The 116723-nt window shown below is 46.2% G+C and overlaps 8 protein-coding genes, 1 non-coding gene and 2 pseudogenes across 9 annotated transcripts; 6 read left to right on the top strand and 5 right to left on the bottom strand.

Annotated features, from left to right (window-relative positions):
* Positions 1–6651: 6651 nt before the first annotated feature.
* On the bottom strand, positions 6652–8717 carry LOC109765909 (serine/threonine-protein kinase ATG1t). The gene is made up of 8 exons (XM_020324680.3): positions 8422–8717; positions 8226–8346; positions 8049–8107; positions 7891–7955; positions 7489–7582; positions 7329–7409; positions 7125–7236; positions 6652–7021 (listed from the first exon to the last, which is right to left on the bottom strand). The coding sequence occupies exons 1-8, from the start codon at positions 8671–8673 to the stop codon at positions 6969–6971; spliced, it is 837 nt and encodes a 278-aa protein (XP_020180269.1). The 5' UTR covers positions 8674–8717; the 3' UTR covers positions 6652–6968.
* An 11354-nt stretch (positions 8718–20071) lies between these two features.
* On the top strand, positions 20072–24017 carry LOC141041423 (uncharacterized; annotated as a pseudogene).
* A 13023-nt stretch (positions 24018–37040) lies between these two features.
* Positions 37041–40208, bottom strand: LOC141041422 (uncharacterized; annotated as a pseudogene).
* Positions 40209–54201: 13993 nt separating this feature from the next.
* LOC109765908 (serine/threonine-protein kinase STY8-like) lies at positions 54202–64957 on the bottom strand. The gene is made up of 14 exons (XM_020324679.4): positions 64550–64957; positions 64341–64450; positions 63714–63783; positions 63485–63595; positions 62776–62823; positions 62439–62572; positions 62114–62221; positions 61959–62032; positions 55632–55807; positions 55437–55532; positions 54997–55077; positions 54866–54916; positions 54616–54756; positions 54202–54482 (listed from the first exon to the last, which is right to left on the bottom strand). Exons 1-14 carry the CDS (start codon positions 64862–64864, stop codon positions 54453–54455), a joined length of 1545 nt encoding a protein of 514 aa, XP_020180268.3. The 5' UTR covers positions 64865–64957; the 3' UTR covers positions 54202–54452.
* Positions 64958–68984: 4027 nt separating this feature from the next.
* Positions 68985–71256, bottom strand: LOC141042150 (uncharacterized). The gene is made up of 3 exons (XM_073509699.1): positions 70380–71256; positions 69956–70203; positions 68985–69838 (listed from the first exon to the last, which is right to left on the bottom strand). The coding sequence occupies exons 1-3, from the start codon at positions 70993–70995 to the stop codon at positions 69164–69166; spliced, it is 1539 nt and encodes a 512-aa protein (XP_073365800.1). The 5' UTR covers positions 70996–71256; the 3' UTR covers positions 68985–69163.
* Positions 71257–75162: 3906 nt separating this feature from the next.
* LOC109765910 (serine/threonine-protein kinase ATG1t) lies at positions 75163–77204 on the top strand. Its single transcript, XM_020324681.3, has 8 exons — positions 75163–75441; positions 75514–75634; positions 75752–75810; positions 75919–75983; positions 76305–76398; positions 76476–76556; positions 76650–76764; positions 76863–77204. The coding sequence occupies exons 1-8, from the start codon at positions 75190–75192 to the stop codon at positions 76910–76912; spliced, it is 837 nt and encodes a 278-aa protein (XP_020180270.1). The 5' UTR covers positions 75163–75189; the 3' UTR covers positions 76913–77204.
* Positions 77205–77522: 318 nt separating this feature from the next.
* Positions 77523–80511, top strand: LOC109765916 (putative pentatricopeptide repeat-containing protein At3g15130). Its single transcript, XM_040400208.3, has 2 exons — positions 77523–80128; positions 80185–80511. Exon 1 carries the CDS (start codon positions 77710–77712, stop codon positions 79819–79821), a length of 2112 nt encoding a protein of 703 aa, XP_040256142.2. The 5' UTR covers positions 77523–77709; the 3' UTR covers positions 79822–80128; positions 80185–80511.
* A 352-nt stretch (positions 80512–80863) lies between these two features.
* TRNAY-GUA (transfer RNA tyrosine (anticodon GUA)) lies at positions 80864–80950 on the top strand. Its single transcript is given in 2 exon segments — positions 80864–80900; positions 80915–80950. It is a non-coding gene; the product is annotated as a tRNA-Tyr (tRNA).
* A 249-nt stretch (positions 80951–81199) lies between these two features.
* Positions 81200–84833, bottom strand: LOC109765911 (3-isopropylmalate dehydrogenase 2, chloroplastic). Its single transcript, XM_020324683.3, has 11 exons — positions 84599–84833; positions 84393–84522; positions 84147–84258; positions 83631–83706; positions 83416–83504; positions 82822–82908; positions 82507–82623; positions 82312–82419; positions 82173–82226; positions 81912–82064; positions 81200–81575 (listed from the first exon to the last, which is right to left on the bottom strand). The coding sequence occupies exons 1-11, from the start codon at positions 84807–84809 to the stop codon at positions 81513–81515; spliced, it is 1200 nt and encodes a 399-aa protein (XP_020180272.1). The 5' UTR covers positions 84810–84833; the 3' UTR covers positions 81200–81512.
* A 55-nt stretch (positions 84834–84888) lies between these two features.
* LOC109765912 (uncharacterized) lies at positions 84889–87303 on the top strand. The gene is made up of 4 exons (XM_020324684.4): positions 84889–85073; positions 85143–85231; positions 86272–86331; positions 87081–87303. Exons 1-4 carry the CDS (start codon positions 84902–84904, stop codon positions 87168–87170), a joined length of 411 nt encoding a protein of 136 aa, XP_020180273.2. The 5' UTR covers positions 84889–84901; the 3' UTR covers positions 87171–87303.
* A 2982-nt stretch (positions 87304–90285) lies between these two features.
* Positions 90286–94272, top strand: LOC109765917 (cytochrome P450 CYP94D108-like). The gene has a single exon (XM_045233831.1). The coding sequence runs from the start codon at positions 90769–90771 to the stop codon at positions 92326–92328; it is 1560 nt and encodes a 519-aa protein (XP_045089766.1). The 5' UTR covers positions 90286–90768; the 3' UTR covers positions 92329–94272.
* Positions 94273–116723: the final 22451 nt, after the last annotated feature.

Below are 116723 nucleotides of genomic sequence, written 5' to 3'. Positions count from 1 at the left end.
GCTTCCGTATCAGGTAAAGGTGCACATCATTGACACCATTGATGCACGAGCACTGATTTTGTTTTCATCTTTGGATGTTATTTTTATTGACCATTTTTATACATAACTATGTACTTTCTTTACCGATAATTAGGTGAATTCATTATAGTTTTAAATTATCTATATGGAGGTCACATTGGTTTTTAGATATTTAATCCCCGGTGAAGTGTTGGGCATTATCAATGCTGCTGATATTTAATCCCCAGTGAAGTGTTGGGCATTATCAATACTGTTGCATTACAAATTGTGAGGAGCAGATCGTAGTTTTCGGTAATTACTATAGAAATTCGTGGTATTATCCTGGCTAAGACAGTGATGTCTTTGTTGTGTTGCATAAATTCATGGAGTGATTCATATTTTCTTAACTCCTTTCTCATGTATTCTTACTGCAACAATAACACAACTACTCTTTCATCTATGGTGTTAAAAATAACGATGAGTAACATACAGAAAGGCAGGACTTTCAGTTTCTTATTTAGATTTTGCAACTTAGCCATGAATGTGAATGTGTAGGAATAATGCCAAAATTACCTAAATGAATTGCAATAAGGTTTTTATGTTTATTATTCAAGTCAAACCTTGCCACTTGGATCCCTTCTAATTGATTGGCTTCCATGCAGGATGATGTGGTGCTTACGGGAGGTAGATGGCGTAGAGAGAACATTCTATTTGAATAATTGCCATTGTGAGATTTGTAACTAATATCAAAGTTAAGTATTTCGCACCATATACAGAAGGTGTAGATGGAACTGTACAATGGTTTATTTTACTGGAATACATCTATTCTTAACATGTTTGAGCAATTAAATGTTGTGGAAACTTGTGGCAGTCAAAGTTGAATGAACAATCAGATAGTGCACCTACAAGATGACATCCCTATATCTCCTAGAATAACTACTCATACATGGGACTTTATAGCATATCTCGCGAATGGATGTTGACACACCTACAAGGATGTACTAGATCGATGGCCAAGAGAGCTCACATTTAGTGATGTTTCTGTGCCGAAATTTCTATAGCCTTTAGTGATGCTTAATTCTGACGTGGGATGCAAAACAAGATAATTCAGTTCATGTGCACTATTACTAGCACGAGTAGTTCGGTTCTTGGTGAAAGCAATTGCCCTTTATCTCAGATTTTGCCACTCAAATTTCATTATTAGTTTATTATGTTACATTTCATTTCTGGCATGAGTATACAATATGCAATAAATTTATTTTCTACCCTTTTTTATTCAAATTAGAGTGATTGATGGTCCTGAATCCGTTGGTTTTAAAGTGTGCAATAATGAATCAAAATTATGTTTCTTGTGTACAATAATGAATCAATTTTGACCCACTCTATTTTTTGGTTTCCGGGGACTCGTCTCTTTGGAATATGGTGAAGCAATGGGGCATTGCTTATATCCAAGTTGTTTCAAGTTGCCTTTCCTCCTCAATTATAAATTCAATGAATATAGATGTAACCCACATGATGGAATGAGATGAGAACTATACATCCTGATTGCGGTTCATCCATTATGCAGCCATGAAAATACTGTAATTCTGCGGACCTTGTTTGGATAATATATCTGACTCTCAATTGCACGTGTAAAAAAAGGAAGTGCTAATTCTACCTATCCTCTTGTGGTATTCAGGGAAGATTATAAGCGAGCAACTGGTTGAAGTTAGTTTCCAATGATAGCGCGGGACAACCGGTCTACTCCTGGAAAAGGGAATGGTGTGTGTCATGGGGTAACGGTCTTTCTGTTGGCCTCGCGTGTTGGAGATAACATGAAAGATAGTCCAAACAACCATATTTCTCCCCCATATATGGTCTGGATTTAGGGGAGGCCGGACTGTCCAAACAGTTGAATTTTGGGGAGCTCGATGGGCATCCGTACACGTCTGGATGTATGTGGGAGGAATGAGCTTCGACCTTGAAGACGAACTTAGTCAGTTTTTTGATTTATTTATATGCACTATAGCCCGTAGCAACGCACAGGCATTCTACTAGTCATCCTATAATAACCTTCTCTCTCCACACTTCCCAGTCTCTCCCTTCCTCCACTCACCCTTCCTCCACTCACACTTGATAGAAGAGCATATAAGTCATGAATATTTTGTAAAATAAAACTAACGTCTCTCGGAATCCAACGTTGACAATCAGACATGTACCATCCACATGCAGATCGGTCCTGTGGCCTCGAGCACCATTTTAAACATGTACCCCCTCCGTTTCAAATTACTTGTCGCTGAAATGGATGTATCTAGAACTAAAATACATCTAGATACATCTATACGTGCGACAAGTAATTCGGAACGGAGGAAGTATGTGTGGGCGCTGTTGTCCTTGTTCCGATGGATACCCGTCGCTGCCGCGCAGAGGGCACGCACACGACCGTGTTACTTTACAGTGTCGCTGCCTTGATCTTCGTAATTTTTCTCGATGCCATCACCGGCCTTTACCCCGCCTCCAAATCTGCATTGCCACGATGGTACAGCACCAGCTCGTGCCAACAGTCACCCATGGGCACCATGCATCCGAACAAGATTTATTCCTTGTCCATTGGGACATCCCGTCGTAACCTACAAGTTTTGGTAGTATGGATCTTAATATAACTGTAGAAATTCAATACATTCAAATAACCTACACGCAACTCAAAGACACAGTTTACACTCTGATGATAACCGGGTTGGGAAATGAGATGTAAATAATTAACTGAGATTCTTTCATCATCTTCAGAAACTAAAGTCGAAGTCTTGCTCTCTCTATGTTAGCTGACCAAATTTATGAGCATTGCGTCGCCGCCGCGCAACCTAGAGGGATGCCTCCGCGCGGGCTGCGGTCGTTTCAGCGGAGCCGAGCGGGCGCCGCCACGCTGCTCGTCGATCCGGACCCGGATGTTGATTGTGGCGGCAACATGATCAGGGGCTTGGGCTAGGGAATTTGAAAACCCGGGTGTAGTACACTCGAGTAGAATATGCACCCTCAAATGACAGCATGTGCTCTGTAATGAGCATATCTAGCACGACTAAAATTTGCAGGATAAAAGCAGAATTACTCTGCAGTACATAGGAGACGACACAGTTTTGCCCAATTTACACTCATAGTCAAATATGGGAATTCTAAGGTTCTCAACTCCCATTCAATCCATCCCCATGATATATGGACAATCACCTCATGTCACTCAAATTTAGTTACTTGCAGCACATGTTGTATTAGGCGTCTTAACTGAAACTTGTATTGTTTTAATTCATAGATGAAATATATGAAAACCTAATTAACAAAATACAATTATTTATAAGAGATGTGCATCAGTGTGAGGCATTGCTAGGCATTGCTATGGATAGTGGCGGAGCTAGCATTTGAGAACAGGGTGGTCTATCCCCTAAAAAAATTCATAAGAAGTATGACACATCAATGTTCTAACTAATTACCAATATCACATAGAAATAACTCAATATTGTCTTACAAACACACTAAGATTCTCAATTAATGCTATTTGGGCCAAAAATGATGTGCAAAATTATGCATGTGTTCGGTTCATCTACTGGATAGCATAGCACATAAAAAACCCTAAATCAGAAATTGGGTAGTTCATACCTTAAGTCATAAATTGGGAAGTACAGAAAAGACTATGTTGCTTCCGCCTGACTTGGGCACTCGGGCACTCGGGGGCAGGGGGACAACGCTACAGTCGTGCAGGACAGGGGCGCACGCGCACGCAGCTCGCAGGGGGGCGGGAAAGGGAGAATGGATCCTCCTCGGTGGCTGGGCTCCGGCAGGTGACCGGCAAGGGCGGCGAGCCGGCGATGGTGAGGCCGTCCGGCGTTGGGACTCAGGAGTCAGGACAAGGCGGGTGATTGCCTGGCTCGATCTGGACGAGGGCGTGCTGTGTCTGCGCTCGGGCCAATAAGTAAGTGTTATTGGGTCAATTTTTCATTCTGGACCAGTAACAGATCCATAGGCTGATTCAATATCTCAGGGTGGGCCGAGGTCCACCTTGGCCACCCTGTAATGCTTCTGGTGTTCCGCATAGCTACAAAACCTATGAATTCTAAAAAAAAAAGCTACAAAGCCTATGTTACGCCGATCCCACAATTCCGCCTCTTCTCGCGTGGTAACTTCAGCGGGCATTTGTCTCTTGCCTGTGTGCTCTTCCTCAGACTTCATATTTTGTGTTTGTTTAGCTAGCTTATTTTTAGTGGCAGCCCTTCCAAGGGCGTGTTAATCTCCTTCTTTCATCCGGTTGCCAGTTTTCGCTCAATTAAAGGTGTGCAAGAGATTTTCAAGAGCAGGGACTTTTCCATGGAGATCAATCAAGTTGGGTATTAAAGTGAAGAAAACATGAAGGACACGAGACATGGGAGTTGATGGAATTCATTGTTTCACTCTAAAAAAAACTTTATTCTTTATAGTGTCTTCTTCTGCATGTGCTCTTTCAAGAAGGCCTTCCACACATTCTTCTCTCGATAAGAGATGTAACGGATGATGTAATGCCAGCTATCGAAATAGTTGGCCAAAATAATTCAAGTTCATTGTCATCAATAAATCCATTGGATTTCTTTTCATTCTGAATCACCGACTTCACTTCCATAGCAACTTGCTTTTCAACCTGATCTAAAGAAGAAGAAAAAAACGAGTTCTCCAGCACATGTGCAATCTCTAGATCTAAAAGTTTCCAACGATGGATAACAAGGGTTTCTCTAAAAAAATCCAAAGAAAAGGCAAAAAAAATCATGAGGAATTGATTATTTGCAAATATCATAAAATTCATAATGTACTATCAGAACAATCTGTGTATGCGTAGTCTGATAAGCTTTTACTTCTCCAAGATGGAAACAACGAGCATACTCACACATAAGAAAATTATACACTCAGAGCTATACCAAAGTAGATTAGGCTTTATCAATAGCTAAGAGCAAGGAGCTCAATGACAGAAGTCCAGAAGGTCTTGTAGTCTCAAGGGCAGGGGTGACATTCAAAACTTCATGAACTATAGTGTGAAGTTTCTTACTTAGTTCACTATGTAGCTGCACAAATTTGTACATTCTCTAAGCTTCATGAGATCTAACTAATTTCTCTCACGCTACTCTATTGCGTCGAGCAGGTGTTTAATTGATATTTTGATAGACAAGAGTCTTATCAGTTACAGCACAAACTGGTGGTGCTATTTATTGGATATGATTTTTTATTTTCTAATAAGGGAGTGCTTTTACACATAACTACATAAGCATCACAAGGCACCTGAAGTAGAGCCATGATCAAAATCTGTGTTCGGTGTATTCCAATATCTAAAGAGAGCAACAAGAATAACAAGATTCCAATCTCACTATCATCATTGAATTAATAGCTTTTAGTGCAATGAGGGGATCAACCGGATTACCTTCACATTGCCAGTAACTGCAAAGTTCGTGTCAACTTCTTGCTTAAATTTGTAGATTGATTGCATTGGCCGCCAATATATAATACAAGATTCAAATCTCCCTCCATAAGTCAGTACAACAAACTTAAATGCAAGATAAAAAAACTTGTATCATAAAAAAATAGAAAATGAAGATGCATATACGAATGATGTCAATTTTCAATGCTAAGCTAGAATATTATCAGATCAGCAAAACAAAACTTGGACATATTCATTCGGAAACTCAGGTAGGGGACAACGTCTAAATATTTTATCAACTTGAACAAGATTGAAAACAAATAACAAGAAATATATGCACAATACAAAAGTGTCTCTTACCATGACAAGACCCAATATACGTTATCCTCTTTCTCATTATATCAGTGCAGAAAAATATCACAAATTTCTGATCAAAACAACATTGTTCTCCTTGCTTAGGGTTACCGTGTGGGGCAGGGCAATGGAGAGGAAGATGTGCAGTTCAATCACGGCCGAGGGAACTGTGGCGGCGCCTGGTCAGATCCGGAAGAACCTCGTCATCTATGCCTGTTTGCACTACCTACATGCCGCTACTGCATGCCGCTAGGCCGAGGGACACACTCGGCGGCGTGCAGCGGATAGATAGGAGGCAAAGGCACGTGGGGAGGTTGACCGAGAGAGATTGTTCGGGTGAGAGAAAGAGAATCTGACGAATCATGGGGACCGCGAGATCAAGCTCTTAGTATATTCCTGATTTTGGGGCTGATTTGTTTCCGTGTGAGTTGGGCTTGACTCTGCGTTGACCAAATCAGCGGAGGGTGGGGCTGGCTATTCCTTCCATTGATCGATGGGTATCATCAAAAGTAGAGATAAATGATTTTTTATGGGAGAGATTATTGATGTTTTTTTTTTTAGAATCTGATTGAGTTAATGCACGTGTCAAATGGGCCGGCCCAAGTAGGCCGCTGTGACGGGACGTGAAAGGTGGGCCACAGATAGAAGTGGTTGGATGAGCTAGGAGTGAGGCAAGACTACCAACTCAGACATTAAGAGTAGAGAAGATTTGTGTGGAGGGAGTATTGCTTTTCTTATTTCATGATTATGAAAAAAAAAGTCAGGAAAGATCAAAACTAGCAGTGAATTCTCCTGTCAGGGTTAATCCGCAAGAATAATCCTCCTCCTCACCGAAGGAAGTTGCTTCTTCTGTCAGGCCATCTCAACAGGCAACTGCTTGCAAACCAGAACCATGCAAAATGCTAACTGGCATGTTCCTTTCTACTGGTAGACTTGCATCCACAGTTTTCTTACATTATATTCACATTCGCATTTTCCATACAGTAAATCAAGTACAGTAAACTAATCAGCCAGTCCTAAGCTTCAGATATTGAGCAGTCCTACAGGCTACAGTTAAATGGCACGAAACTGCATATGGATAATTCTGTAAAGTACAAACATTCAGATCTATATTCGCACTATCTGAAGCCATCACAAACAAGCAAACAGATCCCATGCTTCAGATGATACTCGGCCAGCACCAAAATCCTCTTCAGTTTCAGCGTGGCATCTACGGTCTGAGGAAGCCGTGGTTGATGAATTCTTGCAAGGACAGCCGCTTCACTGAAAACAAAACAGGCGCCCAGACGTCAGCTATGCATAACCATCCGGAGTTTCAGCATTTTGGTTGGCGGAAGAGGCGGCATGACCAGCGTCCAAGACAGACCTGGATTCGTGCATAGTAGTCTGGTGCATATGTCGATGCAATCAGGATGCAGGCTGGGTACCACGAGTTGCGAGAACGGAAGGGAGCCAGTTCTGTTTATACATTGAAGCATCTGAAGAGACCAACATGTGAGCCAAGGACCGTTCCAAAATCTAAGTCTCTGAAATCATGATTAAACAAAGTTGGCGAGTGAAAGCGCATGACCTGCACATTGCTTCTACCACGGAATGGTGGGTAGCCGTTCAAGAGCTCAAAGAGGATCGCGCCGATACTCCACAAGTCTACCTGCACACAGGAGATGTTCAGATTTGTGCCATTCGTTGTGGCAAAAAAAATGTTGGGCACGTGAGCATATACAGCATACCTTGTCATCGTACTTCTGAAATAGCATGACTTCAGGGGCCATGTACAAGCGGGTGCCACAGGCTGTCTCCGCATACTCCCCAGGATGAAGAACCCTAGTAAAGAGCAACAAATGTGACTGTATTTTTGTTTGTCCAGAAACTTGATTGCGTAACTAACGAGCCTTATTTATCACGCAGAACCACTCCACCATGTTTAGCATCATTACATATATTTTTGGTTTCTGCTACTCTGATGTGGTTCAGTAGCTAATAGATGTTGAAAGAACGTCCAATGATTGATTTCAAAGTTGACCAAAAGAACAGCAGCGGTTGCTACGATGAATGGCATATTTTTCCTGCAACTACTCATACATGATAAAATGAGTACTTGTCAACACAAGAACTGCCATTTCAGAACTAACCTGGACAGACCAAAATCGGATATCTTGAGTATCGCATCGCTGCCAAGACAAGAGAGTAGGATATTCTGCAACAATTCATTCAACAGCTCTATCAATTCAAAATTGACAGTTAGAAAGCACTAAACAAATAATTTAATAAGGGATTTCAGTCCCTGGACCTCAGGTTTCAAGTCCCGGTGGACGACGTGGTGCCGGCGGAGCACTTGCAAACCAGCTCCTGCCAGCCACAAGGGGGCAAGCTCCAGTTTTTACACATCACATCGAATCGAAATCGATGGTGGAAACAAGAATTCCGCGAACAATTGGGGAATACAGTAGATGATAGGGTGAATTACCGATCTGTCTCATGAAATTCCTGGCGACGCTCTCCTCCACCCTGCCGCCGCTCCGCTCGATGTAGGTCGCCAGGTCTCCCCCCTCGCAGAGCTCCATGACGAGGTAGATGCAGCCTGGGGTCTGTCTGAGACAGAGCAGAATAAGCGACTCGATTGGTACAAGAAGACGAGAAGGGGGGCTTGGGGACGTACGTACCCGGACGACGTCGAGGAGGCGGATGATGTTGGGGTGGCTGACGGCGGCGAGGAAGCGGAGCTCGCAGTCGAGGCTGTCGCGGAGGCGGCCGGGGAGGCCGGCCAGCCGCACCTGCTTCACCGCCGCGGGGGCGCCGGTCGACAGCCGCACCGCGCGCCACACCGACGTGGCCGGGGGCCGCCCGCCGAGGCGCTCGCGCAGCTCGTAGCCGCCCACCACCGTCGGCGGCGTCTCCGTGCTCCTCCCTGCCATCGAGAACGGACTGGAAGCCCGTACCCAAGCGAGACAAAAAAAAAATATCGGAATGAAAATAGCAATTCTGATTGGGCCAAGAGCCCCATTATCCGACAGGCCGTGAGCCCAAGATGTGAAAGCTCAAACTATTACCCAAAGCCCATCGGTTATTCTTCTAGTCCTGCGCCTACCGAACTGTTCTATGAGACCGCATTGTGGTTGCCACGGAGCTGTAGCAGAGATAAAGAATGGATCGAAAGAAAGGCACAGTGCTATTATCAACGAAATTTGTGCTCGAGCGAGAGACTTTACTAGCTGTGATTTTATTTTTGAAGGTAGTATGAACTTTGATTCTCATAATTTAGTCAAGTTTCTTCTTTAGATGTCGATCGCCACTTGTGGATGGGATCTCCCCACGACCCGTTTGTAATACCTGTAAACCGCACTCTAAACACTGAACTAAGTGTGGTTTACCACTAAAAACACTAAAATTACCCCCCCCCCACCCCCCCACACACACACACAAAAATGAGAGCAACTAAATGAAGGTTATCCTTGCACGGACCGGCAGGGTCATTTTTTATGTCCTCGGAGCACGTCAACCGGTGCGTCTAGCCATCGTCACGTATCACGTGCTGAGTGCTCCTTATGAATTTCATATTTTATTTTTCTGTAATTGTTTTCGGGTTTTACATGATTTTTTTCTAGGTTTTTTGGTTTTCGCCTGTTTTTTCTTAGGTTTTGTAGAGAGAAAAATTGTGGATCTTTTTTTTTGTGAGAAATGTTTTTTGTCCTTCCACGAAAAGTACAAATTTGCTTTTCCTGGAGACACAAATTTGTTTTCGCGAGAAGAAGAAAAATTGTGCTTCCAGATTTGTTTCTCATGTAGGCACATGTTTGCTTATCTGAGAAACACAGATTTACTTCTCGTGGAGGCATATATTTTCTTATGTGAGCTTCTTGGAAAAAAATATGCTTCCATGAGAAGTACGAATTTGCTTCTCATGAAGGCATAGATTTCCTTTTGCGAGAAGCACATTGAAATGGGGGAAAATGTGTGCTTCCACGAGAAGCAAATATGTGCTTCTTGCTTCTGCGAGAAGAACATATATTCTTCTCTAAAAGAGAAAAGAACCATGCTTCCATCTATTTTTTTTCTTTCGGTTTTTTTCTATTTTTCTGTAAATAAAATTTCATCGAAACCTATTAATATGGGATAGTTTTGAAAATCTCGACACGAGAAATCAAACGATGAAAACCGTCCGGCGTTTGGTCGCACGGTTCAAGAGATAAAACATTTTGAATAAATGAACCTATGAAAAAAAACTCCATGTTGCGGCAAGTGGCTCACATATAGTGCGCCACTTGTCAGCTCCTGAGAAGGTGGGTGTGATCTTTCCAAGAGGTAAAACTAGTGATTTGATATTCTCTACATAGTGTGAAGCCCTAAAAAATGTTCTCTGCATACACAAAAAACTATAAAATTGCCCTGCTTTATTTTTACATAATTGTCCTATTCCAGACAAGTCAGTTGGCCAAATGAACAATAACAAAACGACCATAAGGGGCATGCTAAAAAAACGACCATAAAGGGCACATGCGATTTTTCAGAAAATGGAAGCTCTATTGCCCAGCCTCTGCATCGTAGTCTCTCATCTTGCAACACGTGGGTGTGGCGCTCTCGCAGCTCCCAGCCACCCACTTTTGCCGGTGCCGTGAAGCAGTGGGAGAGAGAGTACCATTTATTTTCCATATCTTTTGAGGGAATTCATTTTTTTAATGGAATGAAAATAGTAAATATGCCAATAGGGCCAAAGAGGTGTATTATCATATACTCCCTACGACCCATGATAAGTATTGTGGTTTTAGTTCAAATTTTGAGCTAAAACCATGACACAGGGAGTATTTGAAAGGTGTGCCAACAACTCTGCCAACTGGGTGTAGCCCAACCTTATACTAGATTTTCCTTCTATGTGTGTCGTCATTGAATTGTTATCTTCTCTTCTATTAAAAGGGATCTGTCGTCGTCGTGATGGTTCGACCTCCTACATGTTTGATTTTCTTTCTATTTGTTTGAGGGTAAAAATAGGTGATGGAAAACCTCCAGGTTCTTTTTCTTTCCATTTGTTTGAGGGTAAAAAGTGAAGTCTTCTTTTCAGAGAAAAAGTGAAGGTCGGAAGCAAAGCAATACTACTCACTATCCTCTAGTTTTTTTAGGGAACACTATCCTCTAGTGAAGCCGATTGACGTGACCCGATTTTGTGGATCGGGTCGGCATGAGTGTGAGAAAGAATATAAGCGAAGACATTCTACGGTCGGGCCCAAACCTGGCCTAACAACCGTGCGTCGTGGACCGGACCAGGAGCACCCGTGCCTGACAGTCACTTGCCTAGCCCGAGACGCGGGTAAATGGTTTGTGCCAGGCCCGTGACACACCTGGGCCGCTAGGTGAGGCCAGTTGAGGAAGAGAGGGGAGGCTTGGGGGCGTTCGTACCCGGACGACGTCGAGGAGGCGGATGATGTTGGGGTGGCTGACGGCGGCGAGGAAGCGGATCTCGCAGTCGAGGCTGTCGCGGAGGCGGCCGGCCAGCCGCACCTGCTTCACGGCCGCGGGGGCGCCGGTCGAGAGCCGCACCGCGCGCCACACCGACGTGGCCGGGGGGCGCCCCCCAGGCGCTCGCGCAGCTCGTAGCCGCCCACCACCGGCGGTGGCGCCTCCGTGCTCCTCCCTGCCATCGTGAACCAACTGGAAGGCCGTACCAAGCGAGACAAAATAAAACTTCCTGGAATGAAAATAGCAATTCTGATTGGGCCAAGAGCCCCACTATCCGACAGGCCGTGAGCCCAGGATGAGAAAGCTCAAACTATTAGCAAAAGCCCATTATTTACTCATTTTTTATTAAAAGACCATTGGTTTCTAAAAAAAGCCCATTGATTATTCCCCTAAAAAAATGAGAGCAGCTAAATGGAGGTTATCCTTGCGGGGATCGGCAGGTCCTGGGAGCATGCCAAGTGGTGCATCTAGCCGCCGTCACATGTCACATGCTGGGTGCTCCCTCTTAATTTTGTATTTTATTTTTCTATATATGTGTTCGGGTTTATATGGTTTATTTCTGGTTTTTCGGTTTTCGACTGGTTTTTCTTAGGTTTCGTAGAGAGAATATGGTGGATCTTTTTCAGCGCGAAAAAAATAAATTGTGCTCCCATGAAAAAGCATAGATTACTTCTCGTGGCAACACAAAATTGTTTTCATGAGAAGAAGAAAAATTGTGCTTCCAGATTTGTTTCTCATGTAGGCACATATTTGCTTTTCTGAAAAACACATATGTGCTTCTTGTGGAGGCACGTATTTGCTTACGGGAGCTTCTAAAAAATATTGTTCTTCCATTATAAGCATGAATTTGCTCCTCGTGGAGGCACATATTTTCTTACGCGAGTTTCTAAAAAAAGTTGTCCATTATAAGCATGAATTTGCGAGGCACAGATTTCCTTTCGCGAAGCACATTAAACAGGAAAATAATATGTGCTTTTGCAAGAAGCACATATATTCTTCTCTAAAAAATAAAATAAAGTGAAAAAAACATGCTTTCAACCCCTTTTTTCTTTCGGCTTTTTCTCCTTTTCTATAAATAAAAGTTGATCAAAACCTATTAACAGGAGATAGTTTTGAAAATCTCAACGTTAGAAATCAAATGATGAAAACCGTTCAGGGTTTGGACGCATGATTCAAGAGATTAAAGATTTTGAATAAATGAACCTACGGAAAAAAGAAAAACTCCATGTTGCGACAAGTGGCACACTAACTTGTCAGTGCCTGAGAAGGTGCGAGTGACCTTTGCAAAAGGTAAAACTAGTGATTTGCTGTTCTCTACATAATGTGAAGCCATAAAAAATGTTCTCTGCATGCATAAAAAACCGTAAAATTCCCTGCTTTATTTTTACATAGAGTTAAATGCACTGGAGGTCCTAAAAGTTCGGTCGTTGTGTCACTTTAGTCCTATTTCTTTGAAAATGCACCTTTAGGTCCCAATTCTTTCATAAGTGGTTCACCCGAGGTCCTTTTCTTCACTACCGCTCGCTGACCTGCCCTCGTGGCGCATTGACCCACGCCACATCGACACAAGGCCCATCCGCCAGGTGAGAAACTTTGCAATAAGCCCCCCGATCTATTCCCCTCTCAGTGGCACCCAATCTCCTCTTTCGGGGCTACTCTGGCAACACTGGAGGGGATCGGTGGTGGCGCCGGCGATGATTTCCTGCACGCGGTGGCGATTTCCTTCGTGCGGCGACGACCTGAGGTGATCTGGAGGGCAATCTGAGCGAGTGCCCGTCAAGATGCCCCCTCTGCGACGACCAGTGGGCGATCCTCCTCCATCTTACGGTAATAACCCTAATCTTGTCGTTCCTCTGCTCCTGTAGTGCTTCTAATCTGCAAGGATTGTGCCATAGTCATAGATTTACTTCGATTTGCACTGTCACATTTAGGATTCCGAAACCGCATGCTCTGATTTGAGGTTAGCGTTAGGGTTTCAGTTCTAAATTCCAAAAGACCACTTCTTTTGTATTTTTTTCGCTACAATACATCAATTGAAATTTGACAAATTGTTTCCATTGTAATGATAGGACCAAATGAAGAAGTGTTTTCTATTGAAATCAATTATGGTGGGCTGTTTTGTGGATTTGGGTCGAACAAGTCTTATATTGATGGAAAAATTGAGTATTTTGATGGATGTGAAGTTGAGACATGGTCTCCACTTTGGATCAAGGACTTTCTGCTGCAGCTAGGATATGATATGGCCCAGTGTAATGTTTATTGGCTTCTCCCTAGTATGAATTTGGATACATGACTGCGAATTGTTGACAGGGATACAAACACACTTAGCATGTCTGCTGTTGTTCCTAAGTTTCAACATTTTCAGCTATATGTTGATCACAAAGAATTAACTGGTAACATAGGCTTTGATGATGTGTGCATCACTGGATCTACAGAGCTTCCACCAGTTCTTAGTCCAACAAAGCATGGTGTTAATTTGCATATCAGGAATAGTCCTAGACTAAAGACCAAAGCTGTGAAGGGCATGCTAAATGAAGCACATGTGGCTAGCAACAGTGGGACAAGGGGGCTGAGACAGATGTACAAAAGGAGAGAACAAATAAGAGAAGAGACAGAGTGGAAGTGCATGAGCAAGAACTGATGACAGTAGTAGTGGCTCAGAGTGGGTTGACTCTGACAATGAAGTTCAGAAGGATGATGATGATCTGTTTGCAGAATGGGTTGATGACAAGCATGAGAAGAAAAAGAAGAGGAAATCAGAGTGGATTGATGATAGTGTCTATGATTCAGAAGAATTGGTTGAACTCAAAGATTCAGATGTTGAGGATGTAAAATCTGAAGAAGAAGTTCAAGTGAAGGATAAACATGGACAGAAGAAAAAGAAGAAGAAGGTAAAGCTTAAAAGATTCAGGCCTGAGAACATGAAGGAACTTGATTTCCACATTGGCATGGTGTTTCTATCAGCCATTGAGCTTAGAGGAGCAATACAGGAGTACATTGTGCAGAATAGAGTGCATATCAAATATCTTAGGAATGATAAGCAGAGAGTTAGGGCTCATTGTGTGGAGGGTTGTCCTTGGTATTTGTTTGATGCACCTGACAGCAGGACAAAGAGCTTTGTGGTGAAGAAATACATTGGAGAACGTACATGCTCAAAGGAATGGGAACTGCAATAGTTTACTGCAAGATACTTAGCAAATAGATATCTGGAAAAATTCAGGGCAGATGAGAAAAATGTCTCTTCAGGACTTTGCAAGGATAGTGCAGCTTGATTACAATATGACCTCAACAAGGAGCAAACTTTCAAGAGCTAGAAGGATTGCACTGAAGCAAATAAAAGGAGATGAACTGAAGCAATATGACATGCTATGGGACTATGCAGAAGAAATAAGAACAATTAATCCTGGGAGCAACATGTTTCTAACAGTTAAGGATGGGAAGTTTGAGAGCCTGTACATGTCATTGGATGCTGCCAAAAGAGGGTTTTTAGCTAGTTGTAGACCTGTCATATGCATTGATGGGTGTCACCTAAAGACTAGCTAGATATGGGGGAATTATGTTGACTGTTGTTGGAATTGATCCCAATGATTGTATCTTCCCTATTGCCATAGGTGTAGTAGAAGTTGAGGACAAGAACACATGGAAGTGGTTTTTGAACACATTAAAAGAGGAACTTCTCATACGCAACACTGCCCCATGGGCACTGATGAGTGATAGACAAAAGGTACCTTAGTATGTAATGCACACTTCCTTTATTATTTGTGTTTTCATGTGTTTGTTTGGTAATCTAATTGTATTTTTATGTGAATGCAGGGGTTGATCAATGCAGTAGAAGTTGTTTTCCCTGATGTTGAACATAGATTTTGTGTAAGGCATCTACATCAGAACTTTGCCAAGAACTGGAAAGGGGATATCCTGAAAAACAAATTGTGGCAAATTGCAAGGGCCACCACTAGGGCAGATTGGCTTGCAAGAATGGCATAGATGAAAGAGTTAACCCAGGAGGGATATGAGTATTTGGAGGCAATTAATCCTAGTACATGGTGCAAAGCTTATTTCAGAGAACTTCCTAAGTGTGACCCTTCTCAATAACAATTGTGAAGTTTTCAACAGGTCAGTTATCCTCTACCTTTAATTATTTGAATGATCTCACTACTTGTGAGCTGCTAGATAACTAACGTAGTATCACATAATTGCCCGTTTGCTGGCACTAGTGTGGCTGATCTCTATTTGTATCTTGCAAGGAAAGTGCCAGCACTAGTGTGGATGCATCTACCACAACACATGTGTATGACCAGAATGTTTCAGTGTTGGAGATACTACAGGAACAAGTATGTTGTAATACTCAAGTTAGCTGTGTTGATCTCAAACCATTTCAAACTCAAAATATTTGTTGTTCTTTCAGGCCATATCAACTCAGCAGTCTCAAACCACTGCTCAAGGCCCTCTACCAGAAAGTGCATTCATTGCAAACTGTAGAGGTGCTATTCCAAAGCCAAGACCTACTACAACAACTCTTGGTTTAAAAAGGCAGAGGAAGAAAAGGGTAGTGAAGACCAAGGATAACACAGTTCCTGAAGTATAGAAGAAAAGTTTAGAAGAAGAAAAGTGTTCTGATGCTGTAGTTTGAGCTTGAAAACTAAAATGCTTCTTTTGGGCTAGCACTAATTGGTTTGAAATTAAACCTAGTGTTCTCATGATGTAGGTTTCATCCAAACCATCAACAGTGTCTTTTGAACTAGACAAGCAGGGCATGTTTATGTGCTTGCCTAGTACTAGTATAGCCAAGTGAACTTTTCTGTGAACTATGCAATGTTGGAAATGAACTGTTGTGTGAGCTTTGTTGTTCTACATGTCAATGAATTCTTGTGAATGTTTCAAAAGCTAATCAGCAATGCGGACGATCGTCTTGACTGTCCACAAGACCAAGAATAAGCTAACCATCATTGTGGACGATCGCCGCGACCGTCCGCATTGACCAAAAAGAAGCTATTCAAGAATGTGGACGATCGCCACAACCGTCCGTGAAACCAAGAATAAGCTAACCATCATTGGGGATGATCGCCGTGACCATCCACATTGACCAAAATGAAGCTATTCATCAATGTGGACGATTGCCCGCGACCGTCCACGAGACAACAAAGAGTAAAAAAGAGCTATCTTTCATTCATATCAAACACTTCATTTAGATCAAAATGCTTCCAAAATCTCAATCTTGCTTTTCAATTCAGATTAAACACTTCATTCAAATAGTTCATCCCAATAGTGCTTACATGTACTTCATTCATTTCAGAGCCACTACATAAACCATCACAGCCAACAAAGTGACAATACAAAACAAGAACATCCTAACTAAGCAGATCAGCTCATCCAACTTCTTCACAACATCAATCATCACACCATTGCAAATCTTCTGGACTTCAACACCTCTGTCTTCTTACTCCTCTGCCTCTTCACTTTCTATGCCGCCCAATGAATGACCTGAGCTACCTCCAGATCTTCCTGTTCTTGCAATAGATATGTGGCCATTCTTAACCAGAAAATCAAAATAGTTATCTGGGCCATGTTCTCAGTAGTAGTGCTGGCATGGATTCGGTCCAACCTGGACGAACTTGAGACATTCAGAAAAAAAGAAATGGGATATAATCAAAGATAAAGGCTTCAAAACATCAAACTCTTGGTTCTTACACGATGGTTGGGGCACTTGTAGAACACCCATCCAGGGTTGGCAGTAGATTTCGAACGGAGCACAATGGTGTCACGGACATGGCAGCAAGGACAAGCCACGAGCGGTAACATACCAGACGAAGTTGGAGCTTGCACCGGCAGCGGTGGCGGCGTTGACGACGACGCTACCATGCTCCTCTTCTTCAACTGCTTCCCCGCCGAGGAGCTTGAAGTGCCGGCCATGGCTAGGGTTAGGGCACGGGAGAGACAGAGAGGGATTTGGGGAAGAAATAGAGCAAGGGACCGGGGAATGTGAAGAAGAGTGTTTCTAAGGGGTTTTCTGTAAAAAAAGAGCAGCCTCCGCAGCCCTGTGTCGACGTGGCGTGGGTCGACGCGCCATGAGGGCAGGTCAGCGAGCGGCAGTGAAGAAAAGGACCTCGGGTGAACCACTTATGAAAGGACCTAAAGGTGCATTTTCAAAGAAATAGGACTAAAGTGACACAACGACAAAACTTTTAGGACCTCCAGTGCATTTAACTCTTTTACATAATTGTCCTATCCCTGACAAGTCAGTTGGCCAAATGAACAGTAACCAAATGACTAGAAAGGGCACATGCTATTTTTTTAAAATGGAAGCTTTATTACCCAGCCTCTAGATCATAGCTGCTTGTTTCGCAACATGTGGGTGTGGCGCTCTCGCAGCTCCCAGCCACCTGCTTTCGCTAGTGCCGTGCAGCAGTGGGAGAGAGCGTACCATTTATTTCCATATTGTTGAGTGAATTCATTTTCTTCATGGAATGAAAATAGCAAATATGCCAATTGGGCCAAGAGGTGCATTATCATATACTCCCTATGACCCAAGATCAGTATGGTGGTTTTAGTTCAAATTTGAGTTAAAACCATGACACATGGAGTATTAGAAAGGTGTGTCAACAACTCTGTAAACTAGGCCTAGCCCAACCTTACACTGGATTTTCCTTCCATGCTCGTCTTCATTGAATTGTTATCTTCTCTACTATTAAAGGGGACCTGTCATCGTCGTGATGGTTCGACCTCCTACATGTTTATTTTTCTTTCTATTTGTTTGGGGGTAGAAAATAGGTGATGGAAAACCTACTCGTTTCTTTTTCTTTCCATTTGTTTGAGGGTAAAAAAGTGAAGTATTTTGTTAATACTACTCACTATCCTCTAGTTTTTTAGGGAACACTATCTCCTCTAGTGGACCCGCTGGATGTGACCCGATTTATCTCTACTCCTAATATCTGAGTTGATAGGATTGCGTCCACGGCTTTTTTTCGTCTGGTTTATTTTCGTCTCACATCCCACCTCCATATCTCCTCACGTTGGTTATTTTATCCTCGCAATGAAAAATTTCCTAACTAGACATGTTACAAACGGGCAAGAAATGATAGCACGTTACCAATCAATAAAATTCAGTTTCATGACAATCAATTCTAAATCCTAAATTTCCTAATGAGTTGATCTTTGCCTTTTGTCTCTAATTATCTCTACTCCTAAAGTCTGAGTACATAGGTCGTGGTTCGCTCTTTCGTTCGTTATAGGCTTCACCCATCGAATGATTTCGTCTCCCCGCGCCAGCACCGATTTTCTCCCCTCCCACTGTTTTTTTCTGGTCATCATATCTTTAGTCCTAAATACATATTAGTGCGCGTGCGCTCGCAGCGCTGCTCGAGCGGCCGACGCCACGCCGTGCGATGGCGTGGGATCGTGCGGTCGCGCGCGGCCAGGTGGTTTTTGTCGGTTTTCAAACGCGCCGCTTCTCCCGCACACCTGGTCTGGTTGTGCCGAGGCGCGTCGCGCGTACCCCTGCGTGGGTACATCTGTTAGTGAGCGTAGACAAAGTAGTGGGCGGTGGGCAGTTTCGAATTTCGTGCCACTTCCTCCGTCCCCCCCATCCACCACCCATCACCGCTCCATTCCCCTCTCCCCTCCCCTCCCCTCCCCTCACGATTTGTCGGTCGTTGCCGGATTCGCCGCTGGATCTCGCCGTCGGCGCCATTGAAAGGTGCGCAGGAGGCGGAGGCGCAGCAGGGGGAGGCACCCGCTGCTCGTCGCCGGCGGAGGTACGCTCGCTGCTCAACCGCTCGCTCCTTCTCCTCGCGTGTCATACCGATCTCGCCGCGCGCCGTACAGATGGAGGCCGCGGCCGTAATGCTCTTGCCGCGCCCCGTAGTGCTCCCGCGGCGGTCGTTGTAGGAGAGGCCTCGCCCGTTGCGCTCTCGCCGCGCCCATAGCGGGGGAAGTAGTGCTCGTACTGCTCCCGCCGTGCTCGTAGCCGCAGAGTCCGCGACCGTAGCACTCTCGCCGCGTCTGTAGCGTGGTAGGCCGCGTCATCTAGAATTGCTCCCGCAGCGCTCTCGCCGTGTTGGGCCGCGCGCCGTTGTGCTGTCGCCGCACGCCGTTGTGCATAGGCCGCGACCGCTGCACTCTCGCCCCGTCTGTAGCCGGGGAGGCCGCGCCCGCTAGACTCGCTCCGCAGTGCTTGTAGTGGGGGAGGCTTAGCTGACAACAGATCTAGCGTCCGTGCCCCTTTTGCACAAGTGAATCGAAACCCTAGGTACCGTTACATTTTAGTTGGTACTTTAGTTGGTAGATATTTCACCATGGCAGTTGAATCCGTTCGATTTTTTTCATGCCCAGTTGCACAACGATTTGTTTGCAGTTGGCAACTGCACTATAGTAGTTGTAGAGTGAATGTTTTCATTACTCAGTTGCACAATGAGTATCTTGTAGTTGGCAGTTGCACAAATAGGAGTTGCATAACGAGTTTCGTGCTTAAACTTGACATTTGTCCAGATACCCAATTGGCAGTTCCAGCTACATTAGTTGCACACATCAGGTGCATCAGTTGCACACATCATCTGCATCAGTAGCACACATCATCTGCCATAAACACATTTTTAGCAGTTATAGGTACAATAGTTGCACATATTCAGGTATCTATGTTCTGCAGGTTTTATACTTGGCATTGGACCAGTTTTCTAGCTGGTAGATCTAGATTCAATAGTTGGACACAGCTGGGATATGTGTTCTTGAATTTTTGACTCGGCATTACCATATCTGAGTTGGCAGAACCAGGGTCAATGTTTGGCAAAACCGGGGTCCAGTTGGCACAGGATTCTTTTTAAAATGTCTTAGTGGTGGGATGCTGGTTTTTTATGCATTTGTTTAACAAGTTTTGTTAGTTATTTTTGAGCTACAATTTTTGTGTGTGTGCAATTAGAGTGATTTTGTCCGGATCTTTTTTCGCAGTGACAATGGTCGAAGAGGGAGATGCCGGTGGAAGTGGGGAAGAGGTTGTTTTCTATAAGCTCAAAAGGGAGCAAATATGATCGATTATATTTGCTTGTTTTCTTTTCTCTTTTTTCCTTTTTTGTTTTTGATTTTTGGTTTTTGTTTCTGTTGAGCCATGCAGAGGATTTCATCAAAGTATATACGGCGGAACTGGAAAAGGCCTGCTCAGCGGTGTCCTCGTACCGACCCCGATGATGGTAATGAAGTAGGTGTAAGTTTTGAATACGCAATGAACAATTTTGAGTTTATGTAAAAGAAATTCAATTTTTTATTTTTTGTTTTCTCTGTTTTTTTCATTGATTTTTTAACATGAGGCATCATTTTGGTTATTTTGTAGGTGGAGGATGCTAGTGCATCCCGTGCTGCAAAGCGAGCCAGAACAAAAGGGAAAGGCAAGTCATCTGATGGGGGTGGCCCAACCTCTGCAGAAGCTAATGAAGTACCTTTTTTGTACATTTCTTTTTTCAGTTGCACATCTGATAGTTGGTACTAGTTGGCACCTGTGCTTTTCAGTGTTGCATATGAAAAAGCATATACTTGGCTGCTGTGTTTAACCAGCATTCTTTTTGGCTTACATTTTTTGTGGTGCAAATTTGAAAGTGTTGTATACTACCATGTCAAATCTGAAAAGCGCTGTTTAGTGTTTTCTAGTCTTTCTTTTATGATAGATTTTGGAATCTCCTTACCTACATTGTCATTTTTGAAAGTTGGCACCAATTGAGCACACAGCTGCGCAAAATCATTATACATTTTTGGACAGTTTTTTTAATTCCAGAGAGTGTACATGTCAGTTGCACAATAAGGTATAATAGTTGCACAACAATCAACCTGTGGTTGCACAACAACCAACTACGTGGTCAGTTGAAGACGTATGTGTGCGGCGGGAGCACAATTTGTCTGTATTCATTTCCCTTTTTTTGTCTCAGGTGGGTGAAGTTGGTGTTGAAGGGAACGAAGGAAACGTTCCTCGGCGGCGTTCACAAGCTGGAAGGATTAGGGCATCACCAGGGAGATTTGTGAAGGTGAACAACGATTTGGCACCTGTTCAGAGATCTTTCTTATATGAGAAGATGTTAGGAGGTTTAGTAAACCTAGCAGACACACTGCCTTCCGACTTGACGAAGTTCCTAGTCCAGTAATACGACCCAGCCAGTTCAGCTTTGGTATTCCCAGGCAGGGGAACTATTCCAGTAGATGCTGCTAGTGTGCACAGGAACTTTGGTTTACCAGACAGAGGGCGGCGGCTGAAATACATTGTTGAAAAGGAGTCTGTTAAGGCTTTCAATGAGATGTTCAACCACACCGGGCCACCCAAACACCCCACGATTACCGAATTCACCAAGACAATGAAAGCTATGAAGGGCACAACTGATAACAAGTTCCTCATTGGGTGGCTTGCAGTTGCTTTCAGCACCTTTTTAGCTCCTACAACTAGTCTCTCTCTGAGCCCACGTTGCTACATCGTTGTGTTAGAACCCGATGTTCTGTTGAAGAGCAATGTGAGCTTGTTTGTTGCTGACCACATAAATGAAGCATTCCGCCACATGGGTGAGGACAAATAAACAGTCTGTTGCTGCCTGTATCATTTGATGGTGAGCTCTAATTAATTGTATTCTGTTAGACACACCTTTTTCTGGATGTTTTTTGTGCTTTTTTATCACCAATGTTCTTATATATATATATATTTTCCCTTTTTTTGTTTGTCTCTTGGGGATGGTGCATGTACAGATTCTCTACATTGACGCACTTGAGGTTGATTTGCGAATAAGCCACTGCGAAGTTCGAGCCAATGCCTATGATAAGAATCTAATCAACGAGATAATGAAAAAGGACTTGATTTCGCCCGGTGTCTTTGGGAAACTTCAAGTGAGTTGGAAATTCTGCTCAAAGTTTGTATTTTTTGCACATGATTCTTTCACATACCTGTAAGTAGTTGCACAAGTCTATATTGATAGTTGGCACACAGATTGAATAGAGTTGCACACATTCTTGTTTCATATTTCCTCTTTATAGTAACCACTTCCAGTTGTACGTTTCATAGTAATTTCAGTCAGTTTTTTTTATTCTGAGGGCATGTGGTAGTTGCACAAGTTGATGTTGATAGTTGGCACATAGACTTCATGAACAGTTTGCACACGTGCTTGTTTCATATTTCCCTTTAAAGTCCCACTTCTTATTTGTGACTTCACATAGTATTTTTTAGTTACTTTTTCTTGCTTCTAGGGCATGTGGTAGTTGCACAAGTCTATGTTGATAGTTGGCACACATGCTTATGACAGTTGCACACATGCTTGTTTCATATTTTCCTTTAAAGTCCCACTTCTCATTTGTGACTTCACATAGTTTTTTCACTTACCTTTTTTGCTTCTAGGGCATGTGGTAGTTGCCCATATATGAAGTCTTTTTCCTTGTTAGATACAGACAATATAGACTTGTTATTGTTGAAGTTATTGTTGTAAAATGATCCTTTCTTTCTGTGAACAGCTCAAGGAGCAGTATAGAACCAAAGAGGATTCAACACTCTTCGGAGGATTACTGCAGGCAGAAGCGTTTGTGGCATCAAAGGTTCCAGTGAGTTACAATCCTCATGTGAGTTATCCTTTTTTGCTCACCCACACTTTTTTATTAGAACAAAAATCATGTTTTTTGTTGGTTTTACTTTTTCCGTGCCCAATGCATGCATGAGTTGCACAGAATTATTATCTCACCTTTTTTCCTAATTGAAATCAAACTTATGTTTTCACTTACACAGATTCCATAACTCCTAGCTACAAAATATGCTTGTTTTTTACTTCCTGCTAATTTACCCCTACTTCAGTTGCACACTTTCAGCATCTCAGTTGCACACTACTTTCATATACTTGCACCAAACTTAGGTTTGAAGTTTGCGCAGAAATATACTTTGATATACTTTTCATTATCTTAATTTTTTCTGTTTTAAATTTTAATTTTTGTTTTATCTTCTAATGTTATACAGAAGAAGTTCAAGTTAGCAGGTATGGTTCATGATCTATGTAAAGCAATATCAGACAATCTTGGCAACTTCATCGAAGGTTTTGCCAAGCTTGATGAAGAGGAACCAGATTTGTCTCCTCTCATGGGCCCGCTAAGTGATCAAACAAAGGGTCAAAGCTCACACACTAGGCGGCGGAAGTGTCAATCTATTGCCAAGCAATCAGAAGAGGTGGAGGGAAGTGAAGAAGAAGAATTTGTAGAGGAAAGTGAGTCAGAAGAAGAAGATGTTCACCCTGGAGTTGGCAATGATTCTAAAGAAAGTGATGATTCTGAAGAAGAAGAGGAGGATCAAGAGGGAAGGGATGATGAAGAACGTGATGAAAGTGACAACGATGATGATGATGATGACATCGACGATGACGCTGACAACAATGAAGACAATGAAGAATCTGGTAATGATGAAGTGGAAGAGGAAGAGGAAAAAGATGGTACAGACAAGGGGAAAGGTGAGGATGTCGAGAAAGGTGAGCAAGGAAAGCATGGGGGCAGTGATGATGACAGCGAAGAAACACACGATGATGACAGGGGGGCCTTTGATGGAGGTAGTGACAGTGGGAAGGATGATGATGATCATGATGGTAAAGCTGGCGGTGTCAGCAGTTCAAAGAGGGCAAACACTTCTGGAGATGGAGGAAACAGCAACTGCAGCAGCTCAATTGATGATAGTGTAACTCTACAGTTTTTCATCCAAAAGGACATGCGTCAGAAGGGTGAAGATCCGGAATCAGTTGGAACCAAAGCAGCTGTGCCAGAGGAATGTTTCTCATTGTTTGACTTGTGTAGATCAGAGCCAGCAATCCAACAGATTTGACATCCCTTTGCTGGAAACTCATGCAATCTTTGACTTGAAAGAGAAGGATAATTCCTTTGAAAAAAATCATAAACGATGGAGTAGAAAGCACTGAGGAAGAAATGGAAGAGGCATGAAAGGGTTTGGACTAGATTGGCTCAAAAACCATGGTTGACAAGATATTGAAGGAAAGTGTTGCATCTGAAGATGCTTCATCGTCAGGTGGTAGCAAGAGGATGGCAACATCCCCACCGCGCCCACCCACTGTCCTAAAGCGCAAGAAGCTCGTGACACTTAGCAAGAACCTGGTGTTGGGTCAACCAAAAGATAAGGTTGCTGGTATGTTGGAAATATGCCCTAGAGGCAATAATAAATGGTTATTATTATATTTCTGTGTTCATGATAATAGTCTTTTATTCATGCTATAATTGTATTGTCCGGAAATCGTAATACATGTGTGAATACATAGACCACAACCTGTCCCTAGTAAGCCTCTAGTTGACTAGCTCGTTGATCAACAGATAGTCATGGTTTCCTGACTATGGACATAGGATGTCATTGATAACGGGATCACATCATTAGGAGAATGATGTGATGGACAAGACCCAACTTAAGCATAGCATAAAAGATCGTGTAGTTTCGTTTGCTAGAGCTTTTCCAATGTCAAGTATCTTTTCCTTAGACCATGAGATCGTGCAACTCCCGGATACCGTAGGAGTGCTTTGGGTGTGCCAAACGTCACAACGTAACTGGGTGACTATAAAGGTGCATTACGGGTATCTCCGAAAGTGTCTGTTGGGTTGGCACGGATCGAGACTGGGATTTGTCACTCCGTGTAAACGGAGAGGTATCTCTGGGCCCACTCGGTAATGCATCATCATAATGAGCTCAATGTGACTAAGGCGTTAGTCACGGGATCATGCATTGCGGTACGAGTAAAGAGACTTGCCGGTAACGAGATTGAACTAGGTATTGGGATACCGACGATCGAATCTCGGGCAAGTAACATACCGATTGACAAAGGGAATTGCATACGGATTGATTGAATCCTCGACACCGTGGTTCACCCGATGATATCATCGTGGAACATGTGGGAGCCAACATGGGTATCCAGATCCCGCTGTTGGTTATTGACCGGAGAGGCGTCTCGGTCATGTCTGCATGTCTCCCGAACCCGTAGGGTCTACACACTTAAGGTCCGGTGACGCTAGGGTTGTAGAGATATATGTATGCGGAAACCCGAAAGTTGTTCGGAGTCCCGGATGTGATCCTGGACGTCACGAGAGGTTCCGGAATGGTCCGGAGGTGAAGAATTATATATAGGAAGTCCAGTTTTGGCCACCGGGAAAGTTTCGGGGGTTATCGGTATTGTACCGGGACCACCGGAAGGGTCCCGGGGGTCCACCGGGTGGGGCCACCTGTCCCGGAGGGCCCCGTGGGCTGAAAGTGGAGGGGAACCAGCCCATAATGGGCTGGGGCGCCACTTTGGGCCTCCCCCCCCCATGCGCCTAGGGTTGGGAACCCTAGGGGGGGTTCCCCCTTGCCTTGGGGGGCAAGGCAACCCCTTTCCCCCTTGGCCGCCGCCCCCCCTTGGAGATCCCATCTCCAAGGGCTGCGCACCCCCCTTGGGGGCCTATATAAAGGGGGGGGGAGGGAGGGCAGCACACTACAGCCTTTGGCGCCTCCCTCCTCCCCTGCAACACCTCTCTCTCTCGCGCAGAAGCTCGGTGAAGCCCTGCCGGAGAGCCGCTACATCCACCACCACACCGTCGTGCTGTTGGATCTCCATCAACCTCTCCTCCCCCCTTGCTGGATCAAGAAAGGAGGAGACGTCGCTGCACCGTACGTGTGTTGAACGCGGAGGTGCCGTCCGTTCGGCACTCGGTCATCGGTGATTTGGATCACGGCGAGTACGACTCCGTCATCCACGTTCATTGGAACGCTTCCGCTCGCGATCTACAAGGGTATGTAGATCCACTCCTTTCCCCTCGTTGCTAGTAGACTCCATAGATGCATCTTGGTGAGCGTAGGAAAATTTTAAATTATGCTACGATTCCCAACAGTGGCATCATGAGCCAGGCCTATGCGTAGTTACTATGCACGAGTAGAACACAAAGAAGTTGTGGGCGTTGATGTTGCCAATTCTTCTTGCCGCTACTAGTCGTTTCTTGTTTCGGCGGCATTGTAGGATGAAGCGGCCCGGACCGACCTTACACGTACGCTTACGTGAGACAGGTTCCACCGACTGACATGCACTAGTTGCATAAGGTGGCTAGCGGGTGTCTGTCTCTCCTACTTTAGTCGGAACGGATTCGATGAAAAGGGTCCTTATGAAGGGTAAATAGAAATTGGCAAATCACGTTGTGGTCATACGTAGGTAAGAAATCGTTCTTGCTAGAAACCTACAAACCACGTAAAAACTTGCAACAACAATTAGAGGACGTCTAACTTGTTTTTGCAGCAAGTGATATATGTGATATGATATGGCCAGAAGATGTGATGAATGATATATGTGATGTATGAGATTGATCATATTCTTGTAATAGGAATCACGACTTGCATGTCGATGAGTATGACAACCGGCAGGAGCCATAGGAGTTGTCTTTATTATTTTGCATGACCTGCGTGTCATTGAATAACGCCATGTAATTTACTTTACTTTGTTGCTAAACGGTTAGCCATAGAAGTAGAAGTAATCGTTGGCGTGACAACTTCATGAAGACACAATGATGGAGATCATGATGATGGAGATCATGGTGTCATGCCGGTGACGAAGATGATCATGGTGCCCCGAAGATGGAGATCAAAGGAGCATGATGATATTGGCCATATCATGTCACTATTTGATTGCATGTGATGTTTATCATGTTTTTGCATCTTATTTGCTTAGTACGACGGTAGCAAGTAGGATGATCCCTTATAATAATTTCAAGAAAGTGTTCACCCTAACTGTGCACCGTTGCGAAGGTTCGTCGTTTCGAAGCACCACGTGATGATCGGGTGTGATAGATTCTTACGTTCGCATACAACGGGTGTTGACGAGCCTAGCATGTACAGACATGGCCTCGGAACACACGCAATACACTTAGGTTGACTTGACGAGCCTAGCATGTACAGACATGGCCTCGGAACACGGAGGACCGAAAGGTCGAGCATGAGTCGTATAGAAGATACGATCAACATGGAGATGTTCACCGATCTTGACTAGTCCGTCTCACGTGATGATCGGACACGGCCTAGTTGAGTTCGGATCATGTTTCACTTAGATAACTAGAGGGATGTCTATCTGAGTGGGAGTTCATTAAATAATTTGATTATATGAACTTAATTATCATGAACTTAGTCTAAAAATCTTTACACTATGTATTGTAGATCAAATGGCCCACGTTGTCCTCAATTTCAACGCGTTCCTAGAGAAAACCAAGCTGAAAGATGATGGCAGCAACTATACGGACTGGGTCCGGAACCTGAGGCTCATCCTCATAGTTGCCAAGAAAGATTATGTCTTAGAAGCACCGCTAGGTGAAGCACCAATCCCTGAGAACCAAGACGTTATGAACGCTTGGCAGCAGCGTGCTGATGATTACTCCCTCGTTCAGTGCGGCATGCTTTACAGCTTAGAACCGGGTCTCCAAAAGCGTTTTGAGAAACATGGAGCATACGAGATGTTCGAGGAGCTGAAACTGGTTTTTTAAGCTCATGCCCGGGTCGAGAGATATGATGTCTCCGACAAGTTCTTCAGCTGTAAAATGGAGGAGAACAGTTCTGTTAGTGAGCACATACTCAGAATGTCTGGGTTGCACAACCGCTTGTCTCAGCTGGGAGTTAATCTCCCGGATGACGCGGTCATTGACAGAATCCTCCAGTCGCTTCCACCAAGCTACAAGAGCTTTGTGATGAACTACAATATGCAGGGGATGGAAAAGACCATTCCCGAGGTATATTCAATGCTAAAATCAGCGGAAGGGGAGATCAAAAAGGAACATCAAGTGTTGATGGTGAATAAAACCACTAAGTTCAAGAAGGGCAAGGGTAAGAAGAACTTCAAGAAGGACGGCAAGGGAGTTGCCGCGCCCGGTAAGCCAGTTACCGGGAAGAAGTCAAAGAATGGACCCAAGCCCGAGACTGAGTGCTTTTATTGCAAGGGAAGTGGTCACTGGAAGCGGAACTGCCCCAAATATTTAGCGGACAAGAAGAAGGCCGGCAACACCCAAGGTATATGTGATATACAAGTAATTGATGTGTACCTTACCAGTACTCGTAGTAGCTCCTGGGTATTTGATACCGGTGCGGTTGCTCATATTTGTAACTCAAATCAGGAACTACGGAATAAACGGAGACTGGCAAAAGACGAGGTGACGATGCGCGTCGGGAATGGTTCCAAGGTCGATGTGATCGCCGTCGGCACGCTACCTCTGCATCTACCCACGGGATTAGTTATAAACCTCAATAATTGTTATTTAGTGCCAGCTTTGAGCATGAACATTGTATCTGGATCTCGTTTAATTCGAGATGGCTACTCATTTAAATCTGAGAATAATGGTTGTTCTATTTATTTGAGAGATATGTTTTATGGTCATGCCCCGCTGGTCAATGGTTAATTCTTGATGAATCTCGAACGTGATGCTACACATGTTCATAGTGTGAATACCAAAAGATGTAAAGTTGATAACGATAGTCCCACATACTTGTGGCACTGCCGCCTTGGTCACATTGGCGTCAAGCGCATGAAGAAGCTCCATGCAGATGGACTTTTGGAGTCTCTTGATTACGAATCATTTGACACGTGCGAACCATGCCTCATGGGTAAGATGACCAAGACTCCGTTCTCCGGAACAATGGAGCGAGCAACCAACTTATTGGAAATCATACATACCGATGTGTGCGGTCCAATGAGTGTTGAGGCTCGCGGAGGATATCGTTATGTTCTCACTCTCACTGATGATTTAAGTAGATATGGGTATGTCTACCTAATGAAACACAAGTCTGAAACCTTTGAAAAGTTCAAGGAATTTCAGAGTGAGGTTGAGAATCAACGTGACAGAAAAATAAAATTCTTACGATCAGATCGTGGTGGAGAATATTTAAGTCACGAATTTGGTACACACTTAAGGAAATGTGGAATAGTTTCACAACTCACGCCGCCTGGAACACCTCAGAGAAATGGTGTGTCCGAACGTCGTAATCGCACTCTATTGGATATGGTGCGATCTATGATGTCTCTTACCGATTTACCGCTCTCATTTTGGGGTTATGCTTTAGAGACTGCCGTATTCACTTTAAATAGGGCACCGTCTAAATCCGTTGAGACGACACCGTATGAATTATGGTTTGGGAAGAAACCTAAGCTGTCGTTTCTAAAAGTTTGGGGATGCGATGCTTATGTCAAGAAACTTCAACCTGAAAAGCTCGAACCCAAATCGGAAAAATGCGTCTTCATAGGATACCCTAAGGAAACTATTGGGTACACCTTCTACCTCAGATCCGAAGGCAAGATCTTCGTTGCCAAGAACGGGTCCTTTCTAGAGAAGGAGTTTCTCTCGAAAGAATTGAGTGGGAGGAAAGTGGAACTTGATGAGGTGATAGTCACCCCTTCCGAGTCGGAAAATAGCGCAGCGCGGGAAAATGTTCCTGTGGTGCCTACACCGACGGGGGAGGAAGTTAATGATGATGATCATGAAGCTTCGGATCAAGTTGCCACTGAACTTCGTAGGTCCACAAGGACACGTTCCGCACCAGAGTGGTACGGCAACCCTGTCCTGGAAATCATGTTGTTAGACAACGGTGAACCTTCGAACTATGAAGAAGCGATGGCGGGCCCGGATTCCGACAAATGGCTAGAAGCCATGAAATCCGAGATAGAATCCATGTATGAAAACAAAGTATGGACTTTGACTGACTTGCCCGATGAGCGGCGAGCCATAGAAAACAAATGGATCTTTAAGAAGAAGACAGACGCAGATGGTAATGTGACCATCTACAAAGCTCGACTTGTCGCTAAGGGTTATCGACAAGTTCAAGGGGTTGACTACGATGAGACTTTCTCACCCGTAGCGAAGCTGAAGTCCGTCCGAATCATGTTAGCAATTGCCGCATACTATGATTATGAGATATGGCAGATGGACGTCAAAACGGCATTCCTTAACGGCTTCCTTAAGGAAGAGTTGTATATGATGCAGCCGGAAGGTTTTGTCGATCCTAAGAATGCTAACAAAGTATGCAAGCTCCAGCGCTCAATCTATGGGCTGGTGCAAGCATCTCGGAGTTGGAACATTCGCTTTGATGAGATGATCAAAGCGTTTGGGTTTACACAGACTTATGGAGAAGCCTGTGTTTACAAGAAAGTGAGTGGGAGCTCTGTAGCATTTCTCATATTATATGTGGATGACATATTATTGATGGGAAATGATATAGAATTCTTGGAAAGTATAAAGGCCTATTTGAATAAGTGTTTTTCAATGAAGGACCTTGGAAAAGCTGCTTACATATTAGGCATCAAGATCTATAGAGATAGATCAAGACGCCTCATTGGTCTTTCACAGAGTACATACCTTGACAAGATATTGAAGAAGTTCCGTATGGATCAGTCCAAGAAGGGGTTCTTGCCTGTATTGCAAGGTGTGCAATTGAGCACGGCTCAATGCCCGACCACGGCAGAAGATATAGAAGAGATGAGTGTCATCCCCTATGCCTCGGCCATAGGGTCTATTATGTATGCCATGCTGTGTACCAGACCTGATGTAAACCTTGCCGTAAGTTTGGTAGGAAGGTACCAAAGTAATCCCGGCAAGGAACACTGGACAGCGGTCAAGAATATCCTGAAGTACCTGAAGAGGACTAAGGATATGTTTCTCGTTTATGGAGGTGACGAAGAGCTCGTCGTAAAGGGTTACGTCGACGCTAGCTTCGACACAGATCCGGATGACTCAAAGTCACAGACCGGATACGTGTATATTTTGAATAGAGGAGCAGTAAGCTGGTGCAGTTGCAAGCAAAGCGTCGTGGCGGGATCTACATGTGAAGCGGAATACATGGCAGCCTCGGAGGCAGCACAGGAAGCAGTCTGGATGAAGGAGTTCATTACCGACCTAGGGGTGATTCCCAATGCGTCGGGCCCAATGACTCTCTTCTGTGACAACACTGGAGCTATTGCCCTTGCGAAGGAGCCCAGGTTTCACAGGAAGACCAGGCATATCAAGCGTCGCTTCAACTCCATTCGTGAAAGTGTTCAAAATGGAGACATAGATATTTGTAAAGTACACACGGACCTGAATGTAGCAGATCCGTTGACTAAACCTCTCCCTAGGGCAAAACATGATCAACACCAGGACGCAATGGGTGTTCGATCCATCACAATGTAACTAGATTATTGACTCTAGTGCAAGTGGGAGACTGTTGGAAATATGCCCTAGAGGCAATAATAAATGGTTATTATTATATTTCTGTGTTCATGATAATAGTCTTTTATTCATGCTATAATTGTATTGTCCGGAAATCGTAATACATGTGTGAATACATAGACCACAACCTGTCCCTAGTAAGCCTCTAGTTGACTAGCTCGTTGATCAACAGATAGTCATGGTTTCCTGACTATGGACATAGGATGTCATTGATAACGGGATCACATCATTAGGAGAATGATGTGATGGACAAGACCCAACTTAAGCATAGCATAAAAGATCGTGTAGTTTCGTTTGCTAGAGCTTTTCCAATGTCAAGTATCTTTTCCTTAGACCATGAGATCGTGCAACTCCCGGATACCGTAGGAGTGCTTTGGGTGTGCCAAACGTCACAACGTAACTGGGTGACTATAAAGGTGCATTACGGGTATCTCCGAAAGTGTCTGTTGGGTTGGCACGGATCGAGACTGGGATTTGTCACTCCGTGTAAACGGAGAGGTATCTCTGGGCCCACTCGGTAATGCATCATCATAATGAGCTCAATGTGACTAAGGCGTTAGTCACGGGATCATGCATTGCGGTACGAGTAAAGAGACTTGCCGGTAACGAGATTGAACTAGGTATTGGGATACCGACGATCGAATCTCGGGCAAGTAACATACCGATTGACAAAGGGAATTGCATACGGATTGATTGAATCCTCGACACCGTGGTTCACCCGATGATATCATCGTGGAACATGTGGGAGCCAACATGGGTATCCAGATCCCGCTGTTGGTTATTGACCGGAGAGGCGTCTCGGTCATGTCTGCATGTCTCCCGAACCCGTAGGGTCTACACACTTAAGGTCCGGTGACGCTAGGGTTGTAGAGATATATGTATGCGGAAACCCGAAAGTTGTTCGGAGTCCCGGATGTGATCCTGGACGTCACGAGAGGTTCCGGAATGGTCCGGAGGTGAAGAATTATATATAGGAAGTCCAGTTTTGGCCACCGGGAAAGTTTCGGGGGTTATCGGTATTGTACCGGGACCACCGGAAGGGTCCCGGGGGTCCACCGGGTGGGGCCACCTGTCCCGGAGGGCCCCGTGGGCTGAAAGTGGAGGGGAACCAGCCCATAATGGGCTGGGGCGCCACTTTGGGCCTCCCCCCCCATGCGCCTAGGGTTGGGAACCCTAGGGGGGGTTCCCCCTTGCCTTGGGGGGCAAGGCAACCCCTTTCCCCCTTGGCCGCCGCCCCCCCCTTGGAGATCCCATCTCCAAGGGCTGCGCACCCCCCTTGGGGGCCTATATAAAGGGGGGGGGGAGGGAGGGCAGCACACTACAGCCTTTGGCGCCTCCCTCCTCCCCTGCAACACCTCTCTCTCTCGCGCAGAAGCTCGGTGAAGCCCTGCCGGAGAGCCGCTACATCCACCACCACACCGTCGTGCTGTTGGATCTCCATCAACCTCTCCTCCCCCCTTGCTGGATCAAGAAAGGAGGAGACGTCGCTGCACCGTACGTGTGTTGAACGCGGAGGTGCCGTCCGTTCGGCACTCGGTCATCGGTGATTTGGATCACGGCGAGTACGACTCCGTCATCCACGTTCATTGGAACGCTTCCGCTCGCGATCTACAAGGGTATGTAGATCCACTCCTTTCCCCTCGTTGCTAGTAGACTCCATAGATGCATCTTGGTGAGCGTAGGAAAATTTTAAATTATGCTACGATTCCCAACATGGTATGGGAGAGAAAAATTTGAAGAACAGAAGTAAATCAAAGGAAAAGGAGGTGCCAACTCCAGAGGCCAAGAAGGCAAGCATTGTTATACAAGTGCCAACCGTTGCGCATGTAGATGCCAAGATCATCTCTACAACATGCAAACTCCCTGGTAAAAAAAAGCAACAAAACAGTGTCTTTTGTCAAGGACACAAAGTTTGCAGAAATGGGAATAGAGGCGCCAAGCCATGCTATTAAGAGTGGATCAAACAGTCAAGAGAAAGTTGTTAGTATGCAGTGTAGGAAGTCGGCAACCCCAACAGCTGATGTGGCAACTCCAGCTTCAAGTGAGCCAACTGTTTGTGCAAATAAGCCAACTACAGCATCAACTGCGCACAGTACACCAGCAATCAAGGAAAGTGAAACCACCACTGTGCCAACAGCAAGAGGAAGTGAGGCATCTGGAGTTGTGTCTGACCTGCCCCCATCAGTCACCACAGAACCCCAAGCTGTTAGTGTGCCAATCCCAGGGACTGCATTGCCAACTCAAGCAGTCACTGTGCCAACCACAACAGTCAGTGTGCCAACTCCAACCCCAACCCATTCAGTCACCATGGAACCCTCAGCTGTCAATAATGTTGTGCAGGCTCAGAAACAACATTCGCCTACTTTTCGTGCTCTTGATCAACGGGATACCCTTACACAAGAGCAAGTTTACGACCTTGTTTCGAGGTGTATACTGCCAAGACCGCCGCCAAGCATAATTGCACGAACCAAGTCAGCAGGTGATGCACCCAAGGATGTCCAAGGAGAGAATAATAGCGTGCATCCCATTCGTAGAGCATCAACAACAAGATCATATCACGACGATGGGTTCTGCGATGCTCCACCATTTGACTTGGGTTTGGATCTTGATGATGACCCCCCAGTTGCCACAGTGGATGAGCCTAACAAATCACAAGTGACACCATAAGAGGCAGGGTTATCTAAGAGCAGCGAGCTAGATGATTGGGATTCAGAAACTGTGAGAGAGGTTTGTGCTGCTGCAAATAAGGTGGTCACTGGGAAGGCACCAATTCATATCATCATTTCGGATTCTCCAGACGAGTTTCACACCCCAGATGTGACAGGTGTTCTGGGGGGTGCAAGTGGGTCCGGCAATACCACATCCGGCCCACCAGTGCAAAAACGCACAAGGAGGATAATCAAGCCAACTGTTGTCCAGAGGTCTCCCTACATCGACTACAATAAAACAAAGACGTTCACTTGCAATGAACAAGTGAACAGGCTTTATGCGGCAGTTCTCTATTATGTAAGGAATATACCTGGAGCAAACGTCATAGAAACAAGGTAAAACTAATGCATTTTGTGGTAAATCAGTCTGTTACGTTTGCATCTTCATGTGTTTATTGATTTCTTGCACAAAAATGGTAATACAGTTGAACATCTTTTATTATCTTGTCATAGACATATGTAATAGTAGCACTACAGTAGTAATTCAATTTTTTTGCAGTTGCAGAAGTCATCTTTTGTACTTGCAGTTCCATTCATCATCACTTGCACGACAGTAGTTATACAGTTGGCACATCATGCCCTGCACACCTTAACTACAGTTACTCATTTTTATTCACTTTTTCACGCGTTTTACGGCAACCAGTTAATCCTGTTTTTTGTTATTTTTTCTTTGCCCTCGCATTGTTTTCCGAAACAGCCCTGAAATCATTAACTATGATGGGTTCTTTCTGAGCCTAAAGGAGTTGGCTGACTCAATGAAGCCTACCAAATGGCTATCTAATGGTGTTGTCAAAGCTGGTCTTATCACAATCGGGGAAAACTTACCTAATGACTCAAAGAAGGTCAGCATGCCACTGAGGGTTGCTGTAAGTTTAATGAGAACTGCTGTTCTTGTTCATTGCAAGTTCCTTTTGTCCCTTTCCTTTTTTACAATGTGTTTTCTAAGACTCATTTCTTCAAATGCAGACACGCTTGCAGCAAGGGATATACAACGCTGCTGAGATACATTCTAAATTTGAGAAGATTAATCACCTAGACCGTCAAGATATGGTCAGTTTTTTCTGGCCACACAACTTTGTGTTTTTTGAACTTTTCGTGTTGCATAATAGCTCTTGGCTTTTCACTGGTCAGTTCTGGACAACTTTTTACCTTCTTTTTTCCTGTGCTGTCAATATGTGCAGGTGATGCTCCCTGTGCTCGAGTTCGCTGATCCCAATGATCAAGAAGGAGGTAGACACTATTGGGTGTTTAACATCAACTTAAGGGATCAGCGTTTCGAGGTGCTAGATTCTTGGAGGAAGCTCGACAACCCCGACTTAATGCACTGTGCTTCAACTATAGCGGGGGCGGTGAGGTGTTTATGGAAGCAGCACTACCCAAAGCATAACATCAGTAACTTTCAGGTCGTCGACATTGATGTACCCAAGCAACTCGGGAAGTAAGTCATGCATTCACGCCATTTTCCTCTCTTTTCGTTTTTTTATAGTTGGTTAGTGCTCCTTCCAACCCATCTAGTTGCACAAAGTAGTCATACAGTTGCACACAGATTAATGGGTAGTTGCACATATTTTTGCACCAACCCAAACCATCAACTTGCACAAAGTATTCATACAGTTGCACACAGATCAATGGGTAGTTGCACATTTTTTGGCACCAACCAAGTCATATAGTTGCACAAAGTATTCATACAGTTGCACATAGATCAATGCGTAGTTCCACATTTTTAGGGGACAAAGTTGCATGGTCAAGAACACGGTCTTGCAAAAGCAAGGCTGTTAGTTTTCTTTTTATGATTATGGCCCCAACTCACGTCGAATAACAGATGTCTTTTTCCTTTTCTTTTCTTGCACAACAATGAATGTGGTGTGTTCATGTTATTCAATACTAGCATTTGGAATGGGAGACAATTGCCAAACTACGAACCAAAAGAGTGCCTAAGCATGAGGAGGATAATGACCTACAAGATGGTTGACTCTACACTCAACAAAGCCCCATGGAAGGACGTTCTACGGTACAATGAGTAAGTTTTGTTTTTGCTCCTTCTTTTAGCCGCTACCATCGGTCTGCATGACAGTTGCACAATGGTACTCATACAGTTGCACACCTAGCACAAGTTCAGTTGCACAATTTCATCTAGGGTTTTTTTGCCCCAGGTTGCACATTCTGTTTTCTTTTTGTACTGTTGTTTTGATGGTGTTTTTTTCCAACCCTAAGAATGATACAATTTTATTCCTTTTCCCTTTTTCTATTTTACATGGCATAGTACTTGGAGATGTTACGCTTGCACATACAGGGAAGATACTTGCACATTGATACTAATTAACTTGCACAACCCTTTTCGGTTCTGGTAAACCATCAAACAATCAATCAGTAAAGGACAACACACATAGTAACATTTTCTCTTTTTACTATGTTGCATGCGTAAATGTGTAAATTTGCCAACAGAGGTATAAATGGGTAAATAGGTAGCCTCACACATAGCAAAGTGATAGCATACACGACTTTTTTAACATGAAATACAAATGGGCCAGATGCTAAGTTTAAACAACATAAAGAAGAAGTTTCCAAATCAGTTGTTTGTTGCTGGATCTTCATAGTTCCATCCATGTCCTAACAGTGCAAAGCCAGAACTTTTTTTTATGCTTCCTCCATTTTATCTACTGCTTATATGTCACCAAGTTGTCACGCCAACTTCATAGGGCAGCCAACAGCATTGTGCTTATCTGAGTTGCAGTAGCTGCACCTGTTTTTCCTTTTCGGGTGCAGTTCAAGAGCTGAATGATAGCGTCTACTCCTTGCCCTCCCTTTTGTAGTTGACTTTGGCGGATCCCTAGGAGTTGCAACCTCATCGTCGTTGCTCGTAAGCGACATCCGCTTAGTGCAGTTAGTATGGCACTGTGTTGTGTTACCCATAGGAAGAGATGCCAAAGCATTACTCACACGTGGCCCACCATGACCCATCGGAGGATTCTATTCAGCACGACCCATGGGAGGAGGCACTGGAGCATGAGCAGCACGACCCATGGGAGGACATGGTGGACCACGACCAGCACGTTCCATGGGAGGAGGTGGTCCACCACGGCCCATGGGAGTAGGCGGTGGAGCACGTCCAGTAGGGGTAGTTGCTGGAGTAGGCCCTGTAGATGTAGGCGGCACGGGAGGATCCTGGTTGTTATCACCAGCGGACGGACCTGCCTCTCTTGCATCCCTTTTTTCCTTCTAGACTTGTTCAGCTGCACAATCTATGTCCGCGCTGCACGCATGTGTTTATCAACAATGCCTTTTGCTGCATCAGAACCACAAGCAAACTTTGCTAGTTTTTGGAAGTCTGAGGTCATGTTAGCATGCCTAATTTCCTTTAGAGAGGCAGGAGGCATTACATCAGGTTGCTGGCTAGTGGCACTTGGCACACTTGGCACAGCAATTGGTGTCCAACGCGTCAACATGTACTGCTCCGGGATGACATCAAGCCCAATATGTGTGAACACTTTCAGTATGTGACAACAAAGGATGCCATCCCTCTCCATTTTGGTACACTCACACGAAAATTGTCCCTCGGGTTTTTTGCCATCACCAAGTAGTTCCTGGAACCATACTTCACAACCCATTCCGTATTTGGTCTCAGCTCAAACGTTTCCACACCAATTTGGAATGCATTGTACCGTCCAATCATCGAAAACTCATCACGGGACTTGCAGTAAAGATCTCTAGTATATGTCTTGTATGCCTGCTTCTCTATTGGGAATTGTGAACACATGTCAAGATCCAGATGTTCTGTCCTGTAGTCATTGCACCCTTCCTTGACGAGGATGTGCGTCCGTATTTTGTGGTACTGCTTGACAAAGTTCAGAATTGATTTGTGAGGGTTGACATACCGCTTCAAGACTGCATTGAACCCCTCACTTCGTTGTGTAGACTGCAAGAACGGGAAAAATCTATGCTTGAAGTAACATGGCGCCCAAGTGTTCCTATATTCATATAGCTTCTCAAAATGGGTGTGTGTAATTGCCTCATATTTCATCATCAACACAGCCCAATTCTGTTCAAACTCATCTGGTGTAAAACTGAAATCGACGCAAAGGTTGAAATCTTCAGACAATCCCGGGTTCCGGCCTAGCAACCATCCAACTTTTTCTTGAGCTTTTTTCATGATGTGCCACCGACAACATCGGTGCACACTTGTGGGGAATATGTTCTTTATGGACTCTTTCATTGCCACATCCTGATCAGTAATTATGTTATCCGGTGCCCTTCCATTCATAGCCTCTAGGAAAGCTCCAAAAACCCAATCAAAGCTAGTCTCCATTTCTTGCCTTACAAACGCGCAACCCAACATGAAAGATTGCCCATGACGGTTGATTTCAATGAACGGAGCAAAAGGCATGTTGTACATATTGGTCATGTAGGTTGTGTCAAAGGAGACACAATCATGATATGCCTCTGTATAAGCTTTCCGTGCCAAGCCATCCACCCAGAAAATGTTTTCTGCCCTTCCTTCGAGATCATATTTTATCTTATAGAAAAAGTCTGGATCATCTTTTTGCCAATGGTTAAAATGTTCAATTGTCTCAATAATGTCCCCCTCTTTCGTTGAGTCTTTGGAGAAGGCAGCACATAAGTTTGTTATTGCTTTAGGTCCATATGGTACATTTAGCTCTGAGCCATAAAACTCTGACATGATAGTCATCATATGGCCTGCAGGGGAAGAAAGTTGATGTTAGATAGTTGCACACTTTACAAACAACAGTTGCAGACTAAAGAACAATAGTTGCACAATTGTTGACATGTGGTTGCCATAGAACTTATTTTTTCATTGTTTCTCCCCTTTTTTATTTCCATGATGCAAAACAAATTAGAAATTTTTGTCTAGCATCAGTTCCAGAGATATGAACACTAGTCGCAGGAAACAAGGTTCAATTGCATCGATAAGGAACACTAGTTTGCAGAGCAAATACATATGGAATTGCCATCAAAACTATGACCATTTTGTAAATCTATACATTATTCAATCAGCAAGTAGTTCCAACTTGTTTGTTTTGTTTGTGGTAGTGCTTTTTTCATAAATACTCAATCCTGGTTGCACAACACAGTGTATGTAATTGCACAACCCCCTGCTGCTAGTTGCACAGTTGACATATCAGAATTAAACAACAATGTAGTGTGAAGTTTGGAGTTTTTTGGGAGGTGAATGAGAACACACCTGAAGTCAGGTTGCAGTTGTGGAGTATCTCTAGGAACTTCTTTTCCTCCGGCGGTATACCCATGTGAGATCGCAAGTATTTGGAGAGCAAAGGCTTGGGGACCAAAGGATGATTATGATCACGGACAAAGTGGGTTACTTCCCACCGCCCATCCTTCAATTTAACCAACATTTTTTTCCTTACATTGTGTTTGCTTTATCCTTTCTCTCTTGCGCTTCTTCTTATTCTTCTTTTTTCCACTATCCTCTCCATCGAATATTGGCACTTCTTCCATTTCTTCTTCTTCATCCAAAGGTTTGGGGTCTGGTATAGGATCTAGCACAGGTGACAATTCAGCTCCTGCATCATCCTCTTTTGGCTTCCTAAACTTGTTACATGCAAATTGTTGTTTCTCCAATATGTTGGTATAAGAATTCCTCAAGTGTTCATCTTAATAGAGAAACCGATTTTTAGGGCATAATCATTGTCGTGATCCTTAGCACCCTGCAGAGTGTCAAATCTCATCCCAACAAATGGCTCCATTGGCTGAGAACCAGCCTCATCTTCATCCATATCATTTCGATCAACACCAGCTGGCCCTGCCCTTAGTTCTGTTTCAGTAGGTCCTGCAACTGTGGTGTTTGTTTCCTCGAGTGTATGGCTTTCTGATTGCATGTTGACATCAACATCATTCATGAAGCCATGATCTTGATGAGGCTGTGTGAAAACCCCTGAATGTACAAACTCGACATCATCATTTGGCAACTCATTGAGATCGGGAGGCAACACATTGAGGTCTATCATCCTTGAAAGCTGCTTCAACCTGCATTTTGTTTCAACAAAAAAGTCATTAACAAGCTGTATTGGGGCATAGTCGCTAGCAATTTGAAGGCATGAATTTAACACCGTTACAATCATTTTCATTGTTTCGAAAACTGCAAGTAGTCAGTTTTTACATAGCTTTTTTTTATCCAGATACAGCTTTTTTCATAGTAGTTGCACAAAGGTGTCATAGAATTGCACAATTTTTTCATACTAGTTGGCACAAACTGTGAGCATTTTCCAGTCACACAAACACATTTTTTTTGACATTGTTTTATGATACAAGCTGGATAAAAATATAGCATACCAGTTGCACACAAGTACTTTAAAAGTTGGAACAAGCATCATTTCTAGTTGGACAATATAAGAATATTCAGGCAGTAGTTACATATTTATTGACAATCTTTTTCTGTTTTTTTTTTGTATCTACAAAGTGCAGTTCTAAGAAGAAAGGGAGGGCATGATTTTCTTCAGATGAATGCAAGTGGTTTAGTAAAAGAACTCAGTAAGTTTTTCTCCAGATACAGTTTTTTTGATAGTAGTTGCACAAAGGCAGCACAACATTTGCACAAAAGTGTCATAGAATTGCACAATTTTTTCATACCAGTTGGTCAAATTGCTGTGCAGTTCCAGTCACACGAACACAATTTTTTTGACATTTTTTAATGATACAAACTGGATAAAAATGTAGCATACCAGTTGCACACAAGTAGTATCAAAGGTGGACCAAGCATCATAGTAGTTGGACAATATAAGAACATGTTTCACGTAGTAGCTACATTTTTATTGACCATTTTTTTGTATCTACAATGTGCAGGTCTGACATGAAAGGGAGGGCATGATTTACTGCAGATCAATGCAAGTGAACATATCAAGCAAGGTCTGCTACAACAACTTCAAAGATAAAAGCAGAATCAGATTTGAACTATATTTGTCTATAGCTATTTTAGTTAGATTGGCACAGATGAAACAACGGTTTGATGGGTGTGTTTTTTAGATTTTGTGATGGCAGCGTGTGAAAACTATTTCCTAAGACCTATATTTGCAGACTGTTTTTTATCAGAACATATCGTATATTTGCTCGTCATCGTATATTGGTTGTTTTCTTTCATATATTTTCAAGTTCCTGCCAAGGTTGGACAGTTTTGTGCCTTTTTTATATTTTCCCAGTTGCACACTTTGTCGAGCATAGTTGGATGCTACAACTGGGTTAGTTGCAAAAAATAGTTTCAGAGTTGCCTTCTTCAGTTGGCTACTGAGTTGGCACACGGCACTCCTTCAGTTGCCTACTTTATTTGGCTTAGTTGCAGGAAAGCGACCTACTGGTTGCACAGTTTTTTCCTAAGATCTATTTTTTTGCACAATTTTTCCAGTTGCACAGTTTGTGCTTATAGTTGGATGCCACAACTGGGCTAGTTGCACAAAATAACGTTTAGAGCTGCATAATCTGCTGGGTTGGCACACATTACTCCTTCAATTGGCTACTTCACTTGACTTAGTTGCACGAAAAAGAAACTACTGGGTGCACAGTTTTTCCGCAATACACGAGTAAAAGATGCGTGCAAGGAAATCATTACAAGGGCAAGTAGACAAGAGAGAATTAGGAAGAAGATGGGCAAGTTTTCTCACCTGTGGATCTCCAGGTAGGTTCTTTTTTTGCCCTCCTCCTTTTGATTTGCTTTTCTCTTGATCTTCTTTTCTGATTTCTAAGCCCTCTTCTCTTTCTCTTCTCTTATTTGTCCCTGGGAGCCGTCATGGTCGTTCTTCTCTCCTGGCGATGAAGGAGGATTTTGCCCCCGGGCAGATCCTTCTTTCGTGGGGAAGAAGAAGATGGCCTGGGGGCAGTTGGTCTCGCGCGGTTTTGTGAGGAGGGTGGGGTTCGGAGGCAGGTGCACGTGATCCCGCTGCCAGCTGTCCTCACGGGGTTGTTTTCTCAAGCTTACCTGTTCGTGTGGCGGGTCCTGGCGGTTTTTGTGCGCGCGGTTTGTGTCTGAGACGGTTTTCGCGCGGGCGGGCGGGTGGGTTTCCTTTTTTGCTTCGGGGGACCAGACGGTTGCCTTTTTGGGTGGGCGCTGGCTAGCTATCCCAGGGCGGCCGGCTGCCCGCTAGACGCGCCCATCTTTAGCTGAGCCGCGAGCGCCTCTCTCTCACCTCTCCCCCTGTGCCCCACACAAGCGAGCCAAACTTCCACCATGGCGTAACCCTAGCCGCCGCCACAGATGGTGCCTCCGAGCTACGCAGCCCAACTTGGCCGATCTCTGCCGATGACCGTGCGAGGTTAATTTGATTATCGCCCGTCCGAGCTGCTCAACCTCCTCACCGTGTCCCTACCGCGCGCTGTTGTCCACGCAGTCTCTCGATGCGATCGGGAGTGTGGCGCTGCTGTTGACGCGTGTGTTATGCGTATGCGAGGCAGTTGCGCCTGCTAACCTCACCGTTCTGCAGCGTCTCGACCCCGCCGTGGAGGACATCCTCGTCACCTCCACCCAGGTCAGCCTCTACGACTTCAACGTCGACCTCAATCAGTGGATCAGTCACCCCTCACCTCCTCCTCCCCCGTCCCTCCCCCTGTGATTCGCCGAAAACCTGATTCGATCCGGTTTACTTGCTTTGTATTGCGCAGAGCCGCAAGGACGTGGAGGGGTCGATCTTCATTGTCAAGAGGTGACCGAGGGTTCATAGATCTGAATATCTGATTGGTTTCTTCTGTTGTAGAAACACGTAGCCAAGGTTCCAGTTTATCATCATCAACAGGTGGAACACGGGCATGTTTCTGCGATCTCAGTCGATCGACTCAGCCACGTGACTCAGGCATTGGGGAGTATGTACGATTGTGATTAGAAAAACGTTATGCTTTTCGGTAGCTAAAGCGTGAGGTCTCCTAGATGATATATTATTAATAAGATTAACCAATGCTCTTATGAAGTTGAACTATTCCAGTTTGGCGACACTACAACGTTGGCTACTTGCATAAAGCCTGTTTGGCCACTGAAGCAATCCTAATACCTTAATCTTTCTGCTTAGCAGACTATTTTCTCAAGAAAATTCCACTTGGCAAACCCAAACCCAAACTGTGCTGCTCTACGTAAAGAATTACCCAGTAGGTGCTCAATACTTTATGAGTTCAGTGAACTGTAAAATAGAGTGGCCGTCATCGTTCGTGAGGCTGCAGAGTGAACTGTAAAAATAACAATTAGTTTCTTAGTTTTTTCAGCAATAATACTGGCTATGTTCATTGCGTCACAAAGTTAAATACCGGAGAAGTTCACTCTGATGTTAGATGACTCTTTATAGAGATGTTGAGACCACCTGCATGTTGATGTTGATGTTTACATGTGGCTTTTGAGATTATTTTTCATTTTTCTGGTGTAATATTTACTAATTAGAGTGTTACACAATGGAGTTGGTTGATGTTTCTCATGAAGATGATTTGGAGATGTTGGCTGTTGTTTCTTCATGATACACACTAAATTTCAGAAATTTTTGCTTCTCAGCATTAAGCGAAGGCGTGACACCTTATTTTTCAGTGATCATTCTCCTTGGTTTATTATTAGTTCTGGTTCAGTTTATAGTATGTCGTTTATTATTCAGTTTTTTGTTTCTCTTCAGACTTTAGATTCTTTAGTCATGTTTAGATTCTTCAGTTATCTAATTCTTATTCCCTTTCATTCATTAGTGTTCATTTTTGATTCAGTCCTTAGACTCATTATCCTAGATCGGTTTGTTCTGTCGATTATTGATCTAATAGGGGAAGCTAGGGTGGACGTCAGAGTGGGAGGCTTTGGTTGATTTTATTTAGCTTTGCTTTGTTTTCCTGTGTTAATGGGTTGGTTAGGCAGCCCGTTAGGAACAGGATGGCGCGCCAATCATTCGAAGGCCAAAGAGGTTGGCGACAATTTTTCGACCTGAAACCCAGAATGAAACGGCCTGATTGGATCGAAAAAACGACCTGAAGCAAATATTAAAATACACGTCTGATGTTTAGTTACTCCCATGAAAAATACACAAGTAAGGACTTTTCAGATGCTTTCACTTTTTAGAAAAAATGATGCAAATAATGTCACTCCCCTGTTAAAAAAACAATAGCTGAAGAGAATCTTGAAGGACTGGGCCTAATGATTATAAGATTGAGAAAGTACTTTGAACTAAAAAATGGTCTGAAATGATAAGATACCTAACTCTGAAATGTACTAAAAACTGAATAAAATGACACCTACAAAACTAAGGTTCTCAATATTTTTCACATTTAACATTTTATTTTATACCATGTTCCTAGATTTCTTTGATCAATGTCAATAGAATGTATAATCATTTCTGTTAATCAGAATGTATAGGCTACCTAGATTCAAATAGTCTATTTTGTATATTTGTTCAAGTTAGTTGATTATCCTCGCAAAAAAATACCCTCCATCCAGGAAGCCTTAGATTGAATATTGTGCTATGTTGTCATGGATTAGAATGCATTATTTCCAAGGAAGTAAAATTATTTGATTCTATGATAAAGCATTTTTCAATGCTTATGTATGTTTTTTTATTTGTGTATATCAAATAATGAATGGTCCTATCTGGTGTTGTCTGTAACTGCACCATACACCCCTGAGAAATCGAAGAATTTATGTTTCAAAATCTGTATGTTAGCTCAAGGTTTTAGTAACAAACTGTACAGATGAAGACAGAAGATGCACAATTCACTTTGTATTGGGTGAATTGGCTTCTCTATAATTTTATCGCCATTTATTGGAAATATATATGTGGAAGTATTATGAAGATGGATCTATCTATTCGGCTGCCCCAGGTCTCCGTTCCACCATGGTGCAGCGCTTGCAGGATTGAGAGTCTTTCTTCTGTCAACTCCTCATGCAAGTACGAGCTAGGTGTGCAGACTGCGTAAGCATCAAGCAGCGGGCCATGGACGTCAACGTGTTGTTGGATGATTCAGTTTTTTGGTGGCTGTAGCTGAAAGTTGTTGTCTTTGCTCCACCGATATTACGGAGAGCTCCTAATTGTGATAATTAATTTGCATTTGATCACACATAATCTGTCCAAAATTTTACCTCCATGATCACTCATCTAACGGTGGTTGTCTGCTTTTTAGCCAAAATCAACATATTCACTCAACTCAGTTTTTGTGGTAGATGTGCTGGGATCAAATGGGTTGTCATTTCAGCTGCAAGATTTTTAAGCTTTATAGCTAATGGAGGTGAATCTGGAAATGATCATAGCATCAATTTATATTTTTCTCCTGGAAATGGGATTATCCCCACGACGGTACTTCATGAATTTTCCACTCTTCATAGGTGCCAGGTGCCAGCAATAATCAGGAAATTAGTAGCCCAATCCTTTTTGATGGAACTCTATTCTAGAACAGATACTCTTCAAATTGTGATGTTACTTGAGTTGTTTGTATGATCAATCTGTTTTATCCTTGTTATATTGCGGATACATACATTTGGGTTGTTTTTAAAAAATGAGCATATGTTTGTCTTAATGTTAAATGCAGCTTCCAAAATCGCTCATGGTGATTTCTTATGTTCTTTACTGTCTTAGCGCTGTATTAGGACAACCTATCTTTCCTGGTCACTGCTACTTTTAGTGTGGATAAAGATATCAAGTTGTAGGTAGATTGCGCATCATGCATTTGCTTATATCAAAATTACCATTCACTATTTCGGACTCGCCGTTTCACTACCTCCGAGGACGTGGGCTGTGACGACTAAACGTCCTAGGTACGTATCTCTTGCCATTGCTTAATAGTTGTCCTTTGCAGGTCATGATTTGCGGTGAGATTGTCAAAAAAAATTATAATTCACAATATTTTTGTTTGAGGAAAAGCCCTTTGGGGGGTGATTTCTTTCTTATGAGCAGCAGTTTACATTTGAGATGTTATGTCAAAACATTTGATTGTTGAAAACAGGATGGAATGGGCTAAAAACATCACAATAATCTATACAAGAAATTGATATGATCGGGAAGAAATATGTTGTGGGCTTTCTGGTTTTGATATCCGAAAATATGGCGGAAGATAACATCGGTTGTGCATCCCTTCTTGTGGATGAGGCTGATAGTGTGTCTCAATTGCCATTTGCTATAGTGGTTATATATTATTTTTGTAACACTGGCTCCTTGCCTGTATGGCTGATTCTTCCTTCATCTACTAGATAGGGAGTGTAATTGTTATGTGAATTCTGTATTATTTTTTTACTTTATTAGAATTCTTCACTTCCAAGCATACACTTATTAGTTCACATTCCTACCTTCCAAGAGGTTTGTATGCCATTGAGTTCTGTACTGAACGATGGGGCGGGGAGATTATGCTCCCTCTGTTCCTTGGGTATAGGGTATAGGAACGGAGGGAGTGGTTGTCACTGCTAAAAGTTCAATTGACGTGATCCAAGTCACCTTATCAACTCTTTGATTCATCTATATCTGTTGTCGCCCGTAGCAACGCACGGGCATTTAACTAGTCTCATATAACACTTTACCTCCTTTTCATTTTTTATGTTTTTTTTCTAAAGAAATGCAGATTTTTCTAAAAAAACTCAAAGTAATTGGGCCGAAAAAGGCCGATAAAATATAAACATGCCACGCCCAGCTAATGTGACGTGCCTGGGCCTTGAAGTGACGCACACGAACTGCGATGGCTGATGCGGCGGCGGCGGCGGCGGCGAGTACAGCAATCTCAACGACCCCATCCCTCCCCCCACAAGAACTGCGACGGCGGATGGCGGCGGGGAAGACGTCGTGGAGGTGAGCCCTCCGCCGTTCAAAATCCGCAAGCTGGGCGCTCCGGGTACGAGTTCAATTGTCGCTGAGGATCAGAGTGAGGCCATGGCTGCCAGAGAAGGCAAGATTGGCGAGCGGATGGATCCGGATGGGGCCATTGAGTCGATGGCTGCCAGAGGCGGGCATGTGGATACAGAGATGACCCAATTCAAGTGCGGCGAGGTTGCGGATGATGAGCTTCACAAGGACGAGATGAACGGAGGCAAATCAAATCAGCAGATCAAGAACAAGATGACCCTGGAGGAGATGGACCTAGGCAAATCAAACTCCATCATCTCCGAGCAGGAGATCAAGGAGCTCTGTACGCAGATGGACGAGATGGTCGCTTTTATGAATTACAGGATCATACCATCAGCCCCACTCATCTGCAGCAGCACCAAGGAGACGAAAGATGAAGACAAGGCGCCGCAGTCGGGGATCGACGGCATCTTACAGCGGCTAGCTGATGTGCGGCACGACATGTCCAAGCTCAAATCGGAACTGGCCCCTTTCTGGCACGAATACCCATATGAGAAGAAGTCGGAGCTGACTCCGGAGGAGGAGAGGGAGAAGAGGATCAAGTTCTGGCAGGAGTATCAGAAGCTGGACAACAAGGAGAAGGCCAGCAAGGAGATGGAGTTCGACGTGAGCGACTTCGAGGGCTACTGTCAAGGCATGACAGCTTTAGTTGAACACTTCAAATACACAAGTAAGATATATATGGCCAACACTCCTACATAGTTAATGACACAGCAGTACCTGTTTGTTTGCTTGTTCTCCAATTGCCAACCAGCAGATTCCTTCCTTCCTTGTAGCATGTTTTTTTTTGAAAAGGGGAGCATCAGAACGATGCATACGGCCAACTTTATTAATAAGCAAATAGGTTCAACAAAGGTCATAAAGCCGAAGTGAAAGTAAAACAAAAGCTCACATAGAGCCTATAAAAAAGTAACCACAGCGCCACAACCGGCCGGCATCAACAAGATAAGGAAACTAATTGCCTATCATATGACATGACCGCCATCCAAACCGGTTGAAAATATCCCGTGCTACCATCTCCCACCGGATAGATCCAGTAACCAAACGCTCCCTGGCCTCCCTCGGAGTGAGTAGCGACCACATAAGGATCAATGCAGTGGCTCGAAAAATAACCTGCAAAAAATGAAAATTTGTTGTTCTATTAAAAACCAAGTCATTTCTGCAGTTCCAGACTGCCCACAATAAAGCACATACTCCTACGTGAATGTGTCTCGCTGTTTCGGCATGTATCCCGTTAAGCCACGTTCCAAATAACGTGCTGACAGAATTCGGAGGAGTAATATTAAAGGCTATGTGCACCGTCCGTCATAGCACCTTTGCCAGCGGGCAGTCAAGAAAAAGGAGTTTGATAGTTTCATCCCGATCACAAAAACTACACCTAGTAGGTCCTGTCCAGTTGCGCTTTGCCAGATTGTCCTTGGTTAAAATGACTTGTTTATGAACAAACCATATAAACACTTTAATTTTCAAAGGAACTTTGACTTTCCAAATATGTTTGGAACTAGGAATGGAGCTAGAGTTGATAACATCGAGATACATCGATTTAACTGTAAATTCCCCAGTCCTAGTAAGCTTCCAGCGCAACTGATCGGGTTGTTGAGATAGCTGGACCTCCATCAGTCTACACACTAAATGGAGCCAAGCTTCCCAACGATTACCGGCTAGCGTTCTCCTGAATTGAATATTGAGGGGGATGGACTGAAATACTGTTGCAACAGACGCCTCGCGTCGTTGAACAATATTATAAAGAGTCGGGTATTGAAGCGCGAGGGTTGTCTCTCCTAGCCAAGTATCCTCCCAGAAACACGTGTTGGTACCATTTCCGATTATAAACTTGGTCCTATTGAAAAAGGCTGATTTGACTCGCATCAACCCTTTCTAAAGAGGCGAATCCGTCGGCCTTGCTGTCACTTGGGACAAAGTTTTGGAGTGAAGATACTTACTACGGAGAATTTGAGCTCATGTGGCCTCTATCTCTACAGATAACTTAGACAGCCACTTGCTGAGAAGACATCTGTTCTTGACCTCAAGATTTTCAATGCCAAGACCCCCTTGGTTTTTTGGTCTACAAATAATATCTCATTTGGCGAGCCTATATTTTCGTTTTAGTTCATCGCTTTGCCAGAAGAAACGGGATCGATAGAAGTCCAGTCTTTTCCTAACTCCAACTGGAACCTCAAAAAAGACAAAAGAAACATAGGCATACTCGTGAGAACCGAGTTAATGAGAATTAATCGGCCTCCGTATGACATGAGCTTGCCCTTCCAGCAAATCGATCCTCAATGCACTTCCATTCTCTGTTTGTTAGCTTACGATGGTGAATTGGTATACCTAGATACGTAAAAGTTAAGAGTCCCCAATTCGCACCCAAGCAATTGCCTATAAGCCTCTTGTTCCTCATTGGCTCTTCCAAAACAGAACAATTCGCTTTTGTGAAAGTTAATCTTTAACCCGATCAATTGTTCAAATAAGCATAACACCAGCTTCATATTTCTTGCTTTTGCCAAGTCATGCTCCATAAAGATGATAGTATCATCAGCGTACTGTAAGATGGATACACCTCCATCCACTAGATGAGGCACCAAGCCACCAACCTGTCCAGCTTCCTTAGTCCTTCCTATTAGAATTGCCAACATATCAACTACAATGTTGAACAAAATAGGAGACATCGGATCACCTTGTCTAAGGCCCTTATGTGTATGGAAGTAATGACCTTGTCATTATTCACTTTAATTCCAACACTCCCTTTTTGCGTGAAAGATTCTACATGTCGTCTCCAGGCTTCATCAAAACCTTTCATACGCAAGGCCTGTTGAAGGAAAGGCCATTTGACTTTGTCGTACGCTTTCTCAAAATCCACCTTGAAAACAACTCCACCTAGTTTTTTCGTGTGGATTTCGTGGGTCGTTTCATGAAGGACCACAACCCCTTCTAGGATGTTTTTGTCCGACATGAAAGCAGTTTGGGAGTGCTGCACCACATAATGCGTAATCTGTGTGAGCCTATTAGTCCTGACCTTGGTGAAAATTTTGAAACTAACGTTAAGAAGACAGATTGGCCTGAATTGCTCAATTCTCACAGCCTCTGTTTTCTTAGGAAGCAAGGTTATTGTTCCAAAATTCAGGTGAAATAGCTGAAGCTGTCCAGAGAATAAATCATGGAACATCGGTAACAAATCCCCCTTAATAATATGCCAGCATTTTTTATAGAACTCCGCCGGAAATCCATCCGGTCCTGGAGCCTTGTAGCAAGTACCGATTAAATTCATGGTTTAGTAGGATCAATGTACACTAACTTAAATATTTTCATTGACAAAATTGTGGGTGCAGCCTTAGTGAGCCCCATGCACTTTACACACTACACGCCGAGACAGATCCCACACCATCTTGCTTCCAACAAGATCACCTTGCAGATCTTCTCCTTCAAAATTGCCAACATTGATTTGTACCTGCAATGGCCACTCCTGGAATGGCCACTCAAAGTGTACGGCCTCATCGCTGCACGAGACAGTGTGGATCACAGACGCAATTATCTCTTCTTACGGGAAAGGGACAATTTCCAAGAGATCACCCAAGAAGTATGCGTCTGCCGTATTCTGTTAAATCTCCTTTTATCTCCTCCCCTTGTTTCATGCGTCTTACTTTGTTGATCCAATGGTTTGTTGCAATTAATTAAGCATGTGTAATGATGATGCCTGCAGAAACCCTTCTTGTGCTTGACTGGCCCATCTCGTGCAATTTTGGCTCAGGACCATGTTAGCCTTGAAGTCCAACTAAAACTTAAGGGCCCCTCGGAGTCTGAGGACACGGTGTTGATCACTAAGAGATGCCAGCACAGTCAATATCATGCCGATGATGATTTATATATTCTTACCTTGGAGAACCGTCTTTGCACAATAGAGTTAAGCCTGCAGCAACTATACCGTGAATCAGTCCAAGCAACTTTCTTGCGCGTCGGTGGCTTTGTTAAAAGCAGTACAACCCCTTTCATTCATGGAGGCCGAGTTGCTTGCTCCTCACCACCTCATGGAGGTCAAGGCACTGCCCCGCCCACCCAAGTTGTGTTGCTTGATTCTCGTTATTGTGATGGTGGGAAGATGCCAATAGGCGAAAAAATGGTTACCTTGATCTGTCAAGGCATGTTGTTTCTGTTGAATTAAGGACAGTTAGTGACGATTCTGAAGAATTGGAAGAAACCTTGAATGTTTTCATAGAAGCCTACTCAGACTCTCCTCCTAATGTTTCTGCGAAAGCTGATTTCATGGTCAAGCCTCAGTATTGTGGCATAAGCGAACATGAATGTGTCCTTCACGGCTCTACGGTGAAGATTACCATTGCTTGGTCAACTATTCTTCGAACCAACAAGGTTATTCTGTGAGAGGGATAAATGTTCGATGGTGCTCAGGCGTCAATGTTATGAAGCATGATACCCACCGCCCTGTTATATCTATCTGTTTCTCTATTTTGCCAGTAGTTGTTTGTCTGTTCAAGTATTCGATCAGTTATGTAAGATGTGGACCTATTGTTGCATATATTTGCTATTTAAGATTTCGACCATGTGTGTATCGAGTAAGGTTTTGGTTACCGAATGAGGCAATTTTACCGAGGGGGACTGCTAAATGTGGTTACCACGGTTACCGAGAAATACCGAGAATATTTCGAGCGAATTTTATAGTTGAATTTTGAATTCAAATAAGTGAATGAACGAATATTCGAACCAGAGACCTCTCAAAACAGGAACTAGGTTGCTACCACCACGCCAGAACCAACTCTCATGGCATTAAATAGATCCTATGTACCTTACTGTAACTCGAGTGTTTAAATTCAAAATTTTCAAAAAATGGTATTTTTTGCTCGGTATGGCGATTTACCAAGGGGCATGGAAATACGCGGTAACCATGGGAAATCTTGAAATTTCGACCGGTAACCAAAACCTTGCTATTGACTCTGTTTTATAAGTCATCTCTAGATGTGTTTCTACTTCTATTACTGCTATAACGTGCAAGTCAAGCTGTGAGAATTGTTTCTGGTTTGATGGTTAAGCAGGCACGTTATGCAAAGTGTCTGAAATGTTTTGTTAATATTCCATGCCATGTTACTCTCTCTAGTGTAGAATAATATTTGCTTTCATTTTTTTACAAATAGAATCTGATGGATATGCTCTGCTGGGAACTTGAGCTGCAGCAAAACGCTTAGTTTTCTTTTTTGTCATGCTTAAAATCTCTGCCCAGTCGATAGAAATATGGAATGTGAGCTCATTTTCACTGGTGATATGGCATCAGTTGTACACAGTATGCAGGCATGTTACGTTGCTCATGAACTACTGATCAGTCTTGTTTAACATGTGATCAAATTGGTGCACAGCTATGCTGCAGAATGTTGTGACAGAAGAATGCTATGAAGTATGGTATGATACCCTTTGCCCAGTATGGTGCTCATCTATCTACTTCTGTTTTGCCAGTAGGTTGTTGTTTTGTTTGTTCAAGTACCAAGCCCAGTTATACCCTTTGCCCAGTTATATCTACCGACTATGAATTATTAAGTTATGTTGTGTGAAATATTCTGTTTTGATTTCTACCATAACTTGTATTCTGTTCTAATATTCTTCTTATCGAAGTTGCATTTAACTATTTACTGTTTAGCTTCATATTATCTCCTTTGTTCATTTTATCTTGTTGAAGCTTGCATGGAACAAGTCAATCAATTATACATTGTCTTTTATGAAATTCGCTTAATAATAATTTTATTTCCTGTCTTACCGTTTCTATACTCAGTTTAGTTAACCATGTTTTTCATGCTCGGTTTTGTTAGAAAGAGATGACATGAACGTTTCATGGAAATTTGAATGTATTCATGTGATGTTTTCTTGGTTTTCCTTGCCAGATTAATATGAAATCAGAAAAATGTCGATGCAGATCAAAGGAAACAAGACAAGGTCGTTACCACAAATTAGTTTTGACTTCTTGGAAGGCATTGTATATTTATAGATGAAGTTGAGCTATTAGGAATCCTTATATGAGCTCTGTTTAGAGAGAGCCACACAAGTCAAACCATCAATGACCATGAAAATTATTCTGTTCCATTACATCTCATTCATGTGATGTTTTCTTGCTTTTCCCTGCCAGATTCTTCAGAAATCAGAAATGTCGATGCAGATCAAAGGGAAGAAGACAAGGTGGTTACCACAAATTGCATCTGTGAGAGCTCTCATTCTCCACTTTTAGTTACTTAATACTTGGAAACCATTGGCTTTTTATAAATGAAGTTGAGCTTTTAGGAATCCGTATATGAGCTCTGTTTAGAGAGAGTCGCAACAAAGGTTAGAGCCCCGGTGTTGGATAGTACGGAGCCAACTAGCAGTTTTGTAGTGTGTGTGAGCTAATGCCAACAAATGATGGTATGCTAGGGCCAATTTCCCTTATCTGATTTTATTTATAATCTGAATAAATAGGTCAGGACAATACATTTAATGGCATGATATGATTTCCAACTCTAGTGCGTATTTGCACATTACCCAACCCTCTATCGATCTGATATGGTATCCTACTCCTGTTCTAGGGACACTTGGATGCAGAGCTGAATGAGACTGTGAGGCAGCAAGCTGTTGCGGGATTGTATGGCTCACTTATATTACCTCAGGACATCTAGAGTAGCATTTTTTATGTGGAACTTATTTGGCTTTAATGCCAAGGTTGCTCATTGGCTGTCTAAAGAAGCCAAACCAGCTGCCATATACTCATCCGATTTGAAGCGGGCAGCAGACACTGCAAGAAGAATAGCAAAAATCTGCAATTTACCCAATGTTTGTTCATTCACCTTGACTCTTTCTGTTATTCAAACATTTCAGCCATACACCACGTTGCTTCCATGTAATTTGTGTTAGAAAATTTGTTTGATATAATATTAATGAGCAAGCAATTTGCATTACAGGTTGTGTTTGATCCTGCACTTAGAGAAAGGCACATAGGAGATGTGCAGGGCCTGACGCTTCAAGATACTGCCAAAGAAAGGCCAGAGGCATATAAAGCTTTTATGTCCCATAAGAGAAATCAACAAATTCTTGTAAGCATTCATATTTTTCTACTTTTGAGAAAATGTTATCTGTTTATTTTTCTTCTTATTTTGGGACAGAGGGAGTACTAAATTTGCGACACTTATTTTGGACGGAGCGAGTAATAACCAAAATGGAACATGTGATAATGGCATTTTCATCTCATGTTCTTACAAGACAAACTCATAATCGTACATGAACCAAAAATCCAAATACATTGAACTATAATCCACTCACAAAACAAATAACCATATAAAACATAAAAGTATATCACTTAGATTATGTAGCATGGGTGTGCTGACTTAACCCAGTTTGTCCTGTGAGATTTTATAGCGAGGGGGGGGGGGGACCAAAACAACCGAGCACAAAATTATATACATGGCATATATATACAGAAGATGGTCTACACATGTCCCAGTGTTTGCGCGCCACAATGTGAAAGAAGGGTCCAGCTACGTGGGTCGGCGATTTCATCTGTATCTTTTGTTTGATATGTCAATGGCTTCCTTTGGAGCGGGAGGCGACCTGCAGGAACATGCTGCTTTTCATTAGTCCGAGGAACCCGTCAAAAATTAACCAGAATAACTTCACTTTATTTAGTTTTCAAATTCCATCTTCTCGTGAGCCTTAAGGCCTACAGATCCAGCAGCAACCTAACCTGAAAAGTCAGCAAGATATCTTCCAGTTCTGCGGTGATCTCAGAGAAAACGGGTCGCGTATGGGGGTTTTCACCCCAACACCATTGAATCAATTTAGACAATCTCGGATGCACGCTCGAGGGAATCACCAAGCGAAGTCCCTGAAAAACAAGGAGCAATGCTCATCTCTCATACTTGCATGTCCACTATCGACAGCTGATGCACAATACCAAAACTGTAATTTAACTTCGTTGGCATCAAATGTAGTACCTGCCTTACTGACAGTGCCGCTTGCAATGGTGTCAGGCTTTCATATGGGACCTGTATAGAAGGACTAAGCAAGGTTATTACCTTTAATCAAAGTACTGGTGTTCGATGAACACCGAACACTAACGTTTTACCTTTAAAGTGACCAACTCCCATAGAACAATAGCAAAGCTGAAGACATCTGCCTTGTGATCATAAGACTTATGGTTTATCACCTGGCATGACAAGAAATTCTAATAAGTACATCACGTAGTCACAATGCCTCGGTTCCATAGAACCTGTCTTCTGAGCTCTGACGAAAGTGAAAGCAGAGATAGTACACAGAAATATGCATTTCTTCATAAACTTGCTGTGAAGATGTGGATGACTAATAAATAGCGGAGGAAAACAGGACAGGCTATTCGTTATCAAAGTCATAGCACATAGTTTCCGCACGAGGTTTAGGGATTTAGTCTTGGTATATGTGTGTTGCAACAACAAAAGAGTGGTCGAGCAAATCTATATAGGCTATTGTATATATTTTGTAGGAAGGGGAAAGGATGCTAAAGGACAAATGAACAAACCGACAACACACCTCAGGTGCCATCCATCTGTAGGTGCCAGTTTCAGCAGTCATATCTCCCTCTTGCGATCGTTGACGAGCAACAGAAAAGTCTGCAATCTTCACGACCTGTTTCAAAAGAACAAATTATCATTTTAATGATATTGAATTGAAAAGTACATGGAGAAACAACATGAATACTTGTCCCTAAAAAAACGATATGCGTACTTGACCATCGCCAACTAATACATTGGCAGACTTCAAGTCTCTATGGATGATGTTATTCTGGTGCAAATAATCCATCCCTTTCGAGATGCCAATAGCAATCCTAAGAATCAAGGAAAGCTCCAAGGTATTGTTTTGCTTGTGAAGGAAGTCATACAGATTACCTCCAGCCATGTACTCTGAATCAAACACACACAATAAAAAGAGCAAGCTATCAGTTAACAGAAAATTACAAACTGCTTGATAATAACTAAGTAAATAAACTCTAGACAGACTTCTTTTTAAGTGGGAACCAGAGTCCTCCGATTTTCACTATCAGAAACCTGGGAAGTAAAAGTTTGTATAAACAAACAGATAAAACATAAGCAGCTGATCAGTGCAGGGATCGGTCCCAACAGCGATCTACATACACACACAAGACGAAAATGTAGAATGAATGCAGAGAATAAGAGTGAACAAATTGTAAGCAAGTTTCAGGTAATGAGTATGTCCAGCAGCACATCTTCTTTATGCAACTTTATAAATGGTGTAGAATTTTCCTATTAAATTCCAAAATGCAACTTTATGTAATTATGGATGTTGAACGTGACATATTGTACTGCTATTTCCTACGATCTCTAGCCTTATATAGTTGACTTCTAGAGATATGATAGGATTAGTTTTCTTGTCACGCAAGGCATCTCGTATATATATTGTGACCACCTCCGAGGAATACAATTGAGTTGCATCCCATAATCTTTCTACATGTTATCAGTTTTTCCGCGATCTTCCTCGCTTCCGCTCCCCCGCAGCCGTCGCTCCTTCCCATAGCCGCCGCTGCCACCTCCTCCAAACCCTAGCGCCGCCGCCGCTACCTCCTCCGTAGCCGCCGCCGCCTCCTCCTCCCAACCAAACCCCAAGCCGGCGCCGCTACTACTACCTCCAGTAGCCGCCGCCGCCTACTCCCCAAACCCTACCACCGCCGCCGCTGCTGTTCTACCGCAACCGCCGCCGCCCCTTCTCTCTACTACCACCTAAACCCTAGCCACCCGTCGCCACCTCCTTCTCCTCTCCGCCACCATGTCCCGCTCCAAGGCTGACCCTTCCGATGCTGGTTCCTTCGTCGGCGCCATGTTCACCTCCGACCGCCTCAACGAGCTCCACATCAAGGACCACGTACCCGCCGTCCTCGACTTCGACTTGCCATCCTACAACGCGTGGCGCACCTACTTCGCGCTGCTGTTCCGCTCCTACCGTCTCATCGAGCACGTTGACGGGAGTGTTGACATCCGCGGCATGAAGGACGACGACGAGTGGCTCGCCGTGGACGCCTGCATCGTCAAGTGGCTCTTCCTCACCATCTCCGCAAGTCTCTTCAACATGGTGAACGCCCGTGATCCGTCGGCGTACGCCATGTGGACACGGCTGTGCAATCTCTTCCTCGACAAACAACTCCAGCGTCGTGTTTTCCTCCAAGGGGAGTTCTTCACTATGCAGCAGAACGATCTCTCGATCGACGACTACTGCACGCGGCTGAAGGTTCACGCCAACGAGCTACGCGACGTCGGCATGGCCATCGACGACTCCGTCCTCCTCACCAACCTCTTTCGAGGCCTCCACCCCGACCTTGGCCAGTCCGCCGCCAACCTCTCCGTCGTCACGCCGACATACGCCAAGGCGGTCACGTATCTTCGCATGGAGGAGAAGCGCCTTCGCCACTCCGCTCGGCAAGCGACGCACACCGCCCTCCACGTCGGCCTCGCCGTGGGCCATGGCGCGCCTTCCGCCCCGCCTGCACCGTGTGCACCTGCTCCGACCCCGCCTCCCGCGCCTGCCCCCACGGGTGGCCGCAAGCAGAAGGGTCGCAGGGGTCGGGCCCGCAACTCCAACTAGGCGCCACGCCCTCCCGCGCCCGCCGCGACTCCGACCCTGCCCTGGCTGTCGGGGTACAACCCCTGGATGGGGGTGGTGCATGCTTACTCCATGCCCATCCCCCTCCCTCCTGCTCCGGGCATCCTCGGCGCGCGCCCGGCCTCTCACCAGGCTCTACTGACCGCTCCCGCCCCCGGTCCTGCGGCATATGGTGGTGCTGCGACCTACGGGGGTCCCACGGCCTATGGTGGTGTCGCGCCCTACGGTGGTCCTCCGGCCTATGGCGCATACGGCGGGGCACACGGCGGTGTTTGGGATCCCGCCCTCCTCTCCGCCCTTCATGCCACCCCTTCCCCGAGCAACTACGATGGCGGTGGTGTTTGGTACATGGACACCGGCGCCGCCGCTCACATGGCTTCTAACCCCGGTATCCTCTCCCGTGCCTCTCCCTACCCCTTCAATTCTCGTATCGTGGTCGGTGATGGGTCCTCTCTTCCCATCACCCATCATGGTTCGTCCTCCCTTCCGTTTCCCTCTTCCTCCTTAACTCTTAATAATGTGCTCATTTCTCCATCCTTAATCAAAAACCTATGTTCTGTTCATACTCTAACTCGTGAAAATCCTGTCACTGTTGAGTTTGACGCTCTTGGTTTCTCTGTCAAGGATGCTCGCTCCCGGAGGGTTCTGCACCGATGTGATTCCCCCGATGATCTCTACCCATGCGGTCCTACAACGAGTGGCGGTCCGGTTGCTGTCCATGCCGACGTCTCGCTTTGGCACGCTCGACTTGGACATCCTGGCGCCGACGCTCTTCACAAAATTTTGAGCATTTTTTTTTCTTTTTCATGTAATAAATCAGCGGCGCACACTTGTCATGCTTGCCGCGTCGGAAAGCACGTTCGCTTACCGTTTCCCTCATCTACATCAGTAGCCACTTTTCTCTTTGATGTTATTCATTGCGATGTTTGGACATCTCCAGTGCCGAGTAATTCGGTCTTATCATATTATCTTGTGATTTTAGATGATTTTTCTCACTTCACTTGGACTTTTCCGTTACGTCAAAAATCCAACGTCGCCTCCACCCTCCACTCATTTTACGCTTACGTCCACACCCACTTTCATCGCACCATTGCTCATCTTCAAACGGACAACGGAAAAGAATTTGATAATCTCGCCATTCGCCATCTTCTCTCCACTCATGGCACCATCTTTGGCCTTACATGTCCATATACATCCCAACAAAACTGTCGAGCAGAACGTGTACTTCGCACCCTTAATGAGTGTTCGTGCTTTGCTTTTGCATGCACACATGCCTGCTAGGTTCTGGCCCGATGCTCTTGCTACTGCCACGCTTCTTCTTAACATCCGGCCTTGCAAACCATGCTGGCACCACACTCCTCATCATCTCTTGTTCGGGTCTCCTCCATCCTATGACGATCTTCATGTCTTTGGTTGCCTATGCTACCCCAACATAACCGCCACTGCTCCACACAAACTTGCTCCTCGGTCTCTCGCCTGTGTGTTCCTTGGTTATCAACCCAACACCAAAGGCTTTCGCTGCTACGACCCCGTCTCCCGACGTGTGTTCGTCTCGCGGCACGTTTATTTTGACGAGGTTGTTTTTCCTTTTGAGCAGGTTACTTCGACAGCGGCGACACCTCCGGAGACCGGCCCCCGTCGGTCGCGTGGCGCCCTTGCGCTCCCTGCGCCGCGGCCACCTGCTTCCTCGGTGGCCCGTCCGGCCTTCCCGACCAGACCCTCATCGCCGGCTGTGGTACAGCGGCCTCGTCTTCGTCTTCATCGGTCCAGGAGGAGCTGACGTCTTTTCCGCTGGCCTCGCCTCCAACCCATGCAGGCGCGACAGCCTCTTCTCATCACCTTTGGTCGTCGCCACCCCTGCGGCGTCACCCCTCGCGGGGTTCTCTACGTCGGTTGCGGTCTCGCCCGCCGACACGTCGCATGGGGTGCCTTCTACGCCGACTGCGGCCTCGCCCGCCGGTTCGTCGTCCCTGCCCGTGGTCTCACCCGCGGACCCGTCATCGCCACCCGCGGCTCCGGCTACAGACTCGTCGCCACCGTCTTCTGCGGTCTCATCGGCGGCCTCGCCCGCTCCCTCGGTGTATGCGGACTTGTCATCACCGCCCTCTGCGGCCTCACCCTCGGCCGCCTCGGTGCCTGCGGTACCCTCCGCGGCCTCGCCATCGTCGGCATCTGCCCCCGCGGCTGTGGCTCAACCGCGTCGACAGCCTCGGCTCCCGCCTCTGCCACCTCATCATTCTATGGTGACGCGTGCTAAGGACGGCATCCATCAGCCGAACCCTCGCTACCACAACCTCAGTGTTACGACTATCTCTCCGGTACCGCGCTCGGTGCGCTCTGCTTTGAGCGACCTGCACTGGCTCGCGGTCATGCGCGCCGAGTATGATGCCCTCGTCGCCAACAGGACATGGACGCTCGTTCCTCGCCCTCCCGACGCCAACATCATTACTGGCAAATGGGTGTTTCTGCATAAACTTCTCCCGGATGGCTCCCTGGACAGGTACAAGGCTCGATGGGTCGCACGTGGATTTGCACGACGTGCCGGTGTTGACTTCTCGGAGACTTTCTCTCCGGTTGTTAAACCCGCCACGATTCGTGGTGTTCTTCAGCTCGCCGCCTCTCGACACTGGCCTGTTCATCAGCTCGACATCAACAACGCTTTCCTCTATCGTCATCTTCAGGAGCGTGTTCTTTGTCAGCAGCCAGCTGGTTTTGTTGATCCCACTCGGCCTGGTGACGTTTGCCTGCTCTCACGGTCTCTCTATGGCCTGAAATAGGCGCCTCGTGCGTGGTATCAACGCATTGCAGCATTCCTCACTGCTCCCAGGTTTCGCAGCACCACCTCCGACACGTCGCTATTTGTGCTTCATCGAGCTGATCATGTCGCCATGCTTCTCCTATATGTTGATGATATCGTCATCACCGCCTCTCGTGCGGATGTTCTTCGCGGCATCATTGGGCGCCTTGGTTCTGAGTTTCTGCTGAAGGATTTGGGCGCTCTACACTTCTTCCTCGGCATTAATGTGCGACGCGATGCCTCCGGATTTTTTTCTTCATCAAGGACAGTATGCTCTTGATCTCTTGGATCGTGCTGGCATGACCGACTGCAAACCTGCTGCTACTCCTGCTAAGGCCAAGCCGAAGCTCTCTGCCACTGCTGGACAGCCTGCCACTGACGCCGCTCTCTACCGCAGTATTGTTGGTGCTTTTCAGTACCTCACGCTCACCAGACCGGACATTCAGTTCGCCGTGCAGCAAGTTTGCTTGCACATGCACTCGCCTCGTGATGTTCACTGGTCTCTGGTCAAGCGCATTCTCCGGTACACCGACCTTCGGCCTTCGTCGTCGTGCCTCCGCCTCCACCGAGCTCTTTGCCTACACGGATGCGGATTGGGTCGGCTGCCCTGACACTCGGCGTTCCCCGTCAGGATATTGTGTCTTCTTCGGGGACTCTCTCATCTCGTGGTCCTCTAAGCGGCAGCCCACCGTCTCCCGCTCGAGTGCCGAGGCTGAGTATCGTGCCGTCGCCAACGTTGTTGCCGAGACATGTTGGCTTCGTCAACTACTTGGCGAACTTCGGTTTTCAATCCCGAAAGCTACGGTGGTTTTCTGTGATAATGTTTCAGCCACCTACCTCGCGGCTAATCCGGTGCAGCACAAGCGCACCAAGCACATTGAACTTGATGTTCACTTCGTCCGCGAGAAGGTTCAGTTGGGTCAGCTTCGCGTTCTTCATGTACCGACCACCCAACAGTTTGCTGACATTATGACGAAAGGGCTTCCAACCGCTGCATTCCAGGAGTTCCGTTCCAGTCTTTGCATCGCCGACGCCAACGCTTCGACTGCGGGGGGATGGGGGGGTGTTGAACGTGACATATTGTACTGCTATTTCCTACGATCTCTAGCCTTGTATAGTTGACTTCTAGAGATATGATAGGATTAGTTTCCTTGTCACGCAAGGCATCTCGTGTATATATTGTGACCACCTCCGAGGAATACAATTGAGTTGCATCCCATAATCTTTCTACAATGGAGACAAATATTAATATCTCATACATGAAATAGTAGCTACCAAATGACATGCATGATAGGCTGACTGAAGGATGGGTAAAGAGCCAAAGACCTGTCGATCTGATAGAAACAGAGCAACAGGATTCCTCTAATTAGACATATTTTGCATTATTGTCTGACTTATCTACTCTTCAAGTCCCTACCAAAATGCTTAGAAGACGGGAGTTATCCCGATCTTTCGAGCTCAGCTTTTTCTTTCTTTTTATATTTCTAAATCAATAGCTATTTAAGCACGACCTCCAATTTTTAGTCACCAATGTTATTCATAGTGTAACTGTGCCCATGGATAACAGTACTTTCATGTGAGTCTGCAACAAAGATATTGATTGCTATATACCCATACTACAAGAAGCAATATTAGTGTCTGACCTGTTAGAATGAGATAGTTTCGACGCTTTGTGCATGCCCCGTAAAAGCGAATGACGTTTTCATGATTAACACTCCTGGACATCAGGACATGATCATATTGTGTTAGCATCTTCTGGAACTAAGTAGTTTATGTGTCACGGAAATAAAAAACATACCTTAAAATCATTATTTCTTGCAAAAACTGCACTTTTGAATCATTGCTAGCATGTCCAGTTTTGAGGAGCTTTATTGCAACATCCACATCAAGGTAAGTTCCTCGATATCTGAAAAATGAAAAAAAAATGTACTGGTTACTGAACTGTCCTGAAGATTCCACAAATAATAATACAGATGATTTCACTATGTTTGTGAAAATATGCAAGAAAACGACATGCAATCCACACTAGCAGAGTAGGAGTTAAGTGGTGGCTGTCATTCTAAATAATTAACTTCATGTTACTCTTTCCTCTATTTTCTAAGCAAGTGTTATGTAGTTCTTACAAGTCTCCAAAAGATCCAGAAGCAATCTTTTCTTTAATCTGCAACAGATCCCTGTCGAATTCAGAATCTCCAATCTTTTCTTGCAGCTCTAATATTCTCTCCGAGGCTGAACTTGTTAGATTACATAATAAGGGCTGCATACCACAAGTTAAAGTTGTTAGGAAAAGGTCGGACACAACTTCTTAATTCTTGCAATGCTAACTGTTTTACAGCACTGCGGCTGCATACTTAGAAAAGTTGAATTACCAGCGCCTATGTATAAGTGACCAGGTAGATACCTAAGAATTTGAAGTATTCACGGAAGTAATGTAACTAAAAAAGAAGAAAAAAAGCATACATTACGTTTCGCTGTGTCCTTCAGCTGCTGCAGCAAACCATCTGTCTCCTGCATGTAGCGCCAGGCAATATTTTACTAAATAAAAATCTTTGGAAGGAACAAGTTTAGTACAAAGTTGAATACTTATTTTAGGACGGAGGGAGTATAACCTACAGATGCTCCACTACTCATAAGAATCTACAGAGCACACTGACAACCAAATTGCTAATCGTAGCGGGTCAAAATATTGAATACGGTTACTTCTCTTACCTAGCATGAACTCAAAATTCATGGGCAAATGTCAAAATACAGCTCTAGGTTCTGTGACCTCGTTATAAGCTAAATAGCTGTCAACTAGGATGGTGCCCATGATTTTTTATTTCATCGACAATAACTAGGGGAAACACATATAAACTGGTATTTTTTGCCAACTGGCACTGTTATGTAAACAGTTGCTATGTGTCTTCCAGGATCTTCTCTTGTAAGAATCGGAAGTCCAAAGACAGGTTGTGCAGTTCCAGATATGTGTCATCAAACAAACTAGCAGTATAAACGAATTGACTGCACGTATGACCGTTTGTCACGTAGAGTGTGATCTCCTTGGCTGATGCAATTAACCATAATGCTATCATAAGTAATCGGAACTGCACAAATACGTCTACTTTTGAATTATCGTTAACATGTTGCACAGGTATTGATGTGCTCCAGTATAACCGTGCTCTAAGTTTACCGCTGTTTCCCAGCCATCAACAACAAATATGGCCAAACACAATCCATCTGTTGTGAAGAACACACGAGCTTCACGAATGTTCAATCCAAGATCGGACAACAGCCAACATAGCTACAAAACAGCAATTCGATTTTTTTATTAGACTTGATGATATAAGTAGTGACATGGCAGATATGGAAGTCTAAATAGAAAACTCATAGCAGATGGACTGATACTCCCAAGTCTTTACCTGACTAAGGAGCGTTCGCTTGTCATTGGAACAAAAAATAATTTCATGAAGGTGAATTTGTGTATCCCTCCTGCAGAAATTTTCATTGGCAACTGAGGATCAAAGTTCATTGCTGAGGCAGGTTTATGAAAAGGTAGCCCAAAATACGCCACTTGCCAAACTACTACTGTATGAACTACTAGTATTACGGAGAAGTAAGCACAAAAGCGTGGAGAAAAGACAAGCCAAATAATTCGGAAGTCGTCCATGCATGCCAAGCTGCACGAAGATAGCCTGCCCACCACCACTCTCTTAAAGTCTTATGGTTCAATATATCATTCCAGATTGCAAATGAATACATGCTATGCTAGAACCTTTCTATCAAGTTATGAGAAGTACAACCACTGTGCCACATGGTTGTTTTTTGAATAAAAAATTGAGCTGCAACTGCAATGCAACGCAGGTTAACAGAAAAGTTATCAGCATCTTTTGGGCAAACCATTCAGGATTTACAAATCAGAATGGAAGCATGATTATATTTCCAGTTGTAATACTCAACCTCTGGCGTCTGATGTCTAGCCCCGCCCTTATTCTATTTCATTTCAGGGAGACAGTGGGTAACTAAACAGTTCAACTGAGAAAGCAGACCTTGCAGAAATGGCCTCGTCCACGGCTTTTCTTGGCCCCAAACTGAGGCCTTCCATCATCCGCTCGCATGTGTCATACTCAACCTCTGGTGGTTTGTCCTCTTGAAGGTACTGCCCATGGAGGCAGAGCATAACAATTAATACAGTATGCGAGACTGCAAACATCTTGTTCCACACACACACGCACAGTGTAATGGATGAATGGATTACCCGTAGGAAGCGTGCGTGGAAGACGGGGCGGTTGTCGGGGTCGGCGCACTCGGCGAGGATCCGGCGGTGCAGCAGCACGTCCTCCGCCTTGTTCACGTCCAGGTCGACGTAGTAGCTGGACGGGAGGCGCTCGAAGTGGTCCTCGAGCAAGCGGTCGAAGAAGGGGTCGGAGAGCGCCTCCTGGTTGCCGGCGGCCCGCAGGCGGTCGTAGATCTCCCTCCTCACGCCGGACAGCTGCGCCCCGTCGCCGCCGTGGCTGGAGGTGGCGGCGGCCGCGGGCGTCCAGCAGCTCTCCTCACCGTCGGTGTCGGCCATCCGCCCGCGCGTGTGCGTGGGCCAACGTTGCGGCCATCGCGGCGGCCTTTATGGGAGTGGGAGTGGGGAGAGCGAGGGACGGTGACGGCGACGTACGGCGGGCGGAGTGGGCTGGGTTGGCGAATCCGAGGGGGGTTCTCTTGGCGGTTGCGGCCGGCCAGAATCTTCTAGAGGGCGGCGTCGGCCGGGTAGTTATACACTGAGGCGAAGGGCAGTCCCGTACTTCTCCCTCGTGTATCTCCCTCTCGTTGCTATGCATCACCATGATCCTGTGTGTGCGTAGGAATTTTTGTAAAATTACTACGTTCCCCAACAGAGGGAACCTGGTTCGATGAGCCAATGTGACCCTGTGTGGCTACAGGCCGATAAGCTTCAACCGACCCAGCTCCAGCACAACCAAGCAGCCCTACTAGCTTGCGACAACGCTTCACGAACTTCTGCACTCACGATGAAACAAGGGCATAATAAGTATTAGGTTTATGATTGCAAGTGAACAAGATGCATCTGTTCCGAGGAGGCTGAAATTGTACCTTCATCGTCCCCCTCATTTTGTTCTCAGATTGTACACTCCCGGGGATATCACCTAGTGCATCTGAGGCTTCAAAGATGCATCTGTTCAGCTCACCAGACTGCAACGGCATAAATCGGTCACGATGACGAATGAAATAGTTTAAATACAATCGTCGGTTCAAATTTACCACTCTGTTGATGAGGGGTGCAAACTCCCTAAATCCACTGTGCATGTCTCTGATGCCGGTCTGGTAGGCCTCTTCCTCGGGGTCATCCCTCTCCAGCTCCGCGATGTCTTCCGTCGTCCACTGAGGCCTGAGACGAAGACGGTGCTTCTGGCCATCATCGTACCACCTCATGTGTCGGTCCAGGTAAGCATCCCAGTCCGTCACTTTCCTCTCCATGTCTTTACGGAACCCCCGTCGGTTCCACTCCGTCACATGAGTTTTATGCTCCTCTCCCCAGTCTGTGATCGACTGATTCTTCTGCCGGCTCATCTTACAAGGCATAGGGCACACGAAACATCATAATAAAGTCGCCACGCAATGAAATCATGTGCATAGAAAACAAAGCGCTCACAGGTGGAGCGCGAGGCCGCCGGTATCGGTGGGCTGGCCCGGTGGGGTATGCTGATACACCCCAAACTGCGTGGCCACGCGATGTGGCAAGTGCCACTCGACGGAGTACACACAGATCATGGGCATGATGCACCGCCAGAGACCTTTGTCCGCCTCGCACATCACGTTCAGATCGAAGGCCCACTCTCGGTCATGATACGGCCACCAGTTTACCTATTACATATACGTTGGTAAGTTCCCACTCTCGGTAAAAAGTGGAATCAAAGAGAAAGGTGTTGAGCGAGTTCATATACCTGTGTATGCGTCAAGACGTCCAACTCGTTGGTGTAGGTCTTGTACGAAGTCTTGTTTAGGCCCGTGTAGAGTTTGACAATGTCCCACTCGTAAGCTACGGTGGGGTGTCGAGTCTCGTCGCCGTCTTCACTATGGGCACCCCATGGGCGTCTTGGCATCTTCTTCGGACGCCCCACCGGCAGCCGCTCCCACATCCAAATGGAGAAGCCCAGACAAAGCCACCCACATTGGATTTGTCTCCCGTCCTCTGTGTTGCGTCGTCAAGCTGCAAAACATCAAATGAGGATCAGATATCACAAAATGTCATGGACACACTTTCGTAGGTAGGTAGGCAATTAGATACTCTCTTACCGAACGGTATAGGTAGGCGAGAGATGCGGTCCCCCAACTGTACCCTGCATCCCAATCCGCTAGGAAGAAGAGATACGACCAGTTGGCAGAGTTCCCGGAGCTGTCTGGAAACACAACCTCTGTGAGAATATACCACAGGTAGGCCCTCGCGTACCACTCCACAGTCGTCTCGTCGGCGCCTTCGGGGCATTTCTGCTGGTGCTCCGAGAGCCAGGTCAACGGCACACCGGATGTATGGTTACCCTCTGCTGCCAGTTGGTCCTCTCCACTCGCCCGATGAGTGCATGACCCTCGATCGGCATGGCAGTAATCATCGCCCAATCCTCGAGGGTCATCGTCATCTCCCCGCATGGCAGATGGAAAGAATGGGTCTCCGGTCGCCACCGGTCAATCAACACTGTCAGAGCCGCGTGGACAAGCGTCGGCGACTGACGCTTGAACTGCAACACAAAACCCAACAGACGGGCTCTCTTGAAGAACGGCGCGTAGCGCTCGTCGTAGTCCATATGCCCATGAACCCCGTGACCCCTCATGCGCAGTGGCTGGAGCATCTGTCAAAAATTGAACGCCAAAAGTTAGGAAATTATTTTCATCAATCCGAAAACTTTGATCAATATTTCATTCATATCACTTACCTCTCCGTTCTCTATGAAACGGGAACGATGACCCTTGTTGAATGCCCAGTCTAGCATGCAGTACCGTGGGCCGATGTTGTCCGCAAGAGGTGGCCGCCTTAATAAAATTTCATAAACAAAAGCATCATAAGCATAAGCATCGTATCAAAAATCATATCAACATGCATCATATCAAAATAAAATCTTAAGCATATTCCTCCAACAATATCTACTACACATGATGGATCAAATCATATCAACATGCATCATATCAAAAAAAATCCTCCAACATACATCATATCATCATATTTTTAAATAATTTTTTCCAAACAACATCTTCATATCATCATAACAACATGCATCATAAAACTAGGGTTCATCTTCACACTACATCATATCATTATATCAACATGCATCATCAAACTAGGGTTCATCCTCATATCAATATTACATCATAACTTTTTTAACAAAAAAAAATTATGAACTACGGTTCATCTTCACACTAACATATGAACTATTGATTAGAGTTCATATTCAATATCACTAGTTACTAAAGAACTAAGAACTAGAACTACAATCAAACTAAAACAATCTTAGGTGAAAAAAATCCAATCTAAGTTCAAAAATATGAGGGATTTCAAGCAAATAATGCGTCGAATCGGAAGCAAGTTTGCAAAAACTAATTGGAGGGATTGGAGGAGCTTACGTTTCTCTTTTCAGGGCCATCTCGATCCGCAAAAACGGTGAAGAATCGGTGAAGATCTGAGGGGGGAGTGGAGGAGATGAAAGAGGGAGAGAGGGGCGACTTGGGGGAGAAAGAAAGGAGAAACTGTCGACGGGGGGGGAGGGGGAGGGGTGGGGAGATGGGAAGGGGCGCGGGGTCCCGGGCGAAGGGTTAGGAAGGCTACCACCAGGTCCCCTGGCGGTAGGGTGCGATGGAGGGGAACGGCGGCCGTCTCCGCGTGCTGACGTGGATAAGTACCCTACCGCCAGGGGCCATGGCGGTAGGCTGTCTAACCCTACCGCCAGAGCCTATGACGGTAAGAAAAAGGGTCAAAACACGATTTTTTTTCCAAACCAGGGTCAGATCCTCAATTGCTATCGGAAAAGGGTCGAAACACGAAATTTTGCCCTGCGTCGTCGGTCAGCCCACACTTGTGGTACATGTCCACCAGGGAGTTGGGCACTGACACGTCCAGCCCCTGTGGGTTCTTGACCGTGTAGCAGTGCACTTGCCTCCCTTGCTCAATGAGTGCAAAGTCTGCAAACATACCGACAACGCTGGAGAGGACGAGCCCGTCGGCACGTATACCAGAGCTCCAAAACTGCCGAAACAGCTCCAGTGCTTCCTTCACCTGCCCTTGTGCATGCCCAATGATCACCGTTGTCCACTGGATGGCATTTTCCCGATACAACCAATCAAACACCTGCATCGCCACCGGTAGGCACCGGCATTTGACGTACACATCGAGCATCGCGCCAGCGAGGATGGCACTACATGCCGTGGAGACCCCCCTGGTCACCATGGCCGCGTGAACCTGCGTGCCCTCTCGAGCCGCGCCTAGGCCGCTGCAAGCTTTCAGCAAGCTGGCGAAGGTGAACTCGTCGGGCTGACAATCCTCGTCTCCTCGCCGCTGCATCTCCCGGAAGACGAGCAGCGAGTCCCTGCCTTGCCCTGCGTGCGCGTAGCCAGAGATCATGGCGTTCCATGTGACGAGGTCCCTGAACGCAGCAGCACCATCAAACACCCGCCGCGCATCGCTGATCCGCACATGGTCGAAATCTTACATAGCAAATCGATACAACAATAGGTCCACATCTTACATAACTGATCGAATACTTGAACAGACAAACAACTACTGGCAAAGCAGAGAATTAGATAGATATAACAGGGCAGTGGGTATCATGCTTCATAACATTCCTGCCTGAGCATCATCGAACATCTATCCCTCTCACAGAATAACCTTGTTGGTTCGAAGAATAGGTGACCAAGCAATGGTAATCTTCACCGTAGAGCCGTGAAGGACACATTCATGTTCACTTATGCCGCAATACTGAGGCTTGATCAAGAAATCAGCTTTCGCAGAAACTTTAGGAGGAGAGTCTGAGTAGGCTTCTATGAAAACATTCAAGGTTTCTTCCAATTCTTCAGGATCGTCACCAACTGTCCTTAATTCAACAGAAACAACATGCCTTGACAGATCAAGGTAACCATCTTCACCTATTGGCAACTTTCCACCATCACAATAACGAGAATCAAGCAACACAACTTGGGTGGGCGGGGCACTGCCTTGACCACCATGATGTGGTGAGGAGCAAGCAAGTCGGCCTCCATGAATGAAAGGGGTTGTACTGCCTTTAACAAAGCCACCGACACGCAACAAAGTTGCTTGGACTGATTCACGGTATAGTTGCTGCAGGCTTAACTCTGTTGTGCAAAGAAGGTTCTCCAAGGTAAGAGTATATAAATCATTATCGGCATGATAGTGACTGTGCTGCCATCTCTTAGTGATCAACACTGTGTCCTCAGACTCTGAGGGGCCCTTAAGTTTTAGTTGAACTTCAAAGCTAACAGGGTCCTCAGCCAAAATTGCACGAGATGGGCCAGTCAAGCACAAGAAGGGTTTCTGCAGGCATCATCATTACACATGCTTAATTGCAACAAACCAATGGATCAACAAACTAAGACGCATGAAACAATGAGGAGATAAAAGGAAATTTAACAGAATATGGCAGGCGCTTACTTCTTGAGTGATCTCTTGGAAATTCTCCTTTTCCCGCAAGAAGAGAATATTGCGTCTGTGATCCACATTGTCTCGTGCAGCGACGAGGCCGTACACTTTGAGTGGCCATTCCAGGAGTGGCCATTGCAGGTCCAAATCGATGTTGGCAATTTTGAAGGAGAAGATCTGTAAGGTGATTTTGTTGGAAGTAAGATCGAGTGGGACCTGTCTGGGCGTGTAGTGTGTAAAGTGCATGGGGCTCACTACGGCTGCACGCACAATTTTGTCAACAAAAATTAAGTTAGTATACATTGATCCTACTAAACCATGAATTTAATCGGTACTTGCTACAAGGAAGGAGGGAATCTACTGCTTGGCAATTGGAGAACAAGCAAGCAAACACTGCTGTGTGATTAACTATATAGGAGTGTTGGCCATATCTTACTTGTTAATCCGAAGTGTTCAACTAAAGATTTCAGGCCTTGACAGTAGCCCTCGAAGTCGTCCACGTCGAACTCCATCTCCTTGCTGGCCTTCTCCTTGTTGTCCAGCTTCTGATACTCCTGCCAGGACTTGATCCTCTTCTCCCTCTCCTCCTCCGGAGTCAGCTCCGACTTCTTCTCATATGGGTATTCGTGCCAGAAAGGGGCCAGTTCCGATTTGAGCTTGGACATGTCGCGCCGCATATCAGCTAGCCGCTGTAAGATGCCGTCGATCCCCGACTGCAGCGCCTTGTCTTCTTCATCTTTCGGCATCTCCTTGGTGCTGCTGCAGATGAGTGGGTCTGATGGTATGATCCTGTAATTCATAAAAGCGACCATCTCGTCCATCTGCGTACAGAGCTCCTTGATCTCCTGCTCGGAGATGATGGAGGTTGATTTGCCTAGGTCCATCTCCTCCAGGGTCATCTTGTTCTTGATCTGCTGATTTGATTTGCCTCCGTTCATCTTGTCCTTGTGAAGCTCATCGTCTGCAACCTCGCCGCACTTGAATTGCGTCATCTCTGCACCCACATGCCCGCCTCTGGCAGCCATCGACTCAATGGCCTCATCCAGATCCATCCGCTCGCCGATCTTGCCGCCCGGGCAGCCATGGCCTCACTCGTACCCGGAGCGCCCAGCTTGCGGATTTTGAACGGCGGAGGGGTCCCGTCCACGACATCTTCCCCGCTGCCATCCGCCGTCACAGTTCTTGCGGGGGAAGGGATGGGGTCGTTGAGATTGCTACACTCGCCCCCGCCGCCGCCGCCGCCATCAGCCATCGCAGTTCTTGTGGTGGTGGGGATAGGGGCCCGGCCAGACCTTGGCCAACGGGCGCCACACAGACCATCCTTAATGGGTCTGGCACGGCACGGCACATTAGCTGGGCGTGGCATGTTTATATTTTTATTGGCCTTTTTCCGCCCAATTACTTTGAACTTTTAGAAAGATCTGCATTTTTTCAGAAAAAAGATACAAAAATAAAGAAGAAGGTAAAGTGTTATATGAGATAAATCTTGAACTTTATTAGTTATTGCCTCATTAAAATCTTCCATCCTGGGAAGGAATTTTTTTACAAAAAGTCACACTTTAAATTATAAAAGGATAAAAAATTACAAAAGAAAAAAAATATAAATTACAAAGAATCCGCGGCGCGCTCTCAACCATTTGCCACGTGCCGCGCTCTGGGCGCTCCCTCTGAATTTTGTATTTTTTTCGCACGCGTTCTCGGCTATTTAAACGAGTTTTTTCGACGTTTTGGTTTTCCACCGGTCTTCTTTAGCTTTCCGATCAAAAAAAAAAAATTGCGCCAAAAACGTGTTTTTTTCCTTTCGCAAGAGTCATGATTTTGATTCCGCGAGAGGCACGGTTTTGCTTTCGCGAGAGTCACGGCCGTGCCTCTCGGAAACGGAAAAAAATGGGTTTTCTTTTTTTTCCTTTCACGAGAGTCACGGTTTTGCTTCCGCAAGAGGCACAGTTGTGCTTTCACGAGTCACGGCCGTGCCTCTCGGAAACGGAAAAAGAACGCGTTTTCTGATTTTTTTTTTCCTTTCGCGAGAGCCACGGTTTTGCTTCCGCAAGAGGCACGGTTGTGCTTTCGCGAGTCACGGCCGTGCCTCTCAGAATCAAAAAAAAAGTATTTTCTGTTTTTTTTTCCTTTCGCGAGAATCATGGTTTTGCTTCCGCGAGAGGCACGGGTGTGCTTTCACGAGAGTCACGGCCGTGCCTCTCGAAAACGAAAAAAACGTGTCTTCTGTTTTTCCCTTTGCGAGAGTCACGGTTTTGCTTCCGCGAGAGACACGGGTGTGCTTTCGTGAGAGTCACGACCGTGCCTCTTGGAAATAGAAAAAAATATGTTTTCTATTTTTTTCCTTTTGCGAGAGTCACGGTTTTGCTTCCGCGAGAGGCACGGGTGTGATTTCGTGAAAGTCACGGCCGTGCCTCTCGGAAATGAAAAAAAAACACATTTTCTGTTTTTTTTTCCTTTCGCGAGAGTCACGGTTTTGCTTCCGCGAGAGGCACGGTTGTGCTTTCGCGAGAGTCATAGCAGTGCCTCCTCGGAAGCCGAAAAAAGGGTTTTCTCTTTTTTTTCATTCCGCGAGAGGTACAGTTGTGATTTCGTGAGAGGCAAGGGCGTGCCTCTTTCAGAAAGGGAAAAAACCCGTGCTCGGTTCAGTTTTTTCGTCCGGTTTTTTTCATGAAAAAAAGTTCGTCAAAACCTATCAACATGGGATCTAGTTTTGAAGATCTCGATACGAGAAATCCAACTGTGAAAGCGGTTCGAGATTTGAACGCATGGTTTGAGAGATAAAACGTTTTGAATAAACGAATTTATAAAAAAAAGGAAAACTCTCAAGTTGCGACAAGTGACGCGCTGCATGTGCGCCACTTGTCGCAACCTGAAGAGTTAGAGTGATCTTTACAACGAGTACTCCTCAACTAATGATTTCGTGCTTCTAGGCCGGCCCATGAAGTACCGCTGTTAGGCCAGGTTTGGGACCCACCGTGTCTTCGCTTATATTCTTTCTCACACTCACACTGGCCCGATTCACAAAATCGGGTCACATCCAACGGCTCCACTAGAGGATAGTGTTCCCTAAAAGAAACCACTCCTTCTGTCCTATAATATAAGATCTTTTTTGACATTACACTAGTGTCAAGAAACATCTTACATTATGGGACGGAGGGAGGAGGGAGTAGAGGATAGTGAGTAGTATTGCTTTGCTCCCAACCTTCACTTTTTTCTCTCAAAAGAAGACTTCACTTTTTTACCCTCAAAAAAATGGAAAGAGAAAGAAATCTGTAGGTTTTTCATCACCTATTTTTACCCTCAAACAATAGAAAGGAAAAGAAACATGCAGGAGGTCAAACCATCACAACGACGACATATCCCCTTTAATAGTAAAGAAGATAACAATTCAATGATACTATGCGTGGAAGAAAAAAATCCAGTATAAGGTTGGGCTAGGCCCAATTGGCGGCGGCGATGTGGGTGGGTGGGTGGGTGTGCGGCGCAGTTTGAGGGAGACGCGAACAGCAATTAATCGAATCGGGTTTGGTGGCTGGGGTTTCAATTCCCCTCGCTTTGAATCGAGATGATTGAAAGTTTTTTTCCTTTGATTGATCCTGATATGAAAGTTTGCTGCTTGCTCATTGGTGGACTGTGGTGTCCCACGGATTGACCCCCATTTGTAACTAATCTCAGCCGTCTATCCAAATCCGATGTTCGAGAGCGACGTATGAGACAACAGAGAGAGGAAGGGACCGTGTGGGTGGTTTTTCCTCCTTGGGTGGGGAGCCTCGTTTTCAGTGGGGTTTTCTCTCAGATCGAGATGAAAGTTTTGCTTTTTTTTCTGAGTCTGAGATGAAAATTTTGCTGCTCGCTCATTGGTTGGCTGTAATCTCCCACGGATCGACATCGGTTTCTAGTTAATCGCATCCATGCATCCACATCCGATGGAAGAGGCCATGTCTCACTGCGTTTTCATTCCAACTCATCAACCCAGAGTTTTGTCCTAAATATTTCACAGAGTCTTGGCGGGTAATTTTTTTTTGTGGGCTTGTATGTCCACATAGGAGAGCGTAGATCGTGCAAATCCACTGGTGTGGTCGATGGGTTAGGAAGGAGTCGTTGAGGTAGGGTGTGAGAGAAGAGCCATCGATGGTAGATCCAGATACTATTCTGATGTACCCAATAAAATATCCTATCGGCCTAGTTTTTCTTTATGGCCGTCAGATCCGATTTTAATCAGATGCGTCAAAAACAATGTATTACCTAGACTAAGTTTTGCAACTGAATACTTGTTGGTTGTTGCAATCTCACCCACCGCAAACAACGGGTATGCTGCGGGATCTGGATCCTCTCGAGGGTGGTCGCCCCTCATGTTCCTCTCGAGCTTCCCATCAAGCACAAAGCCTTCGTGTGCTTCTCCGACCGCTACCGCCAGCAAACACACCAACAAGCACGACCGCCGTTGCCGGCAAGCACATCAATGAGTCTGCCGATCGACAAGCACGAGCAGTCGCCTCACGTGTTCCTCTCGAGCTCCCCCACAAGCTGACGCCTCCGCACACTGCTCCGACCGCCGCCAAAAGGGCTCGGCGTGGGCAAGCACACCGACACGGTCTCCATGGTTGTCGCCTACTCGAGCTTCAGCCGCAATTGTTGGTGCCGCTGCAACAACAGTTAAAAAAAATCTGCAAATGTTTCTGCAACATCATCTTTGCTGCAAAAAATTTTGGCAACACAATCTCTACTGCAAAGGGTTCTGCAACACAACCTCTGTTGCAGAAGTAGAGGATGACGCTCGGCCACTAGATTGAGCCAGATCTGATGGCTTGCGAGGTGGCTGATCGTTTGAAAAGATCTGTCGGCCGATGCGTAGCACGCCCTTTTTTCTTTTACTAGTACAAATATCCGTGCGTTTCAATAGGCGATAAAACTTGAACACCCTCCACGTGACATTACGCTACACTTCTTATATCTAGTGTTGGTTAACGTCAGAAGTAAGTTTGCAAGCATAGCGGGGTTAACCTCCATGTACTAGTTGCTCTCAGTTTTTTCCTTTGAGGCAACTAGTTGCTCTCATAGAACAGTTCGGTAGGCGCAGAAGTAGAAGAATAATAGATGGGCTTTGGCTAACAGTTTGAGCTTTCTCATCCTGGGCTCACGGCCTGTCGGATAATGTTGGGCTCTTGGCCCAACCAGAATTGCTATTTTCATTCCAAGTTTTTTTTGTGTGTCTCGCTTGGGTACGGCCTTCCAGTCCGTTCTCGATGGCAGGGAGGAGCACGGAGGCGGCGCCGACGGTGGTGGGCGGCTACGAGCTGCGCGAGCGCCTGAGCGGGCGGCCCCCGGCCACGTCGGTGTGGCGCGCGGTGCGGCTCTCGACCGGCGCACCCGCGGCCGTGAAGCAGGTGCGGCTGGCCGGCCTCCCCGCCCGCCTCCGCGACAGCCTCGACTGCGAGCTCCGCTTCCTCGCCGCCGTCAGCCACCCCAACATCATCCGCCTCCTCGACGTCGTCCGGGTACGAACGCCCCCAAGCCTCCCTTCTCTTCTTGTACCAATCGAGTGGCTTATTATGCTCTGTCTCGGACAGACCCCGGGCTGCATCTACCTCGTCATGGAGCTCTGCGAGGGGGGAGACCTGGCGACCTACATCCAGCGCAGCGGCGGCAGGGTGGAGGAGAGCGTCGCCAGGAATTTCATGAGACAGATCGGTAATTCATCCTATCATCTACAGTATTCCCCAATTGTTCGCGGAATTCTTGTTTCCACCATCGATTTCGATTCGATGTGATGTGTGAAAACTGGAGCTTGCCCCCTGTGGCTGGCAGGAGCTGGTTTGCAAGTGCTCCGCCGGCACCACGTCGTCCACCGGGACTTGAAGCCTGAGGTCCAGGGACTGGAATCCCTTGTTAAACTATTTGTTTTGTTTAGTGCTTTCTCACTAGGTTGAACTGTTAATTTTGAATTAATAGACCTGTTGAATGGATTGTTGCAGAACATCCTACTCTCTTGTTCTGGCAGTGATGCGATACTCAAGATATCCGATTTTGGCCTGTCCAGGTTAGTTCTAAAATACGCAGCGCTTGGACTGATGATAGGCACTCATCTAGTCACATATGAGTAGTTACAGAGAAAAATATATGCCACTCACTGTAGCAGCCCCCTAACTATTCTTTCTGTCAACTGCGAAATCATTGGACGTTCTTGTAACATCTGTTAGCCGCCCAACTGGCATTAGAAGTAGCAGAAACCTGAAATACGCCGTGATGCGTGGTGCTGAAACTTGATGGAATGGGTTTCCTTTGATGGGTAAGGTTCGCTAGTTAGCCGATCGAGTTGGACAAACAGAAATCCAATCACATTTGTTTCTGTGTTTACTAGGGTTCTTCATCCTGGGGAGTATGCAGAGACAGCCTGCGGCACTCGTTTGTACATGGCCCCGGAAGTGATGCTATTTCAGAAGTACGATGGCAAGGTATGCCTTATATGCTCAAATGCCCAACATTTTTTAGCCACGCGAATGACAGAGATTTGAACATCTCCTGTGTGCAGGTAGACTTGTGGAGTATCGGTGCGATCCTCTTTGAGCTCTTGAACGGCTACCCGCCGTTCCGTGGTACAAGTAATGTGCAGGTGATGCACTTCCACTCGCCAACTTTGTTTAATCATGATTTCAGAGACTTAGATTTTGGAACGGTACTTAGCTCACATGTTTACTTTCTTCAGATGCTTCAATGCATAAACAGAACTAGCAGCTCTCTTCCGTTCTCGCAACTCATTGTGCCCAGCCTGCATCCTGATTCCATCGACGTATGCACCAGACTACTATGCACGAATCCAGGTATGTCGACGCTGGCCATGCTGCCTCTTCTGTCAACCAAAATGCTGAAACTCTGGATGGTTACATAGCTGACGTTTGGACGGCTGTTTTGTTTTCAGTGAAGCGGCTGTCGTTGCAAGAATTCATCAACCACGGCCTCAGACCATAAAACTGAAGAGGATTTCGGCTCTGCGCTTCAGTATCATCTGAAGCATAGGATCCGTTGGCTTGTTTGTGTTGGCTTCAGATAGTGCCAACATAGATCTGAATGCCTGTACTTAACAGAATTATCCATATACAGTTTCGTGCCATTTAACTGTAGCCTGTAGGACTGCTCAATAGATGAAGCTTAGGCCTGGTTGATTAGTTTACTGTATGGAAAAATGTGAATGTGAATATAATGTAAGGAAACTCTGGATGCAAGTCTACCAGTATAAAGGAAAATGACGACTAACCTGGAATTCGCTTCTTATTTTGATCTTTCCTGACTAGATTGTTTTTGGAATGCAAGAAAAACACTATTGCCTTTGTCCGAAATTACTTTTCACACAAATGGATAAAAATGGATGTATCTAGAACTAAAATATATTTAGATACATCCATTTCTCCGACCAATAAGTAATTCCGGACGGAGGGAGTATCAAATTGTAGCCAACACCAGATAAACTGAAAATGAAAGCATGCCACCCAGTTCAAAACTTCCATATGAAAATGGATGATTTCGAGCCAAATTTGTACCGAGCCTTGAAAATCACATTCCATCAGTTCAGAAATTAGAGAGAGAAAAAAATACCACACTTGTCCCTCTCCCTCTTCTCTTTCCCCGTCCGACGCCACTCCCAGCGCGCACTGGACGCGCCCACGACCGGCGCCGAGCGCGGCCGGCGCCCCTCTACATGCTGACCTCGCCGCGATCTCTCATTGTCCGGAGGCGCCATCTCCCTTCCAACTCTCCCGGCCAATCCAATGGAGCGGCGGAGGATGCTCGCCGACCTCCTCCGGGCGAGCGCGAGGGGCCCGGACCTCCGCGGCGGCGCGCAGCTCCACGGCTCGCTCACCAAGCTCGGCTTCGGGTCGGACACCATGCTGGGCAACAACCTCATCGACATGTACGCCAAGTGCGGGAAACTCGACACGGCCGGCCAGGTGTTCGGCGGAATGCCCGAGAGGAACGTGGTGTCGTGGACGGCCCTCATGGTGGGCTTCCTGCAGCAGGGGCGCGCCGGGGAGTGCCTCCGGCTGTTCGGGGCGATGCGGCGGCTCTCGGAGGTCCCGCCGAACGAGTTCACGCTCTCGGCCACCCTCAAGGCGTGCGGCGTCGTCGGCAACACGGGCGCGGCCGTCCGGGTCCACGGGGCCTGCGTCAGGATGGGGTTCGAGGGGCACGGCGTCGTCGCCAACTCGCTGGTGCTCGTGTACTCCAAGGGCGGGAGGATCGGCGATGCGCGGCAGGTGTTTGATGGCGCTGCTGCGTTCAGGGACCTCGTCACCTGGAACGCCATGATCTCTGGCTACGCGCATGCCGGGCGTGGCAGGGACTCGCTGCTCGTCTTCCGGGAGATGCAGCGGCGAGGAGACGAGGCTTGTCAGCCCGACGAGTTCACCTTCGCCAGCTTGCTGAAAGCCTGCAGCGGGCTAGGGGCGGCTCGAGAGGGCACGCAGGTTCACGCGGCCATGGTGACCAGAGGGGTCTCCACGGCATCCAATGCAATCCTCGCTGGCGCGCTGCTCGATGTGTACGTCAAATGCCGGTGCCTGCCGGTGGCGATGCAGGTGTTCGATCGGTTGGAAAGGAAGAATGCCATCCAGTGGACAACGGTGATCATCGGGCATGCACAAGAAGGGCAGGTGAAGGAAGCATTGGATCTGTTCCGGCGGTTCTGGAGCTCCGGCGTCCGTGCTGATGGGCATGTCCTCTCCAGCGTCGTCGGTGTGTTTGCAGACTTCGCCCTCGTGGAGCAAGGGAGGCAGATGCACTGCTACACGGTGAAGAATCCAGCAGGGATGGACGTGTCAGTATCCAACTCCATCGTGGACATGTACCACAAGTGCGGGCTGACTGACGAGGCAGAGCGGCGGTTCTGGGAGACGCCGAGGAGGAACGTCGTGTCATGGACAGCAATGATCAACGGCCTCGGGAAGCATGGCCATGGTCAAGAGGCCATTGACATGTTCGAGAAAATGCGAACGGAAGGCGTCGAGCCTGACGAGGTGAGCTACCTGGCCCTCCTGTCGGCGTGCAGCCACTCTGGCCTTGTTGAGGAGTGTCGCCGGTATTTCTCGATGATCCGCCAAGAAAAACGGCTGAGGCCGAGGGCTGAGCACTATGCGTGCATGGTAGACCTCCTCGGCCGCGCTGGGGAGCTCATGGAGGCCAGGGACCTTGTTGCGACGATGCCGATGGAGCCCACCGTCGGCGTGTGGCAGACTCTGCTCAGCGCCTGCAGGGTGCACAAGGACGTCACCACAGCCAGGGAGGCGGGCGAGGCCCTCCTGGGCATGGACGGCGACAACCCGGCTAACTACGTGATGCTGTCGAACATCTTCGCCGAGGCTGGCGAGTGGCGGGAGCACCAGCAGGTGCGCGACGCCATGCGGCGCCGGGGCCTGCGGAAGCAGGGTGGGTGCAGCTGGGTGGAGGTCGGCAAGGAGGCACACTTCTTCTACGGTGGCGGCGACACCACCCACCCACGCGCCACCGACATCCGCCGCGTGCTCCGCGACGTGGAGAGCCGGATGAGGGAGCAGCTCGGGTACAGTGCTGGGTCGTCGGCGCATGCGGTGGCGCTGCACGACGTGGACGAGGAGTCGCGCGCCGAGGGCCTGCGGGCGCACAGCGAGCGGCTGGCTGTGGGGCTGTGGCTGCTGCACCATGGTGAGCACCACCATGGCGATGGGGAGGAAGAGGAGGGAAGGAGGGAGGTGATCAGGGTGTACAAGAACCTGCGGGTGTGTGGCGACTGCCACGAGTTCTTCAAGGGGTTGTCGCGGGTGGTGGGGAGGGCGATGGTTGTAAGAGACGCCAACCGGTTCCACAGGTTCCAGGACGGCGCCTGCTCCTGCAAAGACTACTGGTGACTTGTGACTTGGCTAACTAAACTCACACTGAAACAGGCACCTCATAGGCTGGCTCGACAAAGAAGGCATACGCCACCACCGAAATGCTAAGCAACATGGATATGCATTGGGGTGTCATCAAGATATCCGCTCTGCCCGGAGTTGTGCAGGCAACAGGCAACATACATACAATCTGTTGTGATGATGGCCCTTTTGGGAAGAGGGTTTGGGGACTGCCGTATGCCCAAGTGAAGTTGAGCATTTGATTTGGGCGCTGATTTGGTCACAGTATCCTGGAGGCAGCTCGATCTCGTGTGAAGATAAGGAGGTGTTGTTTCTGTACAAGACTAAACAGGCAGCTCGATCTCGTGTGAAGATAAGGAGGCAACTTTAGCATCTATATATGGATTAGCCAGGTACGTAACGTAACGTACATTGCTGAATTTACTTGAAGGAGAATGTTGAATGCCCCGAGAGGCTCGAGTTCCTCTTGGAGACCACTGGTCCTACTGATATGCATTGGCCTGCCCTCTTAGGCCTTGTAATCTTTGAGTTGTGCTGGCTGACCTGCCACTGCCCAGCAACTCGCGGTTTACCCGTGTGCTGAGTGCTTGCTGACACTACCCCTTACCTAGTGTGTTGCCGCCGTTAACGAAATGTTCAGGTGGGCAGCATGACCCCCTGTAAATCTTTCAAATCTCTCCTCTTTTATATATGCGTCCTTGTCTGAATCAATCTGTTTAGAGTGCAAATTTTATTTTTTGTGATATTTACGTCCTGACGAGAGTGGTTGATTGTTCATTTATTCGGGCTGTCTCTCTGGAGTTGTGCTCTTGTGCTTGTGCAGGCTCCAGGCTACACACATACAATCTGATCTGATCTGATCTGATCCAATGACGGTCTTTTCTGGAATAAGATCTGTCCACGTGTTCCATCTCAAAATACTCTGCTGCTTGGCTAAATCGCCTAATTCATGGTTGGGGAGGGTTGGTGGCATGGCACCCGTTGGGCTCCTAGCAGGTATCAAAGGAATTTCCTTGTCGGGAGGACAAAACACCACAAGCCGACCTTAGCTCAGTTGGTAGAGCGGAGGACTGTAGTGGATGCAGATTAAATCCTTAGGTCACTGGTTCGAATCCGGTAGGTCGGATTTCCCCCTCTCTTTTTTTCTTTTTTTCCTTTTTTTTATTCTTCTTATAAATACAAAAAATAAATCTCTGGGAAAGACATATTGACGGGGATTTTAGCTTCACAAAGTCACACTGGAATCTGCTGCTTAGATTAGCGGAACCCCAAAATCTAGTTGATGATTACTTCTGTAATACACTCGTTTTTTTTAAGATACATTAGATGGGACATGACAGGAATGTACTGACTTATCCCAAATGACAGTGCCACAAAATCCAATATCTTTTTCATTCCAGCCAGGTGCAAAGGGAACCATCCCCATTTTTCTATCCATCACTGACACAATTCATTCAATCAAGGCACACAAAAATCTTTCCAACGAGAAAGGGAAAAGACGATCCGCTAAATTCCTGCACCAAACTACAAGGGCGGAAGCAGGCAAACATAAAAACAAAATCACACAATCCAGGGGCAAGATCGACGATCTTTGGCGGGGTAAGGTCAGATCAGATCCCGGTGCGCTTTCGACCATCCCATGTCGCAGGCTTCTTCAACCCTCCGTACTGATGGCTATCGGTTACCGTTTACTTCTGTGACTCCAGAGCCTTCAGGACTTCCTCTCCCATTCGCTTGCATCCAACCAATGTCTGCAGCGCAAGAACAAAACTATGCAAGTTCGGAAAAAAGAGGAAACAAGAGCAAAAAGTAGCGCTTGCTAATGAGTATATTCCACAGCCAGTGAACACAGGCCACAAGTTTGGCAGGCTAAGAAACAGAGGACCAAATCCTTCTATTTTGTCAAACTATCTAAGTACTCGTAATTGATGTGCAAGTAGAGAACAATCTAAGTACAACTGTACGAAGCAGATGAATATTTAATTATTTATTTGGCAGAAACATCGGCATTCGATTTCTCTTCCAACATAATTGTAGCAAATATTCAGTGCAGCAATTATTCAACATGTTGCATGGACTAATCTTACCGTCCCAGGAGAATATATGTCCCCAGTTCGGAACCCATTGTCCAGTGTCTCTGTAACCGCGGCTTCGATTCTCTTTGCAGCACTTTCTACACCAAGGCCATATTTCAATAGCATCGCAGCACTAAGAATTGTAGCTAACGGGTTTGCCTTGTCCTGCACTCAGCAAATTGTAGGAGGGAGCAGAATTTTGAACAGAGTTAGACAACAAAAGGCAACGCAGTAGTATCCAAGGATTGTTCTGAATTTAGGAGCTATGTCAACCTGGCCAGCAATGTCAGGAGCAGAGCCATGAATGGGTTCAAAAAGACCCGGTCCCTGTGCAGAAAAAGAAGATCCGTAAGTGCTTTACTTCCAGCAATTTCAGCATAAAATAAGTGCGTCCGAAAGCAAATTATATTACCGATTCACCAACACTGGCAGATGGCAGCATTCCAATGCTTCCTGTGATCATTGATGCTTCGTCCGATAATATGTCACCAAAAATATTGTTTGTCACAATCGTGTCAAACTGTGATAATGAAGGGCATACAGGAGGTCAGCAAATCTCCATACTTCTAAGCTCAGGGTGAGATAAGTTACATACAAAGAAACAAACCTGTTTAGGATTCCTAACAAGCTGCATCGCAGCGTTATCAACGTACATGTGTGAGAGTTCAACGTCAGGGAATTCAGAAGCTATTGCAGTTACCCGTTTCCTCCAAAGCATAGATGCCTACAATAGCATTAGGGGGAAATGATGTATTAGGCTCAGCAAAATGATAGGTCATAATCATCGCATCCAACTAAATATTTAAGAAAGAGTTATAAAACATTAAATATAAAATTGTCTCGAATATGCTCCATGGCTTGGTTATAATTTCCATACAAGTCGAACAACTCGAAAATATTTGGGATTCCTATAATTAATTACCTCAAGCACGTTCGCCTTGTCCACCGAGCATAGTTTCCCTCCTCTCTTGCGAGCAACCTCAAATGCAACACGGGCAATACGATCGATCTGGGGATAGAGTTGTTTGGACAAACAGTTAATTCATTATATTCGATAAAAATGGACAAAGAGTTTTTTAATCTACTTACACATGTTCTTACAGAAAAATACATCCTGATATCATAGAGAAAAGAAACAGAGACACAAAATGATCAACAGATTTGGTCATGTTTATGCCTTCGGTTCGTACCAAGCAGAGTTTTTTTATATCAAATTACATGTGTTCTTACAGAAAATACATTCTGACATCATAGAGGAAAGAAACAGAGAAAGAAAATGATCAACAGATTTAGTCATGTTTATGCCTTCAGTTGGTACCAAACAGAGTTTTTTAATATCTAATTACATGTGTTCTTACAGAGAATACATTCTGACATCATAGAGGAAAGAAACAGAGAAACAAAATGATCAACAGATATAGTCATGTTTATGCCTTCGGGGGCAGCAGCGACTATCAATCATTCAATAAATATTTTATCAGGGAGAAAGTTGAAATGTAAGAGGAACAGTGGACACCTCAGCAGCTGAATATATTTCAGTGTTGAAGCCAGTTTCCTCCCCCTTGTCATTGGTTCCAAAACCCCTAGGTTTGCCGAAGTAGATCCCTGCCACGCAGAAAATAAAATACCAGTAGAAGTTTCAAAATTCATCAGAATGCACCTGGAAACATATAAATCAGCAAGGAAAGAGGAATAACCATCCATGTTTAATCGTAGTTTAGTCAACATTACCTCCAGTAAGCTCTCTAACAACCATGATGTCAACTCCTTCAGCTACCTCTTTCTTCAAAGTAGATGCATCTACTAACTACAAAAGTGTGAGGCCAAAGAGATAAGTAATTACATGGGGAACATATGAGCAAATCATCACATTATTGTAAGTATATAACAGTAATAATTGAAGCAAACAAGTCCATTCAGCCCAAAATTTGCAGCTATGACTTCATTTGCTAGTGTTTTATTGCTTCTTTAAACTATGTGCTGCTAGTACAGATCACATCGACTCTCCGATGCCTTCGATACATGGCCATGGATGCAACATAAGCGATGTACGAAAGGCATAATTTTGAGTAGTGCCATTAGAAAACCAGGACAATGTTGTTAATACTTAATACTAGTACAGATTAAGCCCGGATGCAGGACACACTCTGATGCCTTTGACACATGGCCTCAGATGCAAGTTAAGCCAAATAGCTATCTAAAGTACCAACTGCAGTGTTGTCGAACTAAAATGGCATGTTGATGTACCTGCGGTAACACGGTGGCTGGCCGCAGATTGGCAAACACGCCGAGCCCAGCACGGATGTTGAGCAGCCCAGTCTCGGGCTTGAGATGCTTCTCATTGTTATCCCATTTATACCTGCAACAACAGCATCACATCCAATTACTGAAAGAAAAAATGCAGGTGCAAATCACAAAGTCTGACCAGAGCAAAATGCAATCCGGAGCTGTCACAAGTGATGTTTCTGCTGTCAACAGAAAATTTCCACTCACCCTCCAATCGCGCCGAGGAGGATGGCGTCCGAGGCCCGCGCCGCCGCGAGCGTCTCGTCGGGGAGCGGCACGCCGGCCGCGTCCAGCGCCGCGCCGCCCATCAGCATCTCCCGGAACCGGAGCTCCACGCCTGCGAGCAAGGAAAACAAACGGGTCATCGTCGCACCCTGCTAGTACTCAAAGCTCGGGAGTTCAGGCGAGCCTACCTTCCTTGGAGCCGGCGACGGAGAGGACGTCCTTGGCGACGGCGACGACCTCGGGGCCGATGCCGTCGCCGGGTAGGAGCGTAATGCTGTAGCTCCTGGCCGCGGCGGAGCACCGTACGGAGCCCGCCGTCGGCCGCGCCGCCGCGCCGGCGCCCCGCCGGCCGGAGAGGGCTAGGGTTCTGAGCGGCGTGGCTTGGAGCTGAGTCATCATCGCGCTGTGCTGAGGCTGGCCGTCTCCTGGGCCTCCACGGGATATATTGTGCCGATGGACTCGGGCCCGGCCCAAGTGAAGACCCGGAGGAGATGGCTCCAGGGAAGCGAGGCAGCAAGGCCAAGGGGGCCCCGGCGCCGGCGGCCGCGGCGGCGGCGGGCGCCGCCGGAGGGGAGTTCCCGGGCTGCCTCCGCCTGATGCCGCCGTCCACCGTCGCCATCTCCGTCCACGCCAAGCCCGGCTCCAAGATGGCCACCATCACCGGTCCGTACTCCGTCCCCACCCAGTCCTCGTCCTCGCTGCTCCCCTCCTAACTCGTGAGTTAATTTGCAGAGATCGGGGAGGAGGCCGTCGGGGTGCAGATCGACGCGCCGGCCAGGGACGGGGAGGCCAACGCCGCCCTCGTCGACTTCATCAGCTCGGTAATTTAGCGCTTCCCTCCCTGTACCTGTAGATACACAGTGGTACTTCACCACTGCTTGATCTAGACGAACTGCCCGCCTAGATGATGGTTGTTAGTTCCATGGTATAGCTGTGAACTAGTAGATTGAAGATGGTTTAAGCTTGGTATGATTTGCTTTGATTCCTGATGCACTTCACTGTTGCAAACTGATGACCTGAGATCTTCTCCATGAAAGTTTGGACTTTTAGCATGTTAGAAAGTGTTGTTGAAGCATGTGAGATAATTAGTACAATACTGAACATGGATGGGCGAAGCTTGTTCACCTTGCACATGTGTGATGTTCTTTCATGAATTTTGAAAATCCTTTTTTTTCCTGGATCATTGCAATCGAGTAGGTCATTTAACATTTTAGCCTCGTGTTACTGCAGCTGCCAGTTTTGCTTCTTTGGCCATTCTGCTTCAGAATTGGCCGCCTAGTTTAGTTAGGGCGTTTGCTAGGAGGAAGATAGCATCGAAGTTCACTGAGTTTGATACCTGTATCATGATTCTGTCAGTCAAGGGCAATCCAAGGATTTGAACTGTGATTGTTCTGAGACCACAAATAACTCCGGTTCTTTCTTTTACCAGAGAATCTGCAGAATTCAGTGGCTGTTTGCGCCTAACTGCCAATATCACCCAGGGGTTTGTTGCTGCTGATCAGATAGTTACAGTCCATAATCCTACTTGCACTATGGTTTAGTGTCTTGTTTTATCTCCTACGGACCACATAAAGTCGCTGTCAAACTACAATTCAAGGGGCTGAATTCATGGACAAAAAATGGCAGCTGTATCTTTGGGTAGTGCCTTATGGGTTGCTGATTGAGACAATATATAGGTGCATTTTCCAATGTTTAGCTCATTAATCAAGAGAGACAATAGGCGCCTTATTTGCTGGAAGTATATCCACTGGTTTGACATGATTATGTAATGGTACAGATGAAGTAACTCTTTGATGCTTCATTTTCTTTGCTCCATCTGAAATGCTGAAACCCTTCTGTAAATGTGCATGCATGAATGCAGGTGCTTGGGGTGAAGAAAAGAGAGGTGTCCATCGGCTCTGGCTCGAAATCGAGGGAGAAGGTCATGCTAGTGCAGGACACGACACTCAAAGGCGTCTTCGAGGCCTTGAAGAAGGCGTGTGGCCCTTGATGATGTATGTTAACTGCGAGTATGTAATATAACCTGGCTGAGCAGAGTGTATCAGCTGTAGGAACCGGTGCTCTTTCTCCCGTATAAATCGCCGCCATACGCGCGACGGTGAACCCCGTAAAAGGCTGGAACCATGGTAATGGCCAGTCTTGTCCCTGAGATGGTGACGGGGAACTGCTCTTTTCTGAATCAGAAGAAAGAGTAACTGAGGTGTATGTATGGTTTGCATCGACAGGCTGAGCCTCTGTATCGCTGTTTGACATTTGCTGTTGTGCGTCAGATGGTGCAATTAGCAGCCATGGGTGTGTTATGCGTTGTTTAAAAACACATGCGCCTTTATATGTTGTTGAAGCATGAGAAATAAGCAGTCCTGAACTGACTGTCGAAGATGTGGATCGGCGAGTCTTGATCAACTTGGAGATGTGTGATATTCTTCGGTTTCATATCTCTTTTTTTTTCTTCACTTTCTGAAGCATTGCAATTCAGTATTAGGATTAGGACGTTTCAGCCTCAGTGTTACTTGACCTGTCAATTTTGCTTTTTCTGGCCATTCTGCTTCAAACTATGGCCACCTTGGTTGCTCCCATCTGAAATCCTGAAAACCTTGCGTAAACGTGCAGGTACTTGGAGTGAAGAAAAGAGAAGCGTGTATCGGTTCGAGCTCTAAATTGAGGGAGAAGGTTGTGCTGGTGCAGGACGCGACGCTCGAGGGTGTTTTCGACGCCTTGAAGAAGGCGTGCGATGCTTCCTCATCTGTGTTTATAAATTAGTTGGGCAGAATATCAGATGAAACGGGAACAGAGTAGCAGAGCTGATGTTTCTAAAACAGCAAGCAATCCGAAACGAAACCTAACGGTGTAGCAGAGCCAATGTTGTACAATCACCGCATCAAGATTTCACAGGGGTTTCTGAAACTAGCAGATCAAAGCAAGCGTCAATCTTGTTGTCACCGGGCTCCACCATTGGAAGCATTTGACAAGCTCGCGACCAAAGTTGGCTCCCCAATTGAGATTAAAATAATTCATTTTCTTTAAAGAGAATATATTAATATCGCACAAATGCCAATTACACTCTATCTCTGCACCTACAAGATGTCGCAACGACATCCAGGATGCACACGTCCAAAGAAAAAAAATAGAAAAAGAAAGGAAAAAATAAACGACCCACCTCTCTCATCAGCCGCACACAAACCACTGTCAAATACAACATCCGGAAAACATAAAAAGTCTTCAAAAGCAACGCCTCCAAGAAGTAAACAGTGCACAAGCACCACCGTTATCCGATTCAAGATCTTAGGTTTCACCTTGGAGAAGTTCGACCTCTCAAAACAATTCCTTCAGCAAGGCAATTATCAGGCACAACCAATGAAGGTCAAACCTTAGGTTTTCACCCTGAAAGTCACGGCTCGGCACCCACGGAGCACCACCAAAAATGAACTCTTCCAGTGCCACCCCCACTTGACACTGCTGCTCCTTAGAGTTACCAAACACCTGGCTGACTCCATCGCCTCGAAGGCTCAGTCCGTCTAACTGATCCTTCGATCGCAGGCCCCATGACCTTCTCCACAGCCGTCTACACCATAGAAATCGAGAAGCCGACATGTCCCATGTTGTCAACAAACAATAGAGCTTCGTGCCACGCCGTTATGAATCCTCGTAGGCTGATATGGCGTGCACGACCGAATTCTATACAATACAGATATCTTGGGCAAGATCTCCGGTAGCAGTTCCGGAACACGTCGATGACCAAATCGAGGAGGACCGATCATGTAGGACATTGTCATGCTGCGAAAAGAACACAAGGACATCCATCATTATTTTCATGGCAGCAGGCCCCCACGCTGCCCCGATCCAGCCCGCCGCCGCCTGCCTGCCAACATCCATGGCCTGAAGCCTGCAAATCAGAGCCCCAGGTTGCATTAGCCGACGAGGCACACGACTCACCCGCAACTTTGGGTTGAGCTCCATGAACCCACGCAGATCAGATCGGGGGGATCGACAGACCAATCCATCGCTGCAAGCCGAGGCACACCACCGGGCGGATAACCCCACCACACATGTCACCGAGTAGTGCCGTCACCGCAAGATCGGAGCCTCCCCGCCACCAGATCGGAGGCGCGCCGCCGCTAGGGAGGGAGAAGTGTCGCGCCCATGGAAGGCCCCGACGCCGTCGGCACTGCACGAGCTCCGCCTGTCAGAGACCCTCGGCAGCGGCGAGGTAGAGGGGCTGGATGGGAGAGTCAGCGGCCAGCTGGACTAGGGGGTATAAAATAATTTCGTGTAATGAATGTATGATTAAAATAATTCATAGAAATGATATTAATTGGTGTTTAAAATGACTATTCGTTGAAACTAGATAGTTGAATGGGAATTGAGGTGAAAAATATGTGACAATATTTCTCTTTCCATCCATAGTAGAAACACACATGAGATGGACGCATGTGACTATTCCGGTGGAGAGCCATGACCATTCCAGTCCTAAGAGTATAGATGTACCACTTCTTCTTTGGTAGCCGGCTGGAAATTGGAGAGCTAGCCTCCTCATTTTCTTCATTTGATGTTGAACGCGTAAACGTGTCAGCTAACGTATCGGTCCATCTTTGCTCTAAGAGCATCTCCACTCGTTGGCACCCCCAGGGAGGCATTTCTTTCGCCCCTTGGGGGGCTGCCGGCGAATTTTTTTGCCTGGGGGCGTAAATCTTTCCACTCGTTGCGCCCCCCCCCCCCCCCCCCCAGGAGCAGTGTTGAGGCTCAAGTAGGCAGCGGCATTTCATCGAGCAGGTCACAGGCGATGCCGTGGGCACGCTCCGGTGCATACAGGCCCTGCTCGCGGCGCAGTCCCTCCATTTGGAGGGGTCAGGGGAGGAAGCGAGTCCGGCGAGGTCGTGCTCCATGTACTCGAAGACGGGGTAGATGCTGGCGGAGGAGCGGGAGGTGATGAGGCCGTGGATGCTGATCATGTCCGCGCTGCCCCACGGCATGCTGCTGGACTGCCGGTGCGCGGCGGGGTGCCGGTGCGCGGCAGTGTGCCGCCGCTGGCGCCGCGTCGTGTCCCGCGCGCCCGGCCTCCCCGCCCCGCCACTTCGGCTTCTTCCGCAACCACGGCCCGTACGCGCTGCCGCCGTTCGTCCTCACCGCGGGCGTCGCGCTCGCGCCCCATCAACGGCGTCGGGTGCGCGTCCACTGGCGACACAGGAGGAGGAGGAGGAGGAGGGGGAGGAAGAGGTGCCGGTCGCTTCGCCGCTGATACTGCTGCGGAGGTCGCTGCTGCTGTGTAGCAGCGTGCGCGCCGAGGATGGCGCCGACACCGCGGCTGCGGGGATGCAGATAGGGCGGCAGCAGCAAGAGCAATACGCGGAGCGTGGCGGAGCGCGCGGGCGCCGTGGGCGCGGGTGGGCTCGCGGCGGGGGCAGGTCGTGGACCTCGCCAGGGAGGGCGCCGACGTCGGCCTCGCCACGCTGGAGTACATCCACATGCACAAGACGGCGTGGCTCCTGGAGGCCGCGGCGGTGTGCGGCGCCATCGTCGCCCCGCCGCCTCCCCGCACCGTCCGCCGTGGCCTCGCCCCTGGCCTGCACCCCACACCTCGCGCCCCGCACCCCGCCGTGGCTGCCCGCCCTGATGTGCCCGTGGATGGAGAGAAGGAGAAGAGAAGAGAGAAGCACGTGGATGGGCCCCGGAGGAAAAGTGAGAAGAGAGGGAGTGGGAGGCTGACGGCGGGCCCAAGGCATGCAAAACGGTCTCTCTCCTCCCCCAGCTGCCTCCCGGGATCCTGGGTTTGGGGTGGGCTCGCCGGCCGTATTTTTGCCCAAATCCGGCGATAATTGAGGTCGTGGGGCGTGACTGGTTCTTTTTTTTTGCCGCCGGCGACGAAAAAGTGCTCTTGGGAGCCTTTCTGGGAGCCGGCTGGAGATGCTCTAAGCATGCTTGCTCGCTGATGGTCACACAGAGCTGGTCCGACTCTAAACCTCCTTTCCTGCTCACCGGCCTGCTATTGGCTGATTGTGGCAGGAGCTCATTTGTTGAACGAAGATATCAAAGTTTGACGCGAAAAGAGAAAGAACATGATCGCGTGCGCACGCCAAAACGACTCCACAAGTCCAACCCCCAAGGCCGATGAGAATATTCCACCCCAGCTGTGTGGTTCAGGAGTGTACTATTTGAACGCAACGGAGAGGCAGTCCTCCTCATCATTTCGTAGCACAACAGAACATGCATAGCGGCGTCGGATCAGCGGCAAGAAACCGCCGCGACGCTCTACTTTTCCTCCTCGATCTTTCATCTTGACCTTCACGCACACCCTACAAAACGAGACGATACATAGGTGCTATCTATAGTCCATCTTCAGCTAGCTAGAGGTCGATCGACCATGGCGATCGCATTGGCAGCCTTCCTGCAGCTGCTGCTGCTACCGCTCCTCTCCCTCGCCGCTGTCTTCCTCCTCCATGCCCGTGCGTCGTGGAGACTCCACAAGGGGGCGGCGCCCTACCCGCTGCTCGGCCACCTGCCGCAGTTCCTGGCGAACCGGCACCGCATCCTGGACTGGGTCACCGAGGTGCTCGCGCGCCAGCCCACCTGCACGCTCGTCTTCCACCGCCCGGGCGGCGAACGGGGCGTCATCACCGCCAACCCCGCCAACCTGGAGCACGTCATGCGCGTCGCCTTCCACAACTACCCCAAGGGCCCGCGCTTCGCGTCGGCGCTCCACGACTTCCTGGGCCGGGGCATCCTCAACGTCGACGGCCATGCGTGGCGCGCGCAGCGCAAGGCCGCCAGCTACGAGTTCAACACGCGCTCGCTGCGCCTCTTCGTCGCCCGCACCGTGCACCGCGAGCTCCACGGCAGGCTCCTCCCGCTCCTGCGCCGCGCCGCCGGCTCCGGTTGTCGGCTCGACCTGCAGGACACGCTCGAACGATACGCCTTCGATAACATCTGCCGCGTCGCCTTCGACCACGACCCCCGGCAGCTCCCGGACGGGGACGCAGCCGAGAGCGCCGCGACCAAGAGCACGGCGAGCAGCAGGTTCGCCGACGCGTTCCGCGACGCCGCCAATCTCAGCGCGGGCAGGTTCCGTTACGCCGTCCCGGGGCTGTGGAAGATAAAGAAGGCGCTCAACCTGGGCTCCGAGCGCCGGCTCCGCGAGTCCATCGCCGTGGTGCACGGCTTCGCCGACGGTATCATCCGGTCGCGGCGGGAGGAGATGCGCATGGGCTGCGAGAAGCATGACCTCCTGTCGCGGTTCATGGCGAGCCAGCAGGGCGAGGGCTACACCGAGACGGCCCTCCGCGACGTGGTGATCAGCTTCCTGCTCGCCGGCCGGGAGACCACGTCCTCCGCGCTCACCTGGTTCTTCTGGCTGCTGTCCTCGCGCCCGGACGTGGAGCGCCGCATCCGCGACGAGGTCGCCGCCGTGCGCGCCCGCCGTGCAATCTCCGATCTCAACCGACCCGGGTTTGACCTGGACGAGCTGAGGGAGATGCACTACGTGCACGCGGCCATCACGGAGTCGATGCGGCTGTACCCGCCGGTGCCGGTGAACTCGGTGCAGGCGCGGGCGGCGGACGTCCTCCCGGACGGCACGGCGGTGGGGGCGGGGTGGTTCGTGTCGTACAACGCGTACGCGATGGGGCGGATGGAGTCGGTGTGGGGCGAGGACGCGCGGGCGTACCGGCCGGAGCGGTGGCTGGACCCGGTCTCGGCGGAGGGGACTTTCCGGCCGGAGAGCCCGTTCCGGTACATCGTGTTCCACGCGGGGCCGAGGATCTGCCTCGGCAAGGAGATGGCGTACATCCAGATGAAGTCCATCGTGGCGTCCGTGGTGGAGGAGTTGGAGCTGGCGGTGGACGGCGGCTACACGCCGCGGCAGGTGGCCTCGCTGACGCTGCGGATGGCCGATGGGCTCCCGGTGAGGGTCAAGGCTAGAGCCTAGAAGGAACTGAGTACCATTACGTACGACTGCTAGGACAGGATGGAGGGAAAATTCTGCTTTGAACAAGATTTTCCCCCGTGTAGTGCAGAAGAACGTCCGTGAGTCAAAGATGAATTCCGTGTCCAATAATTCTATTTCTTAGCTACTAGGTACTGTTTATCAATTCCAATGGCACATCTAGGACTTCATGAACAGAGATGCTATACCTTTGTGTGTGTGTGTGTGTGTGTGTGTGTGAATATACATTAAAACTATATACAACATGTGTGTAAATTACATTGGAGTCCGAAATTTGTGCTGTTATATGCTTATTCTTTTATGTATATTATTACAAAAAAATGTAATTTCACTGCAAAGTTGTGTGCAAGTTTTTTTTTTTCATTTCCTTTCTTCTTAAAGGGTAATCCAATGCACCCTTCTTTAGAAAATTTTATTATTTTGAATATGTTTCATTTTTTTATTTCTAAGGGTATTATCAATGCTAATTCATTCCTTCTTAGAAAGCTTCTTTTTTGAAAAGGGTTTTTATCATTTATGCCATCAGTTGTGTCCCACTACTCAGTTTTTTCACTAGGATTTTCAGCTGCTCAAAAGTGCCATCGCTTCGTTAGACACATGCTCAAAAATGCCAGTGGACACCATTATTCTGATCTCAAATCTCTTTTGCCATGTTATAATGACATAAATACCTAGGGACCAACATGCCAACTCTCCCTCTATCTCACTACAATCAAGTGTGGGCCCACTTGATCCCAACAACGTCCTTATTTTTCTGTAAAATCATTCGCTTGCTTACTCCTCACAAGTAGGGCTACACTTATCAATGTGAGATAGAGAGAACTGACATGTGGGTCTAGGCTTATTTTTGTCATATAACATGGTGAACGGGTTTGACGTGAAAATAACAATGTCTAATGGCATTTTTGAGCAAACATCTAACGGAACGATGTCATTTTTGAGATACCTAATGGCATTTTTGAGCAAGCATCTCACGGATCGATGACATTTTTGAGATACCCTCACGTGACGGTTCAATAATCCTCTAGAAATATCACAAATTCAACATGTGCATGGGGTAAATTTCTAGAAGTGCAAGATGTTTCCTGTCTCGGCCGCAGGGCAGCCCACCCTAAGCCTCTGCGTGCGATCGTCGTGGTGGTGGGCGGGGCGGTGCCTTGGTGTCGAGGGTGCTTCCTGACATGGCGCCAAGCGGTGCCCCGGGGTCCTGGTTGCTTCCCGGTTGGTCCGTTTTGTTGGCCGGCGTGGTGTTGGGCGATGATGTGGATGCCGTCGGTGTGTTGGATTATGCTCTCTAGTGTGTTGGATTATGCCGACGTCTGCATTGTTGTGATGCCCTTCGACTCTACTCGTGTCACACAAGCGTCGTGGCGTCGTCTCGACCGCAAGTGACCTTTCGGCTGCACCCACGACATAGGTGGTGTCCACGGCATTGTGTGGTCTCGGATGAGCATTGCCTTTTGATTACGTTCATGGTCATTCTAAGGGTAATATCAATGCCACTAATCCATTTCTTCTTATTTTTTTAAAAAATTCTACTATTATATGGTTATTCTTGCATATTATAAAAACACAATTTTTATGTAAATTATGTGCAGATTTCTTATTATTTTTATTTCATTCTACTTGAAAAGGTAATACTAATGCCACTAATTCATTATTCTTTACAAAACTACCTTTTTATTTATTTTTAGTTTTGTTCATATATTTTTTAAGGCGACACAACCACAAGTATTAGAATTTCAGATCACTCGCAATTTTCTTCTTTTGGTTACCGGGTCAAGGATGGCTAGCCGTCGTGTATTGCTCATAGCGAGCAATACCCTCGGCTCACTCGAGACCTCCTATAGCTGCGAGTGTTTGGTTAACCACGGGAGACTCTGCATGCAGTGATCGGTAGCAGCGCAAATATTTTAAGAAAAATTGTAGCCATGCTATTTATTGCACACTAATATTTGTTGTATCGGTGATATTTTTGAATTATTTGAAAACAATTGGAAAATTTTGATTTTCGTGAAAAAAATGTGAACAAATTTTGAAAGTTCAAAAATTTCAAAAAAAAGCTTAAGGAACATGCAAAATAAATAAATAAAGCGCTGGACCATTTACAAAAAGTTCATGGATTAGAAAAAAGTTCAAAAGATTGAAAAAATGTCACTAATTTGAGAAAGAAAAGTTGATCATGGGCAACAAGTGGGCCCACATAGGACGAGAGCTAGGTAGAAAAGAAAATGCCATCAAGAATCACATTGGCCATTGGATACTAACAAAGGGTTTATGAGCTAAGGGCATGTACAACGCTATACCGTCAGCGGGCTGTAATATGTGCCAAGTAGTTCGGCATGGAAGAGAGAGATAGAGGAGGGAGAAGACGCCCATCTAACATATAAAGCCTGCTAGAGTACCCGCCATTTCAGGGGCATTCGCGGCGCGCGTGCGTTATGGCCGCACGATTTCACAGCAACAGGGATTTTTACGCTGCTGTCAAAGTCGTGGCCGTTAGTCCTCTGTGACTCATTTTTTTTGCTTCCTTGTCCATGACGGGTGGGCCTCAAATGTCTACGGGCCCAGTGTATTGGTGCGTCCCGTGTGCGTCCTGGGTGAGAAAGCGAGAGGCATGGGGCTGGATCATAGTGCGCGGTGAAAACCTAGCCCCCAGTCCCGTTCGTCTCCAAGCAGCCAATCCCTCCACTTCTCGAGCCCCGCTCCCCTCCTCCCCTGGTCTCCACTGCGCCGCCTTCCCCCCTTCACTTTTCTCCTCCTGTGCTCTCGCCCGGGCCAAGCCGAGCGACCTCCTGGCCAGCATCTACTCCATCTTGTTCTTCTCCAGCTGAACAGTGGCGAGCCCGCGGATCTGGCGTCCCGGGAGTGGAAGCGGATCTGGCGTCCCGGGAGTGGAAGAAACGAGGAGGAGCCACCCGATGGGGGAGGAGGTGGCGCCCAGGGGGAGGGGTGGCGGCGGCCCCTCTGCCTACCACCAAGCTCTGGGAGAAACATGGAGGCGACAGGGAGCATGGGAGCGATAGCGGTGACTGGATGCCAGGAACTTGACGAGGTCCATGCCGGCAGCACCCTCGCCCTCAACCTTGCTGGCGGCGTGGCTGTACAAACGACGTCGGTCGATGGTGGTATGGCACCCCATCCCTCCCCTTCCCCCTCTCCCCTCCTCTTTGTTGTACAAATTCCATGGCTCCCCCTACATCGATGGCTGATGCCGACAGCAGCGCCACGACGAGGGCCTTGACTGCGACCACAAGACACTAGGATGTGACAGTAGTGTCCAGAGAAGTAGAGGAGAAGGGCATGGGGAAGTTAGTGATCAGCGACGAGCTTGCCCAGATCGACACCACGCCCGACTCGTCCCTGCTTACGAGCGTGACGTCTGCACATAAGGTGTTCGACATTTTGACCCGCCCAAATCGAACCCTACCGATATACAGGACATCAAGTCAAAATGTATTATCAAACGAAACAAGTTGCAGCTAGCAGCAATTGCTCTACTAGGCCAATGCCATCTCAAACCTGCAATCTGATGCTAGGGATTCACTTTTTTTTTGTGATATTCAGGAGGTTTTATAGTTTGATGTTTTCAATTTAACAATTATGTTTCAGAGGACCCTTGACATCAATGAAATGACCGGGCTTAAATGAGAACAGAACCGTAATGTTCTCGGTCACAATAAGCATGTGTGCTTGAACTACTATTGCAACAATTGTTTGTCGTAACTTCAGTTTGTGCTACAGAATCTGCATTTCATTGTCACTTTTGTGTGTATTTGATTTAGTATCTTTACCCAGGTGCTTGCTAGAGGAGAAGATTAATGGTCCAAAACGGTCATTTCATGATTTACGAGCTTGCGGAGAGGGCATTGGATGAATCCATCAGTTTGAAGCTTAACTAATATATTTCCTAGGTATGCAAAAAACTTTGACCTATATGCATAGTAAATTTGTAGTAGCAGAATTCTTGCTTCTTTGCCCAGAAAGCTAAATAACATGTTTCACATGCATGTAAAAGTTTTAACATGTATGTATAGTAAATTTCTAATAGCAGAGCTTTTGCTTCCTTTCCCAGAATAGAAAATACACCAATTTTTCCAAACTGATCTATCATTCTGTCACCTTAACTTGTCGAAGGCATATACCATCCTATCACAAACCCTCAATAATGTTTCTACTTTAATCCATCCAAGGAATTACCTTTTCCAATGTGTGCAACATTAAAAGCTAGGTGCTAGAATGGCATGGGAACAACAGCCTAAAAACTATCATAGTTGAGTATGGTCACAGCTGGTTCCTAAATGTACCATTGACATGTCTAGACTATGAACTCTTTTTTACCAGCTCTGAGATTTTGCATAGTGATGACTCATGATTAAGATTATTACTGTCAAAAAGAGCCAAACTCATGTTATCATGTACTTTGGATTCCCTTGGTTATCGTTACAGAAGTATCATGTGCACTATTTTATATGAACCGTTTGTATGCATTGGAGTTGCTTGCATGCTGACTTCACCTCCTACTAACTCTCATCCTTGCGAAGGGCTCGTGCATGGCAGCGAGGAGCATGGCAGGTGTTCAGGTCAACCTCTTCCGCAACAGCAACAAGGGTGTCGGTGGTGACAAGGGAGGTGACAGGCAACCAATAGAGCAATGACATTGACCGCGATAGGTCTCTAATCCTTTGTTTATTGCTCGATTCACTTCGCCCCTGCATTGATCTATCATGTTTTCCCAGGTTTATCATTGTGGTTGCAGAGTGGAACAGAGCAACTGGGAAGCGGACATGAGGTAGCTATCTTGATGTGTTCTTGGGATGATTTCCGTTACTTTTTCTTGGTTAATTTCTGGTGGTGGGTCGTGCAGGATTGATGTGCATATCCATTAGTACTTGCTCAAGTGAAATATCTAAATTGTCAACATGGTCATGGTAGAGGGGAAGATGCCGCCTGAATCCTTTAATTTGTAAGTACCTCCTCCTGCTTCTGTTTGAATGTGCTTCAAATTTGGAAGATTCACAAAATGTGGCCACCTTGCTCTAGCGCTTTAAGATTGGAAGATGCAAAAAGGTGAAGTTATTTATTCAGTTGTTCTACTATTACAATATTGCATAAGTGATGCAAGGTAAATAAATTTGTACACATGGTAGGTCATCATTATCTCAATATTCACACAGTCTGAACACCAATCTTGTCCTTTGTTTTTTGTGGTATGTATAGTGGTTTGCTTCCTATATATTTTGTTTGCATCATGCCTTGTATAAGTGTTGTTTCCCTTTAGGTTTGTCCTTTCTATTGTCTGCTTGCGGTGCCTATGTCCAGTTTGTTTGTCTTGCCTGCTGCATCTTATGCTAGATCAGCTTGTTTATGACCATGCATTCTCACTTCTGTTAATGAAAAAAGATGGTACTGCAAGCATCATTCTGTGCAAGAAAAGGTTCTGTGTGTTGTGATTCAGTTCCTTATCCTGCCAATCTATTTTCTCGGGGTCCTTATTTTCTTCTATGTTCCAGGTCTTGTTGCTGTTCTGCCGGCCCGCCGCCTCGTGTGCTGCCTTTCTTCCTGCCAAGGTTCTGCCTTCCTTCTCTAACTTTTCATTGTTTTGCTCATTTCATATACAACATTTTACTCACTCTACCTGTGTGTTCTGTGCGTCATGTTCTGTTTTCGTTATTATTTTCTTCTCATGCTTGCTCTCCTTCTAGCTTATTTTGTGCATGGATTCTGGAAACGACCAAGGACAAGCAACTCAAGCGAAAGATTGCTTCACCTAATCCGGCGATGTTATTCTTCTGAAACATGCTAAAGAAAGGTTGGTACTCTTGGGTAAATCCAGCCTTTTTGATTCATTTGTCTATTGTTCTTATCATACAGGGTGTATCCCAAAATTTTAAAAAATATGCCTCTCGGATCAAAATGTCAGTACGTGAACAAATGGTATAAAAATATAGCCTCTATCAAAAGTTCCCAACGCTTGAGTGGCTGCAACGTGTATGGTAGCAAGTAAGTACTGATGGTGCAGAATGGTTGCAACATTGAGCAACTAGCTGCTTTTGGCTATTTGGCTATTTTGCAACTGTAATTAGGACTTGGTTACTGATGTGTGCCAGTATTAATCTATGTTAGTATTTTTTCATACGACCAGCATTAATCTATGTTGTGATGTATGCCAATTCATTGCTGATGGAGTGCCATTTGCCGAAAATATTTGTATCGTTGCACTCTATTGCTTAGGCCTTTAATCAAGTTAATGTGTTGTTGGTTTCATCCCTGATAACTAGATTGATACATTGTCGTAAACACATTATACTCCTAAAAACACATCTACTAGGCTTATATGCCCAATCTGTATAGTAGCTAGCTTCATCTTAATTCAGTCTCAACGTTGGTAACAATATTTAAAAATAGCACAAATAGGCCCTCCAAACACCATGCATGTTGGGCTCTCTTTCCTACCGAGTTAGATGACAACCATTACAAGGTAAATTGGTCATATAATTTCATTTCACACAATATGTGATAGGGCATCTCCTCAGTTTAAACCGTTCTATATATAAGTTCTTCTACTTTTTTCTTGACTTACAACATTCTCTTCATATAATTTCATTCCACAGAATATGTGATAGGGCATCTTCTCAGTTTAAACCGTTCTATATATAAGCTCTTATACTTGTTTTCTTGACCTGCAACATTCTCTTCATTCTCTTAACATGAAACTCTCTCCACATATGGTCTATTGGACACCATACTTTTCATGTGATTCGGTATTACCTATCAAAGTCATGTAATCAGTAATCAGTGTCGTGGCACACATCTGCTAGCCTTTGATTTTGATCTGTCGCCCATGCCATGTATTTTACATGTTCATCTGTTTGGGCATTAGTGACACCGGTAGTTAGTAGCCGTGTTAATCAAAATCCTAGAAAAGTGTTACATTAAAACTGGTTCGTAAACCGCCTTATGCTAATATTAGTGCTACACGAACTCCAGAATGGTTTATTGATGGTGAATTTCGTGGTGCATCACTGGTCGAACCTCCACGATTTTGTGGCCATACTATGTTATCTGCAATGTTGTAATTCAGATGCCTTGATTAATACACATGTGAATGGGGGTGCTAAACCAGTCATTCCCCTTTGAAAACCGATGCTGCTCTCCATACATATGTATTTTGCTGGTCTCGAATCAGAGACCGCTGATAGTATGCTATTTGGTGCTGTGTTATTTCAAATGTTGATAAAATTCTATATTTTGCATGATTAGTTCAACCTACTGTTTCTTGCAGATGAGAGGGATTGGCAAAAAAGTTTGAGCCTCCTCTTAGAAGGTCGGTGACAATCTTAATGCTTTAGTAAAGACTGTTTTGTGTTTATGATCAAGGCAACATAATGGTTTACTTATTCTGTTCTCTTGGATCAGCTATTTTGCCGTCTGCCATGGCGGACGGCAAAGGCATGAACGGCGGACGGCAAAAGGCTCCGGCAAAGTAGGCTACGGTAAACAGCTACTTTGCCGTCTGCTTCCTGGCGGCTGACGGCAAAGTTTCTACTGTCTTTGCCGTCCGCCGTATGATGTCATCTACACGTCACTACATGGCAGGCCTTTGCCGTCCGCCGCTGACGGCAAACTCTTTGCCGTCTGCCACTGTAGGCAAACTGACCAAATGGGTCAGCTCCCAGGAAGCACAGCTGGATGCCACGTGTCCTCTTTGCCGTCCGCGGCAGACGGTAAAGAGCCCGTTGCCGTCGGTGGCAGACGGCAAAGAGCCTGCATATTGGCTCTTTTTTCTATTTTTTATTAAATCCAACAATTTTCACAGAAAATATATATGGCATATATAGATATATTTCACAAGGCAGAGTTCCATCACATAAGATATATATGACAACAATTTTCACAGCAAACATATAAGATATCCAACATGCATAGTTCCATCATACATACTTCCATCACATAACTTCATCACATATGTTCCATCCAACTACCATGTTCCATCATACATAGCATAGTTCATCCAACTACCAAGATACATGCATAGTTCAACGATACAAAAGAAACAGAGAAAGGGATAAGGAGCACTCCATCTATGCAAGCTTTCGTCAAGTGAATGAAATCTGCAAAATGAAAAATAAGAAAGTTAGAAATAGGTGACTAGAATAAGAAGACTAGAACAAGAAGAGTAGAACAAGAAGAAGACTAGAACAAGAAGAGTATGTCATTTATGAGCTAACTTACGTGAAATGGATCATATATGAGCTAACTAAGTTGAAATGGGTCGTTTATGAGCTAGCTAAGGTGAAATGGATCATTTATGAGCTAACTTAGTTGAAATGGGTCGTTTATGAGCTAACTAAGGTCAAATGGATCGTTTTTGAGGCAACTAAGGTGAAATGGATCGTTTTTTAGCTAACTAAGGTGAAATGGATCGTTTTTGAGCTAACTTAGGTGAAATGGATCATTTATGAGCTAATTTAGTTGAAATGGATCTTTTTGAGCTAACTTAGGTGAAATGGATCATTTAAGAGCTAATTTAGGTGAAATGGATAGTTTTTTAGCTAACTTGGTGAAATGGATCGTTTATGAGCTAAATTAGTTGAAATGGATCGTTTATGAGATAACCTAGGTAAGATGGGTGATTTTGGAGTTAACCTAGTTGAAATGGGTCATTTTAAAGCTAACGTAGGTAAAATGGATCATTTAGGAGCTAATCTAGGTAAAATGGGTCATTTTTGAGCTAACTTGGATGAACTGGATCATTTATAAGCTAACCTAGGTAAAATGGGTCATTTTAGAGCTAACTTAAGTAAAATGGATCGTCTATGAGCTAACTAAGCTAATTAAAGCTAAGTCTAGGTCTTTATGCATGTGTTAAGCAAAACACTAGATAAACTTACCAAGATCCAGGAGGTGTAGGAGCGGGGTGGCTCGTGTCGGTAGCTGGAGAAGGATCGTGCGATGCTTGTCTGGAGTTACGCTGCACCAAAGATCATTTCCAATGTCTTGTTAGCATGATGACACTCAAATGTTAAGACTAGCAAGTAATGTCCATTCAAATAAAACTCACCGTGGTCCCAGGAGCAATCATTGGCATCGGTGGAGCGGTCTGACCTGTCTTCTCGCACACAGACTGCACATTTGGTTTCGACGACTCAGTCATACTAGTTAGTAATGAGACAAACACTACATGAATGTTTTGGCTAATCTGCAGAAGAAACTTACCACAAGGAGCTCGTACATGGCCCTTGCCTGCATGTCATTCCGTGCCCTCTCCTCCTCCATCATCTTTGTCGTCCTCTCCTCCAACTCCCGCTGCCTCTCCGCCGCCTCCGCCAGAAGTTTCTCCGTTCGATCTCTCTCACTCTGTATAGCAGCCTGCAACACCACTCACATGACCATTTGTAATCATTGATGGAAGCGCACACAATGTAATGGAGAAAGATAACTGAGTACGTATCACTAACCTTGATGGCGAGTTGCACTGGCCGTTCACGAGGCCTTATCTCAGGAGCGGAGCTCGACTGGCGCGCCTTGATCTCCGGGAGAGTGCTAGGACAACAGATAAGTCCATCTCCAATGGCTATGGAGCCATGGGACCTCCCGCCACCATATATCATCACCAGCTCTGGATCAATGGGACCCTGGCTCGGGTTAAAGTCCTCCCCTTTCCTCGCCTTCCCCTCATCTCTATATCTCACGAGCTTTTTGTGGGAGGAGATGTTGGTGAAGTTGTTTGCATCATCGAGGTCAGACTGAGAGAAAGCCTTGACTTTCTTGAAAGAGGCAGTGTGGGCCATGGCATACAGGTCGTACACCTCTGGCACCTTATCCACCTTATTGTGGCGTGCCTGAAAGAGAGAAACAATGTAAATTAGTAATTAAAGGGCTCAAGCTAGCATGATGAATGAATTGCATGAATCATGAAGCAAACCACATACCCAGTTGCGCCCGAACTGATATAAGTTGGAGCTGCCTTGATGGTGTGGCACACCTTTCATTTGGGCACGTTTGTCCTTGGCCTCGTTGTGGAGGGCTAGCCATTCTTTTGAGCACCACTCATCGACCAACACCTCCCAACAATCCATCCGATCCGCACACCATCTCGGAGGCGCCTAAGTTAGCAAATAGAAACTTGAGCGCTACGGCTAAGAATTACTAAATGAAGGAACTTAAGTAGAAGGCCTTAAGAATTACCTTCATGTACTGCTCCTTACTCAGGAACTTATCGCGGCACGCCGGCTTTGTCTTCTTGATACCACGCAAGGCGTAGTAGTCTTGAACAGCCTGCACCCGAGCCTCGTGCCGTAAGTTCTGGAGTAGGCGCTTGCAGACGTTCTCGATAACATGTGCTGCGTCCTCCTCGTATCCCTCCTCACACCTGTAGAATGTCTGCAATCAGATGAGACAATATTGATTAGTACAATTAATAACTAGCTAGTTGAAGATTTTTAAATGTGTAAAGGAGAAATTACCCAGAACGTCCTGATCACCATGTCTGCCCTCGTGTCGCACACGACACCGTCGATAATGACATCCGGCGGGGCCGGGGCAGCCACGTAGTGCTCCCAGCTCAATCCAAGCTCTGGAAGCCGACCCTCACCAGGCAACGTGACAAACCCCGGGAAGTTTTGCCGGCAAAGAACTCCAAGGACGAAGTTGGGCCGGCGGACACTATGATGGTGGTCCCAACCCCTACAGCATGACAAGGCCAACGCATTAGTTATTTGAAGAAACGTGAATGCACAAGGTACAAAAATATTAAATGCACTTATGTACCTCTCCCCATCAGGGAAAATCAACCACCTCTGCTCGCGGGTCGCCGGCACGGACGGGAGCCGTGTAGCACCACGCTGGTAGACGGTGCCCCCCTCCTCCTCAAGATCAGTCGGCTCCCCGCCATCATCAGCATGGCCACTCGGCTCCTCGGGCTGATCCGGCCAGGTACCCCATCCGGACGTGTGCCGGGTCGGGGTCGGGGTGCCGTGTCGGTGTCGGGGTCGGGGTGTCGGTGTCGGGGTCGGGGTGTCGGGTCAGGCTCGGGGTCGGGGTCGGGGTGCCGTGTCGGTGTCGGGGTCGGGGTCGGGGTCGGGGTGTCGGGGTCGGGGTCTAGGGGTCGGGGTGTCGTGTCGGGGTGCCGGGTCGGGGTCGGGGTGCCGTGTCGGGTCGGGGTGCCGTGTCGGGTTGGGTTTTTTTCCTCTTTTTTCCTTTTCTTCTTCTTCCTATTCTTCCTTTTCTTCCTTTTTTTCCTTCTTCTTCTTCTTCTTCTTCTTCTTCTTCTTCTTCCTCCTTTCCTTTTTCCTCTTCTTCTTCTCCTCCTCTCCTCTTTTTTCTTCTTCTTCTTCCTCTTCTTCTTTTTTCTTCTCCTCCTCTTCTTCTTCTTCCTTTCCTTTTTCCTCTTCTTCTTCTCCTCCTCTCCTCTTTTTTCTTCTTCTTCTTCCTCTTCTTCTTTTTTCTTCTCCTCCTCCTCCTCTTCTTCTTCCTTTCCTTTTTCCTCTTCTTCTTCTCCTCCTCTCCTCTTTTTCTCTTCTTCTTCTTCTTTCCTCAAACTAAACTAAACCTAAAACTAAAACTAAACCTAAAACTAAATCTAAATCTAAACTAAAACTAAAACTAAAAAGGAAAAAAAAAGAAAAAACAGAAAAAAAGGAGGGGGGCTCACCTGGGGCAGGCTGGTGGAGGAGGCCGGTGGAGGAGGGGGGCGGGGCGGTGGAGGAGGTGGCCGGGGCGCGGGGGCGGCCTGGGGCGGCGAGGGGTCGGGCCCCGGGCGGTGGGGCGCGGGGCGACGGGAGGCCGGGGCGCGGGGGGGCCGGGGCGCCGGGGCGGCGGGGGGCCGGGGGGGGGGGCGATGGGGCGGTGGGGCGGCGGGGGGCCGGGGCGGTGGGGCGACGGGGCGGCGGGGGGCGACGGCGCCGGGCGGCAGTGGCGACGGGGCGGGGGGGCGGTGGGGCGGCGGGGTGGTGGGGCGATCGGGCGGCGGTGAGTGGTGGGGGCGGCGGCGGCGGCGGTGGGGTGGGAAGTGGTGGCGGGGCTCGGCGAGGAGAGAACAGAGTAACGGGCGGGGGGGGGGGGGTACGGGCCGTTAGGTAGTGTCCTCTTTGCCGTCCGCCACTCTTTGCCGTCCGCCCTTTTGCCTCTTTGCCAGCAGACGGCAAAGTGGTGGGCCGTTAAGTATTTTCCAAACGGCCGGGGGATGGGGGCCACCTCTCTCTTTGCCGTCTGCTGGCGGACGGCAAAGAGCTCGCAGATGGCAAAGAGCTTCTTTGCCGTCTGCTTTTGGGTAGCTGATGGCAAAGAGCTTCTTTGCCGTCAGCTAGCAGACGGCAAAGAGCTGGCAGATGGCAAATTAGCTGATTCCAGTAGTAGGAAAGTTGGTGCGGACGGCTCCGAAGTGGAGCCTTGAAGTGGCGAATTTTCTTAATATTGCTACATTAATCACCTGTCTGTACCTTTCTATTAGTATACTTTGTTAATATGTGCTACATCAACCACCTCTACACGCTTTACATGTTTCTACGTTTTTTATTTTGCAACTAACAAAGTGTTCTTTGCTATTGTATTAAGTGAAATTGGCAATAGTGACAACCTAGAGGAAGATGATACCACCGAAAGTGATGTGCCGGTGGATGATATGGACGAATACAACTAGAATATTGCCAAGGCTATTATTGCATCAAGGGCAAGACTTATTACCGATGCTGAGCGCAAAGTCGAATATATGCTCATGGAAATATGGGTGCCTCCTCCAACGCTACCCATGTGCGTCATTTCCCTTAAATCTATCATTGGGATTAAGACTATTGAGCATGCGTTTACTTCTGATTTTGTGGATTATGGGCGCACAATGAAGTATTGTCGGTAGTAATGATTTATCGCCTTTGAATCTATGTTCAATCATAATGTCACTATTTCTGTATGAAAATGCAGTGTTTACTTCATCTATATCATACTCCCTTTTACACTAACATAAGACGTTTTTGCAGTTTAAATTGAACTGCAAAAATGTCTTATATTAGTGTACAGAGAGAGTAATTATGTTCTATGGCAATCATCTTTATAAATTACCCTAGCCTAATTACAACAGTTTATAGAAACATGCTTAGAACTATATGAAACAACTTGTCTCACATATACCAAAACAAGGTTGCTTATCAGTAACACCCCATTGTTAGCATATGCTTTAGGGCCAAATTGTGTTTCATGTCTCTCCTATTGCCTTTTTACTATATGATTGAAGTCCATACCTGACATCAAACAATCTTAAACAGATCCATTTATCAACGATGACTCTGCTTGATGTCGCCACATACCTGTTGGAAATATGCCCTAGAGGCAATAATAAAATGGTTATTATTATATTTCCTTGTTCATGATAATTGTCTATTGTTCATGCTATAATTGTGTTATCCGGAAATCGTAATACATGTGTGAATACATAGACCACAACGTGTCCCTAGTGAGCCTCTAGTTGACTAGCTCGTTGATCAACAGATAGTCATGATTTCCTGACTATGGACATTGGATGTCATTGATAACGGGATCACATCATTAGGAGAATGATGTGATGGACAAGACCCAATCCTAAGCATAGCACAAAGATCGTGTAGTTCGTTTGCTAGAGCTTTTCCAATGTCAAGTATCTTTTCCTTAGACCATGAGATCGTGTAACTCCCGGATACCGTAAGAGTGCTTTGGGTGTGCCAAACGTCACAACGTAACTGGGTGACTATAAAGGTACACTACAGGTATCTCTGAAATTGTCTGTTGGGTTGACACGGATCGAGACTGGGATTTGTCACTCCGTATGACGGAGAGGTATCTCTGGGCCCACTCAGTAATGCATCATCATAATGAGCTCAATGTGACTAAGGAGTTAGCCACGGGATTATGCATTACGGTACGAGTAAAGTGACTTGCCGGTAACGAGATTGAACAAGGTATTGGGATACCGACGATCGAATCTCGGGCAAGTAACGTACCGATTGACAAAGGGAATTGTATACGAGATTGATTGAATCCTCGACATCGTGGTTCATCCGATGAGATCATCGTGGAACATGTGGGAGCCAACATGGGTATCCAGATCCCGCTGTTGGTTATTGACCGGAGAGGCGTCTCAGTCATGTCTGCATGTCTCCCGAACCCGTAGGGTCTACACACTTAAGGTTCGGTGACGCTAGGGTTGTAGAGATATTAGTATGCGGAAACCCGAAAGTTGTTCGGAGTCCCGGATGAGATCCCGGACGTCACGAGGAGTTCCGGAATGGTCCGAAGGTGAAGAATTATATATAGGAAGTCCAGTTTCGGCCACCGGGAAAGTTTCGGGGGTTATCGGTATTGTACCGGGACCACCGGAAGGGTCCCGGGGGTCCATCGGGTGGGGCCACCTATCCCGGAGGGCCCCATGGACTGAAGTGGGAGGGGAACCATCCCCTGGTGGGCTGGTGCGCCCCCATGGGCCTCCCCCTGCGCCTAGGGTTGGAAACCCTGGGGGTGGGGGGCGCCCCACCTGACTTGGGGGGAAGTTTCCCCCCCTTGGCCGCCCCCCCATGTAGATGGGATCCCAGGGCCGGCGCCCCCCAGGGGGCCTACATAAAGGGGGGGAGGGCTGCTGCACCCTAGCCCCTGGCGCCTCCCTCTCCCTCCCGTGACACCTCTCCCTCCCGCTTGCGCTTGGCGAAGCCCTGCCGGGGTCCCCGCTACTTCCAACACCACGCCGTCGTGCTGCTGGATCTCCATCAACCTCTCCTTCCCCCTTGCTGGATCAAGAAGAAGGAGACGTCGCTGCTCCGTACGTGTGTTGAACGCGGAGGTGCCGTCCGTTCGGCGCTCGGTCATCGGTGATTTGGATCACGACGAGTACGACTCCATCAACCCCGTTTACTTGAACGCTTCCGCTCGCGATCTACAAGGATATGTAGATGCACTCCCTTCCCCTCGTTGCTAGTAAACTCCATAGATGGATCTTGGTGATGCGTAGAAAATTTTAAAATTCTGTAACGATTCCCAACAATACCAGCAGAAGATAAAGCTCAACCATAGACTGGAAGACTGAGGCTATATAGATTGATGTCTAAAACCAATGCAGATCACCCTGCTGAAGAAGGAGAGGAAGTTAGAAATCAGTTTCAGTTTTACAGGTGCAAAATCAACTCATTCCACTGTAATACTGGATATCCAGATGTCTAGGATGATTATTGTACATGGTATGTTAGCTTGCCTTTTGTAAGTACTTTTCGATCGAGTTGAATTAGCTGCTGCTATCTATGGTGATTTGCATGAGCATAATACTGTTGTAGAAGACCATGCTAATCAAGCGAATATGCTTCTTCAGGAGAATTGAAATAACAGTCAGTCGTGGATGGATTAGAATGAATTATTTATTACCTTGGTGACAACGGCGGGTGGGCGTTGAATCGTGGACATGTCCCCCATGGATCCGGGCGGCTGGGCAAACAGATGGACCGAGCTCCCTCCTCCGCCCAAGAAGCAGCCGGGGAAAGCAGCACCGACGGCCGAAACCTCCTCCGCCCAAGAAGCAGCCGGGGAAAGCAGCACCGACGGCCGGAACCTCCTCCGCCCAAGAAGCAGCCGGGGAAAGCAGCACCGACGGCCAGAACAACACTACAGCGGATCCAAATCGCCAGAGCTGAACGGAGTGGCTGCCCCCATGAGAGGACACGCGCACAGCCAAACCCACATACACCAGACACGCGTGGCATGGTGGCTTATCCGGTGGGAGACTACCGCTTGCTCACGCTGAACCATTGTGGCCCACAACGCTTGCACCCGTCCACCCGTGAATGTTGTGTCCCACTGCCACTTGCACCCGTGAATGTTGTGCCCCACTGCCACTTGCACCCGTGAACGTTGTGGCCCACCAGGAAAATGCATATCTTAGCGCTCGTAGGTGCCAGCCATCTATTCCAAGGGGACAAAAAAAATCTACCCCCAAGAAGTTTTTCTTTTCTTTTCAAAGGGTCTATTATTCTCAGGTACTCCCTCCGTCTCATAATATAAAATACTTTTTGACACTACATTAGTGTTAAAAAACGTCTTACATTATGGGACGGGGGAATATGTTTTATTCACATAAACAAGTGTGACAACCGGTCAGAATGTTAGCACTCAATTATTATTTTCAAAAATTATCCATATCTATTATCAATGTTCATTGAAAATACAAATCATATCTAACATAATAAAAATTACATTGAGATTCCAAGACCATCGCATAGCCACTACTGTCGCTGACGCGCCGCTGTTGCCGCTCCCCTACGGGAGCCGGCTTGACCTGGTCAATGATAGCCGAGAAGTCTTCATGCATGTGCCCCTTGTTCAATACCTGGAGCCGTAGTCGTCATTGTTGAACCCTTGCCTATATTTGAAGCATCTGACACCAAATCCCGCAACATGACGAGAAACCCTAACCTCATCACCCCAAGGAGACGACAGGAATCTACGCCAGAGCTTCGTCGGCTATGTTCAAATGGACGAACTCGAGTAGGATCGAGACATGAAAGACAAACTCGAAGAAGTAGCGCCACCATCCGCTCGAGTGTCGCACCTGCGAGGACTAAAAAACGTGACCTAAACTACTAACCGGATCGAAGGCACCGAGATTCCCATCCCCACCACCGATCGACGGAGCGGCAGAAAAGGGAAGGTGAATCCACGGGCTCGCCGGTGAAGTTTCGAGGGGAGAGTTTGCCCTAGCCACCTAGAGTTTACTCTCCCCGAACAGCAAGCGACAGAATGAAAACACATGTCGGAGCGGTCCCAACCATCCATTCCCAAGGAGTGTTTTTCCTTTTTGAGGGTCTATATTCTCGAAGAGCTTTTATTCACAGAAACAAATGTGATGTTGCAGAAACAAGCGTGATGACCCGGTCAAAATCATACCCCTCAATTGAACAAGGGAGCTCCTACCCCTATGGAGATTAATGATTTATAAAGGTAACGATAAAGGTGATAATAAAGATATGCTTTCTTTGCGTGAGGAACTTCCAATCTATTCATATTCAACTATGGGAGACCAAAGATATAAAAAATATTACTAGGTCCGTGGACCATTTGGCGACGACTACGAACACTGGGGCGAGCCGAAGGTGCACCGCTATCATCGCCCCTCCCTCGCCAAAGCCGGAGAAACCTTTTTGTAGTAAGCAGTCAGGAAGTCGTCATTCTAAGGCCACATAGGAGCAGCGTAACGGAGCCGCAACCATCACTAACGAAGAAAGTTGTAAAATCGGAATGATCAAACCTGTACACACCCAAACGAACACGAACGAATACCGAATCCAAACAGATCCACCAAAGACCAGCACCGACCGAATCCCATGAGATCCGACGGAGGCACACCTTCATACGCCCGTCGACAACGCTATATGCACCATTTGGACGAGGATAGAATGTGAGAGACATTATTCCTACTAAGGAACATCCCACCAAACATACCCGCCATGTGCTTAGATGATGAGGTGATCTTCGACACCAATGGAACATGTAGTCAATACTCTCTTCCATAACCTTTGATAAGGTAATCCGATTATTATTTGTAATCAAATTTCTAGCACATTGTATGTATTCAATACTAACACTTCATTCTTACATAGATTTGTTCATCGAGGAAAACAAGGACCTGAGGCAATGGTCACCTTTCAAAGTTCTCCCCCAAATGTTTTCGTGGGTACAACTACGATCGGTCTTCCTATTCATTTATTCTACAATTTGATTATGCAGAAGCGGCATGAAAGAGAAGAAGCAAAAAAGTTAACTATAAGGACGACGAAAGACTACATATCTTAGTTACCAGAAGTTGAGTGATCAAAGCAATCTACATGATGTATCTTTGCCTTTGTAGTTTTGCTTACCATAAACTGAGCTCATGACTTTCTTTGAGCCTACGGGCCTACTATCAATGTACTCCCTCCGTCTTAAAATAAGCATCTCAACCTTAGTATAATTTTGCACTAAAATTAGTACAAAGTTGAGACACTTATTTTAGGATAGCGCTTCTTATAAACTACTTCCTTATGTTTAAAGAATATCGGTTTCTAAGTATTCTAACTTGCATGGTTTGCTCTCGCCCTTTGCGCCATCGGCGCAACGGGTCATCTAGCATGAACAGAGGGTAAGCATATGCTTTCGCCTTCAAGTGCACTTCCAAGGGACTGTGCCTGATCGTCCACCCAATATAAGCAAGTTGCAAGAGCCCCTTGTTATATAACTTAATATTAGTATAAATGCCTACCAAGACTTCTGTGTTTATCATCCTTTTGGATCTTATGTAATCCCCTAAGATCATCATGTGCATTTAATTATCGGTTATTTGCTGCTTAGATTGTTGTGTGGTATGCTTATATGCTCACTCTTTCAATACTTGGCTTACACCCGGCCACTATCTTTAGATCCAGTTTATTTGACACGCGTTTGAAATGTATATTTAGCATAATGATAATACTGCATTTCCTTGGGGACCTTAGTTTTGGTTCTGTCCTTGATCATATTATAAGTAAAATATGAACACTTCATGTCTCCAACCGGTTCGTGATCAAAGGAAGATACATAAACGCTTCGTGTCTCCAACCGGTTTAGATCATAGGAAACTGTGGCACAATGCATTGCCAAATTTCCTGTTATCAACATCAGTGACGGCAGTAATGATGGCGGGTCTTCTGAATCACTTCCTCAGCTTAACAATGTAATCTCACTCCGGCGGCGCAGCAAATACAAACCAGCTGTTATCAAAATCGGTGATGGTAGTGGTAAGTGCAACCTACTAATTTTCCCTTTTTAACCTCCTACTTATATTCACCTTTTAGGCATCTTACTGTTCAAAATTACACAGGCCCTTCACATCATCGCAAGAAAGCACACATCCGATGGTACATAACCATCTACCTGTGCCACTGTAATACCATTATGCCTTATTTAATTTGTCTCCCTATAGATGCTAATCTTTCAAAAACCTCCTACTAATTATAAACATCAGCACCTGCAATTAAGCCCATAATCCGTACGTGCAAACAATGTTTTCATTTGATCTTCTAATACCAGTACATACTTATGCTTACACCAGCCATTTTAAATATCATTCGTAGGGGAACCTGGCTGGAAGCTTTGATGATCATTGCACATGGGGTAACAAAGTGAAGCTTTACAAAGATCAAGTCAGAAAATCGAAGCGTCTCATCGCTGCGAAAAAATTACACATCAATTGTTACATTTGCCACATAAGCCTTCAAGTACCTATGGAAGTATACCATGCAAGCATTATACGACAATAACACTGCTTATTCGTATGTTCACACCTTCTGAAAACCAGTCAGACTAAGAAGATGACTAAATAAGCTCTACAACAGCCTATGTATGTGTTTCTGTAAAACGATCTACCTCACTCTACTATCTGTGATAAATTCACATTGCATTATGTTTGTAGCTACATCCCCTACCTATTCACTACTAACATTGCTACTAACTGGGTTCTTGCCCCATTGGCGCAACCGGTTCATCTAGTCTTGTAGAAATAAAGACGGTCAACTCCCACAAGAATCGCTGCGGGCAACTAGAACCACCTTGATGCGGTCAAAAACAAAGAAAAGAAAAAAGTAGAACCACCTGGAACCCGGACGGCCGGACCGACAAAGTTACTTATCTCTTTTGGACTCTTCTCCCGCGCGGATCATGCCCATCGCTTCTCTGCATTTATCCAAATCGATCGCAGCACCACCCATTCAGGCAGGCCGCATGTAGACACGCAGGTCCGTCGCCACAATCCCAACCCTCCAAGCCGTGCCATCCTCGCCTCGGCATGTGGATACAAACCAAGTCCCCACTGTATCACCCCGTGGGCAGACCGGCAGAGGTGGCATTGCATGACCGTTGTTGGAATTTTGGATCACGTACTACTACACCTTCCACATTATTTATGAAGTTGGAAAACAGGTAAAACGTGGGACGGACTCATTCTCATAGTAGAGCCATTTTTTTTATCTGTGACTTGTAATCCAACATAAATGAAATAATAATACCCCACAATCTAAATTCTGAACACCAAGTGTTTGTGTTTATGTGCACAAAGCTTTTCACTTTCTATTTTGACGATTTGTACTTTCCAATCAAGGAGAAATCTAATAATGCCCTGCTATGCAAAATTCGACTCCCAACTTGTTCATGTCTAGAAAGCTTCTCATTTTTTCTGTCCAATCATATAAGCGGCCATATAATTCTAAGATCAGTTGATCTAAAAATTCTAAAGATATCATTTTTTTCTGATAATATACTCTATGATGCAACGACTTGATTTATTTTGTGAACGACCGGTTATGTATAAAAAAAGCATAATATGAAGGAACGCAATGAAATCTCAGACAATCATTTAGCAAGGTACATGACGTAATCCGTTTTGAGATATTACAGATGCAGCTGTTCCCGACGATTATCAGGAGAGAAACATAGCATGGAGTTTGTCTCTAATCAACATATATATGCAGTCCACAGTGAGCCCAACCAGTACTATTAGCAATGGCAATACCGAATCATCAAGTGACAACATGAAAAACATTATTAGATTGTTTAACTATGTTCAGGTGGGCAGTAAAATGACCGGTCCTGGGTGTCTTTAGAAGTGTCTATACAATGATGTGTAGAGAATGTATACAACAGCTATTTAAACTGATGTACATGCCCTAAGTAGATAAATTGTTCGGAAGCAGTAGTGGAGCTTCCCTAGGGTAAAAGAGGGCGATCCCCCCACCCCCACCCTACTCTCTAAAAATCCATTATGCATTCTCTTCATTCTGTCATTTGTCTCAATGAATCTGTTTAGAGTGCAAGGGGGCTGGAAATTGATTCACCGTTGATGTTAGTCCCGACCAGTACCGGCTGTTTAGACTTCAGACTACCCATAATAGAAGTAACATAAGGCTGGTTGTAATAGGGAGTACCATATAGTAGTATCATGCATATGATACTAGTCTATAATACTACTTCCGTAATGCATATTATCATAGGTTGCCTTATTAATTGCCATACATGACATAAACTAGTACAACATTTAATATGATACGGTATCATAATATGATACCATCCTCTCTTTTCTTATTTAACTATGCGCCACATCATTCAAAAAGTCTAGTTGGCATCTCCAACAGTTTGTATGTTAGCTTATTGATAAAATATGCCATGTCATCAACCAACAGCTTAACATACAACAACTCCAATGGGTTGTATCTAGTTTGCCCAATACAATCTGAGATAATAAATAAGATGCTCTCTCATTCTACATTGGACCTTGTGGAGTTAATTGCAGGGAACTACCACACTTCGGCACGTCGTAACGAATCAGTACCATTAGTCATTTTTTTTGCCATGCAGTACCAACTCTAAGCCTAAGTGTTGCAAAATGGTCTGACAGCCGTATAAGCGCGTATTGACGGTGTATCTGACCACTGGGACCCGTGCGTCAGGGCTGACATGGCATGCTCTTTTATAAAAACAACCCTTATTTTTTATTTAATCATGCATATATCCTCTGTTTGTTAAAAAAAGGTGTTGCCACAAAAAATCTTTTGTCGAAAATAAAAGCTGTTGCCACAAAAAATCTTTTTCGAAAATAAACGCACGCGCGGGTGCCGCAGGGCTCCGACCCCGCGACGTGCGGCTCTACTCCTTTTGCGTCAACAAGCACGCGTAGCTGTTTTTATATTTTGGGCCATTCGTTCTTTTACGAAGTAGAAAATCGCGTGCCCGTCCGACGGAAATCGATCCCGCGCCTAGTCGTTTGGAGCGCTTGCTTGCGCATCCTATGCGTCAACTAGTACGCGTATACGCCTTAAACTCCTAGCCGTTCTGATTTTTATACGATACTAAAAATATAATATATGACATTAAAAAATGTTTGTCGCGTCGTATAATTGAAAATATGTTCATTGCATAATATATTAAAAAAGTCTAGTTGGCATCTCCAAACAGTTTGTATGTTAGCTTATTGATAAAATATGCCATGTCATCAACCAACACCTTAACATACAACAACTTCAATAGGTTGTATCTAGTTTGCCCAATAGAATCTGAGATAATAAATAAGATGCTCTCTCATTCTACATTGGACCTTGTGCAAGAGGTGTTGGTTCATGTACATACAATCTTCATCTCTTTCCTCATTTATTGTATGACACATCATCAAAAATTCTATGTGGCAAAGTCTACCAATAACTATCTTACAACCATTGGAGATGCCCTTATGACACTCCCCCTCGGCTGTAACTCCTTGCTGGCCGTTGGCTCCAGGTCTCGGCTTCACACGGCACTCGCCATCTCGCATCTGGGCCGCCTCACACGGCAGTAGCTTTTCTCCATGCACGCTCTCCGGCCGACGACTCGCCGTCTTTGTACGCATCACACGTACACCTCACCGACACTGACTACACCTAGACTAAACTACATGCATAATGAAAGCTACATATGCTGATACATAATTAAGATTAAGCTAACAGTGCTCGCTGCCCGCGCAGGTGCTCCACTCCACTGCAAGCTAGGCTCGCTGAGGCTTCTTCGCTGCACGCCGAGCAGCCCAAGGCGTGATGCAGTGACGGCTCTGTCGTCCCTGCCGCGGCCTTGGACGTTGGGCCCGGCGCCGGCAGCCCGCTCACGTGCACCGAGAGCTGCTTTGCTGCGCTCGTGAGTTCACCTCACCGGCAAGGCTTGGCAGCGGCGGTGGAGGAAGAAAAATTTGGATGCCCTCAAGGTGTTTGAGAGAATGTCCAGGCTAGAAGAGTGGAGTGGAGTGGATGGAGGAGAGAGAGACTGCTGACAAGTAGGGTCGTCCTGTTCTAATGATCAAACATAACGGTAAGCCCCGACTGTCATAATATAACTTATCTCGTCTAAAACAATCGGACGTTTTTGGTAGTTTCTAGCAACAAGAAACCCCTCGGCGGTTTTTTGTTGACGTTTTGAAAACTTTAGTTCAGTGGAACGCCAACAACAAATGTGATAGTTTTTTGTTAAATACTCTTGTCTCTTGATGAACTAATGCTAGTGCTAGATTGGCCATAACGTGGAACAACAAAAGAGTATGTGTGCGCTCATGGAACACGCTGTGCATGCCCGTGACATTTATAAAAATACTAAAGTCCAAACCCTACACAGTCAATCGAGATACAGCCGTCAGCCATGATGCCATGGCGTGGACCTAGATCGCCTATAAATCCCAGTTGTCCTGCTGCATGCCTCCAGGCAACAAATTCCACCCAAGCTTCTTCTACTTCCTAAAAATGTTGGGCCAGCCCACGGAGCCTATAAATCGTTGCTGGGCCAGCCCACGGAGCTCACGCGTGAGCACCACTACGGTATCGGGCGCAGAACGCGCTGATTAGGACCTCCCATCGGTATATATGTATCGCGCTGATTTACGAGAGCAATTAGTTAACAAGCGCTAGCCTCGCAACGATCAGCGCCACTTGCACTAATAGAAAAATGGTCTTTTGTCCCGGTTTATAAGGGCCTTTAGTCCCGGTTCTGGAACCGGGACTAAAGGGTCGTTACTAAAGCCTCCCCTTTAATCCCGGTTCTTACACGAACCGGGACTAAAGGAAATTTTATGATTCTTTTTTAAATTTTTTTTGATTTTTTTTGAATTTCAAATTTCTGAATTATTTTAACCTCTAATCTCTAATCACCACCCCTCATCACTGCTCAAATTTAACCTCTAATCTTCAATCACCCCTCATTATTCCAAAGCATCTAACTTTTCGGACGGTCACCCATCCTCTCACTACTCCAGCCTGAGCACGCTTAACTTCCGGGTTCTATTCTCCCTCGTTTCCAAGTCTGCACTTGTTGTTTTCCTGACAATAGTAAGATGTCAATCCTATTAACCCTCAGGAATCTAGCTTGAGCATGAAGTCACACATTTCACTGTTTGAGTTTGAAACTATTGTTTTAAAAAACAATAATTATTTAGTAACACTAATATTTCTTGAATAAGTAATTTGACCATAGTTTGACCACAGTTTGACCAGATTTGACCAAAATTCAAAAAAACTGAAATAATTATTTAGTAACACTAATATTTCTTGAATAAGTAGTTTGACCATAGTTTGACCATAGTTTGACTAGATTTAACAAAAATTAAAAAAAAACAGAAATTTGAGCACGGTTTTGCTTCCGCGAGAGGCACGGGTGTGCTTTCGCGAGAGGCACGGTTGTACTTTAGCGAGAGTCACGGCCGTGCCTCTCGGAAATGAAAAAAAAAACACATTTTCTGTTTCTTTTTTCCTTTCGCGAGAGTCACGGTTTTGCTTCCGCGAGTGGCACGGTTGTACTTTAGCGAGAGTCACGGCCGTGCCTCTCGGAAACGAAAAAAAAACGCGTTTTCT

Source organism: Aegilops tauschii, chromosome 2 (assembly GCF_002575655.3).
Source record: "Aegilops tauschii subsp. strangulata cultivar AL8/78 chromosome 2, Aet v6.0, whole genome shotgun sequence".
Classification (NCBI taxonomy): Eukaryota; Viridiplantae; Streptophyta; class Magnoliopsida; order Poales; family Poaceae; genus Aegilops; species Aegilops tauschii.
The sequence above is the reverse complement of the archived record's forward strand: the minus strand, read 5'-3'. Positions and strand labels throughout refer to the sequence as shown.

What these genes read in the sequence shown, in the direction of transcription:
- LOC109765909 (XM_020324680.3), bottom strand. Translation starts at nt 8,673, where the DNA reads ATGGCAGGGAGGAGCACGGAGACGCCGCCGACGGTGGTGGGCGGCTAC. An exon ending in ACCGGGACTTGAAACCTGAG is followed by an intron (nt 7,956 to 8,048) that starts GTCCAGGGACTG and finishes GAATTGTTGCAG; the next exon opens with AATATCCTACTCTCTTGTCT. An exon ending in ACTACTATGCACGAATCCAG is followed by an intron (nt 7,022 to 7,124) that starts GTCTGTCTTGGA and finishes TTTTGTTTTCAG; the next exon opens with TGAAGCGGCTGTCCTTGCAA.
- LOC109765908 (XM_020324679.4), bottom strand. Translation starts at nt 64,864, where the DNA reads ATGGCCGACACCGACGGTGAGGAGAGCTGCTGGACGCCCGCGGCCGCC. An exon ending in AGGACACAGCGAAACGTAAT is followed by an intron (nt 62,573 to 62,775) that starts GTATGCTTTTTT and finishes TGTGGTATGCAG; the next exon opens with CCCTTATTATGTAATCTAAC. An exon ending in AAACTATCTCATTCTAACAG is followed by an intron (nt 55,808 to 61,958) that starts GTCAGACACTAA and finishes TGTTTGATTCAG; the next exon opens with AGTACATGGCTGGAGGTAAT.
- LOC141042150 (XM_073509699.1), bottom strand. Translation starts at nt 70,995, where the DNA reads ATGGATCTGGATGAGGCCATTGAGTCGATGGCTGCCAGAGGCGGGCAT. An exon ending in TGAACACTTCGGATTAACAA is followed by an intron (nt 70,204 to 70,379) that starts GTAAGATATGGC and finishes TTGTGCGTGCAG; the next exon opens with CCGTAGTGAGCCCCATGCAC. An exon ending in TCCAAGAGATCACTCAAGAA is followed by an intron (nt 69,839 to 69,955) that starts GTAAGCGCCTGC and finishes TGATGCCTGCAG; the next exon opens with AAACCCTTCTTGTGCTTGAC.
- LOC109765910 (XM_020324681.3), top strand. Translation starts at nt 75,190, where the DNA reads ATGGCAGGGAGGAGCACGGAGGCGGCGCCGACGGTGGTGGGCGGCTAC. An exon ending in TTCAGAAGTACGATGGCAAG is followed by an intron (nt 76,399 to 76,475) that starts GTATGCCTTATA and finishes TCCTGTGTGCAG; the next exon opens with GTAGACTTGTGGAGTATCGG. An exon ending in GTGGTACAAGTAATGTGCAG is followed by an intron (nt 76,557 to 76,649) that starts GTGATGCACTTC and finishes TACTTTCTTCAG; the next exon opens with ATGCTTCAATGCATAAACAG.
- LOC109765916 (XM_040400208.3), top strand. Translation starts at nt 77,710, where the DNA reads ATGGAGCGGCGGAGGATGCTCGCCGACCTCCTCCGGGCGAGCGCGAGG.
- LOC109765911 (XM_020324683.3), bottom strand. Translation starts at nt 84,809, where the DNA reads ATGATGACTCAGCTCCAAGCCACGCCGCTCAGAACCCTAGCCCTCTCC. An exon ending in CGTCGCCGGCTCCAAGGAAG is followed by an intron (nt 84,523 to 84,598) that starts GTAGGCTCGCCT and finishes CCTTGCTCGCAG; the next exon opens with GCGTGGAGCTCCGGTTCCGG. An exon ending in TTGTTAGGAATCCTAAACAG is followed by an intron (nt 82,420 to 82,506) that starts GTTTGTTTCTTT and finishes TCATTATCACAG; the next exon opens with TTTGACACGATTGTGACAAA.
- LOC109765912 (XM_020324684.4), top strand. Translation starts at nt 84,902, where the DNA reads ATGGCTCCAGGGAAGCGAGGCAGCAAGGCCAAGGGGGCCCCGGCGCCG. An exon ending in CAAGATGGCCACCATCACCG is followed by an intron (nt 85,074 to 85,142) that starts GTCCGTACTCCG and finishes GTTAATTTGCAG; the next exon opens with AGATCGGGGAGGAGGCCGTC. An exon ending in GCTCGAAATCGAGGGAGAAG is followed by an intron (nt 86,332 to 87,080) that starts GTCATGCTAGTG and finishes TTGAGGGAGAAG; the next exon opens with GTTGTGCTGGTGCAGGACGC.
- LOC109765917 (XM_045233831.1), top strand. Translation starts at nt 90,769, where the DNA reads ATGGCGATCGCATTGGCAGCCTTCCTGCAGCTGCTGCTGCTACCGCTC.